We start from the raw sequence: 144,179 nt of genomic DNA, 5'->3' as shown, positions 1-144,179 counted from the left end.
GTTGAGGTACAATGATTCAGTGCTCTCAGTGTTGGCACAAGTCGTTTTTTTCTCCCCCTTTGTGTCTACACACAGTGCCTTTTCTTAGATCTGCCAAAATGCTGAAGTAATTAAGTCCCCTCTTTGTCACAGCTTGAAAATATCCATAGGAGTCCTGGAGCCAGCTTTTGTCAAGCCAGTGGATTTGCTTAGTGAAGCATTCCCTGCTTAGCTGCTTCCCTCTTCTCTCTTCTCATCAGTTTAGCTGATCTCTTCTGAACCGCGGCCAATCTGTCTGCATCTTCTTGATGCCATGGTACTCTGGATTGAACACCAGGTATATGTATACAGACTCTCACCTCCTCACCTCATTAGATGCCTTAGGCAACAAATACACCACAACCAGGTAAGCATCTCATCCAGTTGTTGTAATTGCTTTAGGACACGTACACACAGATGGATATTCTGTTAGTCAAGAGAATTAAGCACCTCTGAAGGTCAAAAACCACATCTCTCTTGCTGAGAAAAGGCAGAGCAATAATCTTGGAACATTGATGAGCATAACGATAGGAAAGGAAAGGGATGGAGTTCTGAGAATCTTGTTAAGGGTCCAGCTCTGCTGGGAAACCAGCTGGGAAACCCTGGAGAAGTCGCTTCGCCAGCCCGGCTCTCCGTTTCCTCATTAATGAAATGAAGGGTTTAGAAAGGTCTCCACAAAAGTCCTGACATGCTGTTTGGGAAAAGACAGATACTGCTTCAAGATAACATTTCATCCACTGGGTCTCAGTGAGGGCAGAGCTGAATCAATTTTGCTAAATATACCTGCTTTTTCAACCCACTGCCTGCCTACCTTCCAAGGCATGTCAACATTTAGAGAAAGGGGAAAGAGGCATTTCTGATTTACAAAAGCTTATCTAGAGGTGATGATGGTGACTGTGGTAGGCTAAATATTGTCCCCGTCTTAATCCCTGGAACCCGTGAATATGTTAGGTTAGGTGGCAAGAAGGAATTGAGATTCCTTCTTGAATCTCAAGGAATTAAGACTAAGAATTAAGACTAAGAATTAAGAAGGATAGAAATAAGATTGCTAATCCACTGAGTTTTTTTTATAAAATATAAATTTTTTGGAATATAATTGCTTTTCAAGAAATTTCTGCTGTACAGTGAGGTGAATCACTGTATGCATGCCTGTGCCCCCTCCTTGTGGAGGCCCCCTCCCACTGCCCCCGCCCCGGGCCTGCCGTCAGAGCCCCGAGCTGCCTCCCTGTCACAGCGCAGGTTCCCACTAGTTATCTGCTTTACACGCGGGAGTGAATGCACGTCAGTGTTGCTGTCTCAGTGCGCCCCACCTCTCCTCCCCCTGCTGGGTCCACGTGCCGGCTCTCTATGTCTTCAGCTGACCTTGAGGAATATTACCCTGGATAATCCAAGTGGGCCTGATGCAATCACAAGGATCCTTAAAAGTAGAAGAGGGGTGGAAGAACAGGTCAGAGTATTTGCTGTGAGAAGGACCCTGCCTGCCATTGCTGGCTTTGGAGATGGAAGAAGGGTTGCAGAAATGGGGGCGGCCTCTGGAGACTGGAAAAGGCAAGGGGTGGAGGCCCCCCCCCCAGAGTCTCCAGAAGGATCACCTTGATTTTAGGTCATTGACCTTCAGAAATAGGAGATAATACGTTTGTGTTGTTTCAAGCCACAGCATGCAACTCATCTTGTCACACCTGCAAGGCACAACAATTACAGGGACCTCTAGGGCCAAGGTGCAGACACATACACTCACTCTCACATAGAAACACACCCTCTCACACACACTCACACACACTCATGTACACTCTCAAGCACACACGCACACACACACTGACACACACTCATGTTCCACACACTCCCATGCACTATTCAGTCACTCACACACTCATGCACATATACCCTTTCACACACACACACGCTGACACACACTCATGTTCCACACACTCCCATGCACCATTCAGTCACTCACACACTCATGCACATGCACCCTCTCACACACACTCACACACACACTGACACACACTCATGTTGCACACACTCCCATGCACCATTCAGTCACTCACACACTCATGCACATACACTCTCTCACACACACTCACACACACCTACACACACACTGACACACACTCATGTTGCACACACTCCCATGCCATTCAGTCACTCACACACTCATGCACATACACCCTCTCACACATACACACACACACACACACACACTGACACACACTCATGTTCCACACACTCCCATGCACTATTCAGTCACTCACACACTCATGCACATACACCCTCTCACACACACTCACACACACTCACACACACACTCACACACACTCATGTTGCACACACTCCCATGCACCAATCACTCACACACTCATGCACATACACCCTCACTCCTCACAAACACACTCCCTCACACATGCTGCCTCACAAACACACACTCATTCACACACATACTCACAACTTGTCCTGAAGAATGAGTTTATTCGACTGCCCTGGACTCTCTGGAATAATACCTGTGGACTTTTCAGCGTCCCCAGGGGAAATTTTAATCTCTTTTAACCATCATGCTCATGTGCTTGTGCTCCATCAGTTAACCACGTCTGACTCTTTTTGACCCCATGGACCAAAGCCCACCGGGCTCCTCTGTCCATGGGATTTCCAAGGCAAGAATACTGGGGTGGGTTGCCATTTCCTTCTCCAAGAAATCTTGCTGACCCAGGGATCAAACCTGAAACTCCTGCATTGACAGGCAGATTCTTTACCACTGAACCACCTTGGGAGCCATCTTTTAACCATGCAATGTGTTAGTCACTCAGTCATGTCCCATTATTTGCAATCCCATGGATTATAGCCCAACAGGCTCCTCTGTTCATGGGATTCTCCAGGCAAGAATACTGGAGTGGGTTGCCATTCCCTTCTCCAGGGGATCTTCCTGACCCAAGGATCGAACCCATGTCCCCTGCATTGCAGGCAGATTCTCTACTTCTTGAGTCACCGGGGAAGCCCTTTTATCCAAACAAGAAATGATTGGCAGTGAAACAAGCTATGGGACTTGAGGGGTTCTGGAAACCCTTGCTTCCACCAGCCTCATTCTTGGTGATTATATACGGCTCCACCCACACTCTCCCAGGGGAGAAACTCTCTTTCCTCCGACTTCCACTCCAGCCCTCCTCCGCACTTCGCCACCTCCCACCCCTGCTTTGCCAATCTCCGTCTCTGGGCCTGAAAGCAGCGCCCTGCCTTCTGCACCACTCTTCACAGCAAACTGTTAGGCTATGAGGATAACCAGCCGTAAACTGGTTTATATCACTCCCCCTGCTCCTCTCCTCCCTGACTCCTCCCGCCTCCAAGATGCCCTTGAGATGCTCCTCCTTAAACACCAGGGTCTGAACTTTTTTTTAATTTGCTTAAAACTCCCCAGGCATTTAGTGCACAACTTAGTACTGCAGTTGGGGGCACTTGTTAGAGTCAGTGGAGGGCTGATCTGATGGGGAAAGTACAGGGCATGGAGTCAAGGGGCTACAGGCTAGTCCTGGCTCACGCCATTATTCTGTGGTCTCTTAATTACAAAATATGTCACTCTCCACCAAATAAATTAGACTGCTGGTCTCTACACCCCACCCGAAATGTGTCATGATGGGTGTGTTTACATTCAGTGGGAATATTCTGAGTCCCCCAGAAATGAAAAGTTCCTCCGGGGCATGATTTGAGCTTCTATTTATTTTTAATTCAGCCCCACAGCTAGTAAAATGTCCCACACCCTGTGAGAGTCCAGTAAATGTGGGTTGATTGACTGCTGGCCTCAAAGGAAGAAAGTATGACTCAATTCAAATACTGCAAATCCTGAAGCTTTAGGAAGGGAAACTGCTCTGTGGGTGTGCATTTGGATCTTCTTCACATCATCAGTGACATTTTGGGAATCTATGTCGAAATGTGTAAAACAACTTTTAACATACTATAAAATAATTATTAGCATCATTGTAGCTTCGGGCTGTAATTATGTTTTTATAGCAGAAAGTATTTCGCGTGTGAGAATTAGACCTCCTTATTTAATTTAGAAGGTGAGGGTTATGGGCTAAATTGTGACCTGCTCTTCATGGATCACAGCATTGTCATGGCGAAGGGGCTTGCATAACTCAGTGAAGCAGAGCCATGCTAGGGTCATGCAAGGGTCATGCAAGATGGACGTGTCATAGTGGAGAGTTCTGACAAAATGTGGTCCACTGGAGGAGGAAATGAAAAACCACTCCAGTGTTCTTACCACAAAAACCCCACAGACAGTATGACTCGGAAGGACTGATGCTGAAGCTCTAATACGCTGGCCACCTGATGTGAAGATCTGACTCATTGGAAAAGACCCTGATGCTGGGAAAGATTGAAGGCAAAAGGAGACAGGGACCACAGAGGATGAGATGGTTAGTATCACTGACTCAATGGATGTGAAACTGGAAAGATTTTGGGAGCTAGCAGAGGACAGAGGGGCATAGCGTGCTGCAGTCCATGGGGTCGCGAAGAGTCAGACATGACTTAATGACTGAACAAATTCATGTGTTGAAGGTCTGATCCCCAGGACCTCAAAGTGTGACTGTACTTAGAGATAAGGTCTTTAAAGAGGTAACTAAGTTGAAATCAGATCATTAGGGTGGTCCTAACTCAATATGACAGGAAGATGAGATTAGGACACAGTCACATGGAGGCAGGACCCTGTGAAGACACGGGGAGAAGACAGGCTTCTATAAGCCGAGGAGAAAAGACTCAGGGAAAACCAGCCTTGGTGATACCTTGGTCTCAGACTTCAGCCGCCAGGACCGTGAGAAAATTAATATCTGTTGAGCTACAAGTCTGTGGTACATTTTTATGGCAACCCTAACAATCGAATATAGCAAGTACACAGATTAATTTTGTTTATTTTAGATGCTTGTGGACAGTATATTCACTTTGAAATTACATACTTAATACCTGATTGTTGTAAAAAATTTTGGAAACAGAAAAGAGAATGGGAATTTGATGAAACTTCATTTCACCCTCCCTCCCCACTGGTGCATATCCTTCCAAAGCTTCTTAAAAAACAAAAATATACACATATAAATATATAAAAGTTTTTGAAGTGGATGATACATAGTCTATAGTCAACTTTTTCACTAAATATATGTCACCTTTGCTCTTCCATTTTAATAAATATAAATTTAACTTTAATACTTATCTGGTTGTCCAACATATAAAGGTATCATAACTCAAGCAGTCCTCTATTTAACAGCTAAACTTTTTTCTGGTATTTACTCTCATCTGATAAATAATGCATACCTGTTCAACTTTGCATTTTCCTATTGCTTCCCATAGGATAAATAGCTAGGAGATAGTTGTATCAAAAACTAATGCAGTTTTCAGACTTTTTTTTTTTTTTTTTAGTTTTTGCCTGTTTTAGAGTTTTTTAATATTTATTTATTTGGCTATGATAGGTCTTAGTTGTGACTTGGGGGATCTAGTTCCCTGACCAGGGATCAAACCTGGGCCCCCTGCATTGGGTGTTTGGAGCCTTCCCACTGGACCAATAGCAAAGTCCCAGTTTCCAGACTTTTGATACTTTATTAAGGAATTCATTTTGTTCTCCACCTTATCCCCCATACCTCAAACAAGGCTCAGAACAAAATACAGGCCAATCTATATCTGTTGAATTAATTAATTTTGCCAAATAAGGTAGATTCACTCTTGACATGCCATTTCTAAATCTATTTTAAGATTCCAGGCTGGTTCATGTCTATGTCTGGCAAAAACCACCACAATATTGTAAAGCAATTATCCTCCAATTAAAATAAATTCATTTTAAAAAATAAATAAATAAATCTATTTTAAGATTCTATAAAGTTAAAAGTTATTTAAATACCCAAAATTCATGGTCAGTCAGAGACTGATAGAAATGAGGGCCCACTGGTGCCTTCAAACTCATCGGGGAATCTTACTTGGCATCTGAACCAGAGTAACATCTCTCCTAGGTGATGTCGTTCTCAAAAATCTATCCTTTTGGCAAGGTATGGACTTGGAAAGAGTGGAAATGGATGGGCTTAAATCAGTTGTCACAATTAGAAAAACAGAACAATGAACTACAGACACACACACACATGCATACGCACCCCACCCAAGCTCGACTTACTACCAGACTTAATGCCTCTGGCTTAGCCCATTCAGGCTGCTATAACGAAATACCATAGACTGCGTGGCTTACACTTGATAGAAATGTGTTTCTCACAGTTCTGGAGGGTGAAAAGTCCAAGACCAAAGTGCCAGCTAATGCAGTGTCTGGTGAACTTGCTTTCTAGACAGCTATCTTTCCACTGTAACCTTACATGACTTGAAAAGTGAGAGAGCTCTGTGGAGTCCCTTTCACAGGAGCACTAATTCCATCCTGGGGGCTCTACCCTTGTGACCTAAACACCTCCCCAAGGCTCTGCCTCCTAATGCCATCATATAAGGATTAGGTTTTAACATATGAGTTCTTGGGTAAAACCCCCTCTTCAATAGAGATAAGAAAAGCAACCCTTTGTAGCAGTAGGGTATCTTCATATTAAATATGCCACTCGTCTATTTCACTGCCCTGAAATCCGCAGATAGCGTGGTCAACCCACATCTTCATAAATACTCATAATTGCCTACAGTAGAAGACATCAGTAAATCTGATGTGACGATGCTTGCCTTCCATGTATTAAAACTCCAAGAACAGGACAGTTAATACTGCAGACTAAAATGGGTGTGTTGGGACTTCTCTGGCCATCCAGAGACGACCCTACACTTTCACTGCAGGGTGCACAGATTCGATTCCTGGTCCGGGAACTAAGATCCTTCATGCCCTGTTTTGTGGCCAAATAAATAAGTAAATAAAATGGGTGTGTTGCATTGACAACTTAAATCCCATGAGAGTGTTCCCATCAGTGACAGGATTTTCAGAAATGGTGAGAGTTCTTGGTAATGCTCTCACAAAAGACAATGCAATGTTCTTTCCATTGACGTGGTTACCCAAATAGGATTCACTGCATATCAAAAGTGTGTAAAAAATAATTTGCATTGCATATAATGTGGAATTCAGGTCTATGACTTGATCACTATCCACAAATTTTTCACCTATGTGAATGATCAACAAGATATTAAAAAATAATGCAGGCTGGGGCCAATTCTTCATTGCGAGGGAAACCTCACTCTTTTCAGGGTGGCTAGCAATGCAAACATCTACCTACTAAGTGCCAGGTATGTCCTCAGTCATTGTGACTACAAAGTCCCGCAAAGATATGAAGAAATTGGAACCGTTGTGCATTGCTGGTGAGAAAGCATCACAGCAGTTCCTTAGAAAACAAAATAGAACATAGAATTACCATGTGAACCAGCCATTGTACTTCTGAATACACATCCAGAATAACTGAAAGTAGAGTCTCCTTCCTTTGGAGAAGGAAATGGCAACCCACCCACTCCAGTGTTCTTGCCTGGAGAATCCCAGGGACAGAGGAGCCTGGTGGGCTGCCGTCTATGGGGTTGCAGAGAGTCGGACACGACTGAAGCAACTTAGCAGCAACGACAGAGTCTCAAACAGATACTAATACGGCCACATTCACAGCAGTGAAAACGTGGAAGTAATCCAAGTGTCTACCTACCGAGGAACAGGCAACACGTGGTGTATGCCTGCAGTGAGTTGCATTTACCCTGCTTTTAGAAAGGAATGAAATTCTGATACATGCCACAGCAAAGGTGAACCTTGAAAAAATTATGCTAAGGGACACAAGCCATTCACAAAATGACAAGCACTGTGTAATTCCACTTCTACGCGGCATCTGAGTAGGCAGAGGCATAGAAACAGAAAAGAGAACGGTGATTATAAAGGACTGTGGGTGGACCGAGGGTTAAAGTCTAGTGGATCCAGACCCCCAGTTTGAGAAGATAAAAGCTCTGGGAATGGTGGGGGTGACGGTCATATGACGCTGAGAGTACTCGGTGCTGCTGAACTGTGCACTTAGACGTGTGTAAGGTAGCGAGTTTTGTATGACGTGTATTTTACCACCCACACAAAAATGAAAAACAAAAGACATTGATAACAGAAAAAAAAGTAAATAACAGAAAAAAAAAGGTCTTGCAGATTTCCAAAACACTCCAAGAGTGGAACTGCCCTGTTAAGGATCATTGCACAAATATGCTTCTTAGAATAGAGGCCCAAACGCTATACTTTGAACAGGGAGTGATAAAAGTGTGAAGAAGAATATTTCAGGGATATCAAATTGGTTTTCTCTCAGGTGCCATTGATTGCTGGAAGTTGACTGAAGTGCTGTGTTGAGAAGACAGCCAACCTGCCTTTGAACTCAGCAAGGAAGAGCGCCTCAGTCTATCAACTGTGCTTTCCGAGGGCAAGAGGCTGAGACAAGGGTGGCCCCATGTCACGTGTGTGCAGGCTTAGAAATGGAAACCCTCTTACTCCGGACTTCTGCCTGTGACTAAAGCCTAAATCAAAATAGCTTTTTGGCAGGAAAAACTTTTTGGCAGGAAAAAAGTGCAATTGACATATCAAACTCCATTTCCCCATATTTTGCAAAACATTCAGAATCTAGAGCAAAGAGGGAAACATTGGGTTCAGAAAGTCTCCTGCATACAAACCTTCCAGTTGCAAGCTCTCAAAGGTGAGATCGTGCCCCTGTATGCCAGTTGTTGTGGTGTTGTTATTTTAGCCCCTAAGTCGTGTCAGACTCTTTGCATGGACTGTAGCCCGCCAGGCCCCTCTGTCCGTGGGATTCTCCAGGCAAGAATCCTGGAGTGGGTTGCCCTTTCCTTCTCCAGCGGATCTTCCCAACCCAGGGATCAAACCTGAGTGTCCTGCAATGACAGCCAGATTCTTTACCACTGAGCTATCAGGGAAGCCCAATACTACCGTACATTTCAAAGTACTGTACTGTAAGATTAAAAATGTTTTCTTGGGACTTCCCTAGTGGTCCAGTGCCGAAGACTGTGATCCCAATGCAGGCACCCTGGTTTCAAACCCTGGTCAGGGAACTAGCTCCCACAGGCAGCAACTCAGAGTTCACATGCTACAACTAAAGACCCAGTACAGCCAAATCAATCAATAAATATATTTTTAAAGGTTTCTTTATATTTTGTTTGCTTTTTATGTATTATTTGTGTGAAAAGTATTATAAAGCTCTCATAGTACAGTACTATATGGACGATTGGGTTAGTTAAGTAGATACCTAGGCTAACTTTGTTGGACTTGCGAAAAAATTGGCTTTATGAACGTGCTGTCAAAATGGAACTCATTTGTATGTAGGGGACTTACTGTATTCCAAACCATATGTATTTAACTCACTGAGAGAAACTCACTGTGACAAATAAGAAAAAAAAAATAGAACTGCTTTAGCAGTCTATAAAGCATGGTTTGAGGAGCTGTCTAGAGGCATTTATACTTAGGCAACTCCAAAATTTAAAAAAATCTAGTAAAATTCTTCCCCGTATTAACTTTGATCACATTTTCCTTCCATAGTCTGCCCTCTGGTGATATTACTAGGCAGCAAACTCATCTGAGATTGAACTGATTGAGGGAAAAGGGAAGGGTAAGGAGAAACTAATCAAATTCTGCTTGAGGATCTTCTCATGACAGAGGGAAAATTCCATGGCTGCTCCTGCTGCCGATGCTGGTGGTGATGCTGGTGGTTATGATGTCGGTGGCGACAGTGATGGTGGTGACGGCATTAATACCTAATCTTTATACAAGGTGAGAATTTAGTTGCTCAGTCCTGTCTGACTCTTGTAGCCCCACAGACTGTAGGCTGCCAGGATCCTCTATCCATGGGATTTCTCGGGCAAAAATACTGGAGTGGGTTGCCATTTCCTATTCCAGGGGATCTTCCTGAGCCACGCATCAAACCCAGTCTCCTGAATTGTAGTCTTTACTGACTGAGCCACCAGGACTTGCCCCCAAAGTGTGTCCCATTCTTTGGACTGTAGCCCACCAGGCTTCTCTGTCTATGTAATTTCCCAGGCAAGAATACTGGAACAGGTAGACATTCCCTTCTCCAGGGGATCTTCCCAACCCAGGGATCCCAGGTCTCCTGTATTGCAGGCAGTTTCTTTACCCTCTGAACCACCTTCTAGAGTCTCTAATCTATATATAGTATTTCTCTATTTCTGGTTCTATTGCAAATGCATTACATACATTCATTAGTTTCATCATTATAACAGTCTTATGGGGCAGGTATTTTATGTTGCCTAGTAACATGTGAGGAAACTGAAACACAGAGAGGTTATGTCGCTTGGTGAAGTAACACAGCTAATAAGCAGAAAGAAACTTAGAGGCTCCTAACGTGCATGCATGCTTAGTCACTCAGTCATGTCCAACTCTTTGTGACCCCATGGACTGTAGCCCACCAGACTCCTCTGTCCATGGGATTTTCCAGGCAAGAATACTGGAGTGGATTGCCATTTCCTTCTACAGGGGATTATCCCAACCTGGGATCGAACCCACATCTCCTGCATCGGTAGGCAGATTCTTTACCACCACAAAGTTAAAGTTGTCACTAGAAATTATTACCATGAACATTTCAACTGCCTAGTAATTGTAGCAGGCTCCCAAATAACAAATACACATATTTAGGAACAGGCTTAGAAATGTTTAGGTATTCACCTACTAAGTTCTTAATAAAAGGGAGAGGGGGTGGGGTTGGGAGGGTAAGGAATACTATAAAGTTGCTCTTGGGGGAGTTGATTTGTCATGATTTCCTCATAATTTGGCATAGTGAGATGTTCAGTGGCGGCATCCCAGGTGGCACAGTAGTTAAAAATCCTCCTGCCAATGCAAAAGACTCGGGTTCAATTTCTGGGTCAGGAAGATCCCATGGAATAAGAAGTGGCAACCCGCTCCAGTATTCTTGCCTGGGAAATCCCACAGACAGAGTCTGGCAGGCTACAATCCATGGGGTCACAAAAGAGTCAGATATTTAGTGGCTAAACAGCACAATGAGTCCGTGAAATATATCAGGGACCATTCTAAAGGAAGAACTCTGAGGTTACAGGTGTTGCAAAGAGTCGGACATGGCAGGGTGACTGAGCGTATGCACACAGGTGCAATGAATGCTTTCTAACAATTAATTAAAGGATGAACACGTGAAGGGCTTCCAGGTGGCTCAGTGGTAAAAGATTTGCCTGCCAATGCAGGAGACTTGGATTAGATCCCTGGGTCGGGAAGATCTCCTGAAGAAGGAAATGGCAATCCACTCCAGTGTGCCTGACTGGAAAATCCCGTGGACAGAGGAGCCTGGTGGGCTACAGTCCATGGGGCCACAAAAGAGTCAGACACGACTTAGTGGCTAAACAACAACAACGAATACATGAAATATACCAGGGATATTTCTAAAGTAAGAAGTCTGGCTGTACATTGGTGATGTCACTGTCAGCTTCTTTCAGTTTCCATGGATAAAACATTTATAGTCATATTTTTCATGGATTCCTCACCCCATTATGAAATCATTGCATCCTTGAGTGGATCGGCAATACTAAGGGTTTGTGGATGACATTTCCATTGCGTAATGACATGTGACTATTGCTCTGATATGGTTAATAGAATTATATCAATGGGTGGGATTTGAAAGTAGATGCTTTATTAGGGGCACAGTGTGATTTGTAGGTAATATCAGCTGGTGATAAGTCATTCATAGAGTTCAGGTAGGGTGAAAAAGAGTGCCTGCCTCACGGCTTTTGATTGGGAGATCTAAAGTGCTTCCTTGAGCAGATACTATTTGAGAATCAGGTGCATCAAGGAGATGATGAAGATGGGGAGCCTATTTGTGCAGTATTTACAGGAAGAAGGTGTGGCCTGGAGGATGAGAAGGAATATATAAAAAGATGAGTCTGCAAAGGTACGAAAGGCGTCAGGTGGGAAATTTTAAGCCAGGGAAAGGATCTGGGCTTTCGTTTTAAGTGCTGTGAGAAAGCTTAGGTGAGTGATGGTAGATTAAGGGAGTGGCATGATGTGACATTGCTTCCCTGGTGGCTTAGATAGTAAAGAGTCTGCCTGCAATGTGAGAGACCTGGGTTCAACTCCTGGGCCAGGAAGATCCCCTGGAGAAGTGACTGGCAATCCACTCCGTATTCTTGCCTATAGAATCCCATGGACAGAGGGGCCTGGCAGGCTACAAGCTGTGCGGTCACAGTCGGACATGACTGAGTGACATCACTTTCACTTTCACAATGTGACTGTTTTTAAAGAACACTGGCTGTGTTTGAGGAACTGTTGAAAAGGACAAGCAAGGGAACAGGGGAACAATGAGGAAGGTTCCCGGCAGAAGTGCAGGCCAGCAATCATGGCAGCTTCTCTAGGCTGGAAGCAGAGAGGGTAAAAGATGGAGAGCAGGGTGAGGATGTTCCCCAGGAAAGTGGGCAGGACCTTTTCTAGGGTTAGTGGAAGAGGAGACAGAACAGACAAGGATTTGATATTTGGCCTGATCAGCTCAGACCTAATGATAATGGTGTCATTTATGGAAACAGGAAGACCAGGGATGGAGTAATTGGTTATTATTTTTTTTTGGAAGTAGAGAAGGATCAAGAGTTTATTTCAGCCCCATTGATTTTTAAATGCCTATTTGACATCGGGGAGGAATTCCAAGCAGGACTTTGGAGATTCAGGCCCAGAATTCTGGCGAGGGGTCAGGTCCAGAGAACCAGTGGGGCAACCCATGCGTGCGGGTAACAAGCTCACATCTGCACAGCACCTCCTAGCTCGCAGAGCCCCTGTGTACTAGCTCACTAACCTCATAGCCATCTCATGTCAAGGTTATTACTTCTGCAACGTTACTGATTAATAATAACGACACCTGGCCTGTGTATCTCCCTTGAGAGTTTCCTAAACACTTCTCCATAGACTGACTGTCCCTGTCACACTTTGCTCCTATTAATCACAGGTCAATGGTGGCTGTAGACAGGAATCATACCTGTCGGAGCATCCCTGCAGAGGCACACAGACGTCATAGGGTATGCACACCTGTGTGTTGTTTCCTTCAGTGGCTAAGTCCTGTCCGCCTCTTCACGACCCCGTGAACTGCATGCAGCTCGCCAGCCTTCCCTGTCCTTCACTAACTCCTGGATTTTGCTCAAACTCATGTCCCTTGAGTTAGTAATGTCATCCAACCATCTCATCCCTGTCTCCTTTGGCCTTCAATCTTTCGCAGCATCAGGGTCTTTCCCAATGAGTGGGCCCTTTGAATCACGTGGCCAGAGTATCGGCGTTTCAGCTTCAGCATCAGTTCTTCCAATGAAGATTTAGTATTGACTGGTTTGATCTCACGCCAAACCAGTTTTTTCTGATGGACATGAGAGCCCTCTGCTGTTCAGACTGGGCATATCCATTAAACTATGATTTTTTTTTTTTTTTTTTCAGCTGAATGGACTGAAAGTATTGAATCAAAGTTCTCTCTAATTTTTGAAAAATGCTCTTGGGATAAAAACCCCACATGATGACCATTAACAATGTTTAAAACAATTTAATTTGTCATAGCTAATAATAGCCCTGTGGTATAAAACCCCATATTTTATTTTTCAAGAAAACAATGTTGAGTGAGAGAAACAAAGAGCTTTATGCTTGAGATGAATTTTTTTCCACTGCCAGTTACCCAAATCCAGGTACAGTTCTAGAAGAAAAGCAGCAATTTCATGGCTAAAACAGGAATGAAAAGCGCCAAAACCTGCTACAGAGGACTGCCACATGAAATCAGTAATTGCATATTTTTTTTTTAATTGAGAAACCTGGTCATATTTACCTGTATATTTTATCAATTGGTAGAGTGGCATCTAAAGGATGTAGATGTATTGGGTTGGCCAAAGCGTTCGTTCGGATTTTACCATAAGATGGTATGGAAAACCTGAATGAGCTTTTCGTCCAGCCCAATATAAAGGGAAGGGTATGAATTGCTCCTTGATGAGGCTGGCGGTTGCAGAAACAAGTGGTGAACAGTAAGCTGGACAGAGGAAATACCCTGAAACCAAGAGAATCTTAGACGCTTGGGCTGGGACATAAAACTTGACAAGAGCCCTGGCTGGGCTGACTGAGGGTCTTCAGCATCACCGGAGTTTGACCTTCTCTGAGCTGATGGTTGTTGCTATTCAATCGCTCAGTCATGTCCTACTCTTTGCGACGCCATGGACTGCAGCATGCCAGGCTTCTCTGTCCTTCACTATTTCCAGGAGTTGACGGTAGGGATCCCAGAATGCTTATTGACTGGACAGTGACATTCATGATCAGGTTTGAGCTCTAACGGAGGTTTTGAAAGACGCATGTAAGGCATTCAGAGGCAGGAAATGGCAGGATTAAAAACAGCCCTTTAGGCAGCTCCCAAGCTAGCAGGAACTTCCATAGTGGTCCAGTGGTTAAGACTCTGAGCTTTCACTGCTGGGGGCGCAAGTTCCATCCTTGGTCCAGGAACTGAGATCCCTGCGTGCAGTGTTGTGGGCCAAGAGAAAAAAAAAAAAAATCCATCAAAGAAATCACAAGCTCCTTAGCCAGGGTAGTGATAATAGGGAAAAGGAGACAGAATAAAATTGAGATGAAGGAAGGAAAAAAGAGGAAAGATGGTTGGGAGAATGGAAAGACATTGTATAAACTATTACAAAGAAGACTTAGAAAATAATTTCCATTTTTATCAACAACAACAAATATTATGTACTTCTCAGGTCTACCTCTATACACCCCATCTTCTCACTCCTAGGGCTGACTGGCTTGTTTTCCCAGGCTCATAGCTGTCCCTAGTCCTAGGACCCCAAGACCTAGTCTAACCCAAGACCTAGTCTAACCCTACACTGGGGCTTTGGAGTATCAACTGAGAGCATTACCACCCTATCGGGGAACATTTGAAAATGCATGAGAACATTTTAAATTAATTGTCACGCGAGTGTATGCTCCTCGGTTCTTTGTCTCGTCACAAGAATTTGGAGTGACGGACATTGAAGCCCCTTGGCGGGTCACAGCTCTCGGAGGACAGACCATGTATTAGCTCTCAGGTCTCGAACGGACCGTGTTATAGCTCTTAAATAAATCAGTGTTAAAGCTCAGTATTACAGCTCTGTTTATTTAGATAATAGCAGGAAAATCCATTTTTGAGGCATGAGGACACGTTGATCCAAAGACCCGAAGAGAAGATCACCCCATCGCGCGAGGGAGAGGAAGGAACAAAAGGGGGGGAAGAGGGCTTTGGCTCCCCTTTTTATGTGTTTCTGTCCCTGGGCCTGTCTTATGTAAATTGGGCCGGCCAGGAGTGTTATTGGTTTTACCTGAGGTTTTCACTCTGGTCCTCAGACCTTCCTTTGTTCTATTTTCGAGGGCTTTCCCTTCCAGGTCTTTTAGCCACCGCCATTTTGGACTCTTTTTTCCTATTCTAACTACCTAACATTCCCCCCCTCAAGAGATGGGAGGCCCAATTCTTTGGGAATAGGGGCGTCCAGGTCTCTCTGGCTGCTTCCTGCTGAACTGGGATGGCGAGGGACATTGGGCCTCCCCCTGTTGCTAGTCTCAGGCCTCAGAGTCCTTACAAGCAGTGTCCATCCGAGGGTGACTGATGTTTTCTGTGGTTGGCTGTAGTTTTATCTTTGTTGAACTGGTGCTGCATGTCGTAGCTTGACCAGGGCAGAGACAAGACAGGTTAGACAATTGACAGTACATGGAACAATCATTAGCAGCATCAGTATGGCATAATAAGGACTAGTAGGGGCATTAGCCAATTTTAAATTCACATCGCCAGGATGGCTCAAGTCCCTCCTTGTTCAGGGATCAGAAGATCTATCTCCTGTCTGTTTTGGAGTATTATTTTTGCCAAGCTGTGTTGGCCCTTTAGAGCTGTTTTGAGAAATCTTATCCCCAGAGACCAGATTTTGGGGTTGTTTATTAGAAGGGCACTCATTTGTAGTTCTGAATAGGTATCTGAGATCTCCCAGGGGCTCACAGGTGTATTGAGTGTCCTCTTCTGTTTTCTTCCACGGCTTGACTCGTGAGTAGTGAATCCAGGAGTCATGTCCTGGTACCTTGACTGCTGTGGGGGTAGAAAGTATTACAGGGTAGGGGCCCTTCCATGTGGGCTGGAGTTGAGCCTTTGGGGACCCATCTTTCCAGACTTTAATTAGGGCTTGAGTCCCTGGAGCATATAGTGGCGAGTCCTTAGAATCTTTTGGGTCCTGGTTCATACCCCACAAGTGTATATCCTGTTGGAATTGCCCAACAGCCATGGTATAAGACTGGAGGGTCTGCACCTCTGGATCTAGGAAGAGGTCACTGACATAAACAAAAGGTCTCCCATATAGCATCTCATAAAGACTAAGACCAGCCTGTTCCTTAGGGCCAATACGGGTGCGGAGGAGAGCTTTAGTAAAGCCTCCTCCATCCCAGGGAGGTCTCCCGGGTTATCTTTTTTATCGCTGATTTTAAGAATTGGTTGGCTCTTTCTACTTTTCCTGAAGACTGAGGCCTCCAGGCACAATGGAGATAATAAGTAATGCCCAATGCTTTAGAGATTCCTTGGGTGATCTTAGAAGTAAATGATGTCCCATTGTCACTTTGTAATGTTTGGCAAACCAAACCTTGGAATGATTTCATGGAGCAGTCTTTTTACTACCTCCTCAGCCTTCTCAGTCCGGGTGGGAAAGCCTTCAATCCATCCTGTGAATGTATCTATCATGACTAATAGGTATTTATACCCTTGAGAAACTGGCATCTGGGTGAAGTCCATCTGCCAGTCCTCTCCTGGATAGACACGGATAGGCACCACGTCGCTGGACAGGCTGGGCCAGCTGGGGTCTTCGAGCTCCTTGGGGGTTGTTTAATTGGCAAGTGGGACAAGAGGAGACCACTCGTCTTATAGTTGTTTGGAGGCCTGTTCCTCTGAAAGACCTTTCTAGTAATATTTGGAGGGCCTTTTCTCCTAAATGAGTGGTGGCATGTAAGGAGTTAACCAACTTCCACTGGAGGTTCCCAGGCAGAAAAAGGAGCCCCTCCTTTTGGAGCCACCCCATATGATCTTCTTGAAAGCCCTCACTTTAGCTTTAAGAGTTTCACCTTCAGTATATGAAGGAATTTCTGGCAAGTTAGTCTGTGGAACTAAGGTGGCAGCCCCTATTAGGTCACGGTTCTGTAATGCTGCTCTCTCAGCTGCCTGATCAGCTGCTTGGTTCCCTCGTGCCACTTCAGAGCTCCCTTTTTGGTGTCCTTTATGGTGGGAGACTGAAACCTCAGTGGGCAGATGGACTGCCTCTAAGAGTCTAAGGGTTTGATCATCATATTTGATTGGGGACCCTCAGGTGGTCAAGTGGCCCCTTTCTTTTTAGATAGCTGCATGTGCGTGTAGCACCAGAAAGGCATACTTGGAGTCAGTGTAAATGGCTATTCTTTTTCCTTTTCCCAGCTCTAAAGCTCGAGTCAGGGCTATGAGCTCAGCTAATTGGGCTGAAGTACCTGGCGGCAGAGGCTTAGCCTCTATGATCTCAAAATTGGAGACTACTGCATATCCGGCTCTCCTTTTTCCATCCAAGACAAAGCTGCTTCTATCAGTGTACCAGATTTCTTCAGGATTGATCAGAGGGTCTTCTGACAGTCCCTCTTGGGGTTTTGTCCAGTGGTTCAAGGTTTCTAGACAGGAGTGAAAGGGGAGAGAGCCCTCGGGGGTAGGCAGGAAGGTGGCTGGGTTAAGAACCTCACAAGGGGATATGGTGAGGCCTGGATTTTCCATCAATGTTACTTGATATCTGAGGATTCTTTGATCAGACATCCATAAATGGCCTCTCCCATTTAGGAGTTGTTTTACTTGGTGGCTGGTAAAAATAGTTAATTTGCCCCCAAAGGAGAGTTTTAAAGCATCTTCTATCATGATTGCAATAGCTGCAAGATTTTGAAGGCAGGGGGGCCAGCCTTGGGCAGTTGGATCAAGTCTCTTGGATAAGTAAGCTACAGGCTGGGGCTCAGATCCCAACCTTTGAGTTAACACTCCCAAGGCTATTCCCTCTCTTTCATGGACATAAAGTTGGAATGCTTTTTCTGGGTCTGGCAACCTCAAGGCAGGTGCCTGAGTTAAGGCCTGTTTTAGTGTAGCCTCTGCCTTCTTCTGAGGAGTTCCCCACGTTAGTGGGATTGAATCATCTTGTCCCTTTAAGCCTTTATATAAGGGCTGGGCAATTAGACCATAGTTGGGTATCCAGATTCTACAGTACCTAGTTAGCCCCAGGAAAGCTCGCAATTGTTTCCGAGTCGTGGGGGAGGGCAACTGGAGGATTCCTTGTACCCGATCAGAGGACAGCCTCCTCCTGGACCCATGTGTAATCTGAACTCCCAGGTAAGTGACCTTTGTCTCGACCATCTGTGCTTTAGCACGGGAGACTTTATATCCCCTTCCTGCCAAAAAGTTTAGAACCTGAATTGCATGTTGTTGGGCACTTTTCTCATCTGGAGAGCAGATTAGTAGGTCATCTACATATTGTAATATTTTCCCATTAGGTCCCAGGTCCAGATCTAGGAGATCTCGGCTAAGGGCCCGTCCAAACAAGTGGGGGCTCTCTCTGAACCCCTGAGGCAATACTGTCCAAGCCATCTGTTGGTGTTTTTCTCCTGGGGCCTCCCACTCAAAGGCAAAAAGATATTGGGATTCTTTAGCCAGTGGTATGCAAAAAAAATGCATCTTTGAGACCCAAGACTGTAAACCACTTGGCACTGGGTGGGATTTCTCCCAAGATTACATAGGGATTGGGTACTGTGGGATGGAGGGGGACTACAGCTTCATTTATGATCCGGAGATCTTGAACCATTCACCAGGTTCCATCCTTTTTCTTTACTGAGAGGATTGGGGTGTTACATGGCGAACTGGTGGGGACCAATAGCCCACAAGCAAGGAATTTATTTATTAAAGGCTGTAGTCCCCCCCGAGCCTCTCTTTTGAGAGGATATTGTTTCCGGTTAGGAAACCGAGTGGGATCTCGGAGGACAAAGATGAGTGGTTCAGCTTGGTGGGCTCGTCTGGGAATCCCCTGGTCCCACACCTGGGGGTTAATTTTGTCCTCCCATATTCTTTGCTCTCTGTCTATTGGAGGTGTGATGGGTTCCTCAGTAGTAACCAGAAGCTGTAGGGCCCTAGGGGCTGAAAAGCTCCCCATCACAAGGGTGGTCCCCAGTTTAGTGAGTATGTCTCTTCCCATTAAGGGAACAGGACACTCAGGGACCACCAGGAACTGGTGGGAAAATATCTGTCCATCCCAGCAAAAAAGAAGTGCTTGGGTGAATCTTCTAGTAGTTGCTTTTCCTGTAGCACCCAAAATGGTACAGGTTTGGGAGGAAAAGGCTCCGGAGTAGGAGATCAAGACAGAGTAGGCGGCCCCTGTGTCAACCAAGAAATTCTCGGACCTACCTGCCACATCCAGGTGCACCCTTGGCTCCAGCCCCGTGATGGTTATCTGTGACAGGCGGGCTGGCTGGAGCGGGCCGCTTCAGTCCTCTTGAACCATCGTGAGGGAAGGCTTGGCGCTTGACCTTGAGGCTCTTGGGTCCCGAGGGCAGAGTGCCGCCCAATGTCCCAGTTGATGGCATTTGTGGCAAGCTGTTCTAGGAGACTTGTCACCGTTAGGACACTCTTTGGCCCAATGCCCCGCCTGTCTACAGATTAAGCATTTGCCTCGTGCCTTGTCATTCAAGGGCTTGGGATGTGCCACAGGGCTTCCCTGGAGGGCGGCCAGCATCTGGGCATGCCTTGTCTCTTTCCTTCTCTCCCTCTCCTGGGCCTTGGCCTCCTTCTCCTGTTCTCTGTTATAAAAGGTATTGGTGGCTGTCTGGATCATCTCATCTAGAGAGGCAGCAGGGTCCTGCTGCTGTAGCTGTTGTAACTTAATTCTGATATCTGATGCACATTGGGACAGGAATTTGTCCTTTAAAATCACCTGTCCTTCATAAGAGTCTAAGTCCAAATTGGTAAACTTTTGGAGGGCCTCTTTTAGCCTTTCCAGAAAGGCAATGGGGTTCTCATTGGACTCTTGAGTTATTGCTGAGACCCAGGCATAGCTGATTACTTTTTGCTGGGCTGCTTTCGGTCCTGCCTTTATACAGATTAGAAAATGATCTCTTTCCCAGATGTGCTCAGGGTCATTATAATTCCAGTTAGGATCGGAGGAGGGGACTGCAGTTTCCCCTACTGGGTATCTATCGCTTGACACGTGAAGCCCTGTTGCATACCTCCGGGCTTCCTTTAAGACCCTAGTATGTCCAGGGTCGTCTAGTTATCAAGGATGCATCTCAAGGGCGTCTGCCGGGAAGGGGATTGGCTATTTCCCATCTGAAAAATAGTCATGTTAGGGAGGAAAAGGAAAAGAAAAAACTAATAGGCTTTTTGAAGCTTATCTTACCCAGTACTGTGGCAACCTGAGAGCCAGGCGCCCCCGGGTCAGGATGCAGATCTCCAGGCAGACTGAGGCGTGACAGCCTCCTAGAGATCGAATCCCCGGGCAGGTCGAGGCGTGACGGCCTCCCGAGAATTGAGCCCCTGGGCAGGTCGAGGCGTGACGACCTCCTGGGACCCTTGGGACTAGCGGATCCCCGAAAGGCTGAGGCGTGACAACCTTTCAAGGACCAGATCCCTAGGCAGGTCAAGGCGTGATGACCTCCTGGGACCCCCGGACTGGAGTTTGGGCGTCCCCAAGATCTCCAGTGTGACCAATGCTAGGCAGGACTAAGGTTGGATATTATACAGTTCTTCCCTCCCAAGGCCAGCTATTTTTTGGTTATCCCTCTAGTAGACTGTAGAGGCAACCTTGTGGGCCCGGATGGGGCTGAGGAAAGGAGCAAGAAACAGGAAGAAAGGGGGGCAGAGCACAACCTTTGGAAGAATGACATAGCACCAGGGCATAACGTAAACCGATTAAAGTCAATTGGGTCCAATCGAGCAAACTTTAACCCCCAATCTGTAAACCAAAAGACACACCCAGAGGCGGCAGAACAGCCCTAAAGCACTGTCAGCAGAGGGAGGAGTGGGTGGTTCTCCTGTGGCCGGGATGATCCTCCCGTTCATTAGCACATGAATTCGCCCCGCTTTCAGGCCATGTTCCATGGCTGGTACCCTGTAGAATGGGCGCTTCTCTCTGAATCTTAGCAAATCCACCTCCCACTTATCGCTTTGTCTCTCACTGAATGTTTGCAATAAGACCTCAGAGCCTGAGCCGGGCATCCTGGGTTTTGGTTGGGCTCGAGTCCCAGGATTAAGAGCTGAAGGAAAAGAGGAAAAAGCAGTGGGAAAAACGTGCTAAGGAATCCCCTTCATAGCCTACTGGAAAATTTGCGGGATATCTGACCGGTGCTCACAGTTTTTATTGGTCTGACTCTTGGAACAGAGAGGAGTAGGGACAGAAGAACCCCCACCAGCTTGGGTAACAGCTACTGGGGCTCAGCAGAGGGTGCCTTGGGACATACTGAAGAATAGCCTCTCCAGAGTCCTTCTGGCGCCCACTGCTGCCTGCCTGTTCGCTGGGGGTTAAAGGAAACGAGAAACGAGAGATTGTAATTGTTAGGCGTGTCCTTCCAGCCGTAGGAGCGAGGACCTCCTACCTTAACCGGAGGTCTTCTGGAATCTGAGGCTGGGCCACGTGGGCTTTCTGCTGAGTTCGGTTTTCGCTGCCCCGGTTTCCAGCACGATGGGCCTTCCCCTGCGCTGGGTTTTCCTCGAGTTCTGCTTCTACTGCGGGAGCTTCGCTGAGTTGGGCTCCTGCTGCGCTTCGCCTCTTCCGCGTGGAGGTTGTTTTAGCCAGGTTTTATCCGAGTCACAGCACCATAGATGTCATGCGAGTGTTTGCTCCTCAGATCTTTGTCTCGTCACAAAAAAATTTGGAATGATGGACATTGAAGCCCCTTGGCGGGTCACACTCTCGGAGGACAGACCGTGTTATAGCTCTCAGGTCTCGAATGGACCGTGTTATAGCTCTTAAATAAATCAGTGTTACAGCTCCGTGTTACAGCTCTATTTCTTTAGATAATAGCAGGAAAATCCATCTTTGAGGCATGAGGACACGTTGATCCAAAGACCCGAAGAGACGATCGCCCCATCGCGCGGGGGAGAGGGAGGGAGCAAAACGGGGGGAAGAGGGCTTTGGCTCCCCTTTTTATGTGTTTCTGTCCCTGGGCCTGTCTTATGTAAATTGGGCCGGCCAGGAGTGTTGTTGGTTTTACCTGAGGTTTTCACTCTGGTCCTCAGACCTTCCTTTGTTCTATTTTCACAGGCTTTCCCTTCCAGGTCTTTTAGCCACTGCCATTTTGGACTCTTTTTCCCTAATCTAACTACCTAACATAATGAAATGACCTAGGGTGGTTACTGACATTTAGGAATAGGAGATGTTAAACATCCTGAAATATTCAAGGAAGGCCTACACAATACAGAGCTGAACCGTGTGTAACCCAGTAGTCCCATCATTGAGAAACACTGCCACACCATCCCCCACTACTGAATCTCAGTTTGATAAACAGGCATGTGCTGTGTTCTTTGGAGCATCTCTCAGAAGATGGGATGTATCCAGAGACCTCTGAACACAAAGATTTAACACCCAATTCCTGTTATAAACATTTGATATTCTCCCAAGATCATTCTAGTCGCTACCTTCTTTCTCTGTGTTTTGAGAAGTTACCAAGTGCCTAGCACTGTAGTCACAGCTGGTGGCCTAGACAAGCAGACAGATAGCCCACAATAACACCACTGGCTCAGCAGTAAAGAATCTGCCTGCAAGACAGGAGATGCAGGTTCAACCCCTGGGTTGGGAAGATCCCCTGGAGAAGGAAATGGCAACCCCCTCCATATTCTTGCTTGGGAAATTCCATGGACAGAGGAGCCTGGTGGACTTCAGTCTATGGGGTCGTAAAGAGTTGGACACGACTTATAGGCAAAACACTCTCCGACATAAATCACAGCAGGATCCTCTATGACCCACCTCCCAGAATTTTAGAAACAAAAGCAAAAATAAACAAATGGGACCTAATGAAACTTAAAAGCTTTTGCACAACAAAGGAAACTAAGCAAGGTGAAAAGACAGCCCTCAGATTGGGAGAAAAGAATAGCAAACGAAGCAACAGACAAAGGATTAACCTCAAAAATATATAAGCAACTCTTCCAGCTCAACTCCAGAAAAATAAATGACCCATCAAAAAATGGGCCAAAGAACTAAACAGACATTTCTCCAAGGAAGACATACAGATGGCTAACAAACACATGAAAAGATGCTCAACATCACTCATTATCAGAGAAATGCAAATCAAAACCACAATGAGGTACCATTACACGCCAGTCAGGATGGCTGCTATCCAAAAGTCTACAAGCAATAAATGCTGGAGAGGGTGTGGAGAAAAGGGAACCCTCTTACACTGTTGGTGGGAATGCAAATTAGTACAGCCACTATGGAAAACAGTGTGCAGATTTCTTAAAAAGCTGGAAATAGAACTGCCATATGACCCAGCAATCCCACTTCTGGGCATACACACTGAGGAAACCAGATCTGAAAGAGATACGTGCACCCCAATGTTCATCGCAGCACTGTTTATAATAGCCAGGACATGGAAGCAACCTAGATGCCCATCAGCAGACGAATGGATGAGGAAGCTGTGATACATATACACCATGGAATATTACTCAGCCATTAAAAAGAATTCATTTGAATCAGTTCTAATGAGATGGATGAAACTGGAGCCCATTATACAGAGTGAAGTAAGCCAGAAAGATAAAGACCATTACAGTATACTAACACATATATATGGAACTTAGAAAGATGATAACGATAACCCTATATGCAAAACAGAAGAAGAGACTCAGATGTATAGAACAGATTTGTGGACTCTGGGAGAAGGTGAGGGTGGGATGTTTCAAGAGAACAGCATCGAAACATGTATATTATCTAGGGTGAAACAGATCACCAGCCCAGGTTGGGTGCATGAGACAAGTGCTCGGGCCTGGTGCACTGGGAAGACCCAGAGGGAGCGGGTGGAGAGGGAGGTGGGAGGGGGGACCGGGATGGGGAATACATGTAAATCCATGGCTAATTCATTTCAATGTATGACAAAAACCACTGCAATGATGTAAAGTAATTAGCCTCCAACTAATAAATGGAAAAAAAAAAAAGAGTTGGACACGATTTATCGACTAAACAATAACAACAACAAGCCCAAAATGTAGTCCCTGCCCACAAAGATTTAATACTCCACTGAGGAGTAAAAGGCTAGCCCACAAGAGAAATTCTTAAAGCAAACTGGCTTGGTATGTATCTGTATGTAAATCAGAGCTAAGGTTCCTGATACAAACCAGGATTGTAGGGTTCAGAGAAGAAGGGACAAAATAAAAGCTGGAAAAGCAGAGGGATGATTAGATTATCACTCATCTATATTTCCCAAAGTCAGTTCCTTGGAGCACTGGTCCAATGGAATAGCAAATATTGTTACTGGGAGAAAAAAGGTTCTGGGGTTTGAAAAGTTTGGAAATTGCTAGGCTGAGCAAAGTTAATCAGCCAGGACCCCTTAGATAGTCTAATAAATGATAACCACTGTAATTCCCTGAGGGTGGGCTTTAATCTTCAAAGTTTGCTCCATTTATTTGACCATGGCTCTCTCTCTATCTCTTTTTTTTTTTTTTTTAAACCAAGGATTTCACGGCCCCGGGTCCATTGCATTTTCTTGGAAAAGATCAGAGCACCCGACACATGAAGGCGTGGGTGGGAAAGGGGCCACGTATGAAATAGTGAGGAGATGGGCGTGAGCAACAGGGAGGGGAAAGCTGGGGGTGGGGGTGAGGGGCTGGAGGTGGGGATGGGGTCAGACATCAGACTGTAAAGGTTCATGTACTGCCTCCGGCATCTCCTAGCCCCCTGAACTTGAGCAGGTTACTTTCTCTCTCTGGGCCTCAGCTTCCTCACACGGAAACTGTGGTTGATTACAGCATTTGTCTTGTTGAGTTCTTGTCAGGATTAAACATAGTAAAACAATGGAAAGCACTTGGGACTCTCCCAAGCATAAAGTGATGGTATAGTACACTAATGTGATAAGGCTGGAGGGGTCAGACTGAGAAGGGCCTTTAAAATGGACAGAGAAAAGTAGATGCTATGGAAATGATAGTCTTATAGAGGTAGTTTATTTGTATATTTTTCTATTACTATTAATAAATATTTCATACAAAATAAAAGAATACATGTTATGTATATGTCGGGTGTGTGTGTGTACAGCAGATGCAAGATTTAAAGACTCAAACAACTTAAGAAATTGGACATCACCAGTGTAGTGGAAACCCTCACTATCCTCTCCCCAGTCTTTCTCTCTCCCTCCCCATCAAAGGGAACCACCAATCAGATTTGGAAGTTTAACTACACTGGCATGTTCCTCTCTATGTATTGCTTAGTTTACTGATTAGTGAACATAATATCAATGTAACCATGCTATACTTATTTTTCTGTGACATTCTTTCTTCATTCAACTTGTGTTTTGAAGATCCACCCATAATGATACATCAGCTCAAGTTCATGTATCTTTGCTGCTCTTTCACGCTGCGGTCCATTGAATGAACATAGCCTGCACTTTTCCATCCATTCTCTTCTTAATGAACATTTGGATTAATACCTTTTTTTTTCCCTAACAAAAATGTTGACAAGGGCATTCTTATGCCTGTTGGACCTGTGCGAGAGCATCTGGATGGCAATATGCCTCCAACTTTTCTGCTGCTGCTGCTGCTGCTAAGTCACTTCAATCGTGTCTGACTCTGTGCAACCCCATAGACGGCAGCCCACCAGGCTCCTATGTCCATGGGATTTTCCAGGCAAGAGTACTGGAGTGGGGTGCCATTGCCTTCTCCTCCAACTTTTCTAGATGATCCCAAATTGCTTTCTGAAATAATGAAATGAATAATGAATAATGAAAGACTCCCTGCCCTGCCCTCCTGCCAGTCGAATATACAAATTCTTTTTCTTCACATTACTTACCCTGCAGACTTCGGGCATAGGTCTGACGACACAAAACTGTGTTTAGGAAATTTGTCTGGCAGTGACAAGAGGGGGCAGGGGGAGAAGCCTTTGGTACAATGAATGTGAAAGCAGTGGATGTCAAAGATGCATCATGGACCTAGCAAGAAGCAGGCTTTTTGGGGGGCAGAATGCCTATTGTGTATGTGTGTGTGTATGAGTTGGTGTCCACTGAAAAGTTCATGACCCTTAAATGTGCCTAACAGTCTGCATGGCTTGTAGAAAAAGCAAATAATTAAAAATTGGAAATGCTAATGTATTTTCCTGGCTCTGGTGGCAAGCATCTGGCCCCAAGACTTCCCTGATGGTACAGTGGATGGGAGTTCACCTGCCAATGCAGGGGACTTAGGTTCAATCCCTGGTCCGGGAAGATTCCACATGCCATGGAGTAACGAAGCCCATGAGCCACAACTACTGTATCCCGAACACCTAGCACCTGTGCTTTCCAACAAGAGAAGCCACGACCGTGAGAAGCCCACACATCACAACAAAGAGTAGCCCCCACTCGCCACAACAACAGAAAACCTACGCACAGCAACAAAGACTCAGTGCAGCCAAAAATAAATAAGTAAACAAATAATTTCTTTAAAAAGCATCTGGCCCCAGGCAAGAGACTTTGCATCTTCAAATCTCATCCTCCTCATCTCTAAACTGGACGTCATTATCTGCCCTGGAGAACTGTCACAAGGCATAAGAACTAATGAATGGCAAAGAGCTCTTGGCACCTATTAATCCAGATGTCGATGAGTTCAGTAGTAGAAACGGGTGATGAAGTGACATTGACATTCATTAGGTTAGAAGTGACATTGAACGTGACTGGTCCAAATAGTGCTTCCCCGCGCGAATCTCACTAAATTGTAAACAAGTTAGGTTTGTCTAAGCAGGACTTTCCCCAAACCATCAGTTTCCTTGGCCTCCTGCACAAGTAAACATGACAGTCCCAAGAGAGGTAGGCAGGTTTCCTGAGAGGTCACATCTTCCTGGGCAGGTCAGCCCCCCAACAGGAAAACCAAGGTCTCATCGTCATCAGTCATCTAATCTTGCTTAACCCAGGACCCACAAGACCAAAATGCATCCCTCTGGCTACCTTCTGCCTCCTGTGTTGAAGAAACGTCCTGACCCTCTGCCCTAGGCGACTGAAAGAATTGTAACAGTAACCCTCTTCTCATCAGAAAATAAAATGTGTTGCAAAGCCATTCTTATATATCATGAGGGGTCCAGATGCAGACACCTGAGGCAGGTAGGTGTTCTGACACAGCCAGTTGGGTTGCTTTTGGAGCAGCAGTGAACCTTTCATTTGTGAACAACTGCAGAGCAAAAATGAGGACCAAGAGTGTGACCACACGCGCAAGGAAAGCTGGACCAGGAGGCTCGCTGCAGTGGTGTTTGTATGCTCAAAACCACCAGGAGCAATCTAAACATCAGTACAGAAACAGGAAAACAGTATGTGGCGTGTCCATAGGACAGAATTCTAGAAAGCAACAGAAAGGCATTAGCTAGATTGATCCTTCTTTCTCTCTCTCTCTTTCTCTCTCTCTCTCTCTCTCTGATTGACTCTCAAAAATGTAGTATTGGGGCTTCCCTGGTGGTTCAGTGGTAAAGAATCCGCCTGCCAATGCAGGAGACACGGGTTCGAGCCCTGACCCTGGAAGATCCCACATGCTGCCGAGCAACTGAACCTGAGTGTCACAACTACTGAGTCTGTGCCCTAGAGCTTGGGAGCACAACTACTGAACCTATGTGCCACCACTACTGAAGCTAGTGTGCCCTGGAGCCCGAGCTCCAAAACAGGAGAGGCCACCATGGTGAGAAGTCTGCACACCAAACTAAAGAGTAGCCCCTGCTCACTACAACTAGAGAGAGGCCCAGGCAGCAACAGACCCAGCGCAACCGAAGTGGAAGTGAATGTCGCTCAGTTGAGTCCAACACTTGGCGACCCCAGGGACTATACAGTCCGTGGGATTCTCCAGGCCAGAACACTGGAGTGGGTAGCCTTTCCTTTCTCCAAGGAATCTTCCCAACCCAGGGATTGAACCCAGGTCTCCCACATTGCAGGTGGATTCCTTACCAGCTGAGTCACAAGGGAAGCCCAAGAATACTGGAGTGGGTAGCCTATCCCTTCTCCAGCAGATCTTCCTGACCCAGGAATAGAACCACAGTCTCCTGCATTGCAGGCAGATTCTTTACCAACTGAGCTATCATATAGAAATAAAATTATATTTAAAAATTTAGTATTGAGTGAAAGCATGTTTCTAAATGAGCATCCAATATAGTATCTTATGCTTTATAAACATATAAAATAATGTTATATTTTGTTCATGGAGAACATGTATAAAGTATACAATGTATATTTTTAATGGACCAGAGGATACTTGGCAAATTTACAGCACAGATTATCTTAGAAGGAGGAGAGGATGCAGAGACCGGGCAAGGATCAACAGGACTTCTATTCAACCTGCAAAATTTTGTTTGTTTTTAATATATATTTAATGGTATGGGCCTAACAGAAGCAGAGAATATTAAGAAGAGGTGGCAAGAATACACAGAAGAACTGTACAAAAAAGATCTTCACAACTCAGATAATCACGATGGTATGATCACTCACCTAGAGCCAGACATCTTGGAATGTGAAGTCAGGTGAGCCTTAGAAAGCATCACTACAAACAAAGCTAGTGGAGGAGATGGGATTCCAGTTGAGCTATTTCAAATCCTGAGAGATGATAATGTGAAAGTGCTGCACTCAATATGCCAGCAAATTTGGAAAACTCAGCAGTGTCCACAGGACTGGAAAAGGTCAGTTTTCATTCCAATTCCAAAGAAAGGCAATCCCAAATAATGCTCGAACTACCGCACAATCGCACTCATCTCACACGCTAGTAAAGTAATGCTCAAAATTCTCCAAGCCAGGCTTCAGCAATACGTGAACCATGAACTTCCAGATGTTCAAGCTGGTTTTAGAAAAGGCAGAGGAACCAGAGATCAAATTGCCAACATCCGCTGGATCATCAAAAAAGCAAAAGAGTTCTGGAAAAAAATCTATTTCTGCTTTATTGACTATGCCAAAGCCTTTGACTGTGTGGATCACAATAAACTGTGGAAAATTCTGAAAGAGATGGGAATACCAGATCACCTGACCCACCTCTTGAGAAACCTATATGCAGGTCAGGAAGCAATAGTTAGAACTGGACATGGACCAACAGACTGGTTCCAAATAGGAAAAGGAGTACGTCAAGGCTGTATGTTGTCACCCTGCTTATTTAACTTATATGCAGAGTAAATCATGGGAAACGCTGGACTGGAGGAAGCACAAGCTGGAATCCAGATTGCTGGGAGAAATATCAATAACCTCAGATATGCAGATAACACCACCCTTATGGCAGAAAGTAAAGAAGCACTAAAGAACCTCTTGATGAAAGTGAAAGAGGAGAGTGAAAAAGTTGGCTTGAAACTCAACATTCAGAAAACTAAGATCATGGCATCTGGTCCCATCACTTCATGGGAAATAGATGGGGAAACAGTGAGAGATTTTATTTTTTTGGGCTCCAGAATCACTGCAGATGGTGACTGCAGCCATGAAATTAAAAGACGCTTACTCCTTGGAAGGAAAGTGATGACCAACCTAGATAGCATATTAAAAAGAAGAGACATTACTTTGCCAACAAAGGTCCGTCTAGTCAAAGCTATGGTTTTTCCTGTGATCATGTATGGGTGTGACAGTTGGACTGTGAGGAAAGCTGAGCACCGAAAAATTGATGCTTCTGAACCGTGGTGTTGGAGAAGACTCTTGAGAGTCCCTTGGACTGCAAGGAGATCCAACCAGTCCATCCTAAAGGAAATCAGTCCTGGGTGTTCATTGAAGGACTGATGCTGAAGCTAAAACTCCAGTACTTTGGCCACCTCATGTGAAGAGTTGACTCATTGGAAAAGACCCTGATGCTGGGAGGGATTGGGGGCAGGAGGAGAAGGGGACGACAGAGGATGAGATGGCTGGATGGCATCACCGACTCAATGGACATGAGTTTGAGTAAACTCCAGGAGTTGGTGATGGACAGGGAGGCCTGGCATGCTGCAATTCATGGGGTCGCAAAGAGTCGGACACGACTGAGCGACTGGACTGACTGACTGATTCTAGGTTGCTTCAGTCATGTCTGACTCTTTGCGACCCCATGGACTGTAGCCCACCAAGCTCCTCTGTCCATGTGATTCTCCAGGCAAGAATACCAGAGTGGATTGCCATGCCATCCTCCAAGATATCTTCTGGACCCAGGGGTTGAACCCACAGTTCTGACGACTCCTGCATTGGCAGGTGGGTTCTTCACCATTAGCACCACTGGAGAAGCCCCAGATATGCATGCTAAGTCACTTCAATTGTGTGTCTAACTCTGTGCAATCCTATGGACTATAGCCCTCCAGGCTCCTCTGTCCATGGAAAGCACCATAGTCAAAGTGAAATCACTCAGTCGTGTCCGACTCTCTGCGACCCTGTGGACTGTAGCCTTCCAGGTTCCTCCATCCATGGAATTTTCCAGGCAAGAGTACTGGACTGGGTTGCCATTTCCTTCTCCACGGTTCTTCCCAACCCAGAGATTGAACCCGGGTCTCCCACATTGCAGGCAGATGCTTTGCCATCTTTGCCACCAGGGAAGCCCCGGAAAGCACCATATATATGTGTATATATATAAAACCAGGCTCCTCTGTCCATGGGAGGCACCATATATATATATAACCAAGCAAATAAGTTATGATTAACCATTGTTCATCCTGATGGTGAGAAAAGAGTGGCAGGCGAAGGAGAGACAGGAATAAGGAGTCAGCCACTTTCATGTGGCAAACAGACCACAAGAAGCCGCTTCCCACCCTCCCTGCTGCCCTGTGAAGGGAGAGGAACGTGCACTCCCTACCCCACGGTCTCCCTGCTTCACACCCAGGCGGGACGCTCGACGCAGCTTCCACTCCATTTCTGCACAGGCTGAAAGTCTGGCTTCTGCCATCTCCCACCTCAAGGCCACGATGACAGCCAGTCTTAGAGCAGGACACCTGTGATGTCAGCCAGGGGAACGACGTCGCAGGACAGACAGAAGTGTCCTGAAGGCCAATGCCTCGCCCCTTCCTGGGAGCGCGCGAGATAGTAAAGGCTGACATTTTACCAATAGGAAAGGAAAGCCACAAACCTGGATTATCAGACCCAGGGCAAATTATAGCCCTTGCGTCACACATGAGGGTCACGTGTGTGGGTGTGTCCACTAACCCAGCTCGGAGGGAAATTCCCTCAGTTGAGCTCAACCTTGGGCAGGAGAGAGTGGGCTCTTCCCATTCTGCCCCTCTCTTCTCATTAAAAGAGCCCGAGTCTCAAGAGTTTGACCGGCACTGTTGGGACTGCCGGAGGCTAAAGAGGTGGGTCCTTCCTGCTCCCCACCACCCACGCTCTGGTCCAGGCACTCCGCTTCCCCCACACCTTGCCCTCACATCCTGCAAGATCTTAAGCATCCAGATAATTCTTTCACTGGGGTCAGCGGTATCCTTTTCTGCTTCTCGGCATCCTGGGGGCAACTGCAGCCGGGAAGAAGGAAAATACACAGAAAACTGTTTTCTCTGCTCTGATGGAGGTCCCCGCTCCCTGTGCACTCCCTGGGATGATCCTTCCCTCACTTCCAGGAGGTGGAGTTTGCTATGATTCCTGGGTGAGGAAACTGGACTTCATGCCTGTGGTCCCTAAGAAAAAGTTCCATCTCTTCCCTTCCTCTTTCCTCCAAGGCAAGTCTTCTGAGCGAGGGAAATGGGGAAGGGAGAAGGAATACAGGAGGTGTGCAGGGGAGGGACCAGGGGAGCGTTTTAGGTGAAAACTGCCCCTGTGTTGTATATCTACAGTGAACAGGAGAGGAAGGGGGGACTTTGAGAGCTATGGTGATTATGGGTTTCCTGGAGTTCGAGAAATAGATGAAACAGAACTGAGTTACGTTGACATGATTTTTGGTTACTTGGACTGTCTTACTTACTTGGTGGCTTCCCTGGTGGCTCAGAGGGTAAACCGTCTGCCTGCAGTGCGGGAGACCTGGGTTCAACCCCTGGGTCGAGAAGATCCCCTGGAGAAGGAAATGGCAACCCACTCTGGAACTCTGGCCTAGAATATCCATGGACGGAGGAGCCTGGTAGGCTACGGTCCATGGAGTCACAAAGAGTCGGACGTGACTGAGCAACTTCACTTCTTCACTTCAGACTGTCTTATTTTGAAGACAATAACATACCACAGATGATCTATAAGAGTCATACGTTTATAAGCTTTGTAGAAATTAAATGAAGGTCAGGATATGACCAGAGGCCTCTGGGCGCGGTACCATGTCCCTCTCACTGATACTGGGAGCCTGTCCCACTGTTCTTACGGCTCTGACTCAGACCTGGGGCAGCTGGACTAAAGAGTCGATCCGTTAGTGCTTCACCTCTGATACAGTGAGGCCTCCGGTGACTCAGCCTTAGCTACAGCATCCTCTCTGCCAGATCCTGAACCTCTGCCTGCACCTGAATTGCCCTATTTCCTCCTCACGGCCACCACCTGACCCGGGAGGAGCCGTGGAACCAGGATGGGGTAAGGAAATTTCTCACCGAGACTATGGGTAAGCAACAACAACAAAAACAGAGGCAAAAGTAGAACTCAGAAATACAAGGAAAAAGAATGAATTAAGGTCACTTATAGAGATGTGGATGGACCTAGACTCTGTCATATAGAGTGAAGTAAATCACAAAGAAAAAAACAAATGTCATATATTAGCACACATATGAAGAATCAAGAAAAATGGTAAAGATGAACCTATTTCCAAGGCAAGAAGAGAGATGCAGGTGTAGAGAATGGACATGTAGACACGGGGTGACAGTGTGGGGGGACGGAAGGGTGGGACAAATTGAGAGATTAGGATTGGCATATTAATGGATATACTACTATGCATGAATTAGACTTCCCTGGTGGCTCAGAGGGTAGAAGCATCTGCCTGCAATGCGGGAGACCCAGGTTCGATCCCTGAGTTGGGAAGATCCTCTGGAGAAGGAAATGGCAACCCACTCCAGTACTCTTGCCTGGAAAATCCCATGGACGGAGGGGTGTGGTAGTCTATAGTCCATGGGGTTGCAAAAAGTCGGACACGACTGAGCGACTTCACTACACTCGCTTCACTGTGCATCAAAGAGATGGCTAGTGAGAACCTGCTATAAAGCACAGAAAGCTCAACTTGCGATGAGCTCACTTAGAGGGGTGAGGTGGGGTGGGGGTGTAGGAGGGATGTACAAGAGGGAGGGGGTATATATACATATAGCTGATTCACTTCTTTGTACAGCAGAAAGGAACACAACACTGTAGGGTAATTATATTCCAATTAAAAAAAGAAACACATGGAAATAAGGGGCCAAAGATTAAGATGACGGAGGGGAATCTGAGGAACCAGAAGCGGGTCCCAAAGCTTCACACAATTCAGTTCAGTTCAGTCGCTCAGTTGTGTCCAACTCTTTGCGACCCCATTGACTGCAGCGTGCCAGGCCTCCCCGTCCATCACCAACTCCCAGAGTTTACTCATACTCATGTCCATTGAGTCGGTGATGCCATCAAACCATCTCATCCTCTGTCGTCCCCTTCTCCTCCTGCCTTCAATCTTTCCCAGCATCAGGGTCTTTTCAAATGAGTCAGTTGTTCTCATCAGCTGGCCAAAGTATTGGAGTTTCAGCTTCAGCATCAGTCCTTCCACTGAATATTCAGGACTGATTTCCTTTAGGATGGATTGGTTGGATCTCCTTGCAGTCCCAGGGACTCTTTAGAGTCATCTCCAACACCACAGTTTAAAAGCATCAATTCTTCGGTGCTCAGCTTTTTTTATAGTTCAACTCTCACATTCATATGTGACTACTGGAAAAACCATAACTTTGACTAGACGGACCTTCAGATAAGCCTAGCATCCTTTCCCCCATCCATCTCTTCATTCATTTATTTGCTCATTCATTCATTCACTCTACATATGTGTCAGGCACTGAACTGTGTCCCAAGGGCACCATGGAGAACCTCACAAAGCTCCTGCTCCTTGAGATGCTCACAGGCTAGAGAAAGACACAGACATCAAACAGCTCCATTTATAGCACAAGGTCAAGTGGTGGTGAGCGCCACAAAGCCAAATAAATTTGAGCAGGGGGACAAAGAAAGCTGGGAGTGAGACTGGCTTTTTCAGTTTGGGTGGTCAGGAAATGTCTCTAAGAAGGTGATATGGCCACTTGGATAAAGGGAGAGGGTGTTCCAGGCAGAGGAAACAGCATGAGCAAAGGCCCTGGGGCAGCACCCTGCTAAGGAACCCAGAGAAACTAGCGTTGTTGGCCCACAGGGAACAAGGAAAAGACTGGCAGAAAATAAGAAGAGACAGCAAAACTTAGACCAGGGAGCCTTTGTCAGCCAATATAAGGACAGATTCTTTTATTTTTAAGTGAGACAGTAATCCATTGAAGAGTTTTACACAGGGGAGTATCATGATCTGATTTTTCTTTTAAAATATAGTCCTATCTTGGCCACACTCAAGTCAGAAGTGCTATCTTTGAGTCCCAGAGCCAGAGATCTAGGAAACTAACCCATTTCTCAGCCCTCGTTTGAGGTTCAAATCTTCTTTCCTCCTTGTCCAGCTATTTGCCCCATTATTCTTGTGTGGTGACCCACACGTCTTGCCCCCATAGCCTGCCAGCTCCAATATGCACTTCTACAACAGTTCTATCTGTTCATCTGTCAATTTCCTGCCAGGAGCCCCAGCAAAAATTGCAAGAAGCATATTTGCATCTCACCTGCATCAGTAGAGCAAAAAGGGGGCACAGCTGTAATAAAAAATAGTTGGAGGTAGGAAGTTCTAAAACTACCAAAAAAGGGGGGGGTGACCCCATTGCAACTAAATATAGATTCCACTGTAGACCACGTTGCTGAGATGCAGACTTTTTGCAGACGATGTGCAGTTTTGCTTAAGACCCCTGCAGTCACTCTTAGGCTTTACAGCAAAGGGCACTTAGGGAAAGAGCCCCACCCATTGCCTTACAGATGGGGAGCTTGCAGTAGCTTCTGACCATCATCAAAAGGCTGCTGAGTGTCAAGCCTCAGCTCCAGGCTGGGCTCGTGACAACCAACCAAGGCCTCTTTCAACAACACCATGAAAGATTTATGAAAGGCTGGGCAACAGTAAAATGAGCTTATGCAACACTTCCCCCAATACAAATTAAGAAACTGATTTGAGGAAGAGAAACTTGGTTAAGCCTTGCCTACCTGCAAACAGCACCGCGGAGAAAGTTAAACACTTAAAAGAGAAGAAAATGGTCTCTCAGGAGACTGGGAGCATTATTTCTGCTCTGAATAACTGAGAAGTTGCGTGTGAAAGAGCTTCTACCCAAATTGAGAAATTTCAAAATCTGACCTTAAGTTTCTCCAATGTTGTTGTCGTTGTTGTTTAGTCACTAAGTCATGTCTGACTCGTAGCGACCCATGGACTTAGCCCTCTAATCTCCTCTGTCCTTGGGATTTCTTAGGCAGAAATACTGGAGTGGATTGCCGTTTCCTTCTCTAGGGGATCTTCCTGACCCAGGGATCATGTCTCCTGCATTGGCAGGCAGGTTCTTTACTGCTGAGCCACCAGGGAAGCCCAGGTTTCTCCCGTTGACACAAAATAACCAATATATGTAGAGCTTAGTAGTTTGCAAAACAGTGTCCTTCTAAACATCCCCTCATTTAGTCTTTGCAATAATCCTGCGAGGAGGTGAAAATCAGTATCGTCGTTATCCCTATTCTACAACTGAGGAAACTGAGGCTCAGAGAAATTAAATGCCTTCCTAAAACCAAGCAGCTGAGCCTTGAACATCAGACCACTGAATTCTTTTCATAAGCGATTCAAGTCTCAGTTGCGTACATGCCTACCAAGTCACTTCAGTCATGTCCAACCCTGCAACCCGATGGACTCATCTGCAAAACAGGGAGAATAATACCTATGTGGTAGCTACTGTAAGAATCAAATGAATAACTGTATAAAAAGCACCAGCTCAGAGCCTGACACAACGCAGCTCTTTGCTATTATTTACACTTTCTTTCCATTAATCTCAATTTACAGCTTTTCTAGTCACTCTTGGGATAACAGATGATTAAAGACACAAGGTCATTTCAGTTGCTCAGTCATGTCCAACTCTTTGCAACCCCATGGACCTCAGCTTGCCAGGCTTCCCTGGCCTTCATCATCTCCTGAAGACCGCTCAAACTCATCTCCATTAAGTCAGTGATGCCATCCAACATTCTCATCCTCTGTTGTCCCCTTCTCCTCCTGACTTCAATCTTTCTCAGCATCAGGGTCTTTTCCAATGAGTCAGTTCTTTGCATCAGATGGCCAAGTATTGAGGATTCAGCTTCAGCATCAGTCTTTCCAAAGAATATTCAGGATTGATTGCCTTTAGGATTGACTGGTCTGATCTCCTTGCTGTCCAAGGGACTCTCAAGAGTCTTCTCCAGCACCACAGTTTGAAAGCATCCATTCTTTGGCACTCAGCCTTCTTTATGGTCTGACTCTCACATCCACACATGACTACTGGAAAAACCATAGCTTTGACTATTTGGAACTTTGTCAGCAAAGTTATGCCTCTGCTTTGTAATATGCTATCTAAGTTTGCCATAGCTTTTCTTCCAAGGAGCAAGCATCTTTTAATTTCATGGCTGCAGTCACCGTCCACAGTGATTTTGGAGCCCAAGAAAATAAAGTCTGTCACTGTTTCCATTGTTTCCCCACTTTATTTCCATGAAGTGATGGGACCAGATGCCACGATCTTCATTTTTTGAATGTTGAGTCTTAAGCCAGCTTTTTCACTCTCCTCTTTCACCATCAGAGGCTCTTTAGCACCTCTTCACTTTCTGCCATAAGGGTGGTGTCATCTGCCTATCTGAGGTTACTGATATTTCTCCCGGCAATCTTGATTCCAGCTTGAGCTTCATCCAGCCCTGCATTCTGCATGATGTACTCTGCATAGAAGTTAAATAAGCAGGTGACAATATACAGCTTTGACATACTCCTTTCCCAATTTTGAACCAGTTCATTGTTGCATGTCCAGTTCTAACTGTTGCTTTTGGCCTGCATACAGATTTCTCAGGAGGCAGGTAAAGTGGTCTGGTAATCCCATCTCTTTAAGAATTTTCCACAGTTTGTTGTGACCCACACAATCAAAGGCTTTAGCGTAGTCAATGAAGCAGATATTTTTCTGGAATTCTCTTGTTTTTTCTATGATCCAACAGATGTTGGCAGTTCAATTTTTGGTTCCTCTGCCTTTTTAAAATCCAGCCTGTACATCTGAAAGTTCTTGGTTCATGTATTGTTGAAAGCTAGCTTGAAGGATTTTGAGCATTACCTAGCTAGCATGTAAAATGAGCACAATTGTGTGGTAGTTTGAACATTCTTTGGCATTATTTTCTTTGGAATTGAAATGAAAACTGACTTTTCCAGTCCTGTGGCCATTGCTGAGTTTTCCAAATTTGCTGGCATATTAAGTATAGCACTTTAAGAGCATCATCTTTTAGGATTTTAAATAGCTCAGCTAGAATTCCATCACCTCCACCAGCTTTGTTCATAGTGATGCTTCTTCTTGACTTTACACTCCTAGATGTCTGGCTGTAGATGAGTGACCACACAATCATGGTTATTGGGGTCGTCCAGACCTTTTTTGTACAGACACAAGGGGTAGGCTTCTTTTTTTATGGTCTTGTTTCCTCATTCATTGGCTTGGTTTCTTATTGAGAAATCTGTTTGCCTGGTATAAGTAATGATCGTTTATCAAAAGAACCAGATGGGGGTCACCAAAAAGTAAATGTGAAGAAGAAGATAGCCAGCACTTCATTCATTCATCCAATAAATATTAATGAAGTGTCTAGCATAAGCTGAGCTCTAGGGAGACCATGTGAACCACATAGGGAAGCCAAGGGGCTCAGGAAACTTACAGGGAAGATGAACATCAAGCAAGTCATCTGCATCACCAACATCCATTCAAGATGCTATAAAAAAAATGCCATAGACTGAGGCTTTTAAACAACAGAAATTTATTTCTCATACTTTGAGCAACTGGAATTTCCAAGATCAAGGTGATAGTTAATTCCACGTCTGGTGAGAACCTGCTTCTTGGTTCAGAGATGGCTGTTTTCTCACTGCATCCTTACACAGCGGAAGGAATGAGGCATCTCCCTGGAGTCTCTTTTATACAGGCTCTAATTCTATGACCTGAGGAAGGACCCACTCCAGTATTCTTGCCTGGAATATCCCAAGGACGAAGGAGGCTGCAGTTCATGGGGTCACAAAGAGTCGGACAAGACTTAGCAATTAAACAACAATTCCATGACCTAATTACTTTTCAAACGCCCTACCTCTTAATGCCACTTTCTTGAAAGTTAGGATTTCAACACATAAATTTTAAGGAGATACAACCATTCAGACCATAGCAATGACTTAGACACCTCTGGTCCCCTGGTTCTTTGAAGGTTCAGAATTAATATACAACAGACCTCCTTCCTCCCCTTCTGTTTCCTCCACTTATCTGCAAAATCATCTCCAGTTAATGGGCATCAAATCTAAGCTGAGAAAATAACTTAAGTCCTCAGTGATTCCCATCACTGCCACTCACATGCCACTGCTGAGAACTAAACACGTGACTCTACCAGGATGCAGCCCTTTACTGGGCAGTCACCTTCCACACTGGGGAGGGGGGAGCACGCAGTCAACTGGTCACCTCTGTCACTATCAGAAAGAGGGGCAAATACATCAGTTACTATAACACCTAATGAAAATGACCCAGGAAAGTCAAATATAAAGCTATGGGAAAAAGACAGAAAAGGCATGCCAGGTACACATTCATAATTATTTTGCGCAGAAAGAAATTCAGAATGAAAAGCACTAAAAGGAATATATCATAGTTAGAAAAATACCAGCTAACAAATATCTCATAAATCTTTCTGAACCGAAAAATCTTAGCCTCAAAATAGATAAAGTTAACCCTAATAGGAATGTGAAGAGACACTGACAAGTTCCTATAATAGTGGCTTTAAACACATCTCTGAGAAATTGGCTGGCCAATTATTACAAAAACTAATAAGGCTTGAGAAGTTCTGACTAATACAATTAACAATGATCCTTCAATAGATATCTGGAGATAAACTGTTTTTTGCCCAACAGATTACGCAGTGACAACAGATTACACAGTTTTTCAAAATCTCATGAGACATTCTCCATCAGGTCACAAAAGATCATATAACAAAACCCCAAAAGGAAAACTATAACAGTCCCTATTCATGAACTATAAGGAAATAAATTAGAAAATAATAACAGAAAGGAAACCAACAAAAATTAGTCCTATTGGATATTTTACAATACTATGCTAACTAAGTCCTGGAAAAAAAACCTGGAAATTTAGAATCACAAGAGCACTACATACACACAGAGCCCATGGCTTTGATAAGGTAGCATGCTGAGGGAAATATGTAAACTTAAACACATATGATAGAAAACCAGAAAGGTTGAAAATAAATGAATCAATCAAGCTTTCAACCCAAGAAGCTGGGGGGAGAGGTGAGGAGAAGAGGGATAGGAAATAAATCTGAAGAGAGTTGAAGAAAAAACCGGGGACGATAAAAGTAGACAGTAATAAATACACAAAAAAAAAAAGACAATAGAATTAACTTATTCTTTGGAAGAATTAATGGAAAGACAAACTTTTGACATACTTGTCAAAAGACAGAAAAAAGACAAAATATTAAGTCAAAAATTGTAAAAATGTTACCCTCACGGCAAGCATTCCGAAAAATCTGTAGATGAAATGACTAACTTCCTACGGAAATAACCTTATAAAAGTTCATCCAAAGAAAGGTAGGAAACTTGAATAGAATGTCAACCATAAAAGAAAGTGAAGAGCTATTCAGAGATCCACCTAAAATAGGCATCTATTCAGAGGGCTTTTCAGGTAGATACTACCAGACCTTTAGAGAAAATTCCAAAAACTGTTTCCAGGGCCTAGGAAAAGATGAGAAGCTATGTAATCATTTTGTAAGTTCAGTATAACACTGATACCTCTATTTCTCTCTCCACATGTATATATGGTATACATATGGTATAGACACACACATGTATAACATATACATACATATAACTTTTTTAAAAGATAAAAAATTCCACATCCAGCAGTGTATTAAAAGAATTTTAAAAAAAAAAGGGGAGGGATCATACTAGGAATGCAAAGGTGTTTCAGTATTAAGACCCAGGATTTCCCTGGTGGTCGAGTGGCTAAGACTCTGTGCTCCTAATGCAGGGGGCCCAGCATCCATAAGACCTTCCCTGGCGGCTCAGATGGTGAAGAGTTTGCCTGTAATGCAGGAGACCCAGGTTCGATCCCGGGGTCAGGAAGAAGATTCCCTGGAGCAGGAAATGGCAACCCACTCCAATATTGTTGCCTGGAGAATCCCATGGACAGAGGAGCCTGGCAGGCTACAGTCTATTGCGTCACAAAGAGTCAGACACATCTGAGCGACTTCACTCTTTCAGGATCCATCCTTGGTGAGGAAGCTCCAACCCACACGCCACAGCTAAATTCCTTATGCCGCAGTGAAGACTGAAGATCCCCCACATAGTAACTAAGACCCGGTACAGCCAAATAAATACATAAAAATAAATATCTTTTAAAAAGAATCTATCAACACGATTAAGGCAGAGAAACCACATGATTGTATTAACCAATGTTTCAGAGGCCTTTGTTAAAATTCAGCACTCATTCTTGACAGCAAACCAGGAGAAGACATGTCTTAATCCTGACAAAGTGTGTTAGTAACCTAAGTAAGTATAATTTTGTGGGTCGAATATCACAAATCCCACCCAGAAAAAGTCAGAGATAAGACAAGTTTCCTCTTCGGCATTGTGCTGCGGGTGCTAAATAATACATCAAGACCAGGAAACATGAATACCATTCACTGATAAGTCTTTCCTCTGGGTCAATGGAAACAATCCTCAGTATCTGTTTGCATTTTACAGTTTATAAAAGAGTTCCACTGGCACTATCTCCTGTGACCCTGACAAGCTCCAGGTGAGATGAGGACAAGGATTGTCATCCCGGCTTTGAGGGTCATCCCAGGACAAGGATCCCGAGAGTCATGGCATTTTGAGATTTCCCTAAAGATACGGGCCAGGTGGCGCTGGTGGTAAAGAACCTGCCTGCTAATGCAGGAGACAAGAGACTCGGGTTCGATCCTTGGGTCAGGAAGATCCCCTGGAGAAAGGCATGGCAACACACTCCAGTATTCTTGCCTGGAGAATCCCATGGACAGAGGAGTCTGGCGGGCTACAGTCCATGGGGTCACACAGAGTCAGACACGACTGAGTGACTGAGCATGCAAAGATACAGGGGCAGCTCAACTGGTAAAGAATCCGCCTGTAATGAGAAAGACCTGGGTTTGATCCCTGGGTGGGGGAGATCCCCTGGAGGAGGGCATGGTAACCCACTCGAGTATTCTTGCCTGGAGAATCCCCATGGACAGAGGAGCCTGGTGGGCTGCAGTCTGTGGGGTCCGGAAGAATCGGACATGACTGAGCGACCAAGCACAGCACAGCACAAGCAGTGATGAAGCAATAGACCCCAAATTTTCTGATTCTTTGTCAAGTTCTTCCTCGATGATGGGGAGACTCAGTTAAAATATAACGGATCTCATTTCTATCAGTGACTGACACTGGCCAGGCCTCTGTCCTCTGAACAAGCTGGAGTCCCAGGAGCAAACTGGGGTGAAGACTGGGGGGACACTGCATGATGACTAAGTTAGAAGCAAGAGAGGGGGTACTGAGAAAATGTTCTCAGTCCATGGTGTATAACCCTAGGTGCTGTTTGGCAGATGATGCTGGCCAGTGCTTCCAAGTACCTGTCTGTATCTATCATTTAATCCTCAGAACTCTCTTGAAGTTGGCATTATTTATATTACTGTAAAATATCTTATAGTTTACAGATGACAATGCTGAGTCATCTGTGCTACTCACCTACTCAACCTAGCTAGGGTGAGTGCCAGAATTTGAACCCAGCCTGGCTCCAGTCTTTGCTCAAAATAACTACAATACAGTGTCTTTAAGCCAATACCCTGATTTTAGCAGTAAAACCAGAAACCAACCTGCCACATGCATGTGCTAGATATAAAAATATCATCAAAGTATCAATTTGCCCATTCCATTTTTCTGATATTGCTAAGGCCAGAAGGGAAAATGTTCTAACAGACAATCTGTTTAGAAACATCTTGTTTTATTAAGTGTCTGTTTTGCTGCCTCCTAAAGTGAGAGCTAGTCCAGAGAAAGGAAACAATGTACCCTCAGCTCGCTCCCTTCAGACCACAACCTGAAAGAAAAACAAAAGGATTTCGGTGTTAGGACCCTAGATAGGGGCTATAAAGAGTTATTTTAAAGAATTACACCCCCCCCAAAAAAAAAAGAAAGAAAAGAATAAAAGAGTGGTAGTGGGGATTGGGGGGGGGCATTACCTACCTCTGTAATTATAATTTTTGCTCTAAGCTTCTTTTTTTTAATTCTTTTTTCAAAAATTGAAGTACAATTGATTTACAATCTTGTGTTAGTTTCTGGTGTATAGCAAAGTGATTCAGTCACACATATATATGTATAAATATATGTATATATACTTTTCAGATTCTTTTCCATTATAGGTTATTATAAGATATTGCATATAGTTTCCAACTCAAAACTTCTTTTATTTGCAGCTACACTCACTTCTTATGTCAAAGTTACTTGATGTCTTTCACATACCCCTAACCTGGGCTTCCCTGGTGGCTCAGCTGGTTAAGAATCCACCCGCAATGCGGACGACCTGGGTTTGATCACTGGGTTGGGAAGATCCCCTGGAGAAGGGGACAGCTACCCACTCCAGTATCCTGGCCTGGAGTACAGTCCATGGGGTTGCAAAGAGTCAGACACGCCCGGGTGACTTTCATGTCACTTCAAGCTGTTTCTAGACCTTGTTGCATCTCCCGGAGAGAACCTGTTAGCACTTAGGTTCAGCCTAGTTTTTCCCTTAGCGCATATATTTATAAGCATAGTTAGATAATCTCAACTCTATGCTCACATGGACCTGCTCGAAGTACCCAAACAGATTACTTTACTTTGCACAACCTGTTCCTTCATCCTGGAAGCGACATACTGTGCTTCCTTTAAAAACTTAGCTCACCTCTCCCAGGAAGTCCTCCCTGAAGACACCATTGCATGGGCTCCAGTAAAACTCACACAACCCACCACAACGGTACTTCCCTTAGCACTTTCCACATTATAATACTTTTTGCTAACTTGTCAGAATCTCACCTGAAATTGTAAACCCTGTTTGCAAAGACACTGTTCAGATTTATGTCTATTCAGATCTGTGTCTCCACTGCCTTTGGATTAAGAGATAAATTATTATTTCAGATTTATCAATTTGTCATGAAAATTGAAGATCATTGCTTTCAAATATATTAAATATGAATTATAATTTAATAAATAGATATTTATAATAAATAAATATTTTTAATAAATAGACTTCAGTGTTTTCAATTTTAATACTTATTATAACTTTAGAGGTAACTTTAAAACTTTAGAAACAATTTATACTTTCAGTTCAGTTCAGTTCAGTTCAGTCACTCAGTCATGTCCGACTCTTTGCGACCCCAGGAATCACAGCACGCCAGGCCTCCCTGTCCATCACCAGCTTCCAGAGTTTACTCAAACTCATGTCCATCAAGTCGGTGATGCCATCCATCCAGCCATCTCATCCTCTGTCGTCCCCTTCTCCTCCTGCCCCCAATCCCTCCCAGCATCAGGGTCTTTTCCAATGAGTCAACTCTTCACATGAGGTGGCCAAAGTATTGGAGTTTCAGCCTCAGCATCAGTCCTTCCAGTGAACACCCAGGACTGATCTCCTTTAGGATGGACTGGTTGGATCTCCTTGCAGTCCAAGGGACTCTCAAGAGTCTTCTCCAACACCATAGTTCAAAAGCATCAATTTTTCGGCACTCAACTTTCTTCATAGTCCAACTCTCAGATCCATACATGACCACTGGAAAAACCATAGCCTTGACCAGATGGACCTTTGTTGGCAAAGTAATTTATACTTAGAAACAATGAAACTTTAGAAACAATTTATAATGTCTCCAATGAGGACATTGTCAAGAACGTTTATAAGGAAATAATAAAACAACGGTCCCTTGTAATTAGCAATGTATTTGGACACTTCCTTAGGAGTTTTGTATAAAAAGCCCATAGTCTATCTCAATAAACGAGAATTCAGAGATTGGGACAGCTACTGTCCTTTAGGTAATAATATTTCTTATCAAAGTAATAAGTAAAGAAAAATATCCAAAGATATATAGGACAAAAAGAAAAGTTTTTGAATTCATCCTTTGCATAGAGGGAGGGGAAAGAAAGACTTATGAATGATTTTGATAAATGGATGGAGGGAAGATAAGCTATTAAGTTTTACCCAGACTGGGATGGAAATAATGTCACTTTGCAAAAAAATCAATGAAAATGTCATAGATAATAAGAACAAAATCTGTCAATCTGAATAGTAACATACATTAAAGATTTAAGAAGTGATGTCCTTGAATTACAGAATGACAGGAGTTATGTCTAGGGGAGACAGATTCTTAGAGTGGCAGGTATTATTGGAGAGCACGGGAATAATCTTCAGGCTCTTTAAAGACAAATTGCCAAAAATGATCTGTGAAAAGCAATTCCACTGAAAGAACCAGATATGAGATAACTCTCACACAGTCACTGTCTAATAGATCACTTTAAGCTGTAAAAAAATATCAGGACATCCAGCCATATAAACTGGATCTGTTTATGCAGAAGACATATGTCATGGGCCCAAAACTATTTTCCCAAGGGAGAAATCATAATGAATTTGACCTGATTCATTCAAAGTCTTCTCCCTAAATCTCTTGTAGGAACAGATGTAGAAGATGAATATCTGAGATTAAGAGAATGAATGAGAACTGCCCTGCTTCAGGAAGTGTATGAGAGAGGGGGGAGGGGTCGGGGGCAGCCCAAGACCTAGGCTCCCACTCTGCTTTAATCTGATCTCAGGGGGAGATGAATCACTCCTTTGAAAGGGGAACCTCAGGTCACAAGACATGTTTGAAGAAGGAAATAAATCTCTTCAAATACAGAAAAGCAAAATCCACAACTTCTTGGGAGCATAGGGTAGGCAAAGACAATCTGCAATTGATGTAATAATAAAAATAATATTAATAATTGCCTTTTATTTGTGACATAGGAAAGGTAGGTGAACAGTTTTATAGGGATCATTTATATTTGTAAACCAAAAGAAACAAGAAGGAAACAGTTATCTTTTCTAAATATAAAAAGTGTGAGATTTACTCTCTCTTAAAGATCTTAAAACTCCAAGTTTGTGTCTAAAGAAGATGCATCTAAAATAGAAGTCAACAAACATTTTTTGTAAAGGGTCAGATAATAAATATTTTAGAATAAATAAATAAGTATTTTAGGCTTTGTGGGCTATAAGTTCTCTGTTATAACTTCAAAACTCTGCCATTGTAGTATGAAGCAGCCATAGGTGATATGCAAATGAATGGGTGAGGCTATGTTTCAATAAAACTTTATTTGTAAGAACAAGCAGTGGGCCAGATTTGGTCCACAGTATGCCTACCCCAATCTAAAACATTGTTCAAGAAGTAACAAATAACACACTTTCACATAAAACATTTTTTCATGTGGTTAATATCAAGACAACAAATAAAAGTATCTGTAAAAAAATTTTTAAAAATAATAGTATTTGAAGAGAAGTACTCAAAAATAACAATTAATGGTGATGATGAAGCTAATAAGAAAGCAAGAAAAAAGCATGTCTATTTATTATTCAACAACTGATTATACAGTGCTTCCTAAGTTTCAGGCTCTAGCCCAAATGCTTTATAAATATTAGCTCATTTAATTTCCAAAACACCCATTATCACCATTACTATCTCCATCTTACAGATAAGGAAACTAAGACATAAGAGGCTATCACTTGCCCACCAGCAAAAAGCTAGTAATCATGGGAAGACAAGAAAGTCAAATTGAAAAGACTCTCAAAGGAATATTATCAGAAGATGGAAGTAAAATTCTCCTTCCACAGCTAACCAGCCTGACCACATAACCAGCTGGTGTGCGTCCCTCTCTAAGCACCTCGCAAAGCTGTGGCCATAATTCTGCCCTCCCTTTTGACTGCACAGAGTTCCTGCATCTCTCAAACACATTGGAAAGGGGTTCATTGCTTATTTTTGCTTCCACAAAATATTAGAATCAATACTCAATTATCTAATATATATATATTACCAGTTATGAAACACAAGAAGATACAATTTATTATTTTTTCAGATCTGAAAATCAACATCCAAAATAGGACATCTAGTATTTATACTAGAACTAAAATTCATGAATGACCAATGGAACTATTCTCAATGTTGCAGAATTCAGACAAGCAAAAAACTCGTCTCTTCACTGTCCTGGGCTCTATAATGATTTTTCACATATATACATAAACCTGACACTAACAACAATTGTTTTGCAGACTAGAAATCTAAAATTTAGAGAACTAAATTCACCTGCATAAGTTCATATTAAAAACCAGTTCCTTGGATTCTTTCCAAGACTTCATAACAATAAAGTAGTTCAATGTGAGGGAAATGGCACAGTGAGGCCTAAGTAGGGTTTATTGTTTTACTTGTGTAAGTATTTTCTTACATGTTTAATAGTTCATTCTGGAGATGCCATTAAGAGCTATAAACACAGATAGTATACTGAATCAATTAGCATATTTTCAATCACAAATAACAGAAAATCCAACCCAAACTGGCTTCAATAATAAGGAAATATATTGGTTTTCCTAATTCCAAGCCCAGAAGTAGATTCAGGGTTAGTTTAACCCAGCACCCTGTTCGGTTTTCCCGGGACTCTCTTGGTTCTGCTCCTAAGCCTATGGCGGTTCATCCTCAGGCTGGTGTCAAGATGGTCACGCACAGACCAAACACAGAAGATGCTACTGTCTTTCTTTCTGTCACTTTCTGGACCAGGAGAAACTTTCCCCTAGAATCACCTAGAACATGTCATCTTGCATCTCTTTAGACTAAAATCTGTTAGCTGCCTATTCCTCAGTCAGCCTTTGAGGTCAGAGGAACACCCTGTGCTAACTGGTTTTGCTGTTATTTAGTTGCCCAGTCATGTCCAACTCTTTGTGACTGCATGGACTGCAGCACTCCAGGCTTCCCTGTCCTTCACCATCTCCCAGAATTAGCTCAAACTCATATCCATAAGTCGGTGATGCCATCCTACCATCTCACCCTCTGTTGCCTCCTTCTCCTCTATTTCTGAACAAATCACTAGCAAGGGGGATTGCATTGTTAAACTTGTCTTGGATAAAGCACAGGTTACTTTGCAGTTGGGATTAATCTTCTTAACTTCATAGTTGTTATACAACAGAGGGATGAAATGGATCAGGAAAAAGCATTTGTTGCTGTTTTTGGTTGAGCAGCTCTGAACCTCCTTCTTATGTTGGGGACAAGAATCTGGATTTATTTCTCCAGATTATAAATCCTGGTGGAAAGCAGATTCTAATACCCATCATTAAAAGTGAAAAACAGATTTTGTCACTCCTCAGATGCTTTTGCAGCTAGGGGTGGGCAAATGACCTAGATTTAGCCAACTGGACACTTTCCCTTTCCTCAGCCATCCCCAGAGAGTGAATCAGGAGCAAGTGACCCAAGGAAGCAGGGCCAGAATAGAATCTGAATGGTCTGGCTAGCAGGGCTCTTTCATCATGGCTAAATGACAATGGAATTTCTAAGGTCCAAAATCATAAGGAGCCCACTCATGTCTGACAAATCAGAGCAATGGTCTGAGACACTTCAATAGAGATTCTCAAATCCTAGACATGAAGTAGTAGACCCAGAGCCTCTTGAATGAAGGAACTGATGAATAACTACAATCTCACTGTTGTCATTTTAGTTGCTCAGTCGTGTCAGATTCTTTTGCAACCCCAAGGACTGTAGCCTCTCCAGGCTCCTTTGTCCATGGAATTTCCCAGGCAAGAATACTGGAGTGGATTGCCATTTCTTTCTCCAGGGGATCTTCCCAATCCAGGGATTGAATCTTAGCCTCCTGCATTGACAGGCAGATTCTTTACCACTGTACCATCTGGGAAGCCCAGATCTACAAGATCATAAATACATATTGAAAATCCTCATCCCGATCTTCCTCTAAAACAGTTACCATCATTAGTCAGGGTAAATGTGTACTAAAGAAGGGGAAGTACCTAGATCTTCAGAGGATTATCACAAACTGTTTCATTACTAATGCTAATTCCTATGGAAACAGAATGCCACTGTTGTCTACCAGTCAGAGAGAAGATTATGGGCAATAAGGTAATAAATTGATTTGTTTGTCTTCATTAGGCTCAATGAGCCCCCAAATCTGTGTTCATTTCCTCAGCTTATGAAGTTATAACTGGAACTGATACATACAGCAAAAAGCAATTCTCCACATTGGCTCTCTAGTCCATGAAGTAAGGGTTATTATGATAGGAATGGTCAAGTGCAAACTCTCCATATATAAAATAGCACATCATAAGTGATATCACATCCCTAGAAAGATTTCAGAGATTAAAAAGTCTGAAAGACCAAAGATGATGATTGCTACCACATTCCGATTTAACTTTCTAGATTGGTCAGTGAAGAAAACCAGGTGGGTCTTAGAGAGTGACAATAGATTATTATAATCTTATTTAATTACATCTACCATCTCAGGAGAAGGAAATGGCAACCCACTCCAGTATTCTTGCCTGGAGAATTCCATGGATGGAAGAGCCTGGTGGGCTACAGTCCACGGGGTCGCAAAGAGTCGGACACGACTGAGCAACTTCACTTCGCTTCACTTCACCATCTCAGCAGGCTTCATTTAACAAAAGCAAATATACAGAGACCCTGGCTGTTGGTATGCATCTACGGATTTGCCAAAATGTGTTTTCTCTATTTCAGCACATAAAGAAAACCAGAAGCAAGTGTTTGCTTGCTTGTTTTACCTGGCAAGGACAATAGTACACTTTTATTATCTTACCTCATTAAGTTACTTCTCTGGTTTTGTGTTACAGTTGGGTCTGCAGGGACCTCAATTGTCCAAAGGACATCAAGTTGAGAGAATCTAGGAAGCTGAAGCAGCAGATGCACCCAGGATGATTGGATTAGACAATTCACATCAAAGGGTGAGACATACGTCTCAAAAAACTACACTGGATTTACGGCAGTGGATTTGAGGAAGAGGTGGGGGAAAGGGTCTAATAATGGAGGGCATATAGGGCTCTGTCTCCAAAATGAAGAGTAAGTTTTTTACCTCGCAAGCCTCATCACTAGGAATCAGGAGCCATGTTTGTGGACTTTAGACTTGTACAGTACATTGCCATCTGACTCCATGGGTGACTCAACTCTGTTTGGAGAATGAGATGGTTCAGAGCTGGTACCAGCAACTCTGCCATTTAGCACTTGTGACCCAGCTGATCCAATGAGGCCTGACATGTCTCTGGCCAACTGGGATGCAATAGAGTCTAGGATGAGATGGATGGCACCACTGACTGAATGGACATGAGTTTGAGCAAACTCTAGGAGACAGTGAAGGACGAGGAAGCCTGGCGTGCTGCACTTCATGGGGTTGCAAACAGTCGGACACAACTTAGGGACTGAACAACAACAGAGTCTGCGGCAGGCCCTGATAGAAGAACCAACATAGACAACCGTGTGGATCTAGGAAAAGCCAAGAACTCTGAGCAAGTAACAAACCTTTAGAGAGCTGGCTCCAGGCTTACTATACTGCAAGGCAACATGACATAGTGAGTGCTTGTCAGGCTCCGGGCTGCCGGAGTTTGAATCTCATCTCTGTCACTCACCAGCTGTGGGGCTGTGGACCACAGCTTATCTTCCTTTTGCCTCAGTTCCCCACCCATTAAGCTGGCTTACCAGTAGGGACTTGTTGAGAGGATTAAATATGCTCACCATGAGAAGTGCCTGGCATGGTATCTAACACACGTTGAGTGCTCCATAAATATTAGTTATCACATCCAGTATGTTGAACAAGCATGGATCATGCCACAAACAAAAACTTAGTTGTGGGCTTCCCCTCAATCCTTCAAGTTCTTCTCAGTGGAATTTATCTCCTCATCAAAAAAGCCTAGATGATATTCTAGGAAGTCCCATAGCTTTTCTACTCATTTCTAGGTAATACACAAGTCATGTTAAGTCACAGTTTCAATGTATTAGTTAGAATGTCAGAAAACTCAACTTGGCAGTGTTAAGCCTTGGCCCTCCCTTGACCTTCTGGCTGGAAGTTTCGCTCCCCCTCTTCCCCGGCTCACGTCCTCCCCAGATCGCCGGTTGTTGCTATGCTGCCACTGGGGCAGAGCAGGGGTGGGCAAGGAGGGAACAAGGGGTCTAGACCAGCTCTCATTCGGCTGGCATCTTCATGCTGAGTCTCAGGGCTGGCTCTCTCTCATGGGCTCATTTCTGGACTCTTTTTTTTTTTAATTTCCAATTTATTTTTATTAGTTGGAGGCTAATTACAATATTGTAGTGGTTTTTGTCATACATTGACATGAATCAGCCATGGATTTACATGTATTCCCCATCCCCATCCCCCCTCCCACCTCCCTCTCCACCCAATTCGTCTAGGTCTTCCCAGTGCATCATGCCGGAGCACTTGTCTCATGCATCCAGCCTGGGCCATCTGTGGACTCTTTAAAGGTTTTCTTCTGGACCCTTTTCTCCCCTTCCTTTGACCACGAAGGATGTACCTATTCTGTGTGGTCCCTTATATCATCTTCTTTAATCTCTGGGCAAGCAACACCTGGTCCACTCTGCCTAGGTCTCCAAGTGGCCTGTCCAGTAAGACCCTAAATGAACCTCATCACCACTTTCTACACTTGATCTTAGCCAAAAGGCCGAGAAGCGATTCATCACCACTTTCCGTCCCCCATTCAGTCCTGACTGGTCCTCAGGAAACACTCCGAGTCATTTCCCCTACCCATCCTGGATCCAGGCATCACAGAATTGTTTCTGCCATCAGAAAAGGGCTCACCCTCTAGATTTCTTAGGAGTCAGATCCCAGCCCATGGGTTACCTTTGTTGCCTTAGACATGGTTTATACCTGTTTCCAACGTCCATAGAATTCATTTCAATACTCTCCCACCGACCCCTGAAGTCTTTCTCATGAGGCATGAGATTAGAACAGAGGTCAGCAAACTTTTCCTGAAGAGAGATGGGTAGCATATTTTAGACTTTGTAGGCTCCAGGTCTGTGTCGTAACTACTCAATTCCGCATTGTAGCTTGAAACACAATATATAGACAACACATAACCCAATCAGCATGACTGTGTCCCAGTGAAACTTTACTTATGAAAAGGTGATGCTGAAGCTCCAATACTTTGGCCACCTGATGCAGAGAGCTGACTCACTGGAAAAGACCCCAATGCTGGGAAAAATTGAAGGTGGGAGAAAGGGGAAACAGAGGATGAGGTGGTTGGATGGCATCACTGACTCAATGAACATGAGCTTGCACAAACTCTGGGAGATAGTGAAGGATAGGGAAGCCTGGCATGCTGCAGTCCATAGGATTGCAAACAGTCGAATATGATTTAGCAATTCAACAACGACAACCAGGTTTGGCCTGCAGGCAAAAGCTTGCCGATCCCTGGGTTAGAGGTAGCATTCCTCCATTCTTCATTTCACATCCCAAATAGATGGGGTGGAAGCCTGAGAAAGACAGTCACTTTTTAAAAAGTATTTATTTATCTATTTATTTATTTGGCCGCGCCAGGTCTCAGTTGCGACAGACTAGATCTGGCCAAACTTGGGCAGCCTGCATTGGAAGCACAGAGTGTTAGGCACTGGACCACCAGGGAAGTCCCAACAGCCACTTTCTCATTTCCAGTCCTTACACCAAATCCTCTCTCTTTGTACCCTGACCACTTTTATCACCTCAAAGTGGGGAAGAGTGTTTAAGAGTTTAAGAAACACTTTCTCAGACATTTCCCTTGAAAATGTTCACACATGGACTTGCTTCACAATCACTTTGGTAACATCAAACTGGCACCTTAATTGAAAAGGAGGCAGGAAATGTTTCAGATGCATTGAGCTGAAAGTGGCTGCAGACTCCAGCTGGCACGTCCAGTAGAGAGCTGAAGGTTGTGCCTTGAAAGTCACAGGATGAACTGGGCAGAGATCCTTTCTCAAGAAAGGCATAGCTATTCTAACAAATGCTGTCTTGCTTTCTAAAAGAATGTGGCGCACACCCTCAATTTCCTTGTTAACTGGGGTCTGACATCACAGCAACCTTGTGGTGACTTACCGTGAAAAGGATGCCAGCGGGGGGGCGGGTGGGGGTGGTGGTAGCTATGGAAGTGCCTAGAACCAGCTTCTTTTAAAATGAATGGCCCTGACAGTTTTGTCTTGATGAGTTCTTGTGTCTGCTTTCTATGGATTTTTCTGTCTCCTTCCTCACTGTGAGCCCTGTTGGCAGCCGATGTGTTTACCGTTCTCTAGCAGCCTCCTTCCCTATTTCACTGTTTTTAAACAGTGCTTGGACTTAAAAGACTCAAGGTATTATAATTGTTGAATAATGGTAAGAGTGAGGGCTGAGTGATTGTCCAGTCGGTGGCAGGTATGATCTTTATATGTGGACAATAAGACATCTATTTCGGCTGTTTGAAGACTTGTGTTTGTTTAGCTGGAACATCCATTGTGGCTGCTTCCAGACATTATCCGCTCACTCGCCCTTCATTTACTTACCGTTTGCTTGAATGCAGGTGCTCAGCCATGTTGCTGATACTTTGCCATTCCACCCCTCAAATGACCTTTTTTTGGATGGGGTTGGAGCCGCTTTTTTATTCTTCCAATTGATTTATGTACATCTGTGAGTATGCACAGATGTACAGAATTTCATGTAAATGCATATAAATACTCATTTATACAAATATTCTATGTATCTTTAGAACATTTGTGTGTGAGCGCTTCCCTCCTCTCCCGCTTCATCCATAGTAGGGCTCCTTTCCCAGCTGTGGTGGAGCATGTGCCAACAGCTGGATATATGGATATATGTCCTTCCATAGTTCCTGCATGTGTAGCTACACAGCACACACACCCAGTGTCTTTAGATGGCAGTCAATCTTTGTTGTTCATTCAACAGCCATACCTTAGGGCTCTCCCTCACCCTTCTTTTTTTAAAGTTCTTTTTTTTTAATGAGGACCATTTTTAAGGTCCTTAATGAATCTGTTACAATGTTGCTTGTGTTTTATGTTTTATTTTTTGGCTGCAAGGCATGTGGGATCTTAGCTCCCAACCAGGGACTGAATCCACATTCCCTGCATTGGAAGGTGATATCTTAACCACTGGGCCGCCAGGGAAGTCTCTGCACCTCCTTCTTTTCTAAAAATTATTATTTTTTTATTTTTGGTTGTGCTGGGTCTTCATAGCTGTGCATGAGCTCTTCCTTCTTCCACTTTCCTTTCCTCATAGCTCATTCCACTATTTTGGTGCCAACCACATAAAGAGCTTGGAGATAGAGGCTGACACAAAAAGGAACCCGGTGGGTCCCTTGGGGTCAGAGGATGTCCACATGGAATTTTCTAGTGGGTAGCTGGTAATACAGTTGCCAACCAGGGGAGATTTCAGATCTGTAAGTGGGAAGGGACAGTGATCACCGAGATGTCAGGTGAAATCTCAAGAAGGGGAGGACGCTGGCCAGAGAAGGGAAGCAGACCAAGAAGAAAGGAAGAGTTTTGTACAGTATTGTTAGTTTATACTTGCTCCGGAAAGCATACAGGCTAAAGCATTAGAAACAATGCTGTTTCCTCCTGAACTCTTTTATCTATGAATGTTTTTCTGGGCTCTTCAGGAGTGAGCTGCTTTCTATTTTACACCCCTACAGACTGTAGCCAGCATTCAAGAGAATGTGTTGACATGTGAAGGGCACAGAATTAACTGGAATATTACTTTCTGAACGTCATCTTTTCTTTCCTCTGAATTGATTTCCTCTACTCTTTTTAAAAACAAGTTTGTTTGGAATGGCTTTTAAGAACTATTTCCACACCCACATTATGAACACATGAATCTAAGTCAATGTTCTTTGAGTGAAGCAAAGTTTGCAGGTGGAAAAAATGTCTTGCTGACTTCTGTTGCATGTATTTGATTCACCAGCCATCTTTTTAATAGGCTGCATTCCTACTGCTTCAAGGTCTGCTCACAAAGGATGGTCCTTGTGTACTTTTGTTATTTGCCCCAAATTTCCTATTGGATGATTTGATTTGTGTGCCTGGAGAGAGAGAGATGGAAGTCTGGCAGTAGCTCTGCAAATGGCTGCCAGGCTTCCCTACTGGCTGAGATGGTAAGGAATCTGCCTGCCATGCAGGAGACCCAGGTTTGATCCCTGGGTTGGGAAGATTCCCTGGAGAAGGGCATGGCAACCCACTCCAGTATTCTTGCCTGGAAAATTTCATGGACTGAGGAGCCTGGCAGGCTACAGTCCATGGTATCACAGAGTCGGACACGACTGAGCAACTAACACTTTCACTTCCTATTGGAGGATTTGATTTGTATGCCTGGAGAGACAGAGATGGAAGTCCAGCAGTGGCTCTGCAAATGGTTGCCAGATGTCCTGAAGCAAACAGAGGGGCTGCCATCTTCTGAACTGAAAATTTGTAGTAAATGCTGCCAAGGCACCCAAAGCCTAGCTGATAACACATATTCCCTAAACAACTTGTCTAAAAGACCTCCCAGACACTAAACACAAAAACCAAACAACCCTATTCAGAACAGCACCCCCCACTTCTAAATTATCTACGTCACACAGAAGGACGTGTGCTCAGTCCCATCCGACTCTTTGCAACCCCATGGACTGTACCCTGCCAGGCTCCTTTGTCCATGGAATTCTCCAGGCAAGAATGCTGGAGTGGGTTGCCATTTCCTTCTCCAAGAAATCTTCCTGACCCAGGGATCGAATCACATCTCTTGCTGTCTGCGCCACTTAAAAAGTCCTCAAACTTAAGGATGGTGCTGGGTGCTCAGTTGTGTCTGACTCTTTTCAACCCGATGGATTATAGCCCACCAGGCTCCTCTGTCTATGGGATTCTCCAGGCAAGAATACTGGAGTGGGTGGCCATTCCCTTCACCAGGGGACCTTCCCAATCCAGGGATCGGACTCATGTCTCTTGAGTCTCCTGCATTGGCACATGCATTCTTTACCACTGTGCCACCTGGGATAGCTAGTGGAAAGTTGCCATAAAACATAAGGATATCAGATGTCAAATCTTGTTCCTTGTACATTTAAATCTCAATAGAATGGTGCACAGAAAATGTTTTCCTCTGGGCCATCATTCCCTCAGTTCTCAAGCGGACTTCCCTGATGGTCCAGTGGCTAAGACTCCAGACTACAAATATGATGCCTGGGTTTGATCCTTGGTCGGGGAACTAGATTCCATATACCAAATCTTAAGATCCAGCACAGTCAAATAAAGAAATATTTTTTAAAAATAGCACTGAGTCTCAGATGCAAAATACCTGAAGCTGAAGCCACCACCTTCCCCCTAGCTCAAGATTTCAAACTTCCTTAGCCAAATCCACTTCCCTGAATCACAGGAGTAAAGAAGACTGCAGGTATGAATTGGGGGAGAAGGAACTCCATTAGACTTTGTAGATCCCTTTTTAAATTCTGCTGTTGTTCACAGAAAGAGGGAAAGGAGAGGCAAGGGCACAACAGACCTTTTTTTTTTTTCTTTTTCCTTTTCAGATAATAGCAATATAAGGTAAGACGTGCTGGGGTCACGGAAGCATATGGTGGGAGATGTTGAGTCTGGCTGGGAGGAGAAGAGGGAAGCTGTTCAGCACAGTGCCTGACACAAAGTAGGCATCTGAGAAGTGACTGATAGCTGAAAGGAAGTATCATCCGAACAGGCTTCCCTGGTGGCTCACATAGTAGAGAATCCGCCTGCCAGTGCAGGAGACCTGGGTTCGACCCCTGGGTTGGGAAGGTTCCCCTAAGGGGAATGGCAACCCACTCCAGTATTCTTGCCTGGAGAATTCCATGGACAGAGAAGCCTGGCAGGCTACAGTTCACAGGGTTGCGAAGAGTCAGATATGACTGAGTAACACACACATACACAATGTCTGAACATCACCAGATGCTAAATCGGCCTGCCTACACAAGAAGCAGGGAGGGATTTTACATAAGCACAAAGGTGGATCCAGGGCAGTGTCCAGGGAATGACCAAACTCAGGAGGGCCCCTGGCCATAGGCTGGAAACATGGTGTAGGAGTCTTGGACAGCCTTTGGTAGACAATGGATATCCAGAAGAGCCAAGAAGCTCTTCTAAGAACTGTATTTTCTAATACAATGGCCCTATGGATAACTAGTCCTACAGAAGCCAAATGGGTTTAAAAAACATAATGGTAGTTCAACGGAGAGATAAAAAAGGGAGTGACATGAAGTAGAGGCCAGATGGGCCCTGAAAGAATATCCTGCTTGTTCCTTCAACAAAATTAAGCGTGCACTTCTCACATCCTAAAAGAAAGCAGCACAGTCTTCCTTCATTCTGCAGCTCTTCCCTGGGGCCCTCACAAGCTTGCCTTCATAGTCAAGCCTGTAAAACACCTCCTGCTGCCTTCCGCTGAGTGCACTCCCGCCCACATTCCTGCTGAGGTCCCCCGTTGCTCTCAGGTACTTGCCAATCTTTACCTTGCTGACTTCTAACTCCAGCATCAGAGGAGGCTGGCCTCTCCTGCAGTATTCTTTCTTGGCCTTTTCTCCCCTCACACAGCTCAGCTCCCAGCCTCCTTTCCCCTTGTCTGGTTCAGTGTGCTGTCAGTTTCAGCTCCTCCCATCACCATGTGCACTAATGACTCCCAGATCTCCGCCTCCTCTCAGCATCTCTCCTGACTCCACTGTTTACCCCACTGCCTCTTAGACATCTTCATTTATTTGCCCCAAGTGGCAGTTCAAACTCCATAGGCCCCAGAAGGAAATCATCTGGCCTTGGGCACAGTAGTTAACTGGGCCTCACTGCCTCAACTCTAAAACAGGGGATTACCTATAGTCACATCATACAGAAGCCCATTAAGCAGATTAAATGAAATAACACAGACTAGCATGTCAGATAGTGCTTCCCAGGTCGTGCTAGAGGTTAAGAACCCACCTGCCAATGCAGGAGACATAAGTGATGCAGGTTCAATCCTTGGGTCAGGAAGATCCCTTGGAATAGGAAATGGCAATGCACTCCAGTATTCTTGCCTGGAGAATCCCATGGACAGAGGACTCTAGTGGGCTACAGTCCGTAGGGTCACAAGCAGTTGGAAACAACTGAAGTGACTTAGCACACACACTCCTTCTAATATATCACACAATACCTGGGATGGGAAGATCCCCTCGAGGAGGGTATGGAAACCCACTCCAGTGTTCCTGTCTGGAGAATCCCATGGACAGAAGAGCCTGGTGGGCTACGATCCGTAGGGCCACAAACAGTAGAACAAGACTGAATCGACTTAGCAAGCAGGTGCACACACACACAAAAGAAAAACAATAAAGACTAGAAAGGAAAAAAAAGAATCCACCTTCCAGTGCAGGGGACACGGATTCAATCCCTGGTTGGGAACTACGGTCCCACATGCACAACTAAGCCAACATGCTTGAATGAAGACCCCACATGCCAATAATTAAATTAAATACATATATATAATAAATTTAAAAATAAACCCGTGCACTTCAATGAGCCAGAACCCAGAGCATCCTCGATGTCTCCCTCTTCCTTAACGTCAGTTGTTCTGTCCCAGCCCATCCATTCCCTCTTCATAAGGTATCTGACCTTGTCTCTCCTCTACTCCTTGCCTTAAACTCTCAGCATCCCCTGGGGCTAGGGCTATTCTTCCCCTGACCCCACTCTCCTACTCTACACAGCAGTCTTGAAAGAGCACACTGGACACCATCCTCCTTTTAAAAACCTTTCAGTGGCGCCCTTGGGGACGAAACCCAGACTCCTCGGAAGGGCACAGACTGCTCGGGGGCCTGGTCACAGTCCTCAGCACTCTCTGAACTCCAGCTGGTTCTCCTTGAGTTAATGCCTCCGTGCTCAGCAAGCTCAGTGAGGCCAGGGTGCCTTCTTCAACCGCTCTGGCCGCTTTTTCCAGAAACAGGAAGATGCCACTTCCTCTAAGAAGCCTTCCTGGACTTCCAGTCAGACGAGTATGTTTGTTACCCAGGGTCCCTGCCCTAACACTTACCATGCCTTCGTTATTACCTGTTCATTTGCCTGTCCTCTCCCACTAAAACGAGCTGTCTGCGGAAAGAGAAATTATCCTTTAATTTCCATATTCCCAGAACCCAGCACAGCGCCCACTGACAGTAAGGTTGCGAGGGGAGTGAATCAGAACAGTGTGGCCACCGAAAAGGAAACCGCGGTTGTAAGCGAATCCTCTCCTCCCGCGGCCGGCGGTACAGGGCTTCCTTTAGGCCTGCGTGGACGTCCAGGGCCTGCATGTCCTTCTCGGGGCTTCAGCTTGAGCAGATTTAACCCTCACCATCAGGGCAGGCAGGGGACGGCATTGGCAATGGCTGCGCGGGGAGCTCGCAAACGCACGCCCTGCGGGCTGAGGTAAAAAAAAAAAAAAAAAAAAAAAAAAATCCTGAGCCATTTGTTCCAAGCGGCGGAGGGTAAGCGGTTCCGAGTCCCCCGACGGGTGCAGGCCCTGCCTGGGCAGGATGGCACACAAAAGCGCACCGGGCAGCGCCGCGTCCGGCAGGGGCGCGCGTGTCCGCGGGCCTTCTCCGTGTCAGCTTCCCGGCCCTGGATTTCCCCGCACTCTCCAGCGCCCCTCGCGGGGACCCGGTTGTACGTGCCTGGCGGTCTCCCCGGCCTGAGGCAACAGCAGGCGGGAAAGAGCTCGGCGACCCGGCGTCACGCGCCAGCGGCTGGGCGGGCGGCGCGCGCACGCGCGCGGGGCGGGGCGGGGCGGGGCGGTCGCAGGGGGCGTGGTGAGCGTGGGCGGGGCGGGGCGGGCCGGGAGCCGGGCACAGGAAGCGCTGGGAGGCCCGAGCCGTCCCAGTGTGCCCCGCGCGGCGTGGACTCAGGTCGCTGCCGCCATCCCGCTGGCGAGAGGCAGAGGAGAGGCCCGCCCGCTTGCCGGTCGGGCCAGTGTGGGCCAGTGCGTGAGGGCGCGGGGGGCCGTGTCAGCGAGACGCAAAGCGCAGCCGCCGCCACCGATCGGACATGTTGGAGCCCAGCGCCGCCGCCGCCGCCTCTCTTTCCTCATCCTCCGAACGGGACTGAGAGGGGGCCCGCCACCCCTCTGCCTCCTCAGCCGCCTGCCCCACCGCCTCGGCCGCAGCCTCTTCCTGCCCGGCCTCCGGCTCCGCCGCTCGTCGCCTCCACCGGCTCCTCAAGGCCCTGCCTGTTCCCCAGCTCCTCTCCGCCGCGGCGCGAGGTCTTATGTGACCGGCGGGCCCGGAGCAGCCGCCGCCGCCGCAGCGCGAACATGGACGCCGTCAACGCCTTCAACCAAGAGGTGAGGGGTGCCCGGGACAAGGGAGTGCCGGGGGCCTGCCAGGGGGAGCCGGGCCGTGGTTTCTCCCGCCACCTGAGGTTTAAAGCTTAGGTCGGGGTGGGGACGCTTCCTGCCCCGGCTCCGGAGCGGCGGGCCTGCGCGGAGCGGGCCTGTGTGGCCCGGGGAGGTCGCGGCGGCCCGGGCGCCGACCCCACACCCCTCCCCCACGGCCCACCCCCGGGCGGCGACCTCAGGCTGCCCCCTCTCGCCCCCTTCCGGCCTCGTCCAGCCCGGCGACGGCCGCTGGTGCCTTTAACTTCGCCCCCCACCCCACCCCACCCCACCCTTTTCAGGTCCGGGCGCTCTCGTCCTCTGCTCCAGTTATTGGCTTCGCGGTGCCGGGAGCCCGCAAGGGGCTAAGAAAGAAGCGCGGGCTGGGTGGGGGAGTGGGGGAGCCAGGAGCATCTGCCGGTCGCGGGGCCGGCAGAGCAGTGGCCTGGGCTTCTCCTGTTGCTCGGGCTGCGCGGCGCGCCGGCGGCTGGACTCTGATCTCGGGTCGGGGAGGAGTTGGCGAGGGTGTTCATCCCTCCTCCCTTCGGGATTCCTACACTTGGGAAATGGAGTTAATAGACGGGGCTCTTTACCCTCCCGAGTCGTGAACTCAACCCTGTTAACGGGCTCCGTGGCCCCAACGTGACACCTAAAAAGTTGAATGGGAGAGGACAGCATTTGCTCCGCCTTAAACCGCTAGAAAGCCGGCTTTGGCCTCCAGTCCCCCCACTCTCGCACCCTCCTCGCGGTTAGTTAATCCTTGGCTCCCTTCTTTGAGAACATTTACATGTGAAAAACCTCCCCAAACCGGGAACAAAGCTGCCTCCCGCCCTAAAGCTCTATGGTTTTATCTCAAAACCTTCCAGGTGCTGTTTCTGAAGCGTCGAGTCCACAGATTCTATTTTTCAGAATCCATTTCAAGGGGAGGGGTCTTGATCATTGATTTAAAGCGTACCCACAAAATGGAAACAATCGGCATATGTTGAGTTGGATTATCTTCCTTTTCCAAATACCGCACATCAACCCAACACTGAAAAAAACAGATGTAGCAGTGCTAGATGTCTGGGACCACGTTGATGACTTGGTGCACCCTGCATAACGTGATTTTGTAGTTTCACTTGTAACAATTAGGCTGCAGTAACTTTCACTTTGTAGTGCCTCCAGTAACACTGAAGTTAGGACCGTTCATTGCCTGGTCAGTTATCCTAAAAATGATTTTTCTTTAACTGATGGATGCAGAAAGTGAGACAGTGTCTTTTAGATTGCCTGTTTTCAAAATGATGAAATAGTATTTCCTGATTTTTTTTGATGGCTAGGGAGTTTGTGATAATGCCCCAAAGATTTCAGGATTGGAAGTTAACTTTGTTTCCTGAAGGCAAAATATACTGGAATGTTGGCTTCATGAGGGCGGAGAGTTTCTGTTCTTTGCTTCCTCATAGCACATGCTTGGAAAAAACTTGTTGAATGAATGAGCACTTATACAAATGACACAATTTTTTAAAAGATAGGTACATTTCTTTCTCAAGATGAAAACTTTCTGGATGTTTTCAATAAACAAAGAGGATAGGTTTTAGCATATTCTTAGGACCAGAAGTATTTAATGCTGATTGAGGCATTATGGACATTAAGCACGTTATTAAGTAAAGTGTCTTATGTTAATTCTGGGGAAATGTGGCCAGTAGTTTTTACTTTGAAAACCAAAATTAGGAATGATAGTGTCTTCTTGAAAAATGAAAATGACATTTTAACCTTTTAAAATGTACAAAGTGAGAATTTTCCTATCATCGATCATTTTCCTCTCTAAATAATTTTTTATTTCCGTTCCTAGTGTTTATTAACTGCATTATGTTAGGTGTATGTTACCAATTCCAGCTCCTTTCTGCCAAACTTTTTTCCCCAAAAACTTTCTTCTGGAGAAATTAGTCTGACTTGAAAATCCATTTCCTTGTCCCTGCTTGATGTAGTGCTTCTCAGTTAATTCTCCCCATTCATAAAATGTTAGTGATTAGTTTCTCGCAACCTTAAATCTCCCAAATCTTCATTTCACAAATATTTGAGAGCTTGCCTAGCTGTAAAGCTGTGTCCTGATTAGGATGGCACTGCTACTGAGGATCTCTGCCCGGTAGGAGCCTAAACTAATAGAGGACACAAAACTTAGACAAGTAACTTTAATGTGTGCTGGAACAATTTCCTTTGGGGTCCTTTTAAAGTACTGTGGGCTGGCCGTGGGGCATTAGACTTGGGAGAAGAGAGTGTCAGTCTCAGAATTTCCGAAGGTGTAGGAAAAGTAATTTAAAGGCAACATTGGTGAGAAACAAGGAACAGTAGTTTGACTCCTGAGGCTACTGAAAGGGTGATTAAGGTAGTTTGGGGCCTGACAAGTTTCAAGTCTGTCTAATGTGTTTGAATTTCTTTTTCTTTTTTTCCCAGTCTGTGGATAAATTGAAGGTTTTAGCTAGTGGAATAATATAGTCAAAATACTGCTTGATCTGTAGTATGTATTATAGAAGGCAAAGGTTTGGGGAAACATGGCGGGTTGGGGACTGAGGTGGGAGAAGAAAGTGGAATCTGAATTTGGCATATCTATAAAGGGAATAGAGAGGAGGGTAAGGATGTGGACCCGAAGAATCCGTGGATTTGACATCTGGTAGATTCATAAGCACCTTTTGCCCCGGACATCTAAGCTCTGGGAGAGGGGTGACACATCAAGCAGTCATCAAAAGTATATTTAGTGGAGGGGGAAATATGTTTGATTTTGAACAGTTTATGTTTGAGTGAAACAGTCATGTGGAAATTTTTGGCCAGCAGTTAATCATATTGGACTCAAACTTGGAAGCAACCAAGAGTTAGAGGAGGACATCAGAGAGTCCTAGAGAAAATTGAGAGGGGGAGACAAAATGAAATAGTAATAAGCATCTATAGCATGTGAGGTGTTTTGTATATACATATCGAAGTTAATACTCCTTCAACCTTGCGTAGACATCCATTTATGGATGAGGAAGCTGATTTTCGATTTCAAAGAAATCAAATAGTAATTCACCCAGGGGCATACTACTAGTTCATGGCAGAGCTGAGGTTTGAATACAGATGGTCCCATCTTAATTACTGCCTGAAGATAATATTTTACATAACACCAAGGGAATGGTCATAGGTTAAGTAAGACACAGGCCACAGAATTTTTTGAGCATATGGGATCTGTAGTTTAAGATTGAATGGTGATGGGAGAGATAAAAGTAGCAAATATAAAGTAGTTGGGTGTTTTCGAATTTATTGTTGTTTTAGAAGTTTGGTTGTAAGATGTTCTGGGGAAAAGTCTCTTCAAGGATGAAGGGAAGAAAGAGCAATTGACAGTGTAGTAGACACTGATGCTAACCCTTTGATATGTTTCTGTATATAGTGTGTATATAAAGTCTTAACCTAAGTAAGTGGTGGTCAAGCCCTAGTGTTTATTAGATGGGCATAGATGCTAGAGCATGTTGAGGGAGGGGATGTGCAAAAAGCACAGTTAAGTGGCTAGAGGGGTTGTTTAACTTAGAGCAAAATTGTGGATGAAAGGAAGGGGACAGATCAGAAGCACAGGTAAAGGTATGTATCTGTGATACAGAAAAACAGGAAGATAAAGATAAGGTTAAAGACCTTTTGAGAGAACTTTCATGGCAAGACACCATTAATGTAAAGAATGGAAAGATGAGTTTAAAAATCAGTGATCACTTAATGTGTTCTACTGTATTTATATACTCCTTATTGTGAAGGTTCGTTACATGGATAAAGATTATAGATTGGAATTTTTAAATCCATTGATTGCATTTTTAACCTTTAATCAGTCTTCTCTAAATCCAAAAGAATAACTCTTCCCTCATCCTTACTTTTCTTTTTGCAGCATCTTTGATTTTAAGATTTTTAAAGTACAAAAAAAGTGCAGAGGATATAACAAAAATTGACAGTGGTTATTAGGTGTTTTTAATTTAAAAATAAAATATTATTATGAAGTCTTCCTTTCCTCCCTTTCCCACCCCTCTACACCCCTCCCCCACCAACCCCCCAGTCAGAAGCAATCAGTTAATGAATTTAGTATCAATCTTTGTGGTCCCTAAACTGTGTGTGTGTGTAAAATCTGTTTTGATACATATTTCCCAATGTTTTGTGTATAAAAATTATTGGTGCTGTATGTTAAGAACTGTATAGTTCGTTCTGTTGTGTAGTATTCTATCATTTGAATAAACCGAATTTTATCTGGTTCCCCAGTTGATGAATGTTTGTTTCTCATTTGTTACTGATAGACACTGCAATCAATGAACTTTCTCAGACATGTCTCTGTGTAAGAGTTTCTCTTGGACAGCTGTTCTCAAACTTTTGGTTTTGACTCCTTCAAGCTCTAAAAGTTAAGGACCACAGAGATTTTTTTGTATCTATGGGTTATATCTTGATATTTATTGTATGAGAAATTCAAACCAAGAAACAGATTTAATAAAAATAATAAACCTGTTACATATTATCATAAATAACATTTCTAATGAAAAATAATATTTCCAAGACAAAAAAACCTAGTGAGAAGAATGACATGGTTTTATCTGTTTGCAGATCTCATTTAAACTTAGGTTTAATAAAATTTGAATTCTTGTATATACTTCATTCAGTTTCCAGCTGTTACGCAAGTCAGGTAGCCTTTGGAAAACTCCACTGTATGCTTGTGTGATTAAGGATAAGGAATGTCTTGGCATTAATATGAAAACAGTTTTTACCTCACAGACCACTGAAAGGAAGTCAGACACCCCTGCCCACCCCCCTCCATCCTAGAGTTACTTTTTAAGAACTACAATATAACAATGGTATGCGTATAATGATACTTACTTGTGTTTATCTTTTTTTTTTTTAATATTTATTTGGCTGCTTCTGGTGTTAGTGACATATGGGATCTTTTAGTTTCAGCATGTGAATTCTTGGTTGCGTTGTGTGAGATCTGGTTCCCTGACAAGGGATTGAAACTGGGCCCCCTGCAGTGAGAACACGGACTCTTAGCCACTGGACCACTAAGGAAGTCCCTTTTGTTCATGTTTAAAATCAGACAAATTAAGAGTACTTTTAACGTATGAGTTGACATTACTGCCCTATCCACTTAGGTTGTCAGTCTTTTTTTTTTTCCATTTATTTTTATTAGTTGGAGGCTAATTACTTTACAATATTGTAGTGGTTTTTGCCATACATTGACATGAATGAGCCATGAATTTACATGTGTTCCCCATCCCGATCCCCCCTCCCGCCTCCCTCCCCATCGCATCCCTCTGGGTCTTCCCAGTGCACCAGCCCTGAGCACTTGTCTCACGCATCCAACCTGGGCTGGTGATCTGTTTCACCCTTGTCAGTCTTGAACCTTGTTACTCTGAAGAAGAATTGAGTTCCACATCTCATTAAGGAGCTTGCCACCCTTCCTAGTTCCAGTGGAAATTTTTCTATATAAACTGTTCTGTATTTTACCTCTTGATTACTGGCATGGTTGTTTTCTAGACCTCAGATCATATGATGACAGTACCTTGTTAACTTTTTTTTTTTTAACTTGTAATGTTAATCTGGTTGTTTTTGATCATTCCCTTGTTCTCTGAGAGGTCTGTCTAAAGAAGTGGACAAAGATGTGAAACAAGGTTCTTAACTGTATGGGAGAGACGTATCAGACCAGGGCAACAGAAGTAAATTTTCAGGTTTATCATGACTCATCTGACTGTATTATGCTATTTATAACAGGGGTTGAGATATTAAAAATTAGTTGTAATTTTGTTCCTCCATTCCTTCTTGAGTCACAGATTTTAATGTGCTCAGTCTCTCTGTCGTGTCCAGCTGTTTTCGACCCGAAGGACTGTAGCCCGCCAGGCTCCTCTGTTTATGGGGATTCTCCAGGCAAGAATACTGGAGTGTGTTGCCATACCCTCCTCCTGGGGATTTTCCCACCCCAGAGAGCGAACCCACATCTCCGGCCTTACCGGCGGATTCTTTACCATCCGAGCCACCAGGAAAGCCGAAGAATACTGGAGTGGTTAGCCTATCCCTTCTGCAGGGGAACTTCTTGACCCAGGAGTCGAACTGGGGTCTCCTGCACTGCAGGCGGATTCTTTACCAGCAAGCTACCAAATTTTAGGTTGCTCACCTCTGATTTTGAGCCCAAGTGAATATAATTTACTTAAGCATTACAGGAAACTTTTTTCTTTGGATGTACAGTTGATTAACAATATTGTGTTCATTTCAGGTGTACAGCATAGTGATTCCAGGCTTTTTTTTTTTTTTCCAAGTTATTTTCCATTATTATTGTTATTACGGAGATACCTGGTATCTTGTAATATCAATTGTCCCTTCCCCTCTCCAGCTCCTTTTCTGTTAACCATAAGTTTGTTTTCTATGTGAGTCTGTTTCTGTTTTGTATATAGATTCCTTTGTATTATTTTTTAAATTACATATATGTGATATCAGTACTTTTCTGTTATTTCACTAAGCACTCTCTCGATTGATCCACATTGCTGTCAATGACAACATTTCAGTTTTTATGTCCATGTAATGTTCCATTACGGAAAGAGTCAGACACAACTGGGTGACTGAACAACAACAAGATCCATTGTGTATATTTACCACATGTTCTTAAGCCAGTCATCTGTTGGTGGGGACTTAGTGCTGCTGTGGAACATTGGGGTGCATGTATCTTTTCAAATTAGAGGGTTGTTTTTTTTTCCTAGATATATACCCAGGAATAGAATTGCTGAATCATGTGGTAGTTCTATTTTAGTATTTTAAGGAACCTCCATACTGTTTTCCATAGTGGCTGCACCAATTTGCATTCCCACCAATAGTATATAAGAGGGTTTCCTTTTCTCAAAACCTTTTCCAGTACTTATTATTTGTAGACTCTGATGATGGCCATTCTGAATGATGCAAGGTGATACCTCATTGTTACAGTTTTTATTTGCATTTCTCTGATCATTAGCGATGTTAAGCATCTTTCAATGTGCCAGTTAGCCATCTGTTTATCTTCTTTGGAAAAACATCTATTTTAAGTCTTTTGCCCATTTTTTAATTTTTTTTTTTAAGTTGTATGAGAGGTAATTTTTCTGTAGATATCTACATGTGTTTAAAACTCATTTCAAATATACTTTGATAACATAGGGAAAACATTGTTACGTAAATGTTCAACCTTTAGAAGTTTTTTATGTTTGTTGAGATAATATGCAGAATCTCTCTCTTCACAGCAACACCATGCAACTTTTTAACAATAAGCTAAAAGCAAGCTGCTGTACTATGTTATCAGGTAATGTATAGGGTAAGCAGCTATTAACAATTGAAGTTTTGATAGAGTTGGTAATAGTTAAATTTGGTTAGGTTTTACCAAGTTCCGTTATGAGCTTAGTCTAGAAGAGACATGTCAACATTTCTGTGTTAATATTAAGTGTAGTTAACAATATACTGTTTGTGATTTTTTTTTTTTTTTTTTGAGAACTAGAAGACTGCTGAAACGGTATTATAATTTATTATGCTTCAGTCACCTTCATCCTTTTCAATATTTGCATGGTTTATCAATTAACATTTTATTGTGTTATAGTTGGGACTCTTTATTGGTGCTTATGAAGCCATAGGTATTTATAGAAACTTTGATAATATTGAGAAAGCGTTTTATAGGTTATTAGTGAATTCAGCAAGAAATCCAGTGAAACTGTAAAGGGGGTTTAATACTTCTTTCTGTTACATGTAGAAAATCTTACCTACATACTGCTCTATCACAGTAATAAGTAATAATATTCAGTTCCTTTTAAGCCTTAACTTCTGCATATTTGTCAAATGATTGTCAGTGTTGATCGTCACAGTATTTGAGTTCAGTAGACAGTTATAGTCAGATTTAGCAGTGTTATCTCCACCTGTAAGTGGTTGAAGAACACTTCTCACTAATTCTATTTACTAAAGGTTGTATGTGTAGCAGCAGATACACAATAGTTGGGAAATCTTAAACATAAAGTTACCTTTGGCAGGTAGGAAAAGCTCACTGCACAATAAATTCTGGAAATCAAAACACTACCCATGTCTTCTTTGACGTAATTCTAGTGACTTTTCCCTGGCGACTCAGTGGTAATGAATCCACCTGCCAATGCAGGAGACGTGTGTTTGATCCCTGAGTCAGGATGATCCCCTGAAGAAGGAAGTGGTAACCCACTCCAGTATCTTGTCTGGGAAATCCCATGGACAGAGGAGCCTAGCAGGCTTTAGTCCGTGGGGTTGCAAAGAGTCAGATACGACTTCTCTACTAAACAACGACTGCTGCTACTGCTGCTGCTAAGTCGCTTCAGTCGTGTCCGACTGTGTGCAACCCCATAGACGGCAGCCCACCAGGCTCCCCCGTCCCTGGGGTTCTCCAGGCAAGAACACTGGAGTGGGTTGCCATTTCCTTCTCCAACGCATTGAAAGTGAAGTCGCTCAGTTGTGTCCGACTCTTCGCAACCCCATGGACTGCAGCCTACCAGGCTCCTCCGTCCATGGGATTTTCCAGGCAAGAGTACTGGAGTGGGGTGCCATCACCTCTGAAACAACTGGTGACTTCCAAATGTACTATCAGTCAAAAAATTTCAGTGAAATATTTTCACCCACAGTTTCAATATAGGTCTCTATTGTAATTGATGAACCTCTTTAAAATTATATGTAATGGCATTCTCCATAATTTTATTCACGGATCGTCAAGCTTTATATTTTCTTTAAGACTCACTCTGCTGTTTATAAATATTTATACCACAAAAAAATATATGTCAGGGATGAAGAATTGCAAACAGCTATCATACTTTAAATGTACTGTTTAAACATTTGAATATATACACTTAGGAACTGCAGAATTAGCAATGTAAAATGAGCCTGAGAAGAGGACAGGCTATCCTGAGAAACAAGAATCTCAGTCAACCAAATATTTTAGGGAAAGGAATATTTTATCCCTGATACCATTTAGAATTGCTAGTATTTGATGATGATAAAACAGTTTTCAAACAGTTTCATTGTTTTGTAAGTCTTTAAAGACAATTCACCCACTCCCATTGTTCCACTCTAGGTGGGTTATTACTTTGGAGAGCAGTAATTGTCTAATGCTATAGTCTATAAGTCTTCTGCAGTATCCCCTGTATATCTTTATGCTTTATCATGAATACTCCACTTTAATCCTTTTGTCAGAGTTTAGTCTTAGCTGATGTAGAATTAGAATACCCTATAGAAAACCTATAATAGGAAAATTTATGATAATATCGTTTTAAGTTTTCAGAAAACATAAACTATTCTTTAAATAAATGGTAACACATGACCTGGTCCACTGTAATTACAAGTTGCTGAATGATAGATCACTTTATCAAGGACTGCCAAGTTTGGGGTTCAGTTGGAGATATGTTCAAATCTTTATAAAGACCTTAAACATTGTTGACTAATGTAAGAGCATATTTTATAAAGTTTTTGTTTTAATATATGAATTAGTCCAAAATGGGCAATCTATAGAGAAAGTAGGTTATTCATGAGGGGATGGAGGAGGAATGAGGATGACTGCTAATGGGTATGGGATTTCTTTGAGGTATAATGAAAATAATTGTAAAATTACATAGTGTTGATGGTTGTAACTCTGAATATAGCAAAAACCACTGAGATGTACACTTTAAAGAGGTGAGTTTTATGATATATGAATTATATCTCAGAGCTCTTTTAAAAATAACACAGAAGAGTTATGTTTTAACACCATTTTCATTATTTTATTGCTTGATTTGATTGTCAGATTGAAAACAATATCTATTAGCTGCTGAGTGGCTCTGCAAGTTGTTTTGTTGATCCTGAATCATAAGTTTGTTGAAAGGATATCTTTAGTTTTTACATGCTATTTTAAGAAGTAATCCAGCCGAGACAGTTCAAGGGAAGGACAGTAAATGAATCTTGCATTTGCTTATTCCCAACTAGATACTAGCATATGGGTTAGGTGTCTTATATATGCCTTTACTTTCTTTCTATTTTAGAGGTAAGGAAACTGGAAGGGATGGTGTGATTTGACCGAGAACTGTTAAGAGGCTGCTTGACTCCAATCCACAGCCCCACAGTACTGCTCTGAAGTTTTTTGAGCAGTTCATCTTTTGTCTACCGTATTGTTTATGAAGGGAGAGGGCTCCCCAAACAACTTTTGTATATTTGATTCAAAGTAGCAAGAGCACTGTACTGTATATTTGTGGAAGGATTTGCCAGAGTTTAAGAATGATGAAGTTTGGGAGTTTTTAAGTCATCTACAGTAATGCAATAGATGCAGTCAGTGTTTTAAACTTAAGATATGCTTTTAGATGCTATATTTCATTTGCTAATTTACATTCACAATTAAAATTTTTAATTGGGGATTTTATAAATGTTAACCTTTTCAGTTTTAATCCCATGCTTGTGTATACATCTAGTCATTACAACTTTGTGGGGAGAGAAGTAGATATGGATAAAACATATAATGTATAGGATAATGTTTTTCTTCTAATCAAATGATTTTATATCCTGGAACCAGGTTTTATTTGTTCAATTAGTCTGGAAGGAACTGTTTTAAGTCATTAAAATGTTTGATAGCCAGCTTTGGGTAGACACAAAGTTTACTTAGGCACAATAAAAGCAATTTTGAAACCTGGCAGCTATGCTAGTAAAGTGGGGAGTAATGGCATGGGTAGAATATTTGGCATTTGCAAAGATCAAATCCTGGCCTATTTCGTGAGCAAGTGAAGACAAAGGAGTTAAGGATCGATTGCAGTTCAGTGAATCAAAATGGAGGTAAGGAGTAAAAAATGACCTAGTAAGTGGAACTGAGGGGGTTAAAAGGCCTGATGGCAGGGGTTGTAGCAGCCTTGGTTCTAAAGTAAAAAGTTTAATTGAAGGATAGACCCTTGGAAATTGTAAGGGAGTTAGTTTTACATGAAGAATAAATTAGGGCATACTTTGTGTAGTGAGTCATCAGAAATTAACTACTTAGAAAATTAGTTCTGGCAGCAGCAAATGGTAACAGAATTAGGGATTGGTGATATAATTAAATAGGAAGTTTAAACTACTGTTTGCTATATTACTATATTCTATTTTCATAATGCACATAGAAACATAAGTAGTTAACTTGAAAGTGGTTTCATATATAATTTAACAGTATATATTTGCATTTACATGTGTGTATTTTGTAAAGGATTTCTCTTGGTTCTGGAACCAGGAGAAAATTTGGTGAGTTTGTGGGTAACTGTAGTAAGGTAAAGAAGTATAGAAAGGAGTAAGTATGAAAAATTTTAAGACTCTTTAAACTTGAGAATAGTATATGCAGCTTTGCTGTTTGTAAAAATACCTTGTTTGTAACCTTATGGAGAAATAAGTAGAACTGATTTGTAGTGTTTAAGCAGAGACCCTGCTTCATAAGAGCAGAGTAACTGGGTAGTTTCTTTTTTCCCATCTAAAGAGCCATGTAAATTTGCCGTGTTATTAGACATACTGTATGTTAGTGCCAGACCTGTCTTGTCTCCATACATTCCTTTAACCAGGTGGAAAATTGGTTAAATATTTGGGTTTCCAAGGATTTGACTCTCTGGAAAGTAAATATAACTTATATGGGAGTAAATCCCTGGGTTGGGAAGATCCTTTGGAGAAGGAAATGGCAACCCACTCCAGTATTCTTGCCTTGGAAATGCCATGGGCAGAAGAGCCTGGAAGGCTACAGTACATAGGGTCGTAAGAGTCAGACACAAGTTCGTGACTAAAACAAAACAACAAAAATCATATATCAGTAATTAAAGGGATGCTTTCTTTAATGCACAGATGCCAAAAAATATACTTAAGTGATTTTTCAGTTTTCGGTTTTATGCAGAAAGGCTTCAGTTATAAAGATTTTAAATGGCAGATTTTATGTTCATTTTTAAAATTTTGTTTTAGCAGTTTTGAAAAATTATATTAAAGATTTGCAAGGCATTAATTTAAACATACGTGTTAACTTCAAAGATATGGTTTACTCCATAGACAAGTTGTACCTGGTAATGATGATCCTATATATTTACAATCAAGTTGGAGAAATGCATTTCTGTGTCTCAGACACAAATGTAAAGTTTTCCATTTTTAACCCATGAATTTTAATTTATTTATTTTTGAACTAATGCAAATTAGGTAGATTTAAGTAAGAAAATATCCCACCAAATATCTTTAACATTTTAGACTATGTCAGTGTTTTTTTCCCCCTTCCACCGTGTTTGGATATGGTTACCAGATCTTTTCAATAACATGAATTACTTTCTGATTTTAAAAGCCACCTTGGGAATTCTGAGAACATCTGATTTAGATAAATTTCTAAAAGTGGAATTGTTGGTTTAAAAGATACGGACTTTTTGAGTTCTTGATATATATAGCTTTAGATTTCTCTCTGAAATTGAAACTTGCCTGTTCTCATCAGCAGAGTGCTTTCTTTGCTTTTTGCTAATCTATACTCATGCCCACTAGATACATAAGTGAACTGTATCTAGTTGTCTTAATTTATACTTTTTTTGACTATTGGTAAGACCGAACATTTTTTTCCATGTATATTAACTAGTTTCTGGCTCTATTTGTTATTCTTTGTACAGTTTCCAGTTTTATTATATCTCTTAGTGTTTGTTATTGATTAACTCATGCACAATATTCTGCTTTAGGGTAGAGTGGTATTATGGTACTTGTCTAACATGCTTGGCTTGCAACTCTTCTTTCCTTCCCTGCCCACCCGCCCCCCCCCCCACACACTCTCTCTGTTTGTCTCACATACATACACATGGTCACATTAAGTGCCCAGTATTAAAGAATTAGCTCAGACAAAGCTTTGGTAAAGGCATAAAATGAAATGCCAGGTAAGAAGAGACTAAACTATCTCTTACCTGATTGTTCTAGCAGTAAGTATTTTGTAGAGCTGTCTTCAGGCTATAATTAGAGGGACAAAGCATCTTTGTGGAGATGATTTTAAGATTTTCCCTCTATGTTTTCTTTTGTTAAATTCATTGTGTGCTTTTATAAAGTATATTTTACCAGTAAACATTTAAGTTAAGTTGGCTTTAACTCTTGATTTGGTTGAAGCCAATGTATCAGATTTGATGAGACAAATGAACAAAAGAGGAGGGAGATTGTAGACTTGAACGCTTTGATAACTTCATCTGTCAGAAGGGAGATTTGAGTACCAGCCTGTTACTATGAGTATGTGTATGTATTTTTGGAAGCACCCAAATTTTTTCTTTAAACTTTGTAATTAATTATTAATAACAGGAGCTTCAGGCAGAATTTGTCATCACGGAGATCATAATAGCAAAGGAAGGAATACTAGATATATTCAGTATAATACATTATAGTAAGTTTAAGAGGGTAAGATGGGGTAAGTATCCCATTAAAAGAGATTCTGCTGAGAGATTTCTAGTCACTTGGAGCTAGAACAGATTCTCACAGGCCAAATTAAACATTTTTCTTGATTAAAGTGTGATTCATCTAGTGAGGACTCCAAATATTTCAGATATTTATCATGATTTCATCTTGAATAAATTAGAAAAAATATTGATAAGTTGAGAGTATTGTTAAGTGAATTTTAGCTAACTGGCAAGGTCCACAGAATATCAGATAAGTCTTCCTACAAGTTGCAAGTATAGGTCCTGGTCTTTCTAATTTTTAAAAAACTGCGGTGTTGGAAAAAGCCATGTATATAGCAGATTCATGAAAGTTACAAACTAATCGGAATAGCTGCTCCGTTGAAGACAGAAAGTGATTTCTGGACTACCTAAGTAGATTGAAGGACTGTCAGAAACCAACATAAAATCAACATGAAGTTCTAGTTCTGGTAAAGATTGCAGTGAAACAGCCTGAGGGTTTTAGTTGGTTATAAATATGAGTTAATAATGAACTGAGCACTGTATATTTAAACTTCCCTGGGTCTTCATTGCTTCTTTGGCTTTCCCTAGTTGTGGCGAGAGAGGGCTACTGTTTATTGGGAAACGTGGGCCTCTCATTGCAGTGGCTTCTCTTGTTGTGAAGTACAGGCTTATGGGATCTTTCGAGACCAGGGATTGAGCCCATGACCCCTCCATTGGTAGGGAGACTCCTATCCACTGGACCACCAGGGAAGCCCTGACTAAGCAGTATTTTAAAAAATAATACTAATAAATGATCTCTCCTACCCCAGAGTGACCATGTTCTGAATCCTAGAACCTGTGAATGTGTTACCTTACTTGGCAAAAGAGACTTTGCAGATGTGATTAAGGGTTTGAGTTAATTGTCCCATGTTATCTGGATGAACCCAGTGTAACCCCAAGGGTCCTTAAATGAGAGAGACATGAAAGTCAGAGAAAGTGATGTACAGTGAAAGCAGAGGCTAAGAAAAGGCAGAAGATGCTATGCTGCCAGCTTTGAAGATGGAAGAGCCAAAGGAATTTAGGCACCCTTTGGCTAGAAAAGGAAAGAAATAGATTTTGACCTAGGGTGCCCAGAAGGAAGGCAGCCCTACCAACGCCTTGATTTCAGACTAATGAGGCTGTGAATTCCAAAAGTGTTTTAAGCTACTGAGTTTGTGGTAATGTGTTCCTGCAGAAAGAGGAAACTGATACAAAAGACAACCCACTAAATTCTGCAGGAATATATCCAGGCCCTCTTTATTTTGTTTTATCATACTTTAAAAGGAATTAGCCATGGAGAAGGAAATGGCAACCCACTCCAGTATTCTTGCCTGGAAAAGTCCATGGACAGAGGAGTCTGGCGGGCTGAAGTCCATGGGATTACATGAGTGAGCATGTGTGCACGAGGGTGGAGGGAGATGGGTTGGTAGTAATAAAGTGGTAGAACTAAAAAAAAAAAAGGAATTAGCCAGTATAGTCAGATCTAGAAATCATATCATTTGGTTAATAGTTGAAGCAGATAAGAAAACATGCTTAGTTATGTTTATTTTCTCAAATGAGAAAGATCACTGTTATTCTGTGCTCTAGAGGCAGAACTAGAGCAGGAAAGGGAGGGAAGGTTGTCATCAGAAGGGAGATTTGGGGTCAGTACAAAGACGACAGCTGTAACCGTTGGAGCTGATGAGTTATGAGTTAGTAAGCCTGTGAACTAACATGGGACCTGCCAGATGTATTGTGAAAGCAGTTCTGAATTTAGTATGAATACTAGATTAGGTACTAAGGTGCTATGCAGCTGTAAAACTCTTTGATGCTGCTATGTTTTCAGTATAGAGAAAATTTCTCCAAATGCAGCACTTGAATAGTAGATGTAACAATAAAGTTTTTATGCTAAGCCATAATAAAAAAATTGGGCTTCCCTGGTGGCTCACATGGTAAAGAATCCGCCTGGAAATGCAGGAGACCTAGGTTGGAAAGATCCCCTGAAAGGAATGGATACCCACTCCAGTGTTCTTGCCTGAAGAAGTCCATGGACAGAGAAGCCTGGCCGGCTACAGTTCATGGGTCACAAAGAGTTGAACACAACTGAACCACTAACACCTTCAGTTTAATGGCAAAAACTTAAACTTGAGATCTATGTTAAGATTCCCAGGGCATTATGTACTTCTTTTTACTGAGCCATTTATGTGTCAGATCTAGACCAAGAGATTTATATACATTATCTCATTTAATCCTAACAGTTTTATGAAGTGAATATTAGTAATCATCTTTTTCATATGTCATTGAAATTCAGAAAAGTTTAACTAAACTTGTCAAAGTTTATACTGTCAATAAATAGCAGAGTATCATGTTATTTTGACTAACCCTCAAACCTTATGAATTCTACAGGTGTCATGGGCCAAATTTGAAATTGTTCTTTATTGATATTAGGGATCATTGTGAGTGATTTTTTTTTTTTTTTTTTTTTTCAGAATTTTTAGAATACTTTGTGTATCAGGCACCCAACAGAACAGTGTTCATGTTTAGGTTTTCTAATAGTCATTCAACTAATGACAACAAAAAAACAAACTTGTATCTGTTGCTGGCAAGTATGTTTTTCTTACTCATGCTTTCTAAGGAGGTTTTGTACCTTTTGGGGCCTACTGCTGCTATTATTCTGTGTAAGAATTGCGTCCTTTTCTGTGGCTGCTCTGACACTTTTTTCTTGTTTGTTTTTTGACAGATCACATTAATTCTGAATGCAGATGTGTAGTAGCAAAGAGAATGCTGCAGCTAGTGATGTTTATTGAGCACTTGCCCAGTTGCAGATGATAATACTAGTCATTCAGTTCAGTCGCTCAGTCGTGTCTGACTCTGCAACCCCATGGACTGTAGCACACCAGGCTTCCCTCTCCATCACCAACTCCCGGAGCTTGCTCAAACTCATGTCCATTGAGTCGGTGATGCCATCTCATCCTCTGTCATCCCCTTCTCCTCCTGCCTTCAATCTTTCCCAGCATCAGGGTCTTTTCAAATGAGTCAGTTCTTCGCATCAGGTGGCCAAAGTTTTGGAGTTGCAGCTTCAGTGTCAGTCCTTCCAGTAACACTCAGGACTGATTTCCTTTAGGATGGACTGGTTGGATCTCTTTGCAGTTCAAGGGACTCTCAAGAGTCTTCTCCAACACCACAGTTCAAAAGCATCAATTCTTAGGCACTCAGCTTTCTTTATAGTCCAACTCTCACATCCATACATGACTACTGGAAAAACCATAGCCTTGACTAGACGGACCTTTGTTGGCAATGTAATATCTCTGCTTTTTAATATGCTGTCTAGGTTGGTCATAAATTTTCTGCTATGGAGCAAGTGTCTTTTAATTTAATTGCTGCAGTCACCATCTGCAGTGATTTTGGAGTCCAAGAAAAGAAAGTCTCACTGTTTGCATTATTTCTCCATCTATTTGTCATGAATTGATGGGCCCAGATGCCATAATCTTAGGTTTTTCAATGTTAAGTTTTAAGCCAGCTTTTTCACTCTTCCACTTTCACTTTTGGGCTTCCCTTGTGGCTCAGCTGGTAAAGAATCTGCCTACAATGTGGGAGACCTGGGTTTGATCCCTGGGTTGGGAAGATTCCCTGGAGGAAGGAAAGGCTACCCACTCCAGTATTCTGGCCTGGAGAATTTCATGGACAGAGGAGCCTGGCAGGCTACAGTCCATGAGGTCGCAAAGAGTCGGATATGACTGAGCAACTTTCACTTTCATCAAGAGTTAGGGTCCTCTTCGCTTTCTGCCATAAGGGTGGTGTCATCTGTATATCTGAGATTATTGATATTTCTCCCGGCAGTCTTGGTTCCAGTTTGTGCTTTATCCAGCCTGGCATTTCACATGATGTAATACTAGTCAGGCCATATGAAAAAAACTATAGCATTAAAAGTTTAATTTCTGGCATTTGTCCTGGTGTTCCTTTGTGTTGCCCCCTTTTCTGTGCCACATTGAAATATTTGGTATACTGTAATTAGTTGTATCTTTGTTCCCTTCTTACTCATCTTCATGGTTTTGATTCTGTAACCTCTCAATTTCTAGCAGGACCTCTGCTTTTTCAAGATCCATATTCCAGTCTGCTGAAATCTCTGCCTGGATTTCAGTTAGGCATCCCAAGTTAAATTCAGTATGTCTCATCGTTATCCCTGAACCAATACTATATATATAGAGAGAGAGATTAGCACAGATGCCTACTTGATACTCTGCCTGCATTCTCCATCATAGTTAATGGTCTTTGCGTGTATTTACAGCAAGCAGCATTGTATAAGGAGAAGACTATATGGTTTTTCCAGTAGTCAGGTATGGATTTGAGAGTTGGACTATAAAGAAAGCTTAGTGCCTTAGAATTGGTGCTTTTGAACTGTGGTGTTGGAGAAGACTCTTGAGAGTCCCTTGAACTGCAAGGAGATCCAACCAGTGCATCCTAAAGGAGATCGGTCCTGAGTATTCATTGGAAGGACTGATGTTGAAGCTGAAACTCCAATACTTTGGCCACCTGATGCGAAGAACTGACTCACTGGAAAAAACCCTAATGCTGGGAAAGATGGAAGGCAGGAGGAGAAGGGGATGACAGAGAATGAGATGGTTGGATGGCATCATTGACTCGATGGACATGAGTTTGTGCAAGCTCCAGGAGTTGGTGATGGACAGGGAAGCCTGGTATGCTGCAGTCATGGGGTTGCAGAGTTGGACACAATTCAGCGACTGGACTGAACCGATGCTCTTAAGGATTGTGAGCTTTACAATCAACAAACTCTAGTCCAGACACATTCTCTGGGAATCATTTGAAAGCAGATGTAATCCCTTTGGGTATCAGCTCAAAACAGCTTTGACAATCTGTGTTGATCGTTAATATGATTAAATAAGATGATGCACTTAGTGTTGATTCCTTCCTCTTTCCTTGAGTTGTGCCGCCTTTAGTGGAATAAATACCCTTCCTCTGTCTGTCTCTTAAATGGTAGCACTTGAATGCTCTCTTACTGGTTTATTGCCTGATTGATAGTTATACTGCTATATGGTATAGTCTGTACTTTAATTTTTTAAGATAAATGATTTAAAAATAAACTGTAGAGTATTTCATCAGAAGACAACACTAATCTGTCTTGTCTCCTCAGTTGGCTGGGATTTTTTTGTGGGTTGTTTTTTTTTTTTAATGTGGGGAGTTCCTTACTGTAGAAATAATCAAGAATGTGGGACATTAAATGAATATTTGTGCTGGCTTAGGCTTCAGAGAAGTATGATTCTCTAAGCTTTTAATGGCCAGAAAAGTAGTTCTTGCTATTGCTCATTCTTAAGATTGTGTATAAACTTTTTTGTATCCTGTTTTTCTGCTTTAAGATCCAGAAAAGGAAATAGAGCTGTAGTAATAAATAACTGTCTTAATAACTTTAATAACTTAGAAATGGGAAGAATATGCCCTTTTATAAAATGTGTGCTGCATATATTTTTCAGTTTGTATTGGAGTTGAAATACTTTAAATCGTTTCTTAGTTTCTCATTGGTTTATATAGTTTTAAAGATTACTGTCTCTAGTTGTTTTTCAATTAGTGAGCATTTATTTTCACAGAGAATTTTTATTGTTTTGGAAGTAAAGAATCAGTACCTTATTTAATTAGATAATGCCTTTTTTAAAAAAATCAGTCTCTGTGTTAGTATCTTTGTTTTTCCCGTTCTCTGTATTTTAGTATTGTTGTTCTTGTTCAGTCCTAAGTCATGTCCAACTCTTTGTGACCCCATGAGCTGCAGCATGCCAGGCTTCCCTGTCCTTCACTGTCTCCTGGGGTTTACTCAAATTCATCTTAGCATCATTTATCAAAAAATTCTACTTTTCTCTGCTTAAACAGAGTACGTTTTTGGTTCTTATTTGATCATATCTTGCATTGCATACTTTTAAAAAAAATTAATGTTACCACTATCTGTAGTCCCATTGTGTCTGTAGTTTTGAAAAGCTGCAAAAATTCTGTTGCCAGAGTATTTTGTTGACAGGTAGGGCTATTTATTCTGAAAAAGGAGACTTTTGTTCTTCAGGGTAGCTTCTTAGTAGGTGTCCGGTAAAGATGGTCTATGTCTTAGGGGTTCCATATTTGAAATTCCAGTATTAGTTGGAGAGAAATGGAAATATGATTCATGTAAGATTGATAATGCTTAGAAAGCCCTGAAATTTATTTCAAAATGTATTTTTAGAAGATATGTATGCCTATGGTTAAAACAAAAACAAGATTTTAAGAAACTAGATATAAGCTGCTTCTTAATGTCAGAATTTTATCTTTATGACTCTTATGGGCTCTCATTATATCTTGGTTGGGCTTAAACTTTAGGGAAAAGGAGTGTGCCTGTGTGGTTTCATCTCCTGGCATTCCCTGATTGTTGGATTTACTTTGGTGAAATTTGTTAAATATGGTGTCATTTTTATTCCTGACTAATCAAGAAATTGTGAATTCAAGTTTTATAATGGCATGTTAAATTTCTTACCTGATGTAATATATGTATATCTTCAAATGAACATCAGAATTATTTGAAGTCCTCCAAAATCTCAGTGAGGTTTGAATTTGAAATATTAAATATTGAGTCACAGTATTGCCATTTTCAGTATAGGAACATGGTGTGTTTGTTTCCATTCAGATCAGTTTTGAGTTCTTCAGTAGGGTTTTATAAATTTTCTGTTAGAGATATTTTGACATTTACCTTTTCCTCCTTTTTTGCTGATTTTAGCATAATCTTTTCCCATTCTGTTTTCAAAGTGGTGATGCTAGTATGTAAGAAAGCTCTTGGTTTTTCTTTACCAGACAAATTATTAAACCTAGTTTCAGAAATTTTTTTATTCTTTTAGTTACCAAATATATTTGTCGAAATGAAGGGTAAACCTCTAATTTTACTTTCAATTAAAACTTTTTTCCTTTTTTTTTTAAAGCTCTTTTCACTTATGGATATGAAACCTCCCATCTCTCGAGCCAAGATGATTCTCATCACAAAAGCTGCTATTAAAGCTATAAAGGTAAAAGTAAAAGAAATATATTAATTTGGACAGTGTTTTTAAAATGTTGAAAATGTTATTGTTAAATTTGAGGTTTCATATTGTGAAGTAATTTAGGCCTAATCAAAGAGCACTAACCAGGTTTTGCTGAAAGTACATAATAATAACTGTATGATGCATCTACATTGTAACATATTTCAAAACCTGTTTTGTTGTATTTCCTCTTTATATTCTTATAACTTTATTGAGGTATAGTTGACAGATTTAGTAGTATGTAATAGAACATAATTTGACGCACATGTACGTTGTGAAATGATTACCTTATACTAATTGACACATCCGTCACCTCACATAATTACCTGGTTTATGTGTGGTGCTAAAAAAACGTTGAACTCATTGAAGTAAGGAACAGGATGACAGAGGTTTTTGTTGTTGTTGTTTGTTTTATTCCATTTAATTCTTACCATAATAGATCAGTGGCGTATTAGCTTCATTTTTATTTAAATACTTCATGAAATTGAATATCTTACCCAAGATCACACTTTAAAGAAGTGAGTCTCTTTAAAAACTGCATTATTTAGTTCCAGTTCCATTGTTCTCTCTCCCATAAAGTCACTTGATAAACTGTTCTATGAAGATTTATTGATTAAACATCTAAGATAAGAACCTTTTGGTGGATTTTTGTAGTTTCTGTTTTAGTTAATAGTTTCTTTCTGATTTGTTAAGAATTTTTTGAGTTGTTGAGTATGGATTATTTACCAGGGTTCTTTCAGTTATTACCTTGAGAATTATTCAAACTGTCAAATTTTGAGGTTTTAGGTATTTTCTAATTATAGGAAATGTATTAACAGAAAAGTGTGTTAGCTGGATAATGATATTTTTTTCGTTCTCTTCAGCTTTATAAGCATGTGGTTCAAATAGTAGAAAAGTTCATCAAAAAGGTAACTATCCATTTTATTATTACCTCATTTTAGTCATGATCAGTATTTGTAATTTACTTTGTGAGTTGTAATTTGAATAATTGCTTCTAAAGTCACTCTACAGAAAAGTTGTCGCTAGAAGTCTTGGTTTTTTGTGTCGTAACAAAACAAAAATGTATAGCAGTTCTGTTGATTGAGTACTTACTATGAATCAGGATTTGAAATAGTTCTCCTCTGCTTGAGCCTTCTCTCCCCATTGCCCTGACTACTCTGTTGACATTTAACTCATCTTGGAGTACTTCAAATGAAATCACTCTGGTGTTTTCAACTTCCCTTTCTCCCATCATAATTAAGCCACCTTTCACTTCTACAGTTACATGTTGTTTTGTAACATATGTAACACTATCTCACATCTGTGTCAGTAAAGGGCTGAGAAAGGAGACTTAGACATCTTTGTCTTCTACCCCAACCTAAAGCTGTTCCTTTTTTTTAAAACTTTTTGGGCCATGCAACGTGGCTAGTGGAATCTTAGTTCCCCAACCAGGGATCAAACCGTGCCCCTTGCATTGGAAATATGGAGTCTGTTTTCCTTAGTATAAATTTCTAGAAATAGGGTTGTTGGATCAAATAAGGCTTTGTGTTTATTGCTAACTTATTTTTCATAAAGGTTGTGCCACCAGAAATGTATGCAGGTGCCTATCTATTTTATCTTGTCAACTTTTAAGACCAAGAATGACCTCTCCTTTTGGGTTTTGTTTCTCTGATACTGTACTTTAATAGAATTGAAGTTAATATTTTGGTTAAAATTGGCTTTTTGATAATTTTAAAAGTTAAAATTTATTTTTTTGAGCAGGGTGAATGAGAGTGGATTTTTCCATAATCAGTAGATCTGTATGGAGGTGGCTTAAGAATTGATAAAGTGATGCTGATTCTAGGAAGTTGGAGGAGGGGAGGAGAGAGGGATCGGAAAAAAGTAAAATGTTGGGAGTCTGAAACATCAAGAGAATGGTAGTTCTCTACAGACCTGTGGGAAGCTTGACAGGCTAGCCAGTAAGAGAATTAAACATTTAAGTAGTTATTTAATTACTTAAATCAATAACTTAAATAGTTATTTCTATAGAAATAACCTTGGATATATAGTTTCATAAGAGTGAGATTAATGGGTGTCAAATTGTGATTTGCTTTTCTTGTATTGACTTTACATCTTTAATCTTTGTAGTGTAAACCAGAATACAAGGTTCCAGGATTATATGTAATTGACTCAATTGTGCGACAGTCTCGTCATCAGTTTGGAACTGATAAAGATGTTTTTGGGCCAAGATTCTCTAAAAACATAACTGCCACATTCCAATATCTGTATCTTTGTCCATCTGAAGATAAGGTATAGTTTATAATTTTTAAATTAAACTTGTATTCTTTCTCTGTTCTTATATGTATATTAGGTATTTGAAAGGTAATCACAGTGATCTCTGTGAACTTGAAACAAAACCCAGTTTTTTTCTGTAGTAGTCATATCTATTTTCTTGTGAAGTCATTTAGAAATGTTGTACTGTTGAAATACAAAAAGAGCATCATCTTGCTTTAAAGAAAACGTTACTAGAAAAATTTCTTGTGACTGAATGGTAAAGAAATTCTGCAGTAGAGGAGGACAGTGCTTATCTCAAGTTGTTGTTTATTCCAGAAGGAATGGACCAATCATTGACTTTTCCCATCATATAGAGATGTTGAAGTATAAATGATATTCATTAGCAATTAGACTACTGTATTTAATTCCTCACATTTATAGCTGGTTTTACTCTGTACTATAAAAAGATAGAAAAACATAGACAAAAAACTAGCCTCTAATAGCTAGGAGAAATACACTGGTAAACTCAGAATAACGAAGACTAGAGCCTGTATAATAAATGACATATAAATTTGCATGTTATGGTTTCTCTATATTCTTGGAGGAATGCTCTTGTGGGAAAGATGTACAAGAGAAAAGATCATTCCTTGAGTAGGAGATAAGCGTTGCAACCATGAATAACACAGTTTCTCTGGATCTCCTTCAAATTTGGTAGTCCACAAAACAACTTACCTAGCAATTAGAGGCCAGTTAATTGTGTTATATATTTTAACTATTAAAATCATCCTGGAAAGTTCTTCATTTTACTCTTCTTAGATAACTGCATTTTTTGGTTTCTTTGTAATCGTAAATATGAAAATTTCAAGTAATTCTAATGCATTTCTTTTGATTCTCTCAGTTAATTTTTTGTTTTTTTCCTCTCCCTGTTTCTTACCCTGGATTATACTACTGAAGGAAGGCCAGTTAGAGCAGTTTAATGAGGCTGTAATTGTGATGATAGATTGTTTTCTATTTACGAAACAGATATAGCATGGAAATGTTAGCCTGTGGTGTTTTGTTCTCTCTTTTCATAAGAAGTATAATTATTTATGCTAATACTTACTGTATATTCATGTTTTTTCACATAACAGAGTAAAATAGTTCGTGTATTGAACCTTTGGCAAAAAAATGGAGTATTCAAAATTGAAATTATTCAGCCTCTTTTGGACATGGCAGCAGGAACCAGTAATGCTGCTCCAGTAACAGAAAATGTTACTAATAATGAAGGTAAGGTCAGGTGTGTCTGTGGGCTTAGTTGTATCATTTTTTGTGCATGAAATATTTGAAATATGTTTATAGTGATGGAATTTTTCTGTAAGAAGGAAACTTGAGTTTACATCTTGGAAGATAAAGTTTTCTTCCCATCATTATTTCTAATAAAAGTATTCAGTGCTTCTTGCAGTATAGGCTGTAATACCATAATCTATACTTTTTACTGTATGTTAAACTGAATGGAGTATTGTTTTAGTAAAGAAGCTTAATGGAGTTTAAAGGAAATATGTGTGAGTTAAAAGTTTTCTGAGGCCTTAATGACCTTTTCTTTTTTAGGTTCACCTCCACCTCCAGTTAAAGTTGCTTCTGAACCCCCACAAGCCACTGCGAACTCTGTACCAACCGTACCACAGCTGCCCAGCTCTGATGCTTTTGCTGCTGTGGCCCAACTGTTTCAGACAACTCAAGGTCAACAGGTAAACTGTCTGTCCAAAGATGAAATAGCTTGAAGTTAGGTACTATTGTCAGTTCTTATTTTACATTCCTGCTTAACGAGCACATTGTGAGGAGGGAATATTTCTACTGGAAAAGCCTTTGCGAGGAAGGTAAATTCACAAGGATAATAGGGGAAATGTGGGAAAGGTGAGCGCGGGAGCAGCACACTGAGGAATGATGTGCCCTTTGGAGAGAACTGCAGAGCTCTAAGGGTGGTGGAGTTGCTCACAGTGCTAGTTACAAAATTATGTGGATTAATGGAGGTGGTTTTTTTACACTTTTTCAGAAAACATATATACATTGTTCACAATTCAGTGTATTTTCTCTTCTCTCTGACCATCACTGTCTACCATTGAAGTCATCAGCATATACTTTTAACCTTAAGTGACACACATTATATCCCTGATACATTCATTCACGATAAACTTAACCATTACTAAAAGGTTGGTTCCTTTTTCCAAGTTCCTCCATGCCTATGCTATTTTGATTCACCATTAAGATTTTTTTTAGTGAATTAACTTTTGATTCTATGATTATCCTTTGTTGTGTGGTTTATCAGTTTTCCCATTCTTTAAGCTTCAGCAGATCCTTCAGACTTTTCAGCAGCCTCCAAAACCACAGTCTCCCGCCATTGACAATGCTGTGATGGCTCAGGTTCAGGCTATCACAGCTCAGTTAAAGACAGCTCCTACACAACCACCTGAACAAAAAGCTGCTTTCCCCCCACCTGAACAAAAAACTGCATTTGACAAGGTATGCCTCTCTCACATAACCCATCCCATTGTTTCTATCACTCTGTAGAAGTTAACCCTTTTCTGACTTAACTGGATTGTTCATTTAGTTATTTGAGGGATTTTCCCCCTCAACATCAAAACATTGATTCTTATTCTTGGTTATAAATGTAATATATACTCATTGCAAAATTTTCAATATAAGAGAAAAGTAAACAGTATAAAGGAAACAGAACATTCACCATTAACCCCCTTACTCAAGGATAACTACTGTAACATTCTGCTGTATATCTTTTCAGAATTGATTTCCTGTGGATATAGTCTTTTCTTTTTTGGTCATTATGTATCTGTGTGTTTGTGTGTATGTGTGTTTATATACATATATAAAAATAGGTATTTTAATCTATATACATAAATATTTATACACATTGTTTCTAACTGGCTTATCTTTCATCTTAATCCTCACATCTCTGGGTTGTTGTTAAGGTTAATAGATGTAAATCTACATATGTACTGAGTGCTCATTAGGATTATTCTATTACATGGACACATCAGTTTAACCATTTCCCCTGTTGAAAGACATTTAAGTTACTTTCTGTTTTCCGTTGTTGAAAACATTAGTCACCTTATCTATGATGTGAGAGTTTGGATTGCTTTAGTGTCTTCAGACTTCTCTCTTGGGCCTTAGTTATGTTTAAGGAGCTCCTACTAAGGGTATAGATGTGTTGAAAATGCACAGTTCAGAGCTTCCTGTTGAAATGTTAGCCTAAACAACTCCACTCTTAACTGTTTGTGTCTTATCTATATACGACTATATAAAATTTAATTTCATTTTACTAGTTGCAGTACAAAAAAACACGGAAGTTTGATAATTCTAGAAAGAACTATCTTTTAATTTAATCATCTCTAAAATATGTTTCTTTCTAGCATTCTAAGATACAGTAACTGTTGCTAGCAGTTAATATTAAGAATCCATATGGAAATTACTGCTTGCTATTCTATCTATATGATTTATGAGTGACTACTGATTAAAAGAAGGTTGAAAAAAAATAAAGGTTGGATTAAAATTTTTGAGTACAAAATAAGTATATACTTTTAGGGGGAAAAAAATGAAGATAATATAGAAAGTTCTGAAGTGAAAAAGGAAATCAGTCCCACTGATTTGTATATGGTTTTTCAGACCTGTTTCCTCTGCATATGTGAACATAGATTGTTAAGTGCTGTGGTTTTGTTTTTTTAGTCTTCTGTGTTGTGATTAGGAAAATTCTCCCCACTTGTATTAAAATTCTCTATTTCTTCTAGTAGTTTTATATTTCTGTTTTTTATATTTGTCTCAATGTATCAAGAACTTACATTAGCATATAGTTCAAGATTGTTAAACCTTTATATTTTTGGAAATAGCCAATTCTCCCTCACAATTTTTGTCATACATTTTTTTCTATGTCTGTCTCTAGATACCATTTTGTCCCACTAATATCTGTGTTTGTTTTGGCATCATAGCAGTTTAAACACTTGCAACTTACAGTTCATTTCTAGATGTGTTTTCTGCATTTATTCTTTTTCAAACATTCTTTGCCTATTCTTGGGCATGTGAATTGGTCTGGGGTATGTTCCAGAGAAACAGAACCAGTTATAGGCACAGACACACGAAGAGGGGGGGGATTTTTTTTTTTTGAGATTGGTTCATGTAATTGTCAAGCTGGAAATCCAGGTTAGAGTTAATGCTGCAATATTGAGTCTAAATTTTTCAAGGCAAAAGGTTTTCCTGTTGCTGTCTTGAGAATGCCATCTTTGGGAAACCCTGCTATAAGGCCTTTGACTGACTGGTTGAGGCACACCCATATTTTGGAAGGTGTTTCTTTATTCACAGCCCACTAATTTAAATGTTACTCACTTTTCTTTCTCTTTGCTGCTCCATGCAGCTTAAAGGATCTTAGCTCCCCAACCAGGGATTGAACCCCAGGCTCATGGCGGTGAAAGTGCAGAGTACTAACCACTGGGTCACCAGGGAATTCCCTTTAATCACATTTTTAAAATACTGTCAAAACCTCATCTAGGTTAGTATTTGACCAAACAACTGGACATCATAACCTAGCCAAATTGGCACATATACAGTTGACCTTCACAGCATGCTTTTCCAGATGAGCTGAGTGTTAGCATATATTTTTATGAATTTACGAGTTAAGAAGTACTGATAATTTCTTATATAGAATCTCAATTTACTAGGTTTCTGATTTTTTTTTTTATATTTGTTTCATTTATTCTTAGATGATTTACTCATGTTTCATGTTTAGTGTTTCATTAACACTTTCATGCAAGTCCAACTCTTTGCAATCCTATGGACTGTGGCCCACTAGGCTCCTCTGTCCATCGGATTCTCCAGGCAAGAATACTGGAGTTGGGTTGCCATTTCCATCTTCCCAACCCAGGGATCAAACGGTGGCCCCTGCATTCCAGGCAGATTCTTTACTGCTGAGCCACCCAGAAAGCCCAATTGATGCTGTCGAGGGAAACTATTGAATTTTTATGTTATCTTGTAAATTATCTTGGTTTTTCTGGTTGGTTCTCAGATTTTGTAGGCTGCTAAATTTGACTTTTCCCCTTCAACATCTAGACCTGTTTCTTTTTTTTTTACTGTCTGATGGCTAGGACTTCCAGGAAAAAAAAGAAAATGTTGACTAATAGCAGTGCTAGCAGTGGCATTCATATTTTGTTGTTCATTTGAATTGCAACCAATTCCTCTAGTGTTTTATCTTAAGTGGATTGATCAATGTTTGTTAATTACATTAAGTTTAGAAAAAGGAATTTTGTGCTTTGCTTTTCACTGAAAAGGTCTATTTTAAGCTAGTCAAACAGCTGACTAGGAACAGCTTGTCTGTTTCAGCTGCTTCATAGATCTTCAGTTTCCTTAAAAGCAACAGAAATATCTTTTTAGATAGTAGGGCTCAGTTAAATTTTTTAATTGCTTCAGATGTTTTCCCAAAGCAATAGGTATGAATCGTAAAACTTTTAAGGAACATGTCTATATGTGATAAACTGCAGAGAGTTCTTTTTGTTTGTTTTTGTAGATAGTTTAAACCTAAGTTTTTTTGTTTTGTTTTTTAAATTTTATTTCTGTTTGTCTGTGCTGAGTCTTCATTACTATGCAGGCTTTTTCTAGTTGCAGCAAGTGGGGGCTACTCTCCAGTCTCCTCGTGTTGGCTTTTCTTGCTGTGGAGTACAGGCTCTAGGACATGCAGGCTGCAGTAGCTGCAGCTCTTGGGCTCTCGAGCACAGGCTTCTTAGTTGTGGCACACAGGCTTAGCTGCTTCACGGCATGTGGAATCTCCCCAGACCAGGGATCAAACCTGTGTCTCTTGCACTGGCAGGCAGTCTCCACCCCAAGCCATCGGGGACACCCTGGACCTGAGCTTTAGTTTTGGCTCCTGTCATTGACTCTACTGATGAGAGTTATTTAAATATTCACTATATACCTCTGTCAAAGAGTGAAGGTAGTACCTTTTTTTTTTTCCCCACTGCCTTGAGGGTTAAGTTAACCTCATGTGCATAAAGCAGCAAGGTGCCTGGGCCATGTTGGATTTCTTCATTATAATCAGAACTTTTAATCATGTGGCCCAGAATTATGAAGAAAGAAGCAATTTAGAAATCTGTTGTCCAGTAAAGTAGAAACAGAATTTCCAGGCAGAACTGTCACAGAACAACACAAATTTAGGAGTTTGAGATTGGAAATCCATGAACAGGAAGGTCATGCCCTGAGAGAAAAAACTGCCTTATTGAATGCCAGGGACTGAGGTTAGAAAAAGACCATTGTCCACATCTAGACTCTACTATATATAACTGTACAGTCTAGGTTATGTTTCTTAATTCAGTTCAGTTCAGTTGCTCAGTCGTGTCCGACTTATGCGACCCCATGAACTGCAGTGCACCAGGCCTCCCTGTCTATCATGAACTCCCAGAGTTTACCCAAACCCATGTCCATCGAGTCGATGATGCCATCCAACCATATCATCCTCTGTCGTCCCCTTCTCCTCCTGCCCTCAGTCTTTCCCATCATCAGGGTCTTTTCCAGTGAGTCAGCTCTTCACATCAGGTGGCCAAAGTATTGGAGTTTCAGCTTCAACATCAGTCCTTCCAGTGAACACCCAGTACTGATCTCCTTTAGGATGGGCTAGTTGGACCTCCTTGCAGTCCAAGGGACTCTCAAGAGTTTTCTCCAACACCACAGTTCAAAAGCATCAGTTCTTCAGCACTCAGCTTTCTTTATCATCTAACTCTCACATCCATACATGACCACTGGAAAAACCATAGCCTTGACTAGACGGACCTTTGTTGGCAAAGTAATGGCTCTGCTTTTTAATATGCTGTCTAGGTTGATCATAACTTTTCTTCCAAGGAGTAAGCGTCTTTTAATTTCATGGCTGCAATCACCATCTGCAGTGATTCTGGAGCCCAAGAAAATAAAGTCAGCCACTGTTTCCACTGTTTCCCCATCTATTTCCCATGAAGTGATGGGACTGGATGCCATGATCTTAGTTTTCTGAATGTTGAGCTTGAAGCCAACTGTTTCACTCTCCTCTTTCACTTTCATCAAGAGGCTCTTTAGTTCTTCACTTTGTGCCATAAGGGTGGTGTCATCTGCATATCTGAGGTTATTAATATCAAGAAATTAATGTTTCTTAATTACCTGACCTTAGTCTCCTTGTCTATAAGAAGAGGAAACTGTATCTACATTTCATGCATCACATTGCATGTGATGAAGTATTGTGTATAATCTACCAAAACACAATAGTGGTTGTGTAACATTGTAAGGAAAAAACCCAAACAAGCTTTTGGCTTAGCCCAATACTTTGATTCCTTATTCTGAATAAACGTAATCATATTTCAAATAATGGCTCTTCTAGACATGTGATCCTGTGGAGTACACTGATTGGTTTTTGTTTTCTCTTTCTGTTTTAATGGAAGTTTCTGGTAAAAGGTGAGCTGTGAAGTTTTAAGAAAGAAGCAAGGGCACAGGTAGATTTTGCAGCCTTGTCTATGCCGTTCTCTTTTCTTCATATTCTTGAGTGAGCAGAATTTATAAGTGGATGTTTATAAGATTGGATAAGATGGTCTTTCTTTTTGTACATTTTACAAAGCCGACCAAAAATGTATACCCATTTTCATGTGTGCAGTTTCTTGTCTAGGAAAATGTTTTTATAAAATCTTTCTTCTGCTAAATTAGTTATAATATAGAAAATAGAAGGGGGGAATAAAAGGAAACACTGTGTTTACAATTGGAAGAAAAACCATTTTTAAAAGGCATTTGTGTAAAAATTGTCTATGAGACAAAGTCCCTAAGAGGCATGTGGGAAGATGAAATTGTACATCACAGCTTAGCAGAATTATAGATGATGGTGAATGTCTGTTTTTATGAAGTTTTTTTGTGCAGTGAATCACAGCCTGAATTTTAAAACAGAATATTGGCATACCTCTTGCAGAAGCTACTTGATAGATTTGATTATGATGATGAGCCAGAAGCTGTGGAAGAATCCAAGAAAGAAGATGCTGTTGCCCCCTCGGCCACCACAACACCTGCTCCTGCCGCTGTTGTGCCCACTACGCCTGCTGCCGCCGCCGCACCTTCTGTGGCTGCGCCCACTGCCTCTCCTCCACAGGCACCCTTGTACGTCTCATTCTTTTGATTCCTCAGCAGATAGAACTTTGGTAGTCATTACAAGGCATAATGCAAGTAACACTTAATAACAGGCATTTTTCATATAGCGTCTTCTAAAATTCTTTTTAAAAGTGTGGTATTTGGGGTTTTCTTCTGAATGGGGAGGGGATCCTGTCCTATTTACAATAAAAAATGACTTTTATTTTGGAAATAATGCTGTTTTTAAGTTAATGTAGGCAAATAAGTAAATGATTCAGTAAAATGTTGATTGTTAACAACTCCTGAACAGCATTCTGTAAGTTTCTGTAGTGTAAATGTGGTCAAGAATGATGTGTTTTTGAATGGGTAAAAAAGCGACTGCTCATTCTCTTTTAGTGGGTTTCCTGGAGATGGCATGCCACAACCAGCATATACGCAACATCAGAACATGGATCAGTTCCCTCCTCGAATGATGGCAGTGCAGCAGGATCCAGTGCACCATCAGGTGGAGGCTTTTCTAACTAGTGAAGATGTGTTCATTAGCGCATCTGGGTTGCACTTCCCAGGGTAGTAGTGTTAGCTGTGTGGGGGCTGAATGGTCCTTAAGCTGCACTGAAAGCTGTCGAGCACGTAACTGGCTTGAGTTGCTTTTTTGCTTTAGTTAAAACAAGGATGCTAAATATTCATGTTAATAATTTAATCGGTATTCTTATATAAATAGTTTAGAGAGAGATTGTTGGTTCTGTTTTAAGGAACTGACCTGTTTTGTTATACAGCTTTTCCCCTTTTGAGAAGCCTTCCCCTCTCCCCTTTTATTTATTTATTTATTTTTGCAGTGTACTGTGTTATGCAGGATCTTAGTTCCCCAGCCATGGGTTGAACCTGTGCTGCCTGCATTGAGAGCACAGAGTCTTAACCACTGGACTGCCAGGGAAGTCTCCCTTTTTTCTTTATTAATGTTGTGTGACTTGTTGCTTTAGAGGGCTTTCAGCTCTTCAGCATTCAGGAATATAGTTTGAAATCTGCAGTATAAGGAGGACATCATACTGGAGAATTTCAGGAAGTTAGAGTAAGTTTGTTTGTTGGATTTATTTTAATAAATCCTCTAATTCAGACTTTTCTAAACTTGACTGTACATCTCAATTGGAGGAACATACTAAAAATTACATATCCTAGACTTCCGGTGCTATAGTCAATCTTAGAGAATCTTTATTTTATTTTATTTTATTTTCCATTTATTTTTATTAGTTGGAGGCTAATTACTTCACAATATTGTAGTGGTTTTTGTCATACATTGACATGAATCAACCATGGATCTACATGTGTTCCCCATCCCGATCCCCCTCCTGCCTCCCTCTCCATCCCATCTCTCTGGGTCTTCCCAGTGCACCAGCCCTGAGCACTTGTCTCATGCATCCAACCTGGGCTGGTGATCTGTTTCACCCTTGATAGTATACTTGTTTCGATGCTGTTCTCTCTGAACATCCCACCCTTGCCTTCACAGAGTCTAAAACTCTGTTCTATACATCTGTGTCTCTTTTTCTGTTTTGCATATAGGATTATGGTTACCATCTTTCTAAATTCCATATATATGCATTTGTATACTGTATTGGTCTTTATCTTTCTGGCTTACTTCACTCCGTATAATGGGCTTCAGTTTCATCCATCTGATTAGAACTGACTCAAATGAATTCTTTTTAATGGCTGAGTAATATTCCATGGTGTATATGTACCACAGCTTCCTTATCCATTCGTCTGCTGATGGGCATCTAGGTTGCTTCCATGTCCTAGCTATTATAAACAGTGCTGCGATGAACATTGGGGTACACATGTCTCTTTCAGATCTAGTTTCCTTGGTGTGTATGCCCAGGACTGGGATTGCTGGGTCATATGGCAGTTCTATTTCCAGCTTTTTAAGGAATCTCCACACTGTTCTCCATAGTGGCTGTGTTAGTTTGCATTCCCACCAACAGTGTAAGAGGGTGCCCTTTTCTTCACACCCTCTCCAGCATTTGTTGCTTGTAGACTTTTGGATAGCAGCTATTTATTTTAATTATGTGACGATTCTGTTGTACAGCCAGCCTTTGGAGAATGCTCCTTTATAGACTTATTTAGAAAGTATTCTAATAAACCTTTTAGAATATATTCATTTTCTTATCTGTATCATGTTCAATTCATTATATATAAAGGCATACCTTGTTTTTTTTTATTTTTCACAGATCTTGCACTTTTTTTGTTTTTGTTTTGTTTTTTTTTTTAAACAAATTGAAGGTTTATGGCAACCATGGGTTGTCAAATGATTATTGGCATCTTTTTTAGCAAGATAGTATTTTTTAGTTAAAGCATATACATTGTTTTATTTGGATATATGGCACACTTACTGAACTGCAGTAAGTGTGAGCATAAGTTTTATATGCTTTGGAATACCAAAATATTCATGTGGCTCACTTTATTGCAGTATTTACTTTATTTCAGTGGTCTGGAATCAAATCCATCATATCTTGAGATATGCCTGTATTTGGTCATATGAAATTGACACTGTGATTTAGTGACCTGATCAGTTCAGTTCAGTCGCTCAGTCGTGTCCGACTCTTTGTGACCCCATGGACTGCAGCACTCCAGGCCTCTCTGTCCATCATCAAGTCCTGAAGTTTACCCAGACTCATGTCCATTGAGTCGGTGATGCCATCTAACCATCTCATCCTTTGTCATCCCCTTTTTTTCCTGCCTTCAATCTTTCCCAACATCAGGGTCTTTACAGTTGAGTCAGCTCTTCGCATCAGGTGGCCAAAGTATTGGAGTTTCAGCTTCAACATCAGTCCTTCCAGTGAACACTCAGTACTGATCTCCTTTAGGATGGGCTAGTTGGACCTCGCAGATCAAGGGACTCTCGAGAGTCTTCTCCAACGCCACAGTTCAAAAGCATCAATTCTTTGGCAGTTAGCTTTCTTCATAGTCCAACTCTCACATCCATACATGACCACTGGAAAAACCATAGCCTTGACTAGACGGACCTTCTTTTGTTGGCAAAGTAATGTCTCTGCTTTTTAATATGCTGTCTATGTTGGTCATAACTTTTCTTCCAAGGAGTAAGCGTCTTTTAATTTCATGGCTGCAGTCACCATCTGCAGTGATTCTGGAGCCCAAGAAAATAAAGTCAGCCACTGTTTCCCCATCTATTTCCCATGAAGTGATGGGACTGGATGCCATGATCTTAGTTTTCTGAATGTTGAGCTTTAAGCCAACTGTTTCACTCTCCTCTTTCACTTTCATCAAGAGGCTCTTTAGTTCTTCTTCACTTTGTGCCATAAGGGTGGTATCATCTGCATATCTGGGGTTATTGATATTTCTCCCAGCAATCTGGATTCTAGCTTGTGCTTCCTCCAGCCCAGCGTTTCTCATGATGTACTCTGCATATAAGTTAAATAAGTACGGTTACAATATACAGCCTTGACGTACTCCTTTCCCTATTTGGAACCAGTCTGTTGTTCCATGTCCAGTTCTAACTGTTGCTTCCTGACCTGCATACAGATTTCTCAGGAAAGGTGGTCTGATATTCCCATCACTTTCAGAATTTTCCTCAGTTTATTGTGATCCACATAGTCAAAGTTTCTTGCATAGTCAATAAAGCAGAAATAGATGTTTTTCCGGAACTCTTGCTTTTTCGATGATCCAGCGGATGTTGGCAATTTGATCTCTGGTTCCTCTGCCTTTTCTAAAAGCAGCTTGAACATCTGGAAGTTCATGGTTCACATATTGCTAAAGCTTGGCTTGGAGAATTTTGAGCATTACTTTACTAGTGTGTGAGATGAGTCTAGTTGTGCGGTAGTTTGAGCATTCTTTGGCATTACCTTTCTTTGGGATTGGAATAAAAACTGACCTTTTCCAGTCCTGTGGCCACTGCTGAGTTTTCCAAATTTGCTGGCATATTGAGTGTAGCACTTTCACATTATCATCTTTCAGGATTTGAAATAGCTCAACTGAAATTCTATCACCTCCACTAGCTTTGTTTGTGGTGATGCTTCCTAAGGCCCACTTGACTTCACATTCCAGGATGTCTGGCTTTAGGTGAGTGATCACACTATCGTGATTATCTGGGTCATGAAGATCTTTTTTGTACAGTTCTTCTGTGTATTCTTGCCACCTCTTCTTAATATTCTCTGCTTCTGTTAGGTCCATACCATTTCTGTCCTTTATTAAGAGCATCTTTGCATGAAATATTCCCTTGGTACCTCTTAATTTTCTTGAAGAGATCTCTGTTCTTTCCCATTCTATTGTTTTCCTCTATTTGCACTGATCACTGAGGAAGGCTTTCTTATCTCTCCTTGCTGTTCTTTGGAACTCTATATTCAGATGGGTATATCTTTCCTTTTCTCCTTTGCTTTTCGCTTCCTTTTTTTTCACAGCTATTTGTAAGGCCTCCTTAGACAGCCATTTTGCTTTTTTGCGTTTCTTTTTCTTGGGGATGGTCTTGCTCCCTGTCTGCGGTACAGTGTCATGAACCTGCATCTGTAGTTCATCAGGTACTTTGTCTATCAGATCTAGTCCCTTAAATCTATTTCTCACTTCCACTGTATAATCATTAGGGATTGATTTAGGTCATACCTGAATGGTCTAGTGGTTTTCCCTACTTTCTTCAATTTAAGTCTGAATTTGGCAATAGAGGAGTTCATGATCTGAGCCACAGTCAGGTCCCAGTCTTGTTTTTGCTGACTTCATCTCCTCCATCTTTGGCTGCAAAAAATATGATCAATCTGATTTTGGTGTTGACCATCTGGTGATGTCCATGTGTAGAATCTTCTCTTGTTTTGTTGGAAGAGGGTGTTTGCTATGACCAGTGCGTTCTCTTGGCAGAACTATGACTTGTGGATGGATGAAATTAAAGAAATATTTTATCAGCCTGTTTAAAAATACAGGTGAAACCTCTGAACTTAATTCCAAATGTTTAACAATTATTGATAGTTTATTAATAATTTAAAAAGATTGCTTTTTTTATATTATAGTGACATTACAATTATACTTTCTATTGTATTAGCATAAGAATGTTACATGTATAAAATTGTTAGATTGTGACATAATACTCTCATTATTATGATATTTCAAACCCTAAATATATTCAGTCTGTAGGCATGTTGGCTGAAACTCCCCTTGGAGTAAAATTTTTAACACAAACTTACAAGTCAGTGCTTCTAAACACTTTTCCTCCCCTAAAGCTTAATTGCCTTTAAAGTTGAAGAGAGAAAATTTGCAGTAGAGTACCTCTGAGTTTAAGTTAAGTCTGTCACTTTGCCTCCTCATATAAATGAAGGTATGTTTTTAAATTATAAAACCTGACATGTGTGTCAATTTTAAAATGAGTTGTAGGATTTTTAAGCTGTATTCTTTGATATAAGCAATTTTTTTGAATAAAAATTGTATATGTAGAAATTGTCGGTCATGGTTGAATGTCATAGTTTTTCCTTGATCAAAATTTATTGAAGATGTTTTAGTTTTATATAAAGTTAACTAAAATTTTTTAAAAATTATTTTTGGTAGCAGTTACTTAAAATCTACTCATGCAAGTGTTTTTTGTTTTTTGTTTTTTTTTTAAAAAACAAGGTTCCACTTCCTCCTAATGGACAGATGCCAGGCTTTGGCCTTCTTCCTACACCTCCGTTTCCTCCCATGGCTCAGCCCGTGATTCCTCCAACTCCACCTGTGCAGCAGCCCTTCCAAACTTCCTTTCAGGCACAAAATGAGCCACTTACACAGAAGGCACATCAGGTAAAGCTTCATTCTCTGGTTGCTGATTATTTTTTGGTTCCCTTGATTTATAAGTGGATTCCTGCCTGTTTGTTGGCTTTCTATCTTCAGTTTTGAATGTGAAGAAAGGCTATTAACTTTGGGCACATATTCAGCCTTCTCTGTGACCTAACTTTTTCATTTGAGAAGTGGACATAATAATAATATAAATTTTCATAGGGTTCATGAGGATTGACAGAGAACATGGAATGCTTAAACGGTGTCTAATTCACTGCTTTAGGAGATCGTTTGTTAACACAGTATGTTAACTTTCACAAAATAATTTCCATAAGTAGATAAGTATTTCTTCTAAGTTTGTGAACCATATGAAAAAACTTTTCCCACTCATGCCCAGTCATCATTAGGCTAGTAATTAGGTTTCAAGTAATCAAGAGAGAACTTTCTGGGCAAGAGATTTGTAATTTAGCATTTTGTAAGTTTTTGGACTCTTTTTTTCTATTTATAGTTTCCTTTTTCTCCTTTAATGATGGGTTTTGTATTTTGCTTTTCCTTTTAAAGGAAATGGAAGTAGAACAACCTTGTATTCAAGAGGCTAAGCGGCACATATCTGATCACAGAAAGTCAAGATCTAGATCGGCATCCAGGTAGCTTATAGAAAATGTTAATCGAGATGTGCATGTTTTAAGAGACTTAGTAAATCAAGTTGGATTGTTTTCAGATGTATGGAATTAATGAAATAACACTTGGTATGTTTGTATGTATGAGTGGAATGGAGGCAGGAGACATATTAATTTAAAGAAACTGAGTCCTCTTAACCAGTATTTTTTCCCTATGAGTTTCTCTAATGCCTGTTTACAGATATGCATGGAATTGTAAGATTTATGTATTCAAAGTTCCTTTACCAATTGATCAAGCAAAAAAAAAGGTGGAAAGAAATTAAGGAATACTATAATCAGATCACATATTTTTAATTGCTACAGAAAAAAAGACTTTTCTGAGAAGATAGAGAATAGCAATCACCAGTATATCTCTGTGATGACATTAGCTTTTTCATTACAAAGATGTCATTTAAAATAGTACTAGAGGTATCAAAGATGAGAGATACTTCTATAAGTTAGCAAACTTGTTTATAATGTATATGTGCTTTCTAACTTAGAGCATCTTAAAAATCCTTAAAATGAATTCCCTACTATCCAGTTCTTACACATCTTACAAATTCTTACATATCTCACTTAAATTACCTAGTTGTATTTTTTCTTCTTCCCATTAACACATGCTGAAGTTTTATTTCCATATATTAATCCATTCTCCCTTGTCCTGAAAATATTAGGTCACCAAAAAGGAGACGATCTCGATCTGGTTCTAGATCTCGAAGGTCTCGTCATCGACGTTCTCGATCTCGGTCCAGAGATAGACGCCGACATTCCCCTCGGTCTCGATCCCAAGAAAGACGGGATCGAGAAAAGGAAAGAGAGCGCCGGCAAAAAGGCCTTCCTCAGATCAAAGCGGAAACCGCGAGTGGTAAGTGAACATTTATAATCACATTTCCTGCATTTTTTTTTTCATGTCATGAGTTTTAAATGCTTTGTAACCAGTTAGCAAAATACTGCTTTATTGTGTCTTATCTGTGCTTTGACGTATACCTTTAGATTTGCTTTTGTACCTGTAGCTGACTGTAAAGCAGCAGTGAAGAGTGAGCCAAGCTAACAGTGATGAGTAATAGTGTGTCTTGAATCAAATGCATGAAATAGAGTTGTTGGTTAGTTCTGCACACTGAGGAAAGGTGGAGGTTCCCCTCCAGAATAACTGATACGCTCTTACTTTATAAAGACACACAGTTTATAGGGTGTGTCAGCTTGCACTGTCTCCTGAATTTCATGATGTTTAGAATATGTTTAATAAGGTATAGTAGATATTCTTGATATGACTCTATAGCTGTTAATGAAATTTTAGTTGATAATATGACTTGGGCATATATAAAACTTCTGACCCTGCAGGGCTTATTATGTAGGACACAGCATGAAACAAAAATCATTATACTGAACAGTTGAAAAGGGGCAGCTCCTTACAGTGAACAAAAGCACTGAATTGGTTGGTGATCAGGGTCATTGGGATCAAGGCTTTAGCTCCTTTGCTCATTTGCCAAGGGCGATCTCAGGCACAGTGCTGCCTCTCTGACTCTAGTTTACAGAGATGAAATCTTCAGATGTGTCTTCAAAAGACCAGTGTCTTCCCACCTCATTGGTTTACCTTTCACTATCCTGGTTCCACTTCTGGAAGTACTGCCGTAATTTTCTATAATTTTTAAAACTTATATGAGGTTTTGGGCTTTCCAGGTGGCTCAGTGGTAAAGAATCTGCCTGTAGTTTCAGGAGACACAGGAGACCTGGGGGAGGAAATGGCAACCCACTCCAGTATTCCTGCCTGGGAAATTCCATGGAGCCTGGCGGGCTGTAGTCCATGGGATTGAGAAGGATTGTACAGGACTGAGTGGTTGAGTGCTTTATGCTTAACTCGTAGATATCATAATGTAACTCAGGCATGTTTTCTGTAATAATTTTTTTCATGTGAAGTACAGAGCTGCTCCGTATGGAATGTGTATACTTTTGTGATTATAATTTTATTTTTAGTTTGTAGTACTACACTCTGGGTGGGACAGCTGGACAAAAGGACTACTCAGCAGGATGTTGCCAGTCTTTTAGAAGAGTTTGGTCCAATTGAATCAATTAACGTGAGTATTCATTAAATTTCTTAACAGCAGTAGATAGAAGTGGTCAGTGTTATTTTGCGAAATTAAGGACTTGAGACCTAAGTTAAAATTGGTCTAGGTTTGTAGAAGATGTGGCTGGAGTTGAGGTGTTCTAAGTTTTTGTTTAGCATTTAACTAGGTTTTTTTGGATAACCAAATTTAATCTAAAATCTTTTTCTAAAAATGACTATATAACAAAGCTTGGGACTGTAGATTGTTGATTGGCAGTTGAGACTAAACTGGAACCACCAATTTTCAAATTTTTTTAAATCTCCAGTTATAGAACACAGGGTCTGAAGGGTGCAGGGGGTTGGGGTTGTTGGAACTGACTGCTTAATATTGTGTCTTGTTACTTTTTGGTTTTGTTATTATATTTTATAATATGAAAATATTTTGGAGCAGATGATCCCTCCCAGAGGTTGTGCCTATATTGTTATGGTTCATAGGCAAGACGCTTACCGTGCCCTGCAGAAACTCAGCCGAGGGAACTACAAAGTGAACCAGAAATCCATAAAGGTACTGTATCACCACTCATCGCTCATTTCGTTTCCGACGTGACGCATGAGACTTAAAAACTGTCACACGTGCATCTTTTATTAAAGAACTTATCTCCTAAGAGTTAACATGAAATTTTAAATGCTAGGTATATGAATTTTGTCCTTTTTTTTTTAAGGGCAGGTAGCTTCATGAAAGTATTTAATTGGTGTTTCAAATATATATAATGTCATTTTGTAAAATATTTTATTTGTTATCCAGAAAATGTTGTAATTTTCACATTTTAATTTTAAAGATTGCCATCTCAGAACTCAGAACTAATTAAGAAAAATAATCACTGAAGATAGAGGGAAAGATATAGGTGCATGGGTGTTCTTCCTCTGAGGGGCCAGACTCAGTGTTTCCTTAAAGTCCCAATACCTGCTGTTCTACCGTTGGATTTCACCGCAAAAGGATTTTGTCTAATGTTGAGTAATTCTGATGTACCCAAGACTTTTTAAAGTGTTCCCTGCTTTCTTATGCCCAATCAGCCTGTCCCTGATAAACGTTTCCCTTTTCTCTTAGTTTTATGCTCTCTGGGTTAGTGGGTGGGGGTGATTGGAAGAGTGAGAAAGGTCATTGACAGTCAGATTTCCTTCTAGGAGAAACAAGAGTGGGATGAAAGGGTAACCAGATTCCTAGCACCAAAGATATTTTGAGTGAGTCCCACGGGTAGCCAAGCCAGATTGTTCCCTTGCTGACCAAGTCTGAGTGATTGGAATCATGGGAAACAGCTCTCAGTTTATGACATTCTTCTTCCTTTTTATATTTTAACAAATGTTGAACTAGATTGCCTGGGCCCTAAACAAAGGAATAAAGGCAGATTATAAGCAGTATTGGGATGTAGAACTTGGTGTTACTTATATTCCATGGGACAAAGTCAAGCCTGAAGAACTGGAGAGTTTCTGTGAAGGAGGAATGTTAGACAGTGATACACTTAATCCAGGTAAAGTAGTATTTAATTTTTTTTGTTAATATATTTATTTCCTTGGTAGTACTATGACAAATGTTTATTCTTTGCCTTAGGAACTGTTTTTTGAGATTTTTCAAATACCCACTATGTGGGTGCTAGTCTCTCCATTATAAACTAAGGGAACAGTGGTGAATAAGACAAATGTGGCCTTTGCCCTTATGCAACTTATATTTAGTGGGAGAGATGCAGACACAGATAATTGCTGATTGTGGGGTTCATTATTCTTTATAATATTAAGTGGATCTTAAGTAGACTTTTTCAGTATAAAAACCTAACAGATCAGAGGAGTCTTAAACTGAACATTGTTAGTAAGATCCACTGTTTCATAATAATTTCTTTGAAAATGTTTAGCTATCCAGAGAAGACATCAAAAGTAAACATGTAAAATGAGGAAATGCAGTTATTTGTAGCCTGGATATTAAAAATGCCAGATTGATAGTGGAATTTTCCTTGGGGAAAATGCCAGCTTGTGGGGACATGACCTGGAGAATGATAGACAGCAGGGCAAAGGAGAGCCCAGGATGGCATGGCAAAACAGAGTAGATATTTCAGACATTGAAGAACTTCAGTCAGGAGTGCTGAGCTGGGCTTTCCCCGTACACCAGCACAGCACCTTCACTTAGGGACGGAGCGACAGTTCGTTCAGGCAGACAGGTGCTGCAGGTCTGCTGGGCGTCTCTGGTCCAGAGCTCTGCTTCTCCCTCCCAGGGTCTCTGATCCAGAGACCTCCCCCTCCACCATTGTGGTTAAGGACAGACACTCAAGAGCCAAGTGTGTCTGGGTTGGATCCTGTCTCTGCCTCCACCAAGTGTGTGTGACTTGGTGTTCCTCTCATAAGACAGGAGTAATAAAAAATAGAACTATCACATATGTGTATATATGTATGTATGCAACAGAGGCTTACATTTTCAGTTTATAATTTTATACCAAGGCTTACATTTTCAGTTTATAATTTTAAACCCAGAAATTTTTTTTTTTAATGTTGATGATATTAAACTCAGAGAGCTTTCTGATTACATTTCTTTAACTCTTCATAGATTGGAAGGGAATTCCCAAGAAGCATGAAAATGAAGTTGCTCAAAATGGAGGAACCGAAACCTCACACACAGAAGCAGTGTCACCCATCCCTAAACCTCTGCCCGTGCCTGTCCCTCCAATCCCTGTGCCCGCGCCTATAACAGTGCCGCCTCCACAGGTACGGGTGTCTGACAGACCCCTGTCTAAATCTTACTGTTGGTATATGTCTAGATTCATAGTCAGAAGCTGTGAGTACATAGATGTGCATGCTAATTTTCTTATGTGTTGGTATGTTAGACCTAATATTTATAAATGCTTTCAAAAACCAGGTTAAATTTCATTTTGCCTTACATCTGCCCAGATTATTCAGTATCTTATTACCTCATAAACTTTTTGACTTAAAATGTGATTTTCCTGCTACATGTTAAGTAACTAATGTGTTGGTAAGAATTAGAAGTACTTGATCCATACTTTGATGTGTGATCCACTAGATTTTTCTTTTCTTTCAGTACCTTCTTTCCTCAGTTTCTCATATTAAAACTGAATCAGATAAATCTGAGCTATCTCGGGGCTGGGTTGCCTAGCTTCTTGATGTTTCTCAGTGTTAGGAGAAAAGTACATGCTTTGGTACATTCTTAGCTGTTATATTTTATAAATGGATTCCCCAAGCTGGCACTCTGTACACAACCTTTTGGATATGACCCTCCAGTGCAGGTTTCAGTGTATGTCAGCACTCCTTTAAAGAAACTTGACTAATCTGTTAAGATTGATACTTTTTTTTTTAAAGCAATAACTAAAGTGTTGGGTATGTATTAAATGCCAGGCAGTAGCAGTCAACATTTATTTATTCTCTAGTCTCCATAATTATGTGAGTCGGCACTTTTCCATCTTATAGATGAGTAAATTGAGGTCTGGGGAGTGTAATGTAAGTCGCTTTCTCAGGGTCACAAAATGACTTAAAAAGGGGGACAGGCAGTTTGACCCCAGGAACTGTGATCTTAATCACAGTTAAAGTGCAAATTACGTGGTAGCTTTTCTTAGAGTTGTATTCCTCAAACTTAATTGACCTGACCGTGAGACGTTTTTTAACATTATTATTCTGGCAGAACACCAATATAGGTGATGGTGAATCACAGTGTGGTATTTGCTTTGATAAGTAGAGGGCAAACTGTGATTTCTGGAAATTCCTTGGTGGCTCCGTGGTTAGAACTCTATGCTTCCACTGCAAAATTGCACCTTCGATCCCTGGTGGGGGAACTAAGATCCTGCAAGCCACATGGAGCAAGCAGCCCAGAATTTTTAGAAGGGGGGAATAATATGTATTTTCCATTGTTTTGGAGTAGGTACAGATTACCACATGTTATCTAATAAGTGTATTCACATAATAAGCACAATTTAGAGATACTGGTTTTTTTCAGCAAGGTATTTTCTTTGTCTCTACCCACTGTCTGAGTGAGAGGGTGGCTAGATACGTGGCTTCATTTTCCTTTCTTTCTTTCTAGGTCCCTCCACATCAGCCAGGACCTCCTGTAGTTGGTGCTCTCCAGCCACCTGCTTTCACGCCTCCTTTGGGAATTCCACCTCCAGGCTTTGGTCCTGGCGTTCCTCCTCCTCCACCTCCGCCACCATTTTTGCGCCCAGGATTCAACCCAATGCATTTGCCACCAGGTACACTAAGTTATTTGAGAAGATACTCTTTTTTTTAAGAGCCTGAAATAAAATGACACAACTTAAGTTGGCATTGTTTTTCTTATTCTAGGTTTTCTTCCTCCTGGACCCCCACCTCCTATAACTCCACCAGTATCCATTCCTCCTCCTCACACTCCACCAATAAGCATCCCAAACTGTAAGCATGTTTTTCCTTTGTGTCCACTTGTCCTCTTGGAGTTGGGAGTAGGAGGGAGAATGGACCAGTAATAGGATCTGTAGTATGGCAAAAGAATGTTAACCGGGGTGATAATTAATTATTCAGCTTCACATGTTGATGTAATTATATTCCTTAGCTACTATCGCTGGTATAAATGAAGACACTACAAAAGACTTATCTATTGGAAATCCCATTCCAACAGTGGTGTCTGGGGCTAGAGGAAACGCCGAGTCTGGTGACAGTGTGAAAATGTATGGCTCTGCTGTGCCACCTGCTGCACCCACGAATCTGCCTACCCCTCCTGTAACCCAGCCTGTTTCACTTCTTGGTAAGTTCATTTTTTTTATCATTAGTTTTCTTTCCCCTGCCCAAGTTAGGCTTTTTAGAAACAGTGTTAATTTTGGTAAATTATTCTCTGAGGCTGTTTTCCTTGGAGGAAGATCTTTCTTTTAAATATGTGTACATGGTCTTCACCAAGCCTAGCCTTACGAGACAGCCTCAAAAGTGAAATCATGTTTGTTTCTCTGTCCTGAATAAAAGTTTGGATTTGCACATCTTAATTTGGTATAGAAAAGTGGTCAGACTAATCTCTATGAAAAGGAATTGGTACATAGTCCATGATTAACAAAACCCCAGACATCCTTGCATAATAAGATAGACTTTTTTTAAGCAACATAAGTTTTTTTCCTGTCTGGATTAATTTTTATATAGTTAAAATTCCTGGACTTTGATAGCATTCTCTGTAGGCTGGCAAAGAGACTACCTTTGATATATTGCAATAAAATGGCTTTGTTACCTGAGTGATAGTTGCATGGCTTCAGGCAGTGCTTTTCCACTGACCCTTCAGTTTCTCTTATAAAACTTAATCTGTTGTATTCTTTAGCCACAACTCAACTTCTAAGATCCAAGGAAGTGTGGCTTAGATTGTTCACATCTTTAAGAGGCCTTACCCTTGCTTGCTTGAATTTAAATGAATATGCCATATACTTGTTACAGTGATCACCCTATAACAAATTATTATATTTGAAGTGGTATTGCTAACTATAATTAACACTTGATTCTGATAATGGGTAGTTAATTTATCCTTACTATTGTAATGTTTAAATCCTGTGAACCCATTGTATTTTTTAAAGGTGTGTGTTTGTGCACAAATGTTTGTTTTCCTAATCTTAGATTTTTTAAGGAAAGAGCCCTATACTTCTGGGATATAGGACTGTGGGACATTGGTTTGTGATGTAGGACTTTTACTTTTCACCTGCAGTTTTCAGGACTGTTGGAAATTTTACTTTGTTGCGTGTACTACATTTATAATAAAAATTAATTTGTTTTTAAATGGCATGCTGTCTTCTGCCCTCTCCAAGACTGAGGTTAGGCTAATAATAAACTTGAATTTTATTTATTTTAGTACACAGACTGGGTAATAGTAAAAGAGAATTTACGGTTAAAATTTGTCACAAATAAGGTAGCAGTAGTCATTGTAATGATGCAGAATGATTTGTTTGGTGGGGAAGTTGCTTCAGAGGTCTGTGCCCTGAGGGAAGTCACAGTAGAAGCAACAGCAGTAGGCTGGGAACCAGGAAGCCTCAGTATCTTCGGATCTCAGTTTAGTTACAACCCCCCCCCCCCCCCCCCAATATCTGAAATAAGACGATTATACAAGAATCACAGTGGATCTCAGTTGGGTAGAATTTTCTGATCACCCTCTTTCCTTCACCCCACACCCATGCCCCTGATTACGAATTCTCTTTTGAAATGAAATTTCCTACTCTGGTGTCCATGGATATTAGGCCACCTGAGACTGTTTGCTTGCATTTGTGCTTTTTTCTGGGTTTAGTAAATTCATTAATTTTGATAACCACTACTGTTGAACAACCTTCAAGAATAAATAACCCTGGGAGTTCCCCTGGTGGCCTAATGGTTAGGATTCTAGGCTTTGACTGCTGTGGCTTAGGTTCATTCCCTGTGCTGGGAACCAAGATCCTGCAAGCCACATGGCACAGCCAAAAACAAACAAGAATAAACAACCTGCCTTTTATTTAACGTTAAGACTTTGGAAACTGCCCTTAATTTCTCATCACTACTGAAATGTGTAATTTAAACTCTCAGCCAACATGTGAAACAAAACAAAAGCTAGTCAGTGCTAGAAAAATAATCAAATCTCTTAGCATTTTTTGTTATGTAACGTACCTGCTTAGATGTCCATCTCCTCCCACCCACCAGACTGGACGCTCCATGAGAGAGGAACATTTATTATGTAAGTGGTTGGATGGACGCTTTTCAATGTAGGGCTGTTTATAATTCACCTCTGATGATGATCTTTGTCCTTAACTTTTAAAACAAAATTTAGGAAATGAAGGTTGTTCCAGATCTGGAAAGCTTAAAGTCTGATATAGCATAAAAATAAGAACAGTTTTGTTAAAATAAGCACTTTTAAGTAAAATTTGGTAGTTTTGCTTGAATCATGAAAAAAATGGACTTCTGTTTCCCTTCAATTAGAAATCTTGAAAAGAGTATCCCATGAATTTAGACCTTTTATAGAAATGAGACTTTTTAATGTAATGCAAATAAAGGAAGATTTATCACAAAAAAACTGATCACAATTCCATCATTTTGATAAAGGAATATAGTAATCACATGCAGTATTGTAGTACTAAAGGATCAGTATAAGTAGTTTGGATATTGTTGATGTCAACCACCAAACGGAAGACTAGAACTAAGATGCTTTCATGTTTTCTCTTGGTGCTCTAATGTTTTCTCTTATGGTAAAAAAAAGCAACATTACACTATACAGAAAATTTTAAGCCTAGGAGGTGATACTAAATTTCAGCTTCTTCATCTGTGAGAAAAGAAATAAAAATGTTAAACCAGGGTGTTGGGATGATTCAGTTGGACTCACATAAACGTATATAAACAGCTGACATGGGGCCTGTCACAAAGTAGGCACTCAGTGAATGGTGGGTGCTTATTACAGGTAAGAAATATCATAGACAATATTTAGAATAAAGAAGAGTATTTATACTTGGAAATTCTAAAATTATATTACTTTAGCTATAATTTATTTTAAATTGTTCTAATTGTCAGCAGTAGAAGTAGCTTTTTCAGGAAAATATATCTTGGCATGGTTGCCTCAGATATTTTACAGTATATTAAACCAGGTGACAAGTTCACATATATAGAAGTTCCATCATGGCTTAATGAGAAAATGTGTTATTAGTTATATAGTAGTGGCATTTCATTTAAATAGCATGATATGGTATCTATTTTTCCTATTAGTGATACTCAAATTATTTTCTTACGATGAAAGGTAAATATATCCTTGAGAGGTACTGAGTTCTTGGACCTTAATATCTGAAATGTGGCATTGATATTTTTAAACTAGAGGGGCCAATAAAATGTTCAACAGATCTCCCAAAATTCTGTTGTGGGCCTTGGTTATGAAGGAGGCAGTGGGGTGCTTTAAGGATGGTTTGGTTTAAAGAGTTTTCTGAATGATCAGACTTAAGTGTAGGTGTTAGTTTGGAAGTGATGACTATCTGTTTCTGGAATTGGGCTGAGGTAGCCCACACCACCAGATTTGTAGAGAACCACCTCCATCTTTTAGAGATTTTTATTGTTTTAGTAACCGACAATCTGAAAACATAAAAACTATTTGATGCACAATAATAACTCATTACTTGATTTTAAAGAAATCTGTGCTTAATACCTCACACTCCCAAATAGCTAGCTAGAGCAGTGGTCATTTCATTAAAGTTAATAGTTTACAGTTGTTGACCATTTAGAAGAGAAGGAATATTAAAGATGATAGCAATTCAGTACATTCTCTTTACTGTATAAGTGTATGTATTTATTACTTTTCCAAACTTATGTATAACATGTATCTCTAATACAATGTACAACATATTCTTATTTAAAATTTCATTGTAATGTGAAATTTGGGTTACTTTGGTGTTCCAAACAATAAAAAAATCCACAAAAAAAATGTTTGTTTGTGTTACATATCTATTGTGTTACCAGCATATCCAAAATATCTTTTCAAGGAAGAAATTAAGCTAAGTCAGACTCATTCCTGTTGTGGAAAATTTTTTCTTATCAGGTACATACATTCATTAACTATTATTATACAGAGATTCTCCCCAGTTTTGTCACAGTGCTATAAATGATGGTAAACTTTATAATTAAGAATTGGGTATGTGTATGGTTGCTTCTTATATTTGTTACCAAAGATTTCAAGCACAAGTCACAGATCAGTAGCCTACAAGCTAAATTGCTAGACAGTAGTGATGTATTTTGTGCTAGATTTTTCACACTTCCTTGCCTGGCATTGATGTCCCAAAATTTGAACACGTCAAGAATTCTGTAGACCAAATTGGTTTGTAAATTAAGCAGGTATATTTGTTTTTATGCACTAGCTGTGACCTTAATACTGTCTTGAAGATGAATAATTTTATTGTCAAGTTCTGTAATTCCACTTGATTCTTGAACAGTGCTGGGATTAGGGGCTTCAACTCCCATGCAGTTGAAAATCCACTTTTAATTTTATAGTTGGCCCTCAGTAGCCGAGGTCCCACATCTGTAGATTCAACCAACTACATACCCTGTAGTACGTATTTACTGGGAAAGCAGTCATTGTATAAGTGGGTCTATACAGTTCAAATCTGTGTTTTTCAAGGGTCAACTTTACTTTAAAATTGATACTTTGAGTTGTGATTTCACTTAGTTTTAGAGTTTTCTTCTCAGAATTTTGATTTTTGTGTCATTTTTAATATTTTAAATTAGAACATTAGAGCACCAATCTACTAGTGTGAATAACATTTAAAGGAATCCTGAAGAAAACTCAATTTTTTTTTAATGGTAATATCTAATTTTTAGAACACTTTTTGCATTTTAATTTTTTTCTTATTGTAGACTTGGTTATGATGTTGGTTATATTAAATTATAACCTAGAGGGGTCTACCAAATGTTCCTTTGTCCTATAAAAGTATTCTTTGAAAGCTTTAAAATATTTGAATTGGTACTCTAAATATTGCATTTTATTATTCCATTACTTAGAAATGTTTCCAAAATATTAATCACAGTGCTTCTTTCAACTTTGTATAAAAAACATTGTTCAAGGAATGATTAATAGTGATCAGTCCACAACAAATACTTACTTTGGGTATGAATTTATACATGAATGTACTATATTTTCTCAGAAGGTGAAGCACTTCAAACAAAACCTTGGGAAAGTCTTGCACAAAAACATGAAAGGTGCTTATCACGTTGTCTCCATCTCTGCACCTTCTACACTGCAGGACTCCAGCCTAGAGAGTCTCTCTCTAATTTAAACCTGACAGCTTCTGGGGCCTAAGGAAGGTGGGAGGGACAGAAACTCTGGGCTCTAGATTGATTTTTGGTAGACAAGGATAATTCTATGAAGAATTGCAGGTAAGATTTTTTCCAGGTAACACTTGAGAATTATGGATGGTCTCATTCAGTGATGGATTACCAGTATATCCCAGACTTCTTGACTCCAGTAGTACAACTCTTAACTCTATAAGTCATACCTGTTATTCTTTGCCTGTTATACTAAGATAGCAATTCAGATACAAACTGAAATTCTAAAAAACAACTATAAAAGATCTATAGGAAAAGTGACCAAACCTTATTGTAGATTATTTTGCCAAAAAAAAACCCCCAAAAACAAAAAAGTCATTTTTAAGAGAATGGTTTCTGGTTTTTCATTTAAAATTAGGGTTTTCATGTCCTGTGCCATGCTAAAAATAGATATACGTCTTAGTGTACTTACACTATATATTACTGAAATTCAAATTTCTTTTAAGTCCTTGCTACCATACCATTTTTTTGGTTTTTTGTTTGTTTTGGTGTAGTAATGTATAATGCAATCTAATGTGCTTTCTCTCTCATTCTTTGAAAACTAGTTCATTTTTTCATTCTCCCCAGCTCCCAACACAGTACCTGCTAGAAGAATCACCTGGGAGTCTCTTCAGAATAATTATGCCCTTAATTGTTATTAATTGGTGAGTCTAGGCAAAGGAGATATATGTTTGGATTGTACTGTTATTTCAGTTTCCTGAAGGTCTGTAGTTCAAAAGAAAAAAGACAGCTTTCAATGGTTCAACAAACATATATCTGTATGCCTGGAGGCTCTCAGGGCATTGATGGGAGAGATGAGAGTGGCTGGTATATCTTTCTCCTTGTGTGAACAGATTTTGAATTAGGTTCATGCACAGTGCCACAGTGGCATTCTTTTGGAATCAAAAAAGGTGGAACTGCGACTGGGAGCAGAAAAGGAGGTTGTGAAAGAACATTGCAGCTTTTCTCAAATAAATTTCAGGTCTTCATAGGTAAGGAAAGAGACCACCCTGGGGAGAGACCCGGACCTTGTAGCCACTGTTTTTACCCCCTGAGAGGTATCTTGTCTATGAGTTTAGTTGTCAGTTTATGCCACCACTGTACATTCATATGTTCATCATGTTTACTCCCAATACCTGCTGTGGACCAGGCACCCTTCTGGGTACTAGAGATACCTGAATGACAAGAGAAGGCCTGTCTTCCTGGAGCTTACATTCTAGTGGGGACTTAGATAATAAGTAAACTAATCGTTTCACATGAAGATATTCCTGTGAAGAGAGTAAAACAGAACGGGATTGGAGGAATGTCGTGTAAAGTGTACTGTTTTGAATAAAATGGCTGGAGAAGGCTTCTGAGGAGGTTATATAGAGAGAAGTAATAAGAGGAAAGAGTCGTGTAGATACAGAGGAAAAGCATCTTCTTTAGAGAAGACGGAAGGGGAGCTTGGACTGAACACACTACAGAGGGCTGTAGGTCTGGAACCAGGTGAGCGTGAGAGCAGCCGTGATGAGCTCAGAGCTGGTTATCAAGGGTCAGTCAAGAGTGCAACAGGAAGTGTAGCTTTGAACACTTTGTGATCTGGTTTCCATTTTTCAAAGGATTGTATATGGCAATTCAGGAGAAAGCAAACTGCAAGAGTTGGTAAGAGTGGAATGAGGGAACTATTTTGAATGAGGATAGGGCCTTCAAAGTGGCTCTATTCCTTACATACGAGAGAAGAGCCGAGAATTACTATGTTGTTTTCTTTTTTTTTTTTCACCTGAGCATTTGGTAGTGTAATTGCCATTCCTGAAATGGGAAAACCTCAAAGAAGAGTGGGTTTAGGGCGAGGATGTCAAGTTAAATATGTTGATGTCTTGACATTTAGGTGCTGATGTCAGCTAAACAACTGGTAAAGATAAGTTCTGGTGTTGTCAGCCACCTGTCGTGAAATTACCTAGGAAGGGGATGTAGTGCGAGGGATCAGCCCAGGATTACTGCAGCATTTAGCAGATGAAAATACAGTACAGAGAACTAAAGAGTTTGTATATATCAATCATTTAAGCCTTAGAGTTCTTTGAAGTCAACACAGTTATCCCCATTTTGTAGATGGGGCATCAGAGGCATAAAGAGATGAAGTAACGTGCCCAAGGTCACAGCTCCATGTGGCAGTGCCTAGAATTCAAGGTACCCTCATGCCAACTCCTGTGCTTTTTTACCCACTGTCCTGTACTGTTCCACCCTCAAAGGCACAGCCAGGGAGCTGGGAAACAGGAGAGGGAGGCACTTTGAAAGCAGAGTCAAGGAAGTTCCCCGGGAGGAGGGAGACAGCAACCGGCAGAGGCCATTGTTGGTCAGAGGAGCCCTGAGACTTGCCACTGGATTTAGCAAAAGGAAGGCTTCTGGGTGGCTTTGGGAAATGTGGTTTTATTGGAGTGATGGGTTCAAAAGCCTGTATAACTATTATATGTATGGGAGAGAATGAGAGATGAGGCAATGGATACAGTGATTGTGGACGTCTTACTCTGAGGAGATGGGCTGTATGGGGGAACATTAAAATGGGGATGAGAGCCGAAGGGAGATCCACAGTGAGGGAGGTTTTTTTGTTTTTATTTCTAAAAGATGGACCAAACTCCAGCATGTTATTACTGGAAAACCCGGAGAGGGGAAATTGCTAGGTTGATATTCTTACATAGATGAGAGGGGTCGTAGATTTGGGGTTTGAGTATGGGACTTCATTTAGCCTTTGGAACACATGTTCCAAACACATGTTCACAGACGGAAGGAGCGATGCGGATACAGGTGCAGGTAAAGGGTAGGTTTGGTGGTAGGTGGGTGGATGAGAAAGTTTTTCTAAATGCCTTTTTTTTTTTTTTTAATGCTGTACCAACTAGGATAAATAAAACATTTCCATTTAATGTTACTTGGTAATGGAAAGAAATGAAGTACTTATACCTGCTATAACATGGATGGGCCTTGAAAATATATGCTGAGTGAAAGAATACAGTCACAAAGGGTCACGTATTGTATGATTCCACTTACATGAAATGTCCAGAATAGCCAAGTCCATAGAGGAAATGGAATGTATGGTTGCCTGGAGGTTGAGAGGAAATGGAATGTATGGTTGCCTGGAGGTTGGGAGGAAATGGGGAATGGTGGTTAATGAATACAGGGTTTCTTTTTGAGATGGCAAAAATTGATCTAAAGTTTATTTTGATGGTTGCCCAACTCTGAACATATTTAAAAAACATTGAACCTACACCCTTTACCTGGGTGAATTGTAGGCTATGTGAATTTTACTTCTCAGAAGCTGTATAAAACCAACCAGGTAAGAGCAGACAATTAAGGGAAAACAGGAACATGTGAAACAGATTCCTAGAAACATAAGAATGTGAATTGACTCGGGAAATTCGAATTGCTGGCCAGGATTAAGGGAGCATTTGTGGTTGTAGTTACAAAAAAAATGAGGCCAGTCGGCATGTTGGGGGTGGTGCCCAGCCATATTCAGGTGCAGATTAGGTAGAAGAGTTGCGTTTACAACCAGTGTTGAGGTTTTTCCAAACAGCGTGGTGAGGGAGAACCATGGACTCCCAAGACAGGTAAGGAGGAAAGGAAAGACGTGACGGGCATGAGGGACATGATCCTAGTGGGATTGATGGTGGTTTGGGGTACTTGAAAATAAAGGAGAATTCGGAAGTAACGAAGTTGCTTCTGATGAAAAGCCCAGGACTTCCCAGAGGCCTTGACTGTGTTAGAATGAAAAACAAGATGATTGGTGGAGAAGAGGCAGAAGAACCATCCTTTCTGCTGATTGGCCTTTTCAGCTGTTCCCTCTGCCCTTCCTCTCCTCCTCCCTTTCCTTCACGTAGCCAATCCTTGCTTTAAAAAAAAATCTAACTTAAATTTACATCGTCTGTGAAAAAGTGCAACTAACACATTTTCAGCTGGTCTCTGCCACAGTAAATAAGTCAAGCCTTATTCTGAGATTTCAAGGTCCACACTGGTCTCCCACATATCAACCTTCCCCTCCCATACCACCCCTTTAAGCCTTTTAACATACTTGTTTCTTACTTCCCATGATTACCAACATCTTTGCTATAGAAAACAATGGCATCTGTCCTTTAATCTTGATACTTGCTTTTTAGTTGTGGAACAGTTGAGGGCTTTTTGACTCATAGGAAATAGCCTTGGCTATTTAAACTCCAATGAATTTCTTCCCTAGTGGCTTGGACGGTAAAGAATCCACCTGCAATGCAGGAGACCTGGGTTCGATCCCTGGGTCAGGAAGACCCCCTGGAGGAGGGTATGGCAACCCACTCCAGTATTCTTGCCTGGAGAATTCCATGGACTGGGGAGTCTAGGGGGCTACAATTCATGGGATTGCAAAGAGTCCAACATGACTGAAATGACTTAGCACAAACACACGAGTTTTCTCCTACTCCTTGAATTTAAATAATTTGTCTGCTTTAAAATCTTGCTGTATTAGAAAATTTGGAGTTTTCTATCTACTGTGGTGAATTGCTCCCTTTTTTCTTTCATCCATGTTCTGGATAAGTTAACACCATGATTCTTAATCTTTTGAGCTCTATACATTTAATCAGTCTCTTGAGCACATTTCCATCAGGTGTAGCCCAGGCCTCTCCAACCCTCAGTGTTACCATGTGAAGTTTGTCATCTGTCTCCAAAAATTGCTTCTGTTACTAAATTTCTGCATTGCACAGATGCCTCCATCCTCTCATTCAAAGCAGAGAGCTGTGTTCCTCCATCTCTTAGATTCTGCCAGTCCTGCTATTGAAAAGCTTCAATGTTCCTCCTTCTCTAGCACCTCTTTCAGTTGTCTCTCACCTCTGTCCCCTGGATTCTTGAAATAAGAGCGTTGCTACTCTCTAGTATCTTCCCTCCTCCCCCTTCTAGTGAAAGAGGGATCTTTCACAAATGGACATAGGACTATCACTGCTAAAAATCCCTGTGTGATTTTCCCACCATTCTAGATCAGCCCAAGTTCCTCATCACTGGTGGAAGACCTGGATTGCCCTGGCCTACCTGTTTGGCTTCATACACTTCATCTTTTTTGTTTCTAATTTTTAATAGCGATTTATATTTGTACAGATTCTAGCTGCTTCGATAATAAACCTCACCTTCTCTCCTTGATTTTCATTCAAAAGACATTCTGCTGCAGTAACGGCACACTCTACTGCTTCAGCTTGCTAATAGGCCTTTTCAGAATCGGCCATCCTCTTGATCGTAATATCCTTCCTCATGTTGGCCTGAATGTTTTTCTCTTCTGTTGACACCTAATTCAGATGTCTCATGGAACTCCTGCTCATTTTCACACACGCTGACTTCTATCAGTTGCACTTTTGTCACCATACTAGTGTGTGCCATCTCCTATAGCAATTAACATTTGTCGGAAAGTTCCCCTGAGAACGAAATGGCAACCCACTCCAGTTTTCTTGCCTGAGAAATCCCATGGACAGAGGAGCCTGGCGGGCAACAGTCCACAGGGTCGCAGAAGAGTTGAGACACAACTTAGCCACTAAAGAACAACATCCCCAGCACAGTAAATGTGTTAACAATGTAAAAAAGCTTGGATGTTCAACATACATATGGGTGATTTTTTTTTTTTTAAGTTTGTAACTCTGGAGAACTTGTCAGTGGTATATTGCACATCAGACTTTGAAGTAAAATGAATAATTGCTTTGAATGTCCTTTAGACCTGAGTAACTCACTACATATTCCACTGGTATGTGTATAATGTTAGCTTTCCTAATAAAAGTGAAATTGAGCTGTTATCCCTACCAAGGACTTAATACTACCTGATATACTTTTTAAATTAAATGTAACTTTAATTAAAAACAGTACTTTTTTGTTCACTGCAAAACAACAACAGATGAGCAAAAAAATCTGTAATTCTACCACTTGTGTATTTTGAAGGCCAACATTTATACTGTCAGGGGAGTCTGTACTTTGTTGGCCCATAAAGGGTTAAAGGGAAATCAGCTTATTTATGAAAGAGGAAAATGATTTTAGTGTATAATATTTTAAGTAAATCCCAAATACCAATGTCCACATATGTTGGATAGATAAATTAGGCAGTGGTTTTTTTCTTTATAAAAATATGCTTTGGGGAATTCCCTGGTGGTCCAGTTGTTAGGACTCTGTGCATTCACTGCCATGGGCTCTGGTTCAGTACCTTGTTGGGGAACGAAGATCCCAGAAGCCTCATGTCGTGGCTAAAGATTAAAAATAAATTTTTAAAAACTGTGTTTGTAGGAGGTTTCATTTTATGGGACTTCCCTCGTGGTCCGGCGGCTAAGACTTCACTCTCCCAATGCAGTGGCCTGCGGTTCAGTCCCTGGTCAGGGTACTAGATCCCACATGCCACAACTGAAGATCCGGTTTGACAGAATAAACATTAAAACATAAATATGCGTGTACTGTTAACCCTGTTAAGTCGATCTGTATGTACCCTCAGATGCATGTTAGAACTTAGAAATGCATTCCTAGAGATGCGTTTATATTTTACAAAGAATCATTGCCCATTTGATCCCTGTACAAAGATTGAGGTTGGCCTTTGGCAGCTGTCAAATTGGTAGTTGAGGAAGCCATCGGTATTCCCATTGTCCTGCAAAGGCCTGTTTCCTCTTAAAGATTCATCTGAACTTAATTCTTTTGTTATAATAAGATGCTTTTAACCCCTTCCCTGTCTCTCTAGTGTAATTTAAACTTGCTATTGGCCCTTGAGCTTATAGTTAGGTACTAGAATATGCCACACCAAGTCTTTTAACCGAGTAAACATCATTTTTATCCTTGAGTAAAAGCTGGTGGGAAAGGAAATTTTTATCTAGGTTCTTCTGTATATGATAAACTATTGAAAGAGGCTGTACATGGGTACATACATTTTACATTCCTTGTTTTGAGTTAAAGTCCACAAGTGTTGGTACCGTATGATTTCTTTTAAAAGTGGGAGCAAGGAAATACCTTAGGTGCTGGGTTGTCTCAGTATATGGTACAGTCTCAGTAAATGTACAGTAAATGACATCAAGAAAGTTTGCTGTGAATTTCATATCCTTCTGAGGTAGAGTGTAAGTTCTGTATTATGCTCATTGTCTGGGATTTTCTGAAGAGTGTGAAGAGTCTATAAAGGGCTGAGATCTTTGCCTCATTCATCCAGTTTATCATTGGTGGCTTTTCATTATGGTAATTAACATTTTCTTAGGCCTGATATATGGAAGCTTAATTTCTTTCAGTTACCAAACTGCTTGACTCTAAACTGTGGTGGATATTGGGAGACCAGGAGAGGCTAATAAGATCTTAATGATCAGAAATACAAAACATAGTGTTTTTGCAAAGTGAAATATTTAGTGTTAGGATATTTACCATCTGTCAAAATAGATGTGTAGAATAATAATTTCAGCACTTAACGATGTGCCAAGCTCTGAGCTCATGCTTATGTGTTTTATCCCACTTAATCTCAACCAAAAGCAGGTATTATTATCCCTATTTCTGAGGCATGTGTCCAGGGTCACGCCTGTGTGAGGTTTTTCACCAAATGTTTCTCTTTAAGCATTTAAAAGAAGGTACTCTAATAAAGCGATAGGAGTTATGACGGATACACATACATTTTCAGTCCACTCTATTTAGTTCCTAAGTCTGACAGAGTAGTATTGGACCATATGTTCTGAGGAGCAAAAACTGAAGTAGAAATTCTTGTCTTCCATATTAGTAGTAATTGTGTACACAGAAAATCTGTTGTTAGGATTTAGTAGGACTTCCTTAAATGTTTGCTAAAGTGAGTCAGAGGAAGTGATTGAAACTAAAAATAACATGATGTTGGGATGGGGGAAAGATGAAAAAGTATTGGGTTTGCTATCAGGTTACTTTTCGGTGAGTGTTGCACAAACATTCCTCTCACCATTGCCACTTAATAAATCATAACCTACCACTTGCCAAAGACATCTCTGCAGTGCGTGAGTAGACGGCACCTTCTGATTATATCTAAACATTTCATTTTTAGAGTAACTCTTGTTGTAATGTTAATGTTTGCAGAGAAATAAATTGAGAGAGGTGATGATACCTGTTACGTTAATTGTTAAGTTGTGAAGTGAACCCTTCCTCCTCTTCTGTGTCATACATGCTGGGTGGGATTTGACTGTTACACTGAAGCATAAGCACAATGCCTGCTGTAAATAGGAAATGAGAGCAGTAAGTCACTGTCGCTTTCAGCAGCACTCGCTTCTGTCAGTCTTGCCGGCTTTGGGAAAGTGAATAGGTGAGTGGCTGAGCACTCAGCATAGTTCAGCAGTTGTTTTGGCATAGTTTACATGTTATGCTGTGCTTTAAGAAGAGAATTGTGAAAACAAACTCTGCATTCTTGTATTGATCTTTATTTTACAAGGATTAGTGTTTCCGATCCATGGGTTGGGAAGATCCCCTGGAGTAGGAAAATGACAACCCACTCCAGTTGACAAAGAGTCTGCCTGCAGTGCAAGACCCAGGTTCAGTTCCCGGGTCTGGAAGGTGCCCTGGAGAAGGATATGGCAACCCACTCCGGTATTTTTGACTGGAAAATCCCATGGACAGAGGAGCGTGGCGGGCTATACAATTCACAGAGTCACAAGAATTGGATACAACTTACTGACTAAACCACCACCAGTATTCTTGCCTGAAAAATTCTGAGAGGAGCCTGGCGGGCTCTAGTCCATGGGGTCACACAGAGTCAGACACGACTGAGCAGCTGATCATGTGACTACATGTTAACTGTGTAAAGCGTTTTAATGTCATAGACTCAAAGAAACCTCCCTCTTCACTGGATTTTCTGGGTCATTGACCCCTTTTTTCCTAGTAGAAAGTCAAATTAAGACTTAGAGTAAAAAATTTTCTCCTAAGAGTACACCTGAAATAAGTTTCAGTTGGCTCAGCTAGTTCATTTCTGTATCATTAGGACGTAGCACATTGTGTTTCTCAAGTATTTTGATTGGTAAAACAGCTGCTAATCAAGGCTGTGCAGAAGGACATTTTGATATGCTTTTCCCAAAATGTGGTATGTTACAGTTTCCTTGTGTGACGTTTTGACCTCTACTTGAATTAGGTAGGTGTGTGCACATAACTGTATGATGTATCGTTAGGACTGCTTGCCACGGATTGTTGCTGGGACTTCACACTGAGCTTCTCCTGGGTAGACTGGCAAACAGTATGACTTTGGAAGATTGTGAATTTCATTTTGCTCCAAGCACCACAGGAAACAGTTGAAAATAGAATATGTGGTCTTCTGTGTTGCTTTATTTACAGTCTCATTTGTATTGCCTCGTCAGGTACCCAAGGAGTTGCGCCAGGTCCCGTCATTGGGCTCCAGGCCCCATCCACTGGTCTCCTCGGTGCCCGGCCTGGCCTGATCCCACTCCAGCGCCCACCAGGAATGCCGCCACCTCACTTACAGCGGTTTCCCTTGATGCCACCTCGGCCCATGCCTCCACACATGATGCACCGAGGTCCACCACCAGGCCCGGGGGGCTTCGGAATGCCTCCACCTCACGGAATGAAAGGCCCCTTCCCACCCCACGGCCCCTTCGTCAGGCCTGGCGGGATGCCGGGGCTCGGGGGCCCGGGGCCTGGCCCAGGGGGCCCCGAGGACCGCGACGGAAGACAGCCGCCACCGCCGCAGCAGCAGCAGCAGCAGCAGCAGCAGCCTGCACAGCCGCCGCCACAGCAGCCGCCGCCAGCCCAGCAGCCGCCGCCAGCCCAGCAGCAGCCACAGCCGTTCAGAAACGACAGCAGGCAGCAGCAGTTCAATTCAGGTAGAGACCAAGAAAGGTTTGGAAGAAGATCCTTTGGAAATAGGGTGGAGAATGACCGGGAACGGTACGGGAACCGTAGCGATGACCGAGAGAGGAGAGAGTGGGGAAGGAGGAGCCCCGACCGGGACAGGCACCGAGACCTGGAGGACAGGGACAGACGCGCTAGCGGGCATCGAGACAGAGAGAGGGATTCCAGGGATAGAGAGTCCCGTAGAGAGAAGGAAGACAGCCGGGGCAAGGAGAAGCCCGAGGGGGCAGACAGGGCGGGCAGTAACAAGGCCGTGGAGCCTCCCACTAGCCAAGCGGGAAACGTAGACACTGCTTCAGAACTTCCCAAGGGGGAGCCTGGGCCTGCAGTTGCAAAGCCTTCCGAAGAGTTACCTGCTGAGGCTACCTCATCCGTCGACCCCGAGAAGGACCCCAGCTCAGCAGCAGAGGCTCCTCGTTGAGAGAGACTGGGACCTGTCAGATATGACGGCGACGCAGGCGGGTAGGGTTCGGGGTGTACAGATGCTGTATTATACCTGCTCCCGCTATGTCACAGCCCCGCAGTAGTTGGTGGGAGTTGTAAGCAATTTGATTGCTTCCCTTCTATTTAAAAATAGCCACAAAATAACAAAAAAAAATACTGAAAATATGAATAAATATTACCCTTTTGCTGTAACTTTTTAAAAGTTTTGACTTTAAAAAGTTTACAAATCGTAATTAGAAGTGCTATTTTTTTTTTTTAATTTAAGACAAGGTAACGGTGAAAGCTCCTCAAAAAACAATAGGGATGTTTTTAATAAACTCTATTTTCGTAACAAACTTTAATGTGTGCTCTTCTTCCTACACTGCATTCAGGTGGAAAAGTTCATCAAAGTTTGAGCAGTTAATGCTGTATTAGTCTAAATTAGACTTGTTGATTTGATGGAAACAGACATCTTTATGTATTTTCAAACACTTCATCTGTAATATTTTTGATTTTTAGCATTTCAGTCATAAGGCAAAGGTTAGTGGTTTTAATGTTAACTGAAAAGCTTGTGAGTTTGGGGATTCAATCAAGGTGTTCTCCCCCTCCCCACTGGCTTTGTGGTGAATGTTGCCCTAAATAATTGGTAAAAAAAAATTCTTTGCTTAGGGAACATTGGACCCCAACATTGCTCATTGTACTATAAATTATTGCCTGGGTATTACTTTTTTAGAAGGCTGGTTGTTTTTCTTACCATCCCGTTAAATTTTTCAAAAGGGTGAAAGAAAAGCGAGGTTAGTGTCTGCAGCTTTAAAAGCTTTTTGCCTCGTCTTAAGAACTTACATGCAGCCCCCACTGTTTCTATAAGCCTTGCCTGTTGCCTCTTTTCCCCTGCTGAGCAGAGGTAACCTGAGCTTTTTACCCTTAGAAGTACTCTCTCCCTTAAAAAAATCGGGCTAACTAGGAAAGACAGTTGTGAGTTATCCAAGAGCTGTTACCTGAAGACATTCGAAGGGAAATCAAACCTGGACCTGAAGTAGTACAGAGAGGCGGTTACACAAAGCTGCTGAGCTAGTGCCAAGGACGAGACCAGCTGTTAACAGCCCAAGTATTCATGGCCTTGAAGCTGTTTTCTCCTTCAATTATGTATCTAAACTGTCCTAGTTTGTGTGCTGAACAGGTTCTTTACCCTCATCCCCAGGCAAAGCTGCTTTATTTGGTTTTGAGTTTTCTGCAGCAAGATCCTTAATGGGTGGTGGGGGGAAAAGTACCTAGGGCAATGTACTGGTGTCCCACCTTTGGAAAATAAGAGAAAATCCCATTTCACATATGTAGACTTGAGTTGTAAGCTTACCCTGTTCTATCTTGGCCCACTGAGTTTAAAAGTCCTAGCTGAAACTGCTTCTGGAAATACATGTCTGATTAGTGCTCAGGTTTCAAGGAAACAGTCCAGTATTGAAAGTATTAAGGTCACCCTATTTGCTCATGACAAAACCCCAGAAGTATTAAGTGGTAATAATTACACGTGAAGCTTTAAAGGACACAAGCCAAGTCCACTTGTGTAACAAACTGTACCTTATGAAATGTCAGTATTGGTTTTTAAATTCCCTACCTGATGGTCATCTTAACTGTTAATTTGTGAGCATACTGTTATAACCTACTTAAAACTTTGAATACAAGTTATTTTTCTAGATTAGCTTTTCCTCTCCAAGTGATCTTCACTTGCTTAATTAAGTCCAACCAAAACAGATGCTTATTTCTGGCTTCTCTGTCAAATATCCTACAATTTCCAACTAATAAACTATAACCCACAGTCAAACCGGCGTTAAGATCAACACTTCATTTTAAAGCATTCTCTTATAGGCATAGGTATTTAGAGAACAGACTTGAATTACTAATTGGGTGTAGAAATTCTTGTATTTAAATAGGCAGAACCCACAACACTAAGTCATTTCTTTGCTTCTACCTTACACTGGGTATAAAGTATTTCTTTAAAGGGCATATGTGAAAGCAGGTTGTGCCAAATGCTACCATTATTAAAAATAAAACTAAGTGGTCATGGGTCTATAAAAATGGAATATGTGCCATTTTGACAGGTAGGTAAATCTTAACTCTTTGCTAATGCTTTAACTTGCCATTTACAATTTCACTAAGTTATCAAAGGGCTCTCTTAAAATTGTTAACAGCTACTTTTTAAAATAAAGTTACCACCTTAACTTCCCTAAAGCTAACAAAGAATGGCCTATTTGTCTTGAGATTAAAGTTCAGCTTAGTCTTAGCTAAATTTACCAGTTGCTAAAATTTTAACGTTTTAATGATCTCATTTAAAAACACTTTCAAAAAAAGGTTCTATAAGATAGTTAATACCCGTCAACATATTACTGAATCTCTTCCATTCATGCTATATGTATGAATATCAACTTGAGAATTTCAATTTAAATACTTCAACAGGCTCAAAATACAGTGCCACAGAGTGTGTTTATTGCAGGCTTGAGAGAATTGAAATTCAGACAAATAATATACATGTGATTAAGTCTGGCAAAATACAGAGATCAATGAACAGACATTTTAACTGCGTATGAGTTTTATAAAATTATACAAATCTTTCAAGTGATCATAAGTCAGTTCTCATTACAGGTACTTAAAGCAATTTAAAAAAAGTCACACAAATTACACTTTTTAAGTTTACAGTGTTAAATGCTTGTCGAGTTAAATTTCTACAGCTAGCAAGATAACAGATGAGTTACTAGGACTCAGACCATGTCCCAGGGAATGTTTACTGGGCAATTCCAATTACACCACAGGCCAAACGATTTCCAGCGTTTCCAGTCTTTGTACTTTCTTCATTTCCACCTCTGCCCAAATCATCTGGTTTTTCATGGACCTTGATGATACAGACACAATAAACACTAGGTTAGCAGTACTATCTCAAAAAAATACTAGAAACCCATAAAATTAGGTTACAAAAACATCCACATGCTAAATCTACCATGAGAAATTTTAGTAATATCAGAGTAGACATTCTTTCATAGTACAAACTGGTTTGGGGGGAAAGGTGAACCAAAAAAAAATAAGCTTATAAAAACTGCCTAATTATCTACAGACCCATAAATGAGATAATCCTAAAAATATCTTGAATATTCAAATCAGAATACTGGAGTGAGCTGCCATGCCCTCCAGAGGATCTTCCAGACCCAGGAATCAAAGCCGGGTCTCCTGCATTGCAGGCAGATTCTTCACCAACTGAGCTATGAGGGAGGCCCTAAAAATAACTTGAATATTCAAGCAGTAGCCTTTTAAATTTTTCTCATAAAACATTAAGCCACCACTTGGTGGCTCAGATGGTAAAGAATCTGCCTGTGCTGCAGGACACCTGGGTTCTGTCCCTGGTTGGGAAGATCCCCTGGAGGAGGGCATGGCAACCCACTCCAGTATTCTTGCCTGGAGAGTCCCGTGGACAGCCTGGCGGGCCACAAGTCCAACAGTGGCAGAGTCGGACACGACTGAGTGACTGAGCCTAGCACATCAAACACTGATAAGTGACTTCTGCTTCGTAACTACAGAAGGAAATTCTAAGGATAAAAGGGTGAGCTGATGATAAGTGTCTACTGAAAGTTAACTGTCCTCTGAAAGTGAAAGTGAAGTCGCTCACTCGTGTCTGACTCTGTGACTCCATGGACTAATGGAGCCCACCAGGCTCCTCCATCCATGGGATTCAAGGGAGCCTTCAGGAGGCATTCCGTAGGAACCAGAATGCAGTGTTACGTAACCTGGGGCAATGGCCTCCCACACGTTAAACAGGTGACAACCACCTGCAGACATGAATGAATGTTGGTACTGAGGTCCACCCCAGATTTTAGATTTCAAATGCTCTGGTCAACTGCAAGGGGGAAACCCAGTAGGGACAGAAAGCCCGGCCATTTAAAAACCAAAAAAAAATAAAAACCAAATAAAGACAACTTGTTTCCATAGCACAAATCTAATTAACATGATCAAAGGTAATTGCTGTATTACTGCATCTTAGCAAGACTGGTCTTAACCGACCTTGATCATTAATTCACCTTCACTATAATTGTCCAACAAAATAACTGCTTTTCCTAATCTGAACAGAAAGTACAATATATATGGAAGCTTAGAAGCCAGGATGAACAATCATGAAGTCATGAAAACATACATGACCGTGTGTCAGAAGAAACTGCACGCACACCCTTATTACAGGAAACTCACCACCATCGTGCGGCCAATGATGGAGTGCTCTCCCGACAGTGAGATCAGAGCGTCTACAATGTCCACGTTGGCAACTCCGTTTTTGTCAGCCGTCACGTTGCCCAGGTCTCCAACATGCCTGACATTGAAAAAGCAGAGGGATTAGGACTGATTTCTATCTAACTTTAGTTCGTAAGCTAAATTAAAAATCGGCAAGTCAGATATATAAGGGTGGCTTAAGAGATTTATACAGTCTATATCGAACAGAATCCACTTTTCCATACTGACAAAACTTTGAAAACATAGAAATTTAAAAACAAGTAACAAGATGTTCTAGACACACAGCTCTTCAAGCAAGGCTTCAAGTCTATAGAGCAATGCTCTGGAAAGACTTGCGGTGCACCCCTAACTTCAGAGGTGAAGTGAACTTAGAGGGTAAACTCTAAATTACTGAGCTATGCCTATTAACACTTGGCATGCTAAGAGAGCTATGCCCCGAGGCCTTTGATATAAATTAATTCTTGTCCTTAAAACTTAATATTTTCCTGAAAGGCTTTCAGAAAACAAACACATACAAATAGAGTCTCACTGAATTTTCAACATCAAATTTTTTTCTACAAAGCTTCCAGTGTTTCACAATGATGTTTTATTTTGCTAGTAGTTGACACTACTGTTATTCATGACATTTCCTGTATTAGTTCCCTTTGACACTTGTGACACTGTATTCAATAAATGCTACAAAACCAAATCATTTGCAGCGTCCCCATTTGTCAATTCCTTGGCCCAGGGAGTAAAGCCGTTCGTGGGACAACAAACTCAGGAGCAGAGGTGCAATTATCTCAGCATACAATCTGCAAGTAGGAACCATACTGACCACCCCCGCCCAGAGCCAGAGCTATTATTTCAGAAAAGAATTAGGGTCACTCACCTCTCTTCATCTTTTGGCCCACCGTGTTTTTTGGACAGAGGATTAAAGTGAGGACCTGCACTGGTACAGCCTGTTTACCAAAGAAAAAAATAAAGCAGCTAAATTATGAATCAAAATTCTGAAATAAATTCTAAAAATAGACTGGTCATTGCTAAAAGCCTCAACTGGAGAAAAATACTGACCCACAACGTGACTCTGGGCTAATAACAGCAGCAACTAAGGGCAGGGCGTAGAGACAAGTCCTAACTCCTGTGTGACCCCGGGAAAGGTACCACTCTTCTCTGGGCCCTGGTTTCTTCCGCCCATAAAACGAGGAGGCCAAGACTTGAGTTTCAGCGGTCCTTCTACTAAAATCCCATGATTATGCTCCTACTCCCTCAGACGACAGGATACCTCAACTACCAAAAACACACTGCCAGGCAGCTGCTGCCTGGGTCTTGGTGCTTGTGGAACATAAAGCAGCACCTTAATCCAAGGGCTGCTGCCCTGCACAACGCTGTGGCCTTCAGGTTGTACTCTAAAAATGGCACTCCTGAGCACCAGGGAAGGGCATCCACACAGAACCCAACTACGGAGGCGGCGCTTTCGGGATATGGTTCTTCACTCCATGGCTCTCAGGTGGGATGGGGGATGGATCAAGGCTGTGAACCGGTTTCACCCATCCCCACCCCCCGACCCTCCTCACTCAGAGAGAGACGGGCAGGTTTCAGGAAGTGGCGGAGTAAGTCAGAGCCAAGGCGCACTCTCCTCCCAGAGCAGAGGCAGGAGTTTTTCCTTGGCTGCGCCAGCTCGCAGCTGCTGGACATGCGACCGCTAGTTGAGGCATGCAGGATCCTCAGGCTGCGGATGTGGATTCTGGGTTGCGGCCTGCACGTGGGCTGCCCTTTCCCTGACCAGGCACCCAACCCAGGCCCCCTGCATCGGGAACTTGGGGGAAGTCTTACCCACTGGACCACCTCTTAGTCCCAGGAATTTTTATCATTGTTGAACTGGATCACATCTGACCCTTAAATCACTATTTATAGGAACCAAATTATAGGACGTTAAAAACATGTTCCAGCAAAATCAATTAAGTTCTCATCACAGAAAGTCGAAACACTAAGTTTACTCAAATACAGCAACTTAACCCATCAAGTTTGTTAACTTGCTTCTGATCCCAAATTGAGAAAATCAAACTCAATCCAGAGCACCAAGAGTTCACAGGCTCTCATCAGTTTCTCTCTTACTCCCCGCCCAACCCCGTCCCAACTAAGGCTCTTGTGTTGGAGCTGTGGAGCTGTTCTTCCAGGGTAATAATAAATGTACCCCCACCTGTCACACCCACCCTCAACCCTCAGCTCACAAGGACCAAAGGCCAAGGTCAGAAAGTAGCAGTGTTGTTTTCTATTGTTAAAAACACCTGAGGCTCTTACATTATCAACCCATAATAAGATAAAAGAAAAACATCAATTCCCTCTTCCACTCCACTAGTCAGTCACTTTTATCCCTGAGGCTGACTTGAGTAGTCCTATTGACTCTTTAAAAAATTGTTAGCGAGTTTTTAATGTGTGGGGGTGGCTTCCTGGATGGCCTAGCAGGTAGATGATCCACCTGCAATGCAGGAGACACAGAAGACACGGGTTCGATCCCTGGGTCAGGAAGATTCCCTGGAGAAGGAAATGGCAACCACTCTAGTATTCTTACCTGAAAAATCCCACAGACAGAGGAGCCTGGAGGGCTACGCTCCAATGGGTCACAAAGTTGGACACGACTGAGCGACTAAGCGCACACACTACTGGGTTTTTCTTACCAGGTGAATGACTGTGAATCCCTAGTCACCAGCACAACACCCACCTTGCGTATTGTCTCCAAACTGATGGACGTGGAATCCATGATCACCTTCAGTCAATCCCGTAATGGTTCCAGTTACGACGACTGTATTTCCCTTTAGTCAAAGAAAAGTGCAAGAAGTTTGAGAGGGCAATGCTTCTGAGCAAAGAAAACAACTGAATTAACCTTTACCACTCACAGGAAAAGTGAAAAGAACATCAACTAAGGAGTTGAAAAACCTGTGTCCAAGGTTTTTGGCTAGAAAGGCCCACCACTTTCTAGCAGTGAACCTCCAGGTAGCTGCTTAACCATTCATGTGTAATAAGAGTAAGTTCTTGCTTATTATGTAAATACTTCAAATAGACTGTGCGTGTGCCTGGCTAAGTGTTGTGCACGTATCAAATGTGAACCCAACTGTTAGCACATCATAGACTTTTCAGCATCTTCCTTTCTTCATGCAGACACTCGGCTGTGTTATCAAACACACAGATTTGTCTTAAAAACAAACATAAGGGTCCCTGGAAATATTCAACTTGCTACCCCATGGTCCCGCTTCTCCACTCCCCAGGAGAGGGACATTTATCAGTTTCCCACATGGATATGTTTGATTTATAGCGAGAAAACATCCTCCTCACTGCCACTGAGAAGCTGATCCTAGTATAACCAGAAGTACTGCTTTCTCCAGGCTTTTCAGGCACTGGAACCTAGATAACCTTTGCACTCCTAAGATCAAAAAGGGACAATAAAACACCGAAGCAAGTGAAGAAAAAAACACACACACTGCAATCCTGGCAAAGGTGATGGGCAGTACTGCACGCTACATAGACAAATCAAAGAACTTACTTCCACAGCTACAAAGAGATCTTAGGAACTAAAACAAAACATAACTCAGCAACCACACCATATAGGAATACGAGACAGTGTCTGTTTTTTTAAAAAGCCAGGGCCAACAGTGACAAGAGGTGTTAGGCCTTGAAGATCTGATTTTCCACTGGCTAGGTATCACTGCTCCTGGGAAGTAGCGTGGCGACTGCTGTCTCTAGTATTTCTTTTTGAGGACAGATACACTATAATTCCTCTAGGTAAAGAAAAACCCAAAATTTAATGGAAAATTCTGGAAAAAGCCAAATGTGAACGTTATCCCCCTCAAACACGTCATGTTATCGAGAGCACAGAGAGACAAACACGGCAGGTTCTTCCAAGCCTCCACTTAACTGGTAATGCAGAGAACAGAAGAAGTTCAGGGTGGGCTGCCCGGGACAGCCTGCAGGGATTGGGCTATCATCTCAAATGAGTGAAAAAGGTCAGGGAAGCAGGAGGAAGGGAAACGGCCCGCAGTGTCACTCTAGGCTAACAAGGCTCAGTAGGAGTCTTCTCCAGATGATTTTCAAGACGAGCTAGGACTCTGGACTTAAGAGGTAAAAATTTCCGATTTTTGAAAACCGGAAACTAATCTAAAAATCTTAAACACTGAATAAGCCAAGAAATACCGTTGATAGTTTATTGACAGTTTAATACATCTACATACCCAAGGGTCTTTTACCAGGTGCACAGAGCACCACCAAAATGTTCAGAACCCAGGAGAGGGAGCCATACAAGCTACTAGGGGAAGGTGTAAAAACTAAGGGCGCCCGGGTTTTGTCAGGCTTCACTGTTTGGCTTCTGAACCTAAGTAACACCAGGAGCTGTTTCTCAGTGGCCGCAGGAAAAGAATTCCTCACAGGCTTCGTAGGTTCTCTAGTGGAGAGGAAGGAGGAAACACAAAACAGAGCCTGGCAAATAAGCGCGAAATGTAGTCTCACGTCAAAAAGCCTTTTCGGAAAATCTGCAAACCACCAAAATTAAGCTCAAATATTTAAATTCTCCTTGTATAAATCTCACATAGGACACTTTGTATATCCTCTCATGTTTCCATAAACCACTGCAAACCTCATTGGTACCTTAAATATTCCCTCAAGATTAACAAGGCAACACATTTTTCCACCCACTGGCAACCTAAGATCTGGGACAGTCTTTTCACAAGCACACTCCTCACATCTGTGCTTCACAGTATTATCACTGAGTGTTTCTGTACACTTTATTTTACATGATTTGTGCAGAGGTTTGTCCGATACCCTCCCAGATAGGCCTACCGATAAAAAAAATTTCAAACTCACGTCACTGAAAATTTGTTTACAGGAATGCTCCAATCACAGAAATGACAATTCCGCGCAAAGGAAATAGTCTCGGCCTCATCTTCCGGGACTCCCAGACCTCACCCACTGCCCTCGATCAGCAGGAAGTCTCAATCTTCCATGCACTGTTAAGAACCACTTTGGAGGCTTTAAAAACAGCAAATCTCAGACTGCACCGCACTTGATGTAATTGATCCGGAGTTGAGCCCTGCAATCTCTATTTTAAAAAGCTCAGCCAGTGACTCTGGGGCTTCCCTGACGGCTCAGCAGGTAAAGAATCTGCCTGCAATGCAGGAGAGCTGGGTTCGATCCCTGGACTGGGAAGATCCCCTGATGGTGGAAACGTCAACCCACTCCGGTTCCTCTCGCCTGGAGAATCCCAAGGACAGAGGATGCTAGCGGGTTACAGTCCATGGGGTCGCATAGAGTCGGACAAGACTGAAACGGCTTAGCACGCAAGCGGTGAGTCTGCCCTGCACCGAGGATTAATATCGTTCTCTAGAAAACCCCCCAAACAAGGGAGTCTGTTAGATGTCTGGTTTTTTTTGGAGTTCTGATCAGGTCCATCTTCTCTGCCCTCATAGAGCCTGACCATGACCTAGAGCACGATGTGTCAGCAAACTTTTCTGTAAAGGGTCACTGTTGCACACTCGTGTTTTCCTTTAAACACAAACATTAAAACAGAACAAAACAAAAACAGAAAGACCTGAACCGATAAAACCACTCAGCTCGAGGGCTGTACAAACACCAACCCCGGCACAGACCGTGCGCGTGGTTTGCAGACCCCTGAGCTGGAGCCGCGAAGGAAGCCCCAAGGGATAACGGACGCCACGAGAGTCCTGAGGGCCCGGCTGCACCCCGCCGCCCCTGGGACCTCAAGGACGGGCCAGGCCTCGAGACTGCGCAACTCAAGAATCCCCAGGATGTCAGGACCCAGACACTGACCCCGCCGAGAAGGGGGGGTGGGGGCGGCCACACGGCCTCCTCAATCAGGGCAGGTCTCCGTCGGGGCCTGCGGACGCCGGAGGGGCGCCGCGGCAGCCGGTTCTCCTCCTCCCTCGCTTTCTCTCCGCCCTCCCGGGCCAAAGGCTGTCGGCCTCCCCGCCCCCCACACACACAAAGGGGCCGGCCGGTGTTTCCTTCCTGCACCCCCGCCCAGGCCTCGCCACGCACCGCCGCCAGGCTCGCCCGGTGACTCAGCACTTTGCGGCCGCGCGCGCGCGGGGGGCGGCCCGGGGGTGGGGGTGGACCGCGGACCCGCCGAACCGCGCGCCGGGGGAGGGAGGCGTGGCGAGGGCGGCCCGAGGGCCGGCGGGGCCGGCTTCCCGCTCTAGGGCACAGGCTGGCGCGCTCGGCCTCGCCGCTGGTCTTCCCCCTCGCCCCCGCCAGCCCTTGCCTTTGCCTCGAAGCGGATGGTGCCCTGCACCGGGCCGTCGCCCTTCAGCACGCAGACGGCCTTCGTCGCCATGACTCGGGGGGAAGGAGCTCCGGCCCGGACCGCTAAAGACGCCCCACCACGCAGAAAAAGAGACTCCGCAGCATACACGCCGACGCAAAACCGACACAAGCGCGCCACCGCACCTTTATAGGGCCGGACCGCCGCGCCCCGCCCACCCTGGCCCTCAACCAATCGCTGCCCGCGCTCTCAGCGCGCTCCCCCCCCCCCGGGGGTCTGGGGGGGGGGGGCCCTGTCGGACCGGGGGGAGGGGCCAAGGGGCGGTCATTCGAGCGCCGCCGGCCACCTCCGCCCTGAGGCTGTGTAAAAACGTGCAGTAAAACCTGAATCCGTGGGGAAAAAAAACCTACAACCCAGCCTTTCTCCTCGAAAGGGTGTGATAGGCGGATTGCAGGACACGAAAGTGGGACGGGGACGTATATACGCGGCATGCCTTGAAGATCTGAAGCCCCTTTGTCCGCAGATGTTAATGAGTGATAACTGACTTTGGTCCTGACGCTGTCGCCTTTGTGTTTCACACGTTGAGACTCCCATGCTGCGAGCTTTTGATAGTTTCCTTTTTTTTTTTTTTTTAATTACGTTGTGGGTTTCTGAGGGTCTGTAAAGACGGTGGATCTCAGTCTCGGGTCTCACCTTTTCTTCTCTGCAATTGTCTTCGTCCTAAACACATAAAGAGTACGTGTTTGGTTGTCAGAATTACGTCTTTTCGAATATTTCCTGTGTGGCGAGGCCACAAACCTGAAAATACAAAAAAAAAAAAAGTCAACTGATTGATTTCTACATCCCTCTGTGTTTTGTCTGCTGCCGCAACAGTCAAGGAGAGGGGGAGAATGGGCGAATGATAGCTCCATACCCCAGGGTATTTCTTAACCTTCAAGGAAGACCTTTCATGAAACTAGCTAACAGCACAAACCACTTCTGTGGGTTTTTATTTAAAAGTATAAACATGTTTACTTGTGTGCTCAGAAATCTCTAGAAAGATGTACAGGAGACTGTGGGTGGGTACCTTTGGGAAATGCAAATTTAACTTTTACTAATGTTTCTCAAAATATTTTTTTACAATGATTATGCATTTGCTTCTCTCCTGGCTCAGATGGTAAAAAATCTGCCTGCAATGCAGGAGACCTGGGTTCACTCCCTGGGTGAGAAGGATCCCCTGGAGAAGGGAAGGTCTACCCACTCCAGTATTCTTGTCTGGAGAATTCCATGGAGAGAGGAGCCTGGCCAACTGCAGTCCAGTGGGGTCTGCAAAGAGTCAGACAGGACTGAGCAACTAAAACTTTCACTTTTACACTTTTCACTGTGCATTTGTCTGCAACAGTTTGGCTCTGAAGGAGAATCCCCACCACCACCACCATCTGGCCCCACCCCTACAAACATGCTTTTCTTGGCAAAATGGTAGGGAGGATTTAGTTATGGTGCTAGTGGTAAAGCCTGCCACTGCAGGAGATGTAAGAGACCTGGGTCCGATTCCTGGGTGGTGAAGATCCCCTGGAGAAGGATATGGCAACCCACTCCAGTACTCTTGCCTGGAGAATTCCATGGACCGAGGGGCCTGGTGGGCTACAGTCCATGGGGTGGCAAAGAGTCGGACACAACTGAAGTGACTTAACACACATACACAGTTGTGGGGATGGTGAAATGCTGAGTGAGATCTAGTTCAAGGTTAGAGTGAAACAAGGCAGAAACTACTTCAGCCACTTCTTGGCTGCACATGACTTATTTAATTCTACCTTTGGACTCAAATCGTCATCTGTCACAAATACACAGTTCACATATTTTTTTTTTATCATCCTCTTGAAAATATACATATTTGTAATTTTGCTTGTTGTACTCAACTAGCATTTTCCAGTTAGCCTGTAAGTTGCATAAATGTGCAAATCACAGCCAAAGGGCCTCTGCCCAAGGCCAAAGTTCCTTTGGCTTCCAGGAAGTTGGAATCAGATTTCTGTTCACATGCCAACGAACTAGCCCACATGCAGTGGCCCTGGGATCCAGGTTCCTCCTCTTTTGAGATAGGTAGACAAAGCCTGGGTCGGTGCCAGGGCTGTGTCGTGCAGGATTCGAGGACCCCTGAGGTTCATTCCTAGTACTACCCTCACACCTAGGCAAGGGGTCCCACACTTCAGAGGGCCCTGTTCTATTCCTCCTTAGGCCATATTTCCGCTGGGGAGAGGTGTGGAGCTGAGAAGATGCCCCCACGAGAGTCTTACCCCTCCTTCTAGAAAAGGGTTGTGTGTGCGTGTTAGTCACTCAGTCCTGTCTGACTCTCTGCGACCCCGTGGACTGTAGCCCACCAGGCTCCTCTGTCCATGGGATTCTCCAGGCAAGAACACTGGAGTGGGTTGCCATGCCCTTCTCCAGGGGAATCTCCCCGACCCAGTGACGGAACCCATCTCCTGCTTTAGCAGGTGAATTCTTTACCCCTGAGCCACCAGGGAAGCCCACATAATACACTGGACTGACTGCAAAGAGCTAACAATCAGGAGATGTGAAGATGGTGGAAACAAAGACTAGCCGTTGAACCAAGGAACTACTAACAATTTAGACTATGAACCAGTCACAGAGCAGGTCACTGAACTCCCAGGTCCCTAAAGGATAAAGTTCTGACACACATTCCTAAGTTGCTTTGTAGGAAGGAGGTCCATGTGGTACAGAGGCCTCCCTTTATGCCCCTGTCCTATGTTAGGGCAGGCCTATTCATTTTGACCTTGAGTTTCCCCAATTCAATGGCTTTGGGTTGCTCCTGCCCCCTAATCTAGTCCCAAAGGTCATGTGTGTGATCAGAGAACTCGGGTGGTTTTGAAAAATTCAAATCCCATTGAGAGTTATTATCGCCAAGAAGTCAAGGGACTCCAAAAGTAGGTAGGGTTGACTTGAGCCCAGGAATGTGGCTGGCATCTGACAGTCAGGATGAGGCATGCTGACCCAGAGAGACTCGAATTTTGTAGGGAATGGTGAGGCCTGGGTGCCTCGGACCAGACTGCCTCATGTGCAGATGACTCAGCAGTTTACTGTGTGTCCTTCTGGCGTTCCTGAGCATGAAGTCAGTGTTTGGTTAAGAAGTAAGTGAGAAGGGAGACCAGCTGGTCAGTCTTGCGTTTCGATCCTTCTCCTCTTCTTTTCCTTTCTTAGGATTCAGTCCTCCCTTTTCTCCTTTATTTCGGGCTTCCCTGGTGTCTCAGAAGGTAAAGAATCCGCCTGCAGAGTGGGAGACCTGGGTTCCATCCCTGGGTCGGGAAGATCCCCTGGAGGAGGGCATGACTACCCACTCCAGTGTTCTTGCCTGGAGAATTCCATGGACAGAGGAGCCTGGCGGGCTACAGTCCATGGGGTCGCAAAGAGTCAGACACAATCAAGCCACTAAGCCCAGCACAGCACTCCTTTATTTCGTCTCCCTTTTCCCCAAAATCATTCTTTTCCTCCTGAAATCCCCAGGCGGTTCCTTCTTTACACCTCCATGGTGCTCAGTGGATAAGTAGTTTTCTTTTCATCTGCTTCACATCACACATCACAAGGGGATTATCACAAAGGGATTCATCACAAAGGGATTCATCACAAAGGGATGAATTATTATTTCATCACAAAGGCTGATGAAAAATATGTTTTTATATATGTGCTTAGTCGTTCATTTGTGTCCAACTCTTTGCGACACTGTGGACTGCAGCCCGCCAGGCTCCTCTGTCCATGGGGATTCTCCAGGCAAGAATACTGGAGTGGGTTGTCATTCCCTCCTCCAGGGGATCGTCCCGACCCAGGGATCAAACCCAGATCTCCCTCATTACAGGCAGATTCTTTACCATCTGAGCCACCAGGTTGTAGGCAAACATCAGAACTGGGCAAACACAAAAGAAGCAAAATACAAAGAGAGGTTGTTTTTTTTTAATGCTAAGAGATAAATGTGGTAATAACTAGGAAGCAAATTAGAAACAGTTAAAGGCAGTATTTGCTAGTCCTATCTGGGCTTCCCTGGTGGCTCAGATGGTAAAGAATCTGCCAGCAGTGTAGGAGACTTGGATTTGATCCCTGGGTCAGGAAAATCCCCTGGAGAAGGAGTTGGGTACCCACTCCAGTTTTCTTGCCTGGGAAATCCCATAGACAGAGGAGCCTGGTGGGCCCCAGTCTTTGGGGTAACAAAAGAGTCAGACATAAGTTAGCAATTAAACAACAACAATATATATATATGACTTTTGGCCCCACTGCCTGGCATTTGTAATCTTAATACCCCGAGTAGGGATTGAACCTGTGCCCCCTGCAGTTGAAGCAGAGTCTTAACCACTGGACCAGGGAATTCCTACCTGCAGATATTTAATGCTAGTAAATTCCCCAGACCAAAAGCTATTATCAGTAAACCCTGTGAGAAGATTATACCCGAGCATCATGAAGTATCTGAAGCATTTTTGAAAGCTTGGGGGGGAAAGTGTAACAATTAATTAAGACTGTTGGTAAGCAGGAGTGAACAGCCTGGGATTAGACATTTGCAAACTGTAATTAAGAGTTAGCTGTATATTTAATAATCATCTGGAAAACAGAATGGCTACCCACTCCTGTATTCTTGCCTGGAGAATCCCATGGACAGAGAAACCTGGTGGGCTACAGCGCACGGGGTCACAAAGAGTTGGACACGGCTGAGCAACTAACACTTTCCCATTTAATAATCGTGGCATGATAACCCATGTCATGAGCTCTGTTTAGCTGTTGCGCTCTGGGCTCTGGCCCACTCTGGCCTACTGTATTGTCTTGGGGGGTGATTCTCTCTAGATGAAGGTGATACTTAGTCGCTCAGTCATGTCCAGCTGTTTGGGACCCCACGGGCTGTAGCCCACCAGGCTCCTCTGTCTGTGGGGATTCTCCAGGCAAGAATACTGAAGTGGGTTGCCATGCCCTCTTAACCCAGGGATCAAACCCAGGTCTCCCGCATTGCAGGCGGAATCTTTTACCATCTGAGCCAGCAGGGAAGCCCATGAGTACTGGAATGGGTAGCCTATCCCTTCTCCAGGGGATTTTCCCAACCCAGTATTTGAACTGGGGTCTCCTGCATTGCAGGCGGATTCTTTACCAGCTGAGCTACCAGGAGAGCCCACCTGTAAACCAGAGGCCCCTAGGTTAGGTACAGTCCTTGTCGACCCTTGCTGCACCTTAGAACCACCCAGGAGATTTTTGAAAACAGTGTGCTTGGGCCCAATTACATGCACATCTTCAAATTGTGTTTATTTAAACGGTAGATCCACTTGACATTGCTGTATGTTACATAAGAAACTGGCAATGGCCTTCATTGGAAATGGGCTGCTTACTTTGGCACTTCCTGTCCTATGAGGAAAATAAACTTATATTTGGTTAAACAAGCATAACCAGGTTTCTGTTGCATGAAGTTCAAAGCAAGTTCCAACTGAAAGAGAAGAAGCCGCCAGGGGCGTTTTATCAGGAAAGGACTTGATTATGTGCAGAAATAGGATGGATACTCAAGTGGGGAGATCAGAAGAGAGCGAAGGCAGGAAGGCCATTTGGGGGTGGTGATATAAGGTCCTGGCCGGAGGCCACTGCTAGAAAACAGCGGAGAGAGAGTGAGAAAGGAATCTTCAGCCTCAGGGCCTGACCAGAACTGCAGGGCGAGGGAGAGACAGGGCAAAGCATAGCTCCCAGATCTGGGGCTCAGGTGCCAGGCTGGAGGATAGAGCTGCCATTTATTAATACCGTGAAAAACCAGGTTCAGATTAAGACCTTCATTCAGGACAACAGTGCATCTGGGTGCCTGAGGATCCTGGAAGTGCTGAGGTGGATGCATCCTTTTGAACACCGATGTGAACCTCAGAGTGGCCTGCACGGCATGGCTCATAGTTTCACTGAGTTAGACAAGGCTGTGGTCCATGTGATTAGATTGGTTAGTTTTCTGCGATTGTGGTTTTCAATCTGTCTGCCCTTGATGGAGAAGGATAAGAGACTTATGGAAGCTTCCTGATGGGAGAGACTGACTGAGGGAAAAACTGGGTCTTGTTCTGATGGGCGGGGCCATGCTCAGTAAATCTTTAATCCAATTTTCTGTTGATGGGTGGACCTGTGTTCCGTCCCTGCTATTTACCTGGGGCCAAACCATGGTGGAGGTAATGAAGACAGCGCTGACCTCCCTCTAAAGATCCCATGTGTGTACTACACGCAGTGTCCCCAACCCTGCGGCAGGCCACCACGGACCCACGCCTCCGCTGGAGACTCCCGGACCCTCACAGGCAAGTCAGGACGGTCTCCTGTGGGGTCACTGCTCCTTTCTCCTGGGTCCCGGTGCACAAGGTTCTGTTGTGCCCTCTGAGAGTCTGTTTCCCAGCCCTGTGTATGTTCTGGCAGCTCTATGGTAGGGTTAGTGGCGACCTCCTCCAAGAGGGCTTATGCCATGCCCAAGTCTGCTGCGCCCAGAGCCCCGTGCCTGCCGCAGACCACCGCCAGCCCGAACCTCCACGGGAGATGCTCAAACACAGCTTTGCCCCAGTCTCTGTGGGGTCTCTGGGTCCTGATGCGCACAAGGTTTGTTTGAGCCCTCTGAGCGTCTCTGGCAGGAATGGGGTTTGATTCTAAACACGAATTTGCCCCTTCTACCACCTTGCTGCGGCTTCTCCTTTGCCCTTGGATGTGGGGTATCTCCTCACAGCCGCTCCAGCGCGCATGGTCCTCCTGGATCACCGGCTCAGTGGACATGAGTTTGAGTAAACTCCAGGAGTTGGTGATGGACAGGGAGGCCTGGCGTGGTGCAGTCCATGCGATCGCAAAGAGTCGGACACGACTGAGCGACTGAACTGAACTGTGAGCCTCAGGCTCACCCGAAGTGTGGGCTGTGCATCAGACCCTGTCCATATGCTATTCAGATTTGTAATGAAAATGTAGTTACTTCCTCCCTTTGTTTGTGCACACACTCAGTCGCGTCTGACTCTTTGCAACCCCTTGGACTATAGCCCTCCAGGCTCCTCCGTCCGTGGGCTTCTCCAGACAAGAATAATGGAGTGGGTTGCCATTTCCTTCTCCAGGGGATCTTCCCGACCCAGGGACTGACCTCGTGTCTTGCGTCTCCTGCTTTGGCAGGAGGATTCTTTACCAGCAAAGCCACTGGGAAGCCCATTTATTCCCTTTAGGGGATATAATTGTCATCATGATTCTCTACCATACTGGGTAGGAAACGTGAGGATTAAGCTTTCCAGGCGGCTCAGTGGTAAAGAATCCTTCTACCAATGCAGGAGACTCAGGTTCAGTTCCCGAGTCGGGAAGATCCCCTGTAGAAGGAAATGGCAACCCACTCCAGTGTTCTTGCCTGGAGAATCCTATGGACAGAGGAGCCTGTTCAGCTACAGTCCATGGGGTCACAAAGAGTTGGACAGGACCGAGCACACACACATACACACACAGGCACCATTGACATTTTCTCAAGTTCATCTGGTTAAAACAGATTCTTTAGAGCAGTGAATCTCAAATGTTAATATCCTGGTTTTTTGGTTTTTTTTTTTTTTTTTTTGCCATGCCACACGGCATGTGGGATCTTAGTTCCACAACCAGAGATGAACTTGTGTCCCTTGCATTGGAAGCATGGTGTCTTAACAGCTACACTGCCAGGAAAGTCCCTCAAATGTTAACATACTTTAGAGCTGGCTAGAAGGCTTGTTAAAATTCAGGTTGCTGGTCCACCCCCAGAGGTTTTTGGGGGTTTTTTTATTTTAAAAAAAACCAAAGTAGCCTTATTACTATATGTACTATGGAACATTCACCCGTTGTAAGTATACACTTCAGCAGTATTTTTAGAGAATTTCTGTAATTAGCAACCCTTCCCCAAATGCAGTTTTAGAACGTTTCCATCAGCCCAGCAAGTTCCCTCATGCTGGTTTTCGATTAAGCCCTTCTACCACTCTAAGCCCTAGGCAACTACTAATCTGCTTTTTATCCTGTAAATTTACTTTTTCTGAACATTTCTTATAAATGGAAACAGTATGTAGTCCTTTGCATCTGGCTTCTCAGCATAATGTTTCAGAGCTGAATCTATGCTGTAGCTAATATTGGTAGTTTGCTCCTTTTTATGTCTGAAGAGTATTCCATGGCAAGGAAATATCATAAACTGTTTTCCAGTCACAAGTTGGTGGACATTTGCATTTGTTATGTGTTATTGAACTGTGTCCCTAAATATGTATGTTGAAGTCCTAACACCCATGAAATGTCACCTAGTTTGGAAATGGGATTTTGGAAATGAAATTAGTTAATATAAGATCATACTGGAATAGGGTGGACCCCTTATCCAATATGATTAGTGACCTTATAAAAAGGAAATTTGGACACAGGCAGAGAGAACACCATGTGAAGATGAAGGCAAAGATCAGGATGATGCTTCTACAAGACAAGGAAAACCCAACATTGCCAGCAGACCTCAAGAACCTAGCGGAGGGGCATGGGAAAAGTTCTCCCTCACAGCCCAGAAGGAACAAATCCTGCTGACACCTTCATCTCAGACTTCTGGCCTCCAGAACTGTGAGCCAATCAATTTCTATCATTTAATCCACTTGGTTACAGAAGCCCTAGCAAACCAATGCAAGGTTATTTCTGAGTTTTGAATGTTATGAATAATGCTGCCAAGAATATCGATATACACATCTATGTGGACATATAATTTCATCTCTCGTTGATTTGCTTTGTAACTTTGGTTCACAAAAAGTGCTAGACAGTATTTCAGTGGGCTACGGAAATAATCACATCAGCAACAGCAAAGATTTCACTTCCTCCACATCCTTGCCAACACTTGCTATTGTTCATTTTTTTTATTATAGCTATTCCAGGGAGTATGTAGTATCTTATTATGGTTTTAATTTGCATTGCCCTAACAGCTAATGATGTTGAGCATCCTTTCATGTGCTTATTAGCTGTTTATGTATCTTCCCTGATGAAATGTCTCTGTGAGTCTTTTCCCATTTTTGGCCTTATAACACTGGTTGGAACCTCCAGTACAATGTTGTAGAAGTGGTAACAGTTGAGATCTTTGGGTTGTTCTCAATAGCTGGGGGAAGAATTAACTCTCTTACCCTCATGTGTGATATTAGCTATAGGTTTTTCATAGATGCCCTTTATCCAGATTGAGGAAGTTCCCATCTATTTCTAGTTAGTTGACATGAAGGGTGTTCATTTCAGTTCAGTTCAGTTCAGTCGCTCAGTAGTGTCCGACTCTTTGTGACCCCATGAATCGCAGCACGCCACACCTCCCTGTCCATCACCAACTCCCAGAGTTTACTCAAACTCATGTCCATCGAGTTGGTGATGCCATCCAGCCATCTCATCCTCTGTCGTGTTAGCTTTTGTCAAAGGATGTTTCTGCTTCTCTTAAAACAATCATGTCGTCTTTGTCCTTTGTTCTATACACCTAGTGTATTACGTTGATAGAGTTTCAGATGTTTAACCGACTGTGTGTTCCTGTAATCAATTCCATTTGAACGGAGTGTATAATCCTTTGTATATGTTGCTGAATTTGATTTGTTAATATCTATAATGTTATTGTCTTGTGATGTCTTTATTTGATATCAGGATAATACTGGTGTCCTTGAATGAGTTGAGAAGCCATCTAGACTTAGGCTTTTCTTTGTGGGAAGATTGTTAAATACTAATTCAGGTTCTTATTAGAATTCACTTCAGATTTTCTATTTCTTCTTGATTCAGTTTTGGTTATTTATGTCTTCTAAGGGATTTGTTCACTTCTAAATTGTGTAATTTGTTAATACAGAGTTGTTCATGATATTTTCTTATAAATGTTAAATTTCTATAGGGTTAGTAATAGTGTCCCCTCTTTCATAACTGATTTTGGCTATTTATTTGTCGCTCTAATTTTCTTTTTCAGTCTAACTGAGCCGTGGTCAATCTCACCGACTCGTTGTGAAAGAACTAGCTTCTGTCTTTGTTTTGTTTCTTGGCTGTGTCACAGGGTTTAGGGGATCTTAGTTCCCCCAGCAGGGATCAAACCCCAGGTGGGGTCCTAACAACTGGACTGCAGGGAATTCCCCTCAAAGTACCAACTTTTGGTTTCATTGATTTTCTCTATCATTCGTCTGTTTTCTGTTTCAGTGATTTTCAATCTAATCTTTATTATGTCTGTTCTTCTGCTTACCTTGGGTTTATTTTGCTTTTCTTTTGTCTAGTTTCTTAGGGTGAAAGCATTGTTTACTGATTTGAGATCGTTGTTCTTTTCTAATGTGGATATTTAAAACCATAAATTTCCCTCTAAGCCTTGCATTAGCTATACCCATAACATGATATGTCACATTTTTATTTCAATCAGTTTGAAATATTTCCTAATTGTTCTCATGACTTCTTTTTTCACCCAGGCATTACTTTAAAGTATAGTGCTTGCCTTCCAAATATTAGGGTTCCCCAAATTTCCTTCTGTTACTGCATCCTAGTTTAATTCCACAGTAAATTGAAAGAATATACTTTGTATGATTTCATTCCTTTTAAATATATTGAGATTTATTTTATGATATAATACAATCTATTCTGGAGAATATCCTATCTGCTATTGAAACGAATGTGTATTCTGTAGTTGTTTGGTGAAACATTCTACATGTATCACTAGGTTGCATTGGTTGATAGTGTTTTTTAAGTTCTCTGTACCTTTGCTGATTTTCTGTCTGGTTTTTCTATAAGTAATTGAGAGTGGGATATTGAAATCTTCAACTACTATTGCTGTATTGTCTACATTTCCTTTTATAAATGATTGAAGTATAGTTGAGTTACAGTGTCCTGTTAGTTTCTGATGTATGGCCAAGTGATTCAGATTCATTTCTATTATAGTTTATTACAAGATATTAAATGCAGTTCCTTGTCTGGATGGTAGGACCTTGTTGTTTTATCTGTTTTATATACAGTGTTTCATATCTGCTAATCCCAAAGTCCCGTTTTATCCCTGCCCCCACACCCTTGCCCTTTCGCCCTTTCCTCTTTGGTAACTGTAGGTTTTTTTCCTGTGGCTGTGAATCTGTGTCTGTTTTATGAACAGGTCCATTTGTATCACTTTTTAGATTCCATATATAAGCTGTATCCTGTGACATTTGTCTCTGTCTGACTCACTTCACTGAGTCTGATCATCTCTAGGTCCATCCATGTTGCTGCAAATGGCATTATTTCAGTTTTTATGGCTGAGTAATATTTCATTGTGTGTATACACACACACACACACACACACACACACACACATCACATCTTCTTTATCGTTCATCTGGCAATGAGCATTTAGGTTGCTTCCATGTCTTAGGTATTGCAAATAGTGCTGCCGTGAACACTGAGGTCATTTATCTTCTTCAAATTGGAGTTTTCTCTGGATATAGGCCCAGGAGTGGAATTGTTGGATCATATAGTAACTCTGTTTTTAGTTTTTTTAAAGAACTTCCATGCTTTTCTCCATAGTGGCTGCAGCATTTTGCATTCCCACCAACAGTGTAGGAGGGTTCCCTTTTCTTCACACCCTCACCACATTTATTATTTGTGTCCACATTTCCTTTTAATTCTGTCCCTTTTGTTTCATGTTTCTGAGGCTCTGGTAGTAGATGCATATGCATTCACAATCGTTATGCTTTCCTGTTATAGTGACTCTTTTATCATTTTAGATCATCTCTCTTTGTCTATGGTAATTTTTTGCCTTAACATCTATTTTAGCTGCTATCCGTATAGCTACTTCAGCTCTCCTGTGGTTACTGTTTTCATGGCATCTTTCTCCGTCCTTTTAGATTCAGTGTATTTATGTCTCTGAATCTAAGGTGCCCTCTTGCAGACAGCACATAACTGACTCTTGCTTTTTTCTTGTCTTTTTGTATATCCCTGCTCTTTGATTGGATTGTAGACCATTCATATTTAATGTAATTAATATCTGTCTGGATTTACATTTGCCATTTGTTTCCTCTGTGCCTCCTATTTTGTTTCTCTGTCCTTCTTTTACTCCTTTCTCTTGTGTTAAAAAAAATTTTAGTATAGCATTTAAATTCCTCTGTAATTTTTTTTTTTACTATTTTAAAATTTACTTTATTAGTGGTTACTCTGTAAACTGCAACATCTTAACTTACCAAAATCCAGCTGTGATTAACATTGATCTAATTCTGGTAAAATACAGAAACTTTACTCCAGAGTAGCTCATTCTCTTCCTCACCTTTGTGTTATCACAGTTATATTTAATATACATTTATATGTGGTAGAAACCCAGCAATATAGTGTGACAATTATTGCTTTATACAATTTTATGTCTTTTAAAGACATCAGGAGAAGAAATGAGGAAAATATATAGAGTCTTTAATATTTACCCACACATTTACCATTTTCAGGACTTTTCATTTCTTCCTGTGCATTCAAATTGTGATCTGATGTCACTTACTTTCAATCTGGAGGGGTTCCTGTAGTATCTCTTGAAAGGAAAGGCTGTTGTCCCTTCTATTAACAGTGCCTCTGGACGTGGGCATTACCCACTACACCAAATCAGTCGAGTCCCCTTTGATAACAGCACCATCCCAGTCCTCACGGCCTGGCCAGCACTGGCAGGGCCTCCTTACCCAGTGGGCTGGAGGAGATGGAAGCAGTCCTCGAAGGCAAGCCTCAGGTATCCCCTATCCTTACCCCAAAGTTCAGCAGTTTTCAAGCACAAACATGTCTCAGACTATCGTACCTCTTTGTTCACTTTCTAGAGCCCTTAATGTTCTTGTCAATTTTATCTGGCTTTATAGTTGCTTTCTGGGGAAAGGATTTGCTAACCATTTCGCTTGGCCCTACCCAGAAGTCTGTTTCCTCTCCGCTGTGTTTCTGATTCATTAACCCTGAGGTGTAGCTGGGAATTTTAATGAGTTCTCAGGTAACACTAATGCTGCAGGCCCAGGGCCCACACTTTGAAACCTACTGCTTTAGATTAAGTCAATCTCTTTTCAATGTGAAAACAACTTTCTCAAGTATGAATTCATTATGAGCACACATGAAATTTTATTTTAAACTTGCTGCAGGGGAACAAGGCATCCAATAAAACCAGTTCAGCTATTTCTGTTTTATAGAAACCTTCAGTCGCAGTAAAGGTGACTAGATAATGCTGTTAACCTTAGGTTCAAGAAAGTCTTGTCTGTTCAGCACGAGCCTGCTGGTCAGCAATTCAGGTGATTCATGACTTGAACGGTCGTTCAAGTAAACCTAACAGCCCACGTGGGCTCTTAATCTCATCAAAGTCTGTAAGAAAATTGCTGAAACTATTTTATCACGAATGCCAGACACTTTCCCCTGGAGGCTGTTGATTATCCCAAGCCCCTGCGGTCTTGCCCAGGCTGCCTTGCTCAGATAGTGGAAGTGCTCACCCACCTGGGTAAATACAGAGTTCCCCCTTTCCCACCGTTGTGCCCTAGGAGAGATGCTGGGCATCTAGATGGCAGAGGTCAGGCAACAGTAGAGGCGGGCACTTCCTACCCACGTGGTGTCACCAGGGTCCTCACTGGTTTCTGCCGCACAGCAGCTGGCCCAGTCTGGTTCTGGACCAGTGACAGCTCTAGCATGACTGGTCCTGCCACTCTCATCTGTGGTTCTGACTATTGCCAACTTGTCACCAAATCCCCACTTCTTTGCCTTGCCCCGGTCTTCTGCTGGTCCACCAGTCAACTCAGCCTTTTCCTATCCCAGCAGTGGGGCCCACAGGCGCATCAGGGTCTCTAGGTACCAAACAGAGGCCACATTTTACTGCTCCGACTTCTCGATCCTGACAGCTCCCTCTGCGCCCACTGTCCGCCCTGGTGCCGTGTTGGAAGGTCTCCACGTGGACCCTCTCCTAAAGCTTTGTTCCTCCTCTACCCACTGTGAGATTAATGTCGCTTAATCCTAGGAACGGGGGAGCATGGTGGGCTGCTGTCTGTGGGGTTGCACAGAGTTGGACACGACTGAAGCAACTTAGCAGCAGCGGCAGCGGCATTCCTAAAGTTCTCAGGATCTTCCATTTCGTCTAGGTGTTTCTGCCTCAGCACTCACAGGGAGAGAGGAGGGGAGGACCTGAGTGGCTCATGCCGCTCGCTTCGCATATGGCCCTCTCTCCTTTCCCTCTCTTTCCATCACGTAAAGGACCGGTGTTTTACTTTCTCCGCCTCAGAGGAGCTCCGACGTGAGCTACATCAGAATCCCCTGAAGGGCTTGTGAAAGCAAAGATGACTCCACCCCATCCCCAGCGCTTCTGGTTCAGCAGCTCTGAGATGGGGCCTGAGAAGCCTGAGAAGGTGCACGTCTTTTATTTTTTAATATTTCTTATTTATTTATTTGGCTGCACCAGATCACGGCATGTGGGATCTAGTTTCCCCACTGGGGATTGCACCTGGGCCTCCTGCATTGGGAGCACGGAGTCCTAACCACTGGGCAACCAGGGAAGTTGTGAAAATGTGCATTTTTTTCTTAAATTTCATGTATTTATTTTATTTATTTTTTGTTGGCTGCACTGGGTCTTTGTTGCCGCAAGGCCTTTTCTCTAGTTGTGAAGGGGGGCTGCTCTTGGTTGTGGTACACAGGCTTCTCCTTGCAGTGGCTTCTCCTATTGTGCAGCACGGTCATCAGGAGCTGTGGCAGGGGAGCTCAGTAGTTGCGGCTCCTGGGCTTAGCTGCTTCGAGGCACATGGGACCTTCCCGGATCAGGGAGCGAACCAGTGTCTCCTGCGTTGGCAGGCGGATTCTCTACCGCTGAGCCAGCAGGGAAGCCCAAGAATGTACATTTGTTACAGGCTTCCTGGCGATGCTGTTG

General features: G+C 42.2%; 2 protein-coding genes and 1 long non-coding RNA gene across 5 annotated transcripts; 1 reads left to right on the top strand and 2 right to left on the bottom strand.

Annotated features, from left to right (window-relative positions):
• Nucleotides 1-58,403: 58,403 nt before the first annotated feature.
• LOC139031063 (uncharacterized) lies at nt 58,404-59,035 on the bottom strand. The gene is made up of 2 exons (XR_011483494.1): nt 58,844-59,035; nt 58,404-58,712 (listed from the first exon to the last, which is right to left on the bottom strand). It is a non-coding gene; the product is annotated as an uncharacterized lncRNA (long non-coding RNA).
• A 268-nt stretch (nt 59,036-59,303) lies between these two features.
• On the top strand, nt 59,304-119,216 carry SCAF4 (SR-related CTD associated factor 4). 3 transcript variants are annotated; one of them, XM_020898786.2, is made up of 20 exons: nt 59,304-59,627; nt 79,963-80,046; nt 80,922-80,966; nt 82,165-82,326; nt 83,421-83,556; nt 83,878-84,017; nt 84,613-84,789; nt 90,245-90,429; nt 90,796-90,904; nt 95,998-96,162; nt 96,700-96,785; nt 97,472-97,662; nt 98,772-98,872; nt 99,293-99,406; nt 100,214-100,370; nt 101,435-101,592; nt 102,917-103,082; nt 103,174-103,260; nt 103,484-103,609; nt 117,927-119,216. In XM_020898786.2, exons 1-20 carry the CDS (start codon nt 59,598-59,600, stop codon nt 118,856-118,858), a joined length of 3,351 nt encoding a protein of 1,116 aa, XP_020754445.2. In that variant the 5' UTR covers nt 59,304-59,597; the 3' UTR covers nt 118,859-119,216. The 3 variants fall into 3 exon arrangements, with proteins under 3 accessions (XP_020754445.2, XP_020754435.2, XP_020754453.2); XM_020898776.2 differs by having other exon boundaries at nt 103,418-103,609; XM_020898794.2 differs by lacking the exon at nt 84,613-84,789 and having other exon boundaries at nt 103,418-103,609.
• A 2,103-nt stretch (nt 119,217-121,319) lies between these two features.
• Nucleotides 121,320-129,544, bottom strand: SOD1 (superoxide dismutase 1). The gene is made up of 5 exons (XM_070455143.1): nt 129,374-129,544; nt 125,828-125,918; nt 123,995-124,064; nt 123,088-123,205; nt 121,320-121,744 (listed from the first exon to the last, which is right to left on the bottom strand). Exons 1-5 carry the CDS (start codon nt 129,443-129,445, stop codon nt 121,637-121,639), a joined length of 459 nt encoding a protein of 152 aa, XP_070311244.1. The 5' UTR covers nt 129,446-129,544; the 3' UTR covers nt 121,320-121,636.
• Nucleotides 129,545-144,179: the final 14,635 nt, after the last annotated feature.

This window comes from Odocoileus virginianus, chromosome 25 (assembly GCF_023699985.2).
Source record: "Odocoileus virginianus isolate 20LAN1187 ecotype Illinois chromosome 25, Ovbor_1.2, whole genome shotgun sequence".
Lineage (NCBI taxonomy): Eukaryota > Metazoa > Chordata > Mammalia > Artiodactyla > Cervidae > Odocoileus > Odocoileus virginianus.
The sequence above is the reverse complement of the archived record's forward strand: the minus strand, read 5'-3'. Positions and strand labels throughout refer to the sequence as shown.

What these genes read in the sequence shown, in the direction of transcription:
- SCAF4 (XM_020898776.2), top strand. Translation starts at nt 59,598, where the DNA reads ATGGACGCCGTCAACGCCTTCAACCAAGAG. An exon ending in CTGCTATTAAAGCTATAAAG is followed by an intron (nt 80,047 to 80,921) that starts GTAAAAGTAAAA and finishes CGTTCTCTTCAG; the next exon opens with CTTTATAAGCATGTGGTTCA. An exon ending in TAGAAAAGTTCATCAAAAAG is followed by an intron (nt 80,967 to 82,164) that starts GTAACTATCCAT and finishes TAATCTTTGTAG; the next exon opens with TGTAAACCAGAATACAAGGT.
- SOD1 (XM_070455143.1), bottom strand. Translation starts at nt 129,445, where the DNA reads ATGGCGACGAAGGCCGTCTGCGTGCTGAAGGGCGACGGCCCGGTGCAG. An exon ending in GTTTGGAGACAATACGCAAG is followed by an intron (nt 124,065 to 125,827) that starts GTGGGTGTTGTG and finishes TTTGGTAAACAG; the next exon opens with GCTGTACCAGTGCAGGTCCT. An exon ending in TCATTGGCCGCACGATGGTG is followed by an intron (nt 121,745 to 123,087) that starts GTGAGTTTCCTG and finishes TGTATCATCAAG; the next exon opens with GTCCATGAAAAACCAGATGA.